A 138,000-nucleotide genomic window follows, 5' to 3' on the forward strand; every position below is an offset into this window, starting at 1 on the left:
TTAAAAGGTGTTCGACCTAGAGTCTTAGTACTCGGCCTAGGCTTCGTGGCGTCTGTTTTGAACTCTTAGTGGTCGGTTTATTTAAGTGAATAAGTAACGCTCAGTCATGTTAGTTTCTAAGAAGTGTTATTCCAGTCGAACTTATGCTATGATGAGAGAGTGTGATCGTATTTCAGTTGAATGTATCAACGATGAAGTGTAAGGGAATTTGAAATGTGATGTGAATGAAATAGTTTGATTATGAACGAGTATTCCAGGGAGAAATATCTCATAAAGTGGTTATTGATTGGTAAAGTATGAATGTGGGCAAAACTTAACGGGCGTTCATACTGATATTCCATGATTACTCATTCTCAAGTAGAGAGGAGTAAGTCACGTGTGGGAATGGCAGGAGATCCTAGTCCATAAGGTTAACTTGGACGGAACGGATTAACCTCGGGTGGCAGCTGTTGAGGGTATCCTAGTTACTACATCACCCGGGTGCACGAACGTCGTAGCTACACAAGGTTCATACAGTCCAGACAGTCAGAGTCAAGTGGTCGTTATTTGCATGCCTTGATGTATGAATGATGATTTGGGTGTTGTTGGTTTAATTATGACTGTTGTATGTTGTTATGGAATAAATTAAATTACATAAGCTTACCCTGTTTATCATTTTTGTTTGTGTTGTGCGTCTTGTCGTTGTCGTGTTGCAATGATCATTCGTGTGGATGTGAGCAGAAGGAGAAGAGCTACTGGAAGAAGTATTGGAAGATGCAGCGGAAGTGAAGGTCGAACCTTAGGGACGTTCGGTCTGTTGTTAGCTTTATCTTTTGTAAGATCGTTCGGTAAAAGTGTATTTTGTAAACCGTTCGGTCTAGTGGTAGCTAGCGTACAGTTTTAATTTCCTGATGTTATGTAAGGTTCGTTCGGCCATAATAGTATCTCGCTTTTTGGTGAATTGATATGTAGTATTGTTAATATGTGATTATTCTCGTATATGGTTTTATTTGGGATGTTACAAATTTTATCAAAAAAATATATTTAATTCTTTTATTTTTAATGTTTTAACTATTCAATGTATATTTAAAAAATTATCCTTAATTTTGAGAGAAATTGTTTATTCATACATTCTTATACTTATATATTTCGACATATTTTTTTCTCAAAAATTAAACAAATTTGTTTTTACTCGTGAATCTTGGAACTAAGACAAATTCATAGTTGGAACTGAAAATTACAATTTGAAAATAAGTTCAATTTAAAATTTTTCCTTCTGATTTAAATAAATGTTCATTATTAAATTTTGAATATTATATATTTTTTCAATTATTTATTAATTGAAAATATTTTTTATTGTTTAATTTATTATTATTATTATTATTATTATTATATTTTATGTACAATTATTTATTAATCTTTCTTAATTTGTTTATATTAAAATAAGATATTCTTAAAAAAAACCAAACAAATTTTTTTCATTGGTTGATAATATTTGATGTTAATTATTAATTCTTTTGTTATCTAATTTATAGTTCAAATCAACAAACTTTTTCATTAAAGTAATTTGATTAAAATAAAAAATATATATTTTATTAAACTGAAAAAATGAATTGATATGTCTTTTTTTTTAATTAATCTGTAACATCTCGTAATCTCACACTTGATAATTCATAGTTGATATATATATATATATATATATATGTTTTAAACTCAGATTTCAACTACAAACTCATAAATATAACTTGAATTCTTCTAATTTATTCTTCTATCTCTTTCTTCATTAGCACTGAATCAGACGACATTCCTTCATCTGCTCCCGTATAACGAATTATACTATCATCGCACATACACAAACACAAACAAGTAGGGTGAGCTAACATGCAACAAATCATTCATAAAACATGCATAACTTCTAAGACCTCTAATTCGATTATTAGGTGTAATTATACTTGCCTAGATGATCCAAATCCTTCCCAGTACTAATCTAAAGTAATTAAATCCAGTTTTATCTTTTAAAATATCAATTCCTGCAACTTATCTACCCAATCTCATTCCAACCATTTGCTAAGGACTTCACTCAGTTTTTTGACCCTTCACCAGCTACATTGACTCCTCTAAACCAACCCAACTGCCCAAATTGGTCACCAGAGAAGAATCAGATGTTTGAACGCATCAGTCTCACCTTCGCCGCCAACACATATGACTAGTCACAACTGACTGGACCAGGCCAGGGCTGCTCTATGATCAGGGATGTGCCAACTCAAGTTTTTAAGATTCTTCTATCCTACCAACACAGTACTCTCAACAAGTCCCAAGTTATTTTCCTAAGTCATCCAAATTGCCCTATAGTACTCTAGACCCCAATTACCCAATTTTGGTACTCCACTTCCTTCACAGTAACCTAAAACAGTACATGTATCCACTCACCATCCATTTTAACTATTCCCCAGAGTTCTTACTCCAATCCAGAAAACCAGTACAACCAACACATGCTCATCTAAGTCAAACAAGGTTCAGTACACCATGGATACACACTTTCATATATTTAACAGATTCCAATCAACATGCTCACCATCAAAATACACTTAACAGTAAGACAACAAGAAAGTTAATTTATCAAACATATACATCATACGTTTCAACAACACAAAGAAGAATAAATAGCTAGCTCCCCTTACCTGGAAGTCAAACAGTACAGTGCCCTAACAGTGCCTTCTCAGCGAAAATCCAAACAGTGACCTACAACCACCTAATTGGTGATGGAAAACAGCTCTTAGAGCTATAATAGACAGAGAATCAAAATGAGCTTCATGCAACCAGTAAAGTTGCATGCCCTAATATCAAGAAGAGTGGAGAATTTGACTTACCCGTCCAAATGAAAATCTAATCGGATAGAATGGAAGCTCTCAACTCTGTGAGCGAAAGAACATCACCTATTTGAAATTTAAACGGTGGAAAGTGGTGGAAAGGTAGAGAGAAGTCAGAGCAAGAAGAAGACGAAAATAGAGATGAGTCTAGAGAGAGAAAGGGAAACTGGGAAATGAAATCAGAGCTAGAAAATGAAGGAACCCCTTCTAAGGTCAAGGTGCCTTTGGCCCTTTGGGCCTGGCTGCCTCAGAAAATAGGCCCCCTATCCCCTATAATTTTCAGGACCTTACATTAACACCTCATAAATTTTGGTATTTTAATTAAATTTTATTTTAAAAAATTATTCTATTGAGTTGTTACATTTTTAAAAAAAAAATCAAGTATTTTATAACAATATTTTTTTTGTCAATATTTATTAAAATAACAAAGCTAACAGAATAGGTGACTCGCGTCGAATTTTGAAAGGTATCCACTTAGAACTTGAACATAAAAAACAAAAAAAAAATTAACTAAAAGTATTTAAAATAATATAAACTGAATCAGAAAAATTGTAAAAGAATGTTTTGTAAAAATCTTTGACCCTACATCCTAAACAGATAACATGACTATTATTATTATTATTTTTCACTTTCAATTCATTGATCAATTAGCTTCTCCTCTCTTCAATTTCTTCCCATTCATCAATCGTTTTTTTTTCCTTTCCCCTCCGGATGGTATTAAGTTTACCAATAAATTAAAAGAGACTGAAGAGAAAGATCTAAATTAATCGAATAAGAAGATGAAAGTGGACTATGTCATCACATTGACAATAAAATCAAACAATATAGCACTTAGACGAAAATAAAAAACATTTTAAGCATTCAATACAACAAATCCTTTTAATATAAATTTTGATTAAAAACATTCAAAATTACAAGGTATTTAAAACTTGTTTAAATAATTTTAAAATTTATTTTAAATTATTCTAAAAAAAATTATGATTTTATCATGGAGTATTTTGGAATTATAAATTAAAAAAAACAATTATAAATTATACATTTTGGCTAATATTGAAAATCTTTATTCTGAAACATGTAATGTAGAAACCTTTTAATATATTTTGGAAATCATTTTCTAAAATTGTAAGAATTTTAAACGTTCATCTTCATCATTATATTGTAATGGGAGGTGCATAGAGAAATAGATGGGGTGCAGCAAACAATTACCAAGTTGTATGGATGTGTTGTTGGGCCATCGTGTAGCCTAGGCCCTTTGAGTGCAAGGCTTGATTGGCAAATCACAACTTAGATTTTAGTGTATAATGGTAGTGTAGTATCTATAAGTTCATATAGGATCAATTATGAAAATTTTAGCATTGAGGATTTATAAGGGGTTGAGTTTTAATATGATACCTTTTTCTTTCTTTCAAAATTACCCTTTTAAAAAAAAATGTTTTCTTCAATGGTTCTATCTCACAAAATAAAGATCCCAATTGGTTACACTCACCACAATATTGATGCCCTTCCATAGGTAAAAACTCATGATTTTAACAACTTTTTAATATTATGTTCTCATTGAAATTGTTCTTTTATCTAGATGATGAACCATGATTATTACCTTTATATTATTTGTTGCAAGGCCATAATCTAATGCATAAAGTAAGTACATGGAGGGCTTAAATTAGTCAACATTAATCAATATTCATCAATAAACTTTACTTTCTCACGTTGTAAGACTTTACAAAACCTTAACCCAATGCTTAACTTTGAGTTTAATCAAAGTTAGTTGGCAAGCCATAATCTTCATGTTTTGTCTTGTTTGTTTAATGATAGTAAATAGTGCAAAACGAATAAGTAACTAAGAATACATATCTACATCTTAAATTCTCCTCCTTAGATGTAATAAGAAAGTAATACATTAAGAATGTTATCTTTTACTTTTATAAAGCATAAATGAATTAAGTCACAAATAAATGTGATATAATATATTAAATTAATCACGCCAATTTAAAAAAGAAAAAACTGAGGGTATTTAAGAAGTTTTACATTCTAATACGGGTTAAAATTGAGTGACATATGTTATGGTTTTGTGTGTTATTAAAATGGGTTAAAATCGTGAGCTAACCAGGTTTACATGGGTTCGAGTAGTTGTGTTAAAGAAAATGTCAAATTTTGATGCAAGTCTATTTTGATCTGATTCATTAAGAATTCGGTTCATCTTGGTTGAACCTGTGGTAAGTGGCTCACCAACCTACCTATTTTTTTTAATGAAATGAAATTAATTAATTATTCAATGAAACCAAAAACATTACAACTCAAATCTTTATTTTGTCTGTTCAAAACTCTTTTTTATATTAATTAGTCCAATTATTACTATTTCAATTTAATTCATCAAAGTAACCTGCTATAAAAATACTGAAAGAAAAGGGTAAAGAAAAGTTAAATGAGCTAGTGAGACAACTCATTTAACCCATCAACCCATACTGGGTTGAGCTGAGTTTGAATTTTTTTTCACTAAGTAACCAATCCACAGTGGATTGCGTCAGATAAGTCAGATGACCTATTTTGACAACACTAATTATATCAAATACTTATTATTAATTTTAAAAAGTTAAAATTATAACTATAACTATTAACTAGATTGTCCATTAACTAAAATGTTTTTTTATAATTTAATTGTAACTTGGATCAGGTCATTTTTGTCATAAGATAATTAATGTCACAATAACCATATGAATTTGAGTGATGGCTCCGGTAGAAATTGACCTTGCAAATTTTAGACATCAATTCCTAGGTTTCATATTTTAGAAAAGGTGAGGAAAATAAATTGCTCTATTGGAACTTTGGCATATTTTAATATAGCTAAATTAGGAATCATTCAAAACAAAGATGTTCAGATTAATTTGATGTTTTTCTTTTGGACAATTTTATTTTATTCCCTTATAGTACTTGGTGTTTTCAGGAAATTAAGGTGGTCTTGTTGCCAGATGTCGTTGAATTGGTATGCAAAAAATTAAAGGTTAAGCATTTGGTATTCTATCATCGCTTACGTAGTTGTCTTTACATATATAGTGTACATGAACTTTATTAACAAATATATAAATTAATTTGTCTCACAAATACATTAATGTTTAATCCATTATGTAAATAAATAACTTCTTAGTGCATTTTTACACTTTACAACTCATCAATGAAAAAGGTTGTGAACTCATGATCCACTTATAAATTGGCAAGACTTATTAGAAGTACTTACTATTGCAATTTAAAAGATACCATTAGTCTAAGGAAGAGCTAACTACCCATAAATATAAATTAATAAGTTCGAACATTGACCAAAGAATAATATGATAAAAAATATTAAACTAAATAAATTCAAATAAAAGAATACAATTTAAGCAACTCATGGGTTTCAAATTAGAACTTAATGACCAACGTAATAAATAAATACTCTTTCATTAAAGCATTTAAGTGACTTTAATTCGTTAGACACTTTTCTCATTTTAAAATGATAAAATGATGTTTTTGAATAATTTTAAAGTTTGACCTACTTTTATTCTATCATAAATTTATTATTTTAGATTTCATCTCCTCTTTTATAAAAACATTCCAAAAATGTTTGTCCATTATATTAAAAGTCTCATATCAATAGAGATAAAATTATATAAATTTTATTTTATAAATTAATTTTATAAAATTAAATTAAATTTAAAACTCACTTTAAATTAAATATAACATGAATAAAGTCCTCTATCAATATATAAATAATTGGACTAATATATGTAAACCATAAACTAAATAAGCATTATTATTTTCCTTTGATTTATCCTGTCAACCTATCTTGCACTTTCGTCACAAATAACTATTTTAAGATGTAAACAAAACCAACATGTTTCAAAATAAACCAACAAATGTCTTTCCATGGGTAAAAATGCATCCATAAAAAGGATTTTGATACTGAGATATTTATTGTGTATAGGAAGAGATGCAAAGACTTCAATTATATCTTAAAAGGCCTTTTAACATATTGATCTCATGAATTTCTCATAAAGAAGAGTGTTTTTGTAAGATACTTTTTTTTTGTAGTTGAGGGAATTTGTGACACTCTTCTTTTGTATTAAATTATATATATATATATATATATATATATATATATATATATATATATATATATATATATATATATATATATATATAACTTTCTCTCCTTACGTGTATTCCAAAATCAGCTTTCCATTTTTTCTTTTTTCTTTTTAGTTTTTAGAGAATGCTTCCTATTCTAATCTTAGATTTAGAGAAAAAATGGTTAAGTTTCTTTTGTTTAGTCAAACTTTAATCTTTTTTATTTTTAATTTTGTTCTTATTTGCTCATCATATTTTGTTATTAGGATATCTCTAACATCCCAAAAATACAGTATAAACTATATAATAGAATAATTACATTTACCAATAACTCAGATTAGTCTTACACTAAGAAGAGCGTACGATTATGGCCGAACGACCTTACATAAAAGAGTTACAAAATTAACTAAACAGTTTAAGGAAGTTTAACTGAACGGTTTACAAAACTTATACTGAACGGTCAAATAAAATCAAAAGGGGAGGTGATCGAACGACCACCTTACTATACTAGACTACTGACCGAACGTCCTATTGTTCGGCCTTCACTTCTACCTCTACCAAATTTTCTTCTTCCAGCGCTTCTTCTAGCAGCTCGTCTCCTTCTGCTCACATCCACACGGATGATCATTGCAATGACAAGGACGGACGTACAAAACCAGACAACACAAGAGAAACACAAGGTAAGCTTATGTAATTTAATTCAGTTACAAACATACAATTCATACCATCAACACACATAATAGTTTAGTCATACTTTCATACAAAGCCTAATATTAGATTGACTTTCCGGACTGTATGAAATATGTGTAGCTACGACGTTCGTGCACCCGGATGATGTAGTAACTGGAATACTCTCATCAACTGCCACCCGAGGTTAGTCCTATCTGTCCAAAGTACCCCTAAGGACTAGGACCTCCTGTCGTTCCCACACATGACTAACCTCCTCTGCGTGAGGACGAGTACTCACGGAACATCAAGATGAACCGCCAGCTTGGCATAACCACATTCATATTTTACAAATTCAGTAATCATCCATGAGTCGTTCCTCCTTGGAACGCTCGTTCAAAATCCATAACATTTCATCCATCTCATATTCTCTTCATCTTTCATTATCCATCATTTTAATTTCATCTTTGTTCACCGATTTTAAGGACATCAAATACCGAACGTTCAGTCCTCACTCAGAACGAGGATGAACACTTGAAACGAGACAGAGAAGTCTCTCATTCCAGAATAGAATAAGACCGAGAGGGTTACTGTCAGATTGAGAAACAAACCGAGTACAATTATATAATATATGAACGAATGTTACTTACAACATGAATCAGTTAAATGAACTGACTCTCGTGAGCTCAAACCAACACTCAAAGAACATATCAAGTACTGAGGCTCTAAGCCGGAACTAATGAATGTAGACACGTCAAGACGTTTAAAGAACCATACTTTAGAAGAATTCACATACAGAAACCTAATGCCAGTCAATGACCAAACACGGTACAGGGAAATTCTACTGAAGTTGGACGAACGCTATTTCCTCAAGATAGATCAAACCATAAATGAGTACAAGCGCTTGGTATAAGATCGAGCACTACTCATTTTGAGAGCTTGGTGTGAGACCGAGCACTACTAAACTTATAATATAAAGATTAATAAATATAATAAGATACTATTGGAATTGTGTTTAAAAATAGCTAAAATATACAAATACATATATTTACAACATTTAAGTTTATCACCGAATACTCAGATGCAACTACGCTTGGCCGAACGCTCAAGCATAGTATTACCACACGAAGACGCTCGTCCTCAACTAGGATTCTTTCCAAATGAAAGAATCCAATTTCAACTAATGTTACTAATATTATCGAACGGTCAATGACCGTTCAATGACGAAAGGACACTATCATAGGAAAATTTCATATCCAGTATTCATTTATCTTCAACTCATTTCTTAATACAAAATTTCGTAACTTTATAAATTCATATCATAATCAATTTCATACTTCGTACAATCCATATCATACTAATTAATCATATTCCATATAAACAAGCATATCAGCATCCATACTTTATATACATTCAACCACTCAGCACATGCATTCATTATCAATGAACGTGCAAACGAACATACAATTAAATTAGATAAACTTCCCTTACCTCTGAGCGTGAACGATCGTCCTAGAGACAGAATACGCTTCGTCTGACTACAGATCTTTCTACCCTTACGTTCCACAACTCTTCAAACTAACCAAACAGCCAAAAACCAATAATGGTTCAGACAAGATAACAGCATGCAACCAAAACTTGGTTTGCATGTACCAGATAACGAACGACTAAGAGCAGAAGAACTTACCGGTTCAGAACTTGAAACTGTTCGGTTCAAACTGAAGCTCTGGACGCCGGGAGTGCTTCTACGGTGCCTGAATAGAGATCGGAGTAGAGAAATGGTGAGTTTTGGTAGAGAGAAGGGAGAGCTTTTTAGAGAGAAGGAGGAGAACTGGAAGGTCAGAGTTTTTGAGAAGAATGGTGCATGCAGATAGTGTGACGCGAATTTCAGCAAAATTAGTTTTGTTTAAAACGAACGTCCGCTCCTCTGCTGACACCTGCATTCCACTATCTGATTTCTGACTCCCCTCAGCTTGACACCTGGCGTCCGTTTAGAGGAGTTTTGAGTGCGTTTTTAATGATTTTGACAATATCTAACAGCAGCACTAAACGGTTGATAATATTATATTTCAATAGATGTTGAAATAGTGTTGAAGAAATTTTTTAATGTTACACGGATGTAGTTAGAATGATTTTTTTATCTTATAAGAAAACGTATATTTTTATTTTTAATATAAAGTAGGTTAGTGTAGAAGTACATGTTTACGAAAGTTTTGTTAAGAAAAAAATTTGATGTTTTAGTATCTTTACTAGTAATCATATACACCCGTTTTTGGCATTAGTTATTTTGATTATTATACTTCGTTTTGATAATTGAGGTAGATCTAAACAAGAAAAAATGTATAGTTTTTGGGCTTTAGTTATTTACCAAAGCATAAATTTTACTATTTGACATTGATTATAGATGAACTGAAGCATAAAAACATTACTAAATAATAAAAAATAAAAAAGATAGGAAATTATGTTTCGGTTGTTAGTATTAGGCCATAGTGATATGATAATCGAAGCATAATATGCTTAAAAAAATTAGAAAGAGGGATTAAGCTTTGGTTCTTTAAACAACTGTGACTTAACATGTTTTGGTTTTTGTTAATAATTAAAGTCTAATATGCTCAAAATAAAATAATTGCTTAAATAAAAAAAGGATTAGGCTTCCACTATTATCTGAAACTTAATATCCTTTTTATGTTTTGGTTTTGATAATAATCGATGTTGATTCTTAGTGTTTTTTTAAATATTTTTTTTATTTCTGTCTACATATTAAACCTAGACAAAATCATAACAAGTCAGATACAACATTATAAAATCAGACAGACAACACATATGATAAATGATACCTAAAATTAATAATATTGTAAAGTTTTAAATAAATCACAATTAAATGTGCTAAAATAATATTGTACATTTGTATTATGTATTTTGCATAAACTATTCTTAAATACTTAATGATTTATCAGATATTGATGTAAAACTCATGAATTTCTGCAAAAAAAATCAATAATCTCAATTAGTATATAAAAGACAAAGTTACAAAGTATTTGATTGAATGAAATTATGACCGTTTTTCGCAACTAGTTGTAATATGAGGACAAATAATGGTTGTCATCCACTACATTTTGCACTCATATGAGCTAGTTTGTTTATTACATTACAATAAATAATTGAGGAAGAAAAGGAATCAATTAATTATAAATATATGGACCAAAATATCAAACATAGAAGTCAATCATGCAAGCTTTTTTGTCTTAGTAGTTGATTTCATTCGAAAATAGGACTGATTTTATTATTCTCAACCATAAAAAATACATTCTCATATCCTCTATTTGTAATAATCTAATTCTCCTAAAAAGGGAAATATGAAAACTAGGAAAACAAAATAAAATAAAAGATTATATATCTATTTCCTCTAATTAGGAATATTCTAAAGATGTTTTCTCTAATTACAACACTCTCCCTCAAGTTGGTAAATGAATATCAATCATTCCCAAACTTGCCTATAAAATCTTGAAATCTACCCGGAGGAAGCCCCTTTTTAAAAATATCTGCTATTTGAAGTTCTGTAGGAACATGAGTTGTAATCACAAATCCTCTGTCAAGATTATCTTTGATGAAATGTCTGTCAATTTCAATGTGTTTGGTTTTGTCATGTTGTACTGGATTATGGGCTATGTTCATAGCAGACTTATTGTCACAGTGTAGTTGCAGCGGGTTCTCCACTTTGACTTTAAGATCATCTAAAATGATTTTCATCCAGAGTCCTTCACACATTCCTTGAGCAAGGGCTCGAAATTCAACTTCTGCACTAGAACGAGATACTCTATCTTGCTTTTTGCTTCTCCATGTTACCAGACTATCTCCAGAAATGCACAATACCCAGAAGTAGATTTAATGTCGGTAATAGAACCTACATAGTCAACATCAGTATATATCTTCATAGTCAATGTGTCAACCCTTTTGAATAATAACCTCTTTCCTGGACTTGACTTCAAGTATTGGAGAATTCTGTCAACTACTTGCATGTATCTCTCTCTTGGATCATGCATAAATTGGCTCACTACACTCACAGCATAAGCAATGTCTGGTCTTGTGTGTGATAGATAAATCAATTTTCATACCAATCTCTGATATTGGGCCTTCTCTATAGGAGCACTTTCTTCACTTCCAATTATGTGATTCTGTTCTATAGGAAATGTATAGGTTCTACATCCCAGCTTTCCTGTTTCTTTGAGGAGATCAAGTACATATTTTCTTTGGGAGATGAAAATTCCGTTCTTGGAGTAGGAAACCTCTATTCCAAGAAAATATTTGAGTTTTCCTAGGTCTTTCATTTCAAACTAAGCTTCCAATTTATCTTTTAATGCCAATTTTTTTGTTTCATCTTCTCCTGTAATAATCATATCCACATAGACAAGTAATAGAGTGAGTTTACCTGTAGAAGAGTGTTTTATGAATAGAGTATGATCTCATTGGCTTTGTCTGTATCCCAAGGAAACCATTGCTTTTGTAAATCTTCCAAACCATGCTCTAGGGGATTGCTTAAGACCATACAATGCTTTCTTCAGGAGGCATACCTTGTTTCTTTCATTTTTCACTTCAAAACCTGGGAATCTTCATGTACATTTCCTCATCTAGATTTCCATGAAGAAAGGCATTCTCCACATCTAGCTAGTGTAAGTTCCATCCAAAATGGACAACCAAAGAGAGAATAACTCGAACTGTATTCATCTTTGCCACTAGGGCAAATGTCTCCTCATAGTCAATCCTATATATTTGGGTATATCCTTTTGCCACCAATCTAGCTTTATATCTTTCTATTGTCCCATCTGCCTTATGTTTCACTGTGAATATTCATCTACACCCCACTGTCTTCTTGTCTCTTGGCTTATCAACAATCTCCCAAGTTGAATTTCTTTCTAATGCATTCATCTCTTGTTTCATGGCTTGATTCCAATGTTTAATTTTCATGGCCTCCTGGATTGAGGTATTAATTTATGTGGCATCAATGGCAGCAATAAAACTTTTGTACTTATCAGAGAGATTGTTAGTGCAAACATATTGAGAAATAAGATATTTAGCACATGATCTTCTTCCCTTTTTCAATGCAATGGGTAAATCCTCAGTAATACTTACCTCCTCCTCAATGATATCTTCAGGGATCCTCATCTCCAGATTAGACAATTTTTCTTGCTCGAGAGTCGAAGTGGGTTGTTTTCTTCTTTCATATTTGTTGCCAAAAAAATTTTCTTCTTCCTCTTCTTCCTCATTGTGGACTACGGTAGCTTCATTGCTCAGGTCTTGGGCATCTTGCAAAGACAAACGTGGTAATGACAAGAAGGAGAGTTCATCCACTTCAAGTGCTTTCTCCCCCTGAAGTGGTGGACTGACATAAAAGGATTGTGTTTCATGAAAGGTGACATCCATGGTAATAAAGACGCGACGACTCTGAGGATGATAACATTTGTACCCTTTTTTATTAGAAGGATACCCAATAAAGACACATTTAAGAGCTCTGGGATCTAATTTACCACGGTTAGAATGATGAGAGTGAACAAAAACAACACATCCAAAGACTCGACTATGAAGACTCGTTAGTAGGGAAGAAGAAGGAACAAAAGACAATAGAGACTCTATAGGACTAATGTCATTTAAGATACGAGTGGGTAACCTGTTGATGAGATATGTGGCAATTAACACAGCTTCTCCCTAGTAATTTTTTGGAACAGACATTTGAAAAAGAAGAGCTCTAATTACTTCAAGAAGATGACGATTCTTTCTTTCTGCAACCCCATTTTGTTGAGGGATGTTAACACATGTTAGTTCATGAACAATATCATTATGAGACAAAAAATTGAGAAATTCATGATTCATATATTCAGTACCATTATTAGACCTAATTCTTTTGATATTTTTTCCAAATTGATTTTGGACAAGATGGAAAAAATTAACAAAAATTTGAAACTGGCTTGTAGGGTGAGATTTGCACCCACTTATAAACTATGAATTGGCCTTATCTCTAGTTGATGTGGGACTTCTAACACACCCCCTCACACCGAGGTATATACATCTCGAGCGTGGGATTATACATTTTTAATGGGTGGTCCGACAGCAGCCCGATAGCGGGTGAAACAATATGTCCAACAAACAACAAATTGTCGCTAGGATAGGCTCTAACTATGACTCTGATACCAAGTTGAAAATATGACTGATTTTATTATTCTCAATCATAAAAAATACATTCTCATATCCTCTATTTGTAATAATCTAATTCTCCTAAAAAGGAAAATAGGGAAACTAGGAAAACAAAATAAAATAAAAGATTGTATATCTATTTCCTCTAATTAGGAATATTCTAAAGATATTTTCTTTAATTACAACAATTTCCCTAACAATAATTGACCTATGAAAAAAGGAATATTTTAGGATACATTTATATAACAAAGAAAGTTCAAAACATTGAGGTTTTTACCAATCTACTACTTGTCTGAGATGGTTTATGAGAGACTTGTGCAAGGAGAAAAATCACACAACAATGTTGTCCTTGAGAGAAACCACAAGTAGTTGCGAATGACGCCTGAATTGAAGATAACTTCATTGTTATACCTTAAAATAATAAATTATGATTACAAGTTAACAAACTACACTTACCAACAATATACAGAACAAAATACACTTCTAATAAAAAAGTCTCGTGCTTTTAGAACTCTTGCATGATTTTTGCCACTTCTCTTTCATATGCATATGGATGGATTTCTCTCAAATGTCCAACACTAAAGAGGAAAAAATGTTTCCAATGTAAAACAAACATTAATACAAACTATGGTTAGAAATAACAATAAATATAGGAAGAAGAAGAGAGACAAAGAAGAAAAAAAAACTTAACTATTATTGACTCAACCACCTAAGATTTGACACTAAATCTTAAATGCGGTAGAGATAAAGAGAAATAAATTATACACCAACTTAACATACCCTAATAAAAAATAAATTGTAAATTCATATTTTTAATGAGTAACGGATATTTGTAAATATGAATAATATGATATTTGATAATAAACTGGTATTAATTTACCTAGTATCTATTTAAAATATCATTGAAACGAATGTTATCCACAAATATCAGGTATTCAAAGATTTTTTACATTAGTATTTACATGCCTATTGTATAAAGATTGTGAGAAAATCATAAGAATGTGTTAACCAGTTTGACTCATTTATTTAGTGAATCCGTTTTGAAAAACCTGTACTATTTCAACTGTGACACCGTTGGCTAACATTTAAAATGTAAAGTTTAAACCAAACCATATCATGTTATCCTTGGTCCCGTATATCACCACACGACCCTTAGGTAGGGTTGGATAAGCTGATCAATCTTTGGGTGGGTCCAAAAAGTAAACACACCAAAGAAAAGAGGTCGAAAGTGAAAATACATATAGATCGCCACATACAACAAATCTCACCCCACCACCGTTCATGGCTCAACATAAATGGGTGATCAACATATTTTTTTAGTTTCTATATACTTTTAAATGCAGTTTCTTTCTTTATTTATTTATATTAAATATTGCACTAGTCAAAATTCTTTATACTTCAATGTAAGAACATTTAATGTCTTTCTTTTTCTTTCTTTAATATATTTTTAAATATATTTTAAACCCAAAAACACTTAACAATGAAAACTCCCGACTTCTTGCTCATCCAATTCAATTAAAATTTTTATGGTTCAAATATTATAAGTATTTTCTATTTTCTATTAAAAATAAACAGAAAATGAGTTTCAAAATTTATTATTGAAAAAACTTATTTTAGTATACAAGTAGTTCTTTTTAAAATTAATTAATTAATTATTCTCGGAGCAAACCAGAATCCACATAAGGTACATACATCATCACATGAACAACCTTCAAATCGAGAAACTATTACATAGTTTGTGATTGTATGTGATTCAAACAATGTATGATAAGTTACTAATTTTTTTCACACAATTGAAAATTAAATTACTTAGAATCACATAATTTGTAACCATGTAATAATAATCTGTTTGAATGAAGAAAAATAAAATTGTTGGCTGGGTCAGAAAATATCAAGAATTTCCAAAATTAAATTATTGCAGAGAGGGCAATTCCCTCTGCTGGCCCAAATCTCTCTGCAACACATTCTGCAGAAGGTGTGTCCGCACGGGATAAACGCCGCGCCTTTATGGCGCACCATGCAGACGCAGCAGTTATACTCCACCAAACCCTCTTTTTCTTCATCTTCCGCTTCATCTTCGTCCCTCTTCTCAAAATCTGCCACCACATCATCATCGCTCACTCTGTACAAATCCATTTCCTGCTCAGCTTCCTCCAACAAATCCATCAGCGACACGCCAACCGCCACCTCCTGGTTGTTCTCCCCGTCGGAGGAATCGCCGCCGGCTGCCGTGTTGTCCGTCGGAGATCCGAACCGCGCGATCGGATCTGAATCGTTTGCGTCCTCCACAACGACGTCGTTCTGCTGAGTCGCCGCGTCGTCGGAGAGGAGGCGAGTTTGAGGTAAACTTCCGTCTTCATTGTCGTTATTATTGCTGTTATTACTGTGAGTAGGGGCGGAGGACCAAGCCAAACCGATAGCGCGCTTGAGCCGAAGCTTCTCCTTGAAGGCTTTCCAGGAGTTGCGATCCTTCGCGTCTTCGTTAGGCTTCTCTTCGCGAATGATGTCTTGGAGAGTCCGGCTTCGGCTCAGGTCACGGCTCGCTTCGGCGTCGGCTTCGGCTTCGGCCTTCTTAAATACGACGTCTTCGAGCATGAGGCTCGCTAGTGAGTCTCGGCTGCTGCTGCCGCTGTTGGTATTGTCGTTGCTAGCTGTCATTTGGTCGTAAAGCGTTATCCTCCGGCGACCTTCCATTTTCCGGGAAAGTTCGCTCTCGACTTTCTGGGAAGGTTAACGGAGAAACCACAAAATCAAGTTTTCTCCGGGAATATTCTCGGGAAATGGAAGGTGGGTGGGTTAATTAACGGGGTGTTTGGGGGAATTATGGAAGGGAAATTAAGGAGTGAATCGTGTATGAGATGGAGAATTTATGATGGAAAATGTTCAAAGGGAAAGTTGGTGGAAGAAGGGGAGTTAGGTTGCTATACTTGCAAGTAGTTAATGGGATGAGGATAAGCAAGGAGTCAACGTTTTCGTTCGGAGAAACTTTCTTTTTGTGAGAGAACAAAAGGAAAAGAAGAAAAGGAAAAGAAAAACACAACGGGACAAGAAAAAAAAGCGATAGAAAATGGTGTATTACGTTTTAACTATTGAACCGGTTGGTGTTTATGATTCTGTGACTTGGTAAACTATACCGTTTATATCAAAATTAACTATTGATACAGTAAATATTAGAAAATTTTATGAGCATGGAAAGGGAAAAAGAAAGATTTATCGATGAGATGATTGATTTTCTGAGTGGGACCTCCAATTCATAGAGACACACAGAGCATAGATAATGACAAAAGAAAAGGGAGACACGGATGCCTAGGATACCTTAGGCCCCAGAACGGAATGAGAAAGGCATAGATAAAAACTTATGTTCTGGTTTTTAAATGTTAGTATATTTTTGTTATTATATTGTTATCGTGCTATATTATTTATTTATCAAGACATATTTCATTTGATCTTCAGAACTTATTTATATATTTTAAACTCAATGCACCAAAGATAAAACTCTTCTTTTCTTTCATCATAACACTTTCTTTTTTAATTACATTCCTTTTTTCATTTCTGCATTAAGCTAACTTTTGGATACAAACTAATTTTACTTTTACATTTTTTTGTAACATCGCTCTCATTCTCGTACGAAGAAAGTGTTTTAATTTGGTGTTTTAATTTATAAAAATATATATAGATTTGATGGTGTCCATTGCAAAGAAAAAGAAAAATAATACCAATAAAGTATAATAAAATGAATGTATGTAGTAACTTTTTGGTTAGGTGCAGTTTTTCTTCTTTTTCATTTCTTTCTCTCATAACCGTCCCCTGTTTATTGTGAGTTTTGTGTAGTGCACTAAATGAAACATTTTTTATATATTTATACTACATAAGCTGTAAAAAACATAAAGTATTATTTAAATAACAGTCACACTTAACTAAATAATGGGTATTATTTGGATTGAAGTCATTCTTGACTTAGAAACAAGTATTATTTGAAATACGCATTCTTAACTGAAACGGGTTATTATTTGAAATGTAATTACTTTTTACAAAGATAAAATATTCTTTGAAACATGGTCACTATTAATTATGAACGAGTATTATTTAAAACACAATTATTTTTTGATTAAAACTAAGTATTATTTAAAATGCAATATTCCTTAACTAAAATCGAATATTATTTGAAATGTCAATCTTAGATAAATTTAAACATTATTTAAAACTCAATAACTAAAATTAAGTCTTATTTGAAAATGAATCACTTATGACTAAAAGTAAATATTATTTAAAATACAATAACTTCTAATTAAACACAGTTTATAAAAAATGTGATATAAAAGATCATAGGTTCACTCACGTGGGATAGATGTACACAAAAGTTATCATTATTCTTGATTGTTAATGAGCATGGACAATATTCTTTCTTACAACTACAATGTTTAGAAGCTTATGATATCTCTTGTGCAAATTCTTGTAGCAAGACATTCGTGGTTATCAACCTTTCTTTTCAAAGAGATATTATATATATAAAGCTTGAGAAGAAAATATTCACTGCACATAATTTTTGTAGCAGATGTGAAGGTCATAAAAAAAGTCTTCTTCTCACGTATGCACACATTCAATATTGGAGAAACATTAAATGCAAGATCTGTATCTTTAAATATGATTCTTCTCTTGGAGCAACATCCCAAAATATGACAAGGCTAAACAAATCTTGGTCAAATATAGTTTTTTCTAAGCTAAACAAAAACGTATAATCGTATAAGACAGTTAGTTTTTCTAAAGTTGACTTCAAGTTATGTAAGATTACCTTAGTACATTTTACAAGAAATTTTTAATATAGACGTGTGGTATCAACAAAAAATATTAGTGAGTGTCAAAATATTTTTTTTAAGCATATAAACATTTTAAAGTACCAAATATTCATAATATATTAAAATTAAAGAAATTACTTTAATTTATACATATATTAAAAAAATTGGGGCAGCCAGACCCCTTTGGTTCTAAGAAAGATGATTCCCTGTTACTCTCAAGATCTTCTTGTCAAAATAAGAGAAAGACTTTCTCCACAAACACAAAATAAGTATGGAGAATATTTCATAAAGAAAGTTAACTTAATAATGGTGTTCATGTCTTTTAATTAACGCTTTTGTTTATATGATAAAGCAAATAAATCAGATACACTTCCATGATTTCTTATGTATATATATTAATTGAGGTGATAAATGCTGGATGAAGAAGACAGTTAATAGTTTGATGTGGTTTGACATGTATGCAAGGGCAGAAAAAAAATATGTTTTAAGCAAGCCAAATTGTCTTCTTACCCATTTTTTGTTTGTCTTTACTAAGAAAGATGAAAAGAGATGAACCCCACCTTTTTTGTTTCACTAAAATCTTCACATACGCATACATCCAAAATTAAGAAGGTATGAGAAGAAGCAAACATATATATATCATTAGTAACACATAAAGATAAGATAATTCATAGAATTTAAAATAAACATACCCTTAAATTGATATTTTATTTTTTAAATAATGGCAAACAGAGTCAGTTAAACTAAGCCTTATAAATAGTGATGATTGAGAAGAAAAATGAAGAGAAGTAGAAGAGTTGACATTTGGAGGAAGAAGGAAAGAGAGGGAGTTGAAATGATTGATGAGTGATGAGTGGTGGTGGGGTGTTCCCCATCATAAAAGGCTACCAGAAGATGTTAGGTGTATTGTCACCTTCTCTCTCTTTCTGTAGTGTTGCCTACTGAAGTGGGTGCTCAGTCTAGATACAAACATTGTATAAGCTTTCTATTTTCTCAGAGGTTTTCGATATTTCTTCCTTTTTTTTATGCTGCTTAAGCTTCTAATTATTTATATATTTATATATGAATTCAGAGAGAATTTAAACTTATTAGGGATTTGGGATGTTTTAATTTATCAAGATTTAGTAATTTAGGAATTGTGATTTTTTTATTAAATATATTTTTTTTGTTTTTAAATTATTATAAAAAAATGTGTTTTCTCTTTAAATTAAATTATAAAATATTTAGTCACTGTGAAAGTTATGTAAAATACTTTCTTTAATAAATGACGTGTTTACTACGGTCAGATCAAATTTTACAAAACTATACTACTCTTTGCTCGATAACTTTGATAAAGTGTAAAAAAGAAAAACTATAATTTAGTTTAGGAAACTTAATTTTTTATAACAATTTCAAAACGAAAAAAATACTTAATTTTTTTAATTTAAATTATTTCTTTTTTAGTTTGGAGATTGAAAATAGATGCATGCTAAATTTTAGAGCCTAAAAGTTATTTAAATCTTATTTCAAAATTTAGAATTTAATATATATATTTTTATCTCTATAGTAAATGGTATTTAATTACTTTTTATTTCTCTAAATTTAAAAATGATTGATTTGGATTATAAATACTGTGTGACACTAGTTAACGGTTAACGTGCAGAATGAATGAAATCAGTTTTTTAAGTGAATTCTTCATCTTAAAATAAATGAAGAAGGGATTTTAAGTTTTGAAGGGATAGAAAATGAGAGAGAAATACTTTGTGGTGATAAAAACAATTCACTCATTTTGTAATCAACGAAAATAGTTATTTCAAATTTAAGATGGATAAAAATAAAAACTTTTTTAACATAGGTTAAAACCAAAAGTTGTTTATTTGAAAGGAATTTAAATATATTTAAGCCTAAATTTTAATAGGATTTCGTAATAGTATATATAGTCAGCTGTTGGTATATATTTTATTTTAGAAATAAATCTAAAAATAATATTCCACTTTTCAATTTAAATGAATTTTAAACTGGTATAATAATTTTAAAAGTTTTATTGATATTCATAAATATTTGGAAGTATTAGTGACTCTTAAATTAAAAATTTAAATATTTGTTATTCTTGTTTTAATTAAACTAAAATTCTAAATATATGTGCATATTTTGTTTGACATCTATTTTAAGATGTTCAACAATTTTTTTTTATAATATTTTGAGTGTAGAATTAAAAAGTAAACCTTATAGACGATAATATAAGGTAAAACGGAATATCAGCAGGTAATTGAAGTGATGGCTTATTTTTGTTGATGGATATGAGAATTCTGTACCGATTTCTTAACGTCTTTTTGCATAGCTTTCCAATAAAATTGGTCTTTCATTCTTTTATACGTTAAATCATACCCAAAATGGCCCTGAAGAGGGGAATCATGAAACGACAAGCTTACCCTTTCGTTTTAACTCATCACCCTCCCATGTAAAATGTTTTAGTTAAGCATAATTCCAATATATCACTCCTAAAGTTTTAAATAATTGCATGCCTAAAATTACCCCAAAATGATTACTAGGCAAAACAAGAAAAATCAACTACAAACAAGTGATGATTATTGGTTGACATAATATACTCAAAGCACTCAAGACTGTGTGGATGGCCAGACGGATCTTAAGACTGGACGAACCTTACAGACCGGACGGACGAGGCATTTTGAAGATTAGACGGGCGGGCTAAGGGCACACAAATACTGCTCCATGCACTAGGTTGAAGACTAGGCGGTCGTTGCTCCAAGTAGACGGACGAGCTCAAGGCGGATTACATGTGAGGCCATGGACAACCGAGTAGTTGAGGCCGAATGGCCGGATGGTTGATGGTTGGACGACCGAGCAGTTGGGGCCGGATGGCCGAGAGCTAGAGGCCGGATGGCAGAGAGTTGAGGCCGGATGGCAGAATGTTGGATACCCAATTTGGCTAAGTACCTAAGGTCGACTGGCGGAGACTTAAGGCTGAACGGTTGAGACTTGAGGCCGACTAGCCGAGAGCCTGAGGCCGAATGGCCGAGAGTTTGAGGCCGACTGGCCGAGAGCTTGAGGCCGAATGGCCGAGAGCTTGAGGCTGGATAGCCGAGGCCGAACGGATGAGTGTGAACACTCGATGTCCTTTACAACACCACTCGCTGGTTCCTTGTGGCTACAATGGGTATACCCGTTCGACCCCACGATGAGCGCCAAAATGTTTCGGATATACGTCTTATACTCAAAGCACTCAAGATTGTGTGGATGGCTAGACGGACCATAAGACTGGGCGAACCTTACAGACCGGACGAACGAGGCATTTTTAAGATCGGACGGACGCTGCTCCATACGAACAGGCAGGCTGAGGGCGGGCGAACGCTGCTCCATACGAACAGGCAGGCTGAGGGCGGGCGAACGCTGCTCCATGCACTAGGTTGAAGACTGGGCAGACGTTGCTCCAAGTGGACGGGTGTCGAAGACTTGTCGGACGTAGCTCTCACTCCCTCCTTCTCCAAGCCGGATGGGGGCGTACCTGTTAAAGGTGCTCTGACGCTTAAGTTAGTAAAATGACCGAACGATTATAATAAAATATACAAGTAATGCATAATATGCAACATGTGTAATCCGGTCTGAAGTCGTACCTGAGACCTTTATTTATACTAGTTGTGATGTGCTTGTGGGCTTTTACCTTTCACTGGCCTAATAACGGCCCAATGACACCTTAACCTGCATTAGGGTGTTAATGAGTTATCACTATTTATAATCTAACCGTGCGGTCGACCTGGTGGTCGGTCGGCTAGTATAGGTGGTCGACCTGGTGGTTGGTCGGCCGAGATGGTCGATCGACCTCGATAGAGTCGTTCGGTTCACGGGGTCGGGAGGACCATACAGTACAATTATTAAATTTTCATGTCAAAAACTCATCTTGAGCTTATAAATACAGAGTCAAAGATAAGAAGACATGTGATTGTATTTATTGTAAATTTAAAAATTTATTATAACTTTGATTGAATTGATCATTGACTTGAACGTCAGATTGTCTTTTACAATTACGATTTAAAACATTAACTAAGTGTGTAGAATAACTTAAACTAACTAAAAAAAGGGTAGAAGTGTTTAGAGGAGATCCTCGAACCCACTGTACCATTAGAAAAATGTTGTGAATCAGCTACACCATATGCCTTTAAGGTTTTAGTGGGTGAATCTTGTTTTAATGTAGTAACAGGTGGTGCACGATTATCCGGCATCTGAGTAAACCATGATCTCAAAATCACCATCGTCAAAACGATTGCCCACATCTTGTAAAGTTTGTTGCCAATTTTTTAATCTAAAAGTCAAGATTATGTATGTAACGGCACTACCACGAAAATGCCTTTCCATGCATAGACAATAACAACAATCTAGCAGGTTGACTAAGAGGGATTCCTTCCAATTCAAAGAATTGTTCTGTTTTTATCCTATACTCCCTAAATTGTGTTGTATCAAAAATGAAAACTGTAATCGAGTTACGTCAAGAACTCCATCAGTAGTTGCAGGCGAATCTCGAAAATCAAAAGGGTGTGTAATCTACGATTCTGACTGCAACATTGTGCTTTTGTAAAGCTGGGTGAATTATTATGCTTCCGCCATATTTTTCTCCAAGGAATTCATTCGGCTCTCTAATTCTTTGTTATGCTTTTCATTCATGACCCCTTCTTAAAACTGTTCTATTTTAACATATTAGAACAGAAATGCAGAAAAGTAATCCTACTTCTGTATAAAGAATTATTATACACGATGAGCTCCAAGAAAATATTGTATTAGAAGAAGATAACCATCTAAATGACACTCATTTCAGAAAATGAAGAATAAAAGTATAAGATTATGATATAGAATTTAAATAAAAAGTAATAATATTTTGTGTTTTCTTATTATGTTTTGGTTGTATATAACTTCATTTTTGTGAATGATATTTTTAATATTTATTTCATTTCACTTAGTTTTACTTAAAAATATCATTTACAGTATGTGGAATGACTTTAATTAAAAAGAGAAAAAATTAAAAAAATATTGATTAAAATTAAAAATAAAATTTTTAAAAGTGTAGAATGAGAGGTTGGAAGTGTGGAATAAAACACCATTCTCTCTGTTATCACACATCAATCATATAATCATATAACAACAATGAACATCATCATTATTTTATCAAATTAAAACAATTAAAAATAAATTTGATCATAACAACACATATTAACACCCTATGCACACCAAATACTCAGCTTTATTCTTAATTTGCTTCACTGTTAGATTTTCACCAATAACAATTGAACTTAGATATTAACTCTAAACCACCTATATTAATTAAAAACCCTACAATTTTCATCTCTATTATTGAAAGGGATCACACCAACAACCACTGCTTAAGCTACGCTTATTCAATAAAGGTAAACTTACTCAAAGGTATATTCATTGTGTTTTCATATTGTCTATTCATTCCTTTTGTCTATACTCTTCACTAACTATTCTCTTCTATTTTATTTTTGGTGTACTCTCTCCTTAATATGTTTTATCCTTTACATGATTCATATAGTCCTTTACTTATTTTTTTTCTTAAGTAATATACAAAATGCGGAATATGGGAAAGTATAATGTTATTCGGATCAGATTATACAATTGTACCTTGCACCAATACAAATGTTTCGTCTTTAATTTAATAGAATCTAATAAATAGTTGTGTTACCCAACGGGAACCACTCCCATCTGCATAAAAGGATTGTATTTCTAAATTTTAATTATGATGTTGAAATGCACAATGTAGAAGAGGTAATTACATATTTATTAAAATCTTATTTAAATTAGTTGTGAATAATTATTTGAGGAATCAAAATATATTATCATAATTATTATATACTAACACTTAACTATTAGAAGTTATAATTGACTTGAAACTAAATTAATTAATTAATTATAAAAATAAATAAATAAATTGTTGACATATTCAAATTTTAATTTGGACTTAGCATAAAATAATTAAGGCTCTTTAGAATTATGGTTTGTGGTTCTGCGATTATGGTTAACTTGGGAATGTGTTCACAGCTGAATTAAACTTTAATTGAGTTGATAACGAACCATTAGAATTATGAATTACTACTGTTCATTTTGGTAATTTCTTTTAACTAATTCTGCCATTTTATAATTATTATCGTCACTATTAATTGATAATTCACTAACATTGAAACAATCTAAATTGAGAAATTGATGATTGGAATTCAGGATGTCAAATAAACAATTACTGTTATATACATTTCAAAGTAAGTTATGTTCATTGCGTGTTATACTACACTAAGATTTAAATACATGGTTACTACATTATCAAAGTGGTTGAAGGGAGCCTTATTTAAAAAAAAAAAAAATGATGTGAAACAATTGTACTATCATATGTTTTTCTTGAAGTATAGAATTTTTTAGGTTGAAAATTTTTGTTGTTGAAAAGAATGTAAGACCTATGAAAAATATTCACTTTAGTAGTAACAATTTTATTACTAGTAGTAATAAATTTCTTTGTGGATGTAAAATATAATTAATAACCTTATATAAATAAAACGTGATAAGTAATCAAAAATTTAAAGTAGCTTAGATGATAAACACCTTGTAAAACTTGGGACATAGGTTTAAACCTAATAAAATACATATATATATATATATATATATATATATATATATATATATATATATATATATATATCAAAACAAAGGACAAAACAAAGGACAAAACAACTTTCGGGGGTGCAAAGCCAAACTCTCTTTCGGTGAATCTTGGCCTATAAATACCAAGCAAGGGGGACAGGGATTTTGCACCAAGAAGTAGAGTATGAAGGATTTTAGTGTGGAGATTCTGGAAGTTTTCTGGGAACAACCTCTCATCAAGAAACCAAGTCTAAAATAGAGGTAGGGGAGCTAACCTTTCTAAGCTTTTATATTATGATTCGGTATTGTTGTATTACTATTCATGTCTTGAAATTCTTTGTGAATACTGTTAATGAAAAACATATGTGCTTGTTGTATATCTGACTATATTGAATTTTTGTGTTAATATTATATCTTGTTGTTTTGAATCGGTAAATAAGAAATTTGTTAAAAACTAGTTGAGGAACACTTTGGCTAGGAAAGACCTGATACTTAAGATGTCCATTGTGACGTACCTCTCTTTCTTGGAAGTCTACTCGACGAGTTTTCAACTTACTTCTTATTGAACAGATTATATACTATTAAGTTATCTCGTAATATATTTAATTAGTATTAAATCTGTGATGAATGTATTTTATTATGTTGAATTTGAATTTATGCATTTGAACATGATATGAGTATTATGGAGATATTTTATAGTAGCATGGTATGAGTTAAGGAATATGAACATGATATGAGTCTCGTGGAGAGATTATGTAATGACATGGTATTAGTGTTTATGTTGATGTTGAGGGTCCTATTGTTAGAGGTTATCCTGATACTCTAATAATCATCCGACCTCAAGTAGAGAAGGATGAGTTATGTGGTGAGAGGGGCAGGAGGTCCTGGTCTATGTGCTGGTTTTGGACATAGTGTTGAGGACTAACCTTGTGGATGATATGGAGTATTTTGAAAGTGTATTTGTAAGGAGAAGTAGAGGTCATCACAAGTGCATAACCTCCCGTGACCGCTCATCAACGTATCATCCGGATGAATGTCTATTGGGATTGTGGTATGATGGGACGAGTGTCTATTGGGGATTGTGGTATGATGGGATGAGTGTCTATTATGCGATTGTTGTATGATGGTATGAGGGTGTCTGACATAATTATTATATGATGTTTGTTGAGTGTATCAAAGTAATTATGCATGTTTTATAAATGATTTGTTGCATGTTAGCTCACCCTACTTGTTTGTGTTTGTGCGATGATCGTATAATTCGTTATACGGGAGCAGATGAAGGAATGTCATCCGATTCACCAATGAAGAAAGAGATAGAAGAATAAATTAGAAGAGTTCGAGTTATATTTATGAGTTCGTAGTTGAAATCTGAGTTAAAACATATATATCATGTATGAAATCCTTTATATTCATTGTGAATGGTGGTGTAATGCTACAATATATCAACTATGAATTATCAAGTGTGAGATTATGGAATGTTAATGTTACAATATATCAACTATGAATTATCAAGTGCGAGATTATAAGATGTTACACAAAACTTATCTTATTTATTCTCTTTCATTCTTAATTATTTTTTTATTTGAATAATTTGTTTCGTTAAAATAATTTTTATTATCTCTTAAAGGTTTAATTAATTCGATATCTTATTAATGTTTTTTTATCTCCAAGTTACTTTCTTTCTTGTCATACTCTTAGTTATATATTTTTTTTGTATGACTTGTTTAATGACGTATTAAATCATTTTTATGCACATATTTTATTACTTTTTACATATTCTTAATAATTTTATATAATTATTATTATTTTCAAATTTGTTATCACAATTCTACAATTCTAATTTTATCATTGTTGCATAAGATGTTTAATTTACTATAATATAATAAATTATTATTTTAATTTTTTATCAACATTAAAGATAAATTCAAGATCAAAGATAAAATATCTATGTAAAGATTTGAATTATTATCAGTTTTTTTGTAAGATTTTATTTTATTGGTGTATTACAATAAAAAAATATTTCTTTATGAAGATGAAAATATTTTATACCTGTCAAGTATGAGGATGAATATAATTTTTTATCACGAGATGAAATGAGATGTGATAATGAAACTCCACACCCAGTTATTATTCCTTGATTCAATATCTTTATATTTTTAAATTACATATTTTAATATTTTATTTTTTATTTCTTAAAAGCATATTTCATATCTATCTTTTTAAATAAGATATATTGAGGGAAATTTATATAAAAATATACTAATTAAGCTAATAACATTTATAAAACATTGCAAGGAGTTTAGTGTATTTGATATTTGAATGTAATCAATTGTTAAAACTACAATATCATATGATCAGAAAAAACTGACAGAGAAGAATAAAATCAGGACTCATTTACATTGTTTATTCAGTACACCAAATAATAATTGATTTCGACATGTTCAAGAATTTAAAAATTAAATCTAACTACTTAAATAAATCTATAATAGAAAAACATTATTATCTAATAATTTATATTTATCATATAAATATTTTTTATATATCATGACCTTACAATTATTAAAAAAAATTATAGTAAAGATATTTATTTTAATAAATTACGTTTTTAAATAGCTCAACCTAATTAATTAGATGAAATAAAATAAATTAGACTCTAGCCAATAGTAACAAACCGGAAATCTTAAAAAAAATTACATGAACATCAAACCATTTTTTTATTTGTGAAATATTGAGTAAAAAATATTATTTTTAATTTTAGAATTATTTTTTCTCAAATAATTTTATATTTTAAATTAAAAACATGACATAATTAATATTGAATTAGCGTTTACTATTATTATTTTATTATTTATGACCACCATAAAAAGAATACAAAATCTTAGAACTGGACAAAACGCTGATCTGTTTTCATATCATATTTGTATCTAGAGTCTTCCATTCCATATTCCATCACCACTTCCACGCTATTTTACTCCTTTGCAACCTTCTTTCTCCTCATCCTCCATTCTTCTCATCTTCAGGTTTAGCTTTTTCCTCTTCATTTCATTCGTCGCTTTCTTCTCTCACAATTCACTAATGTTTTGCATTTCTCATTGTTCAGGGCTTTTCATCTTCTCTTCATTTCCCCCTCCACCTTTGGCTTTTCAAGATTCCGTAAAACAATGTCTCATATCCTTTGATATGGAGCATCTTTTTTTTCTGTGTTTGCGTTTCCTTTTAATGGATTGTGATGGAAGTTTGTAGGGTTTTTTTTTCACTGAATAGCGTTGTTTGTACTTAACTGAAGCGAACGTGGTAATCAGAGGGACAGAGATCGTGAAAGGGCTCAAGCAAGAGCTGGTGGAAAAACTAAACAGCCTAGAAATGATGGTTTGACTCCTGAACAACGCAGGGAAAGGTTCGTTTTCTCTGTTTAAGCTATTGGCAATTGCATATTATAATTTATGTGAAAAACTTTTTTTTTCTGGGAATCATGTTCGAGAATGATTGTATTTCTAAGCTTGTACTTGGGAATCATTATTATTTTGAATTATGTGAAAAACTGTTTAGAATTTATGACCAAATTATAATTATGATATATAAGGGTGAGAAAATTTACATTGTATTATGTTGTATTTCTAAGCTTGTACGTGTAGTATATTTATATTTGTGAGCTTGAGATAAAATCCTATTCTGAAATGGTAAAAGTATATTGAATTATTATGTTGATTGTGTTAATTTTGTCAGGGAGCGGTGGATTTAAACTCATATTTGGTTCATTTTTTAAGAGAAAATATTTAAGCTTATTTGACATGACAGAGGCTCCAAATCTTATTTATTGTCTTTCAATGAATTTAATGGTTGTGTATGTGATAAATAGTGTGTTGTCAAAACTCCTCGTGTTTTAAATTTATAATTACCAACCAAATTCAATAACATATTTGCAAATATTCTTGCAGCCAGATTAATTACCAAAGTTGGTAAAATTATCACCAAATTCTGCGACCAATTTGGTTGCAATGTGGTTGCAATGTAAAGCACAGATTACTGTAATATTGTTGGATGATGCAGATTAAGCCTTGATCTGACATTGTGTGCAGGGATGCGAAAGCATTGCAGGAGAAAGCGGCTAAGAAAGCTGCTCAGGCTGCAGGAGGGAATAATGCAGGTGTTGGCAGAGTCAATAAATAGGAAAGATTATTGAGTTGAGGATGGGGAGGGATTGTATAAAGGAGGAAATTGTATTGCTTATTATAGTATGGGATTTTGGTTGAGTCATCTTCGTGTGCCATTTCATATAAACAATTGAATAACTTTGTTTAGCATGGAGGAGGCCATTGTTGTTGGCTTTAAATCCTTTGATTTCTATATAAAGTGGAATGCAATTTGTCTGTAGTTTGTTACGATGTTTTTACTTTCTTTCTGGTTTTATTGCCTCTGAATGCATCATATATTGTTGATTTATGTAATTTGTCAAAAGGCATTGAAAAGGGTCTAATAATTGTTATCGAGTTAATTGTGATTTTTTTTATTATTTTGAACCGTGCATAGAATTTTCTTATTATAATATGAAGAAATGTTGGAAAGCTCCTATTGATTGGATATAAATAAACTTATAATATGTAATTGAGTATAAATTTTATTTTATAAATTGTTTTTATAAGTTAAAGGTAATTGAGTATAATTTTATTTTATAAATTGTTTTTTAAGGTAAAGTTAGGTTTTATTTTATAAATTCTTTTTCAAGATAGTTAGATTTAAAGATATTTTTTAATATAATATTACTTATTTAAAATTTATTTTAATAATATTTGTTATTTATTGTATTATATGTTTTTAAGTTGTTGTCAGATTTTTTATAAATATATATATACTTGAATGTGAAGCATATTAAAAATCTAATGTTAATTAAAAAAAATAAAGAGAGTAAATTTCATTTAAATTAATTTTGGAAGGTTTACTTAATTATAATTTTTTTCAAAATATATAATAAATAAAATATTGTAATATTCCAAATTTTAATAGTATTAATATTATTATAAGATTCATCACAATCAAACAAAATACATATATGAAACTTTAATAGTTATCCAAATATAGCTATAATAGGAAAATACATATAAGAAAAGAAGTTCAACAAAGTCTTATAATTTAAGTTATTATGAACTGAGATTGTTTGATCTCAGTCAGATGCTTCTTTTTGTCAGTGTGACCTTCAAGCCATGTTTCATGTGAAGGATAACGGAGACTCTTGGGGATAAGGCGTGGCCGTCCACCAAGTGAATGCGATAATTCCACAGTATAGCGGCAGCTATCATCTTCATCTCAATGAAGCTGATGTCTTGACCCAAACAACTTCTTGGTCCTGCATTGAATGCAATGAACTTGTGAGAGGGCATGTGAATAATCTCTCCTCTCTTGGAGATCCACCTCTCTGGTCTAAATTTCAAGCAATCTTCACCCCCATATTTCCTCTGCCCTTCCCATGCTGTATAGAGAATATATTATCATGGTATTTGAATTAATCCAATGACCACTTGGAAGCCTAATGGTACTGGAGGGTAGAGCCTTAATGTCTCACTTATTGCGGCATGCAGGTAAGTTAACTTGCTAAGCCATTCCACACCAAAATCCTTCCCATTACCTTCTCTTACTGCTACTTTTTCTCGGATCTCTTCCAGAATCTTAGATTCCACAGATGGGTGTGCACTTATGGTATCTCTCCCAGCTGCAAGCAGATTCATTGCAGTGTCCCGCAGAAACTTGTCATCGATTTTTCCTTTTCCTACTTTACTTGTAAGAACATCTAGCAAGCTAAATCGTGGCTCATCTTCTACTGTGCTGTTGCCGCTGCTTTGTCCTTGCACTTTGCACCTAGATTTGATTTCTTTATACAACATTTGATCAATAATTTCCTGATTTTCTTTCATCTTCTTTTCATTTCCAAGCTGAAGCCAATTTAACAACTTCCATAAGCATCTTGGCATGACATGTCGGTAAAGAAGAGCATCCTCTATTTCAGTGAAGGCTTTCTCAGATGCAACTTCTGGGAAATCAATGGAAAGGCAAGTAGGATCAAATCCTAAGACTATGGAACAAATGACGTCATAGGTTCATCTTTGAAAAGCTTCTTGTAGGTCCATTTCTGTTCCTTGTTTCCAGGGAAGATCAAGAAATGGAAGCAGACAACTCTCAATCTTGTTCTTAATTGTTTTGTGAATAAACAACTGAAAATTAACCTGCTTAAAAGTTGAATGAAGAATACTTCTATTATACTTCCATAGTTCGGAATCAGACCTGAAAATCCCATCTCCCAGAACTTCTAAAATCTCTCTGAAGTCGTCTCCCTTGCCGTAGTTTTCGAACTTTGTGCTTGTAATGTGTTGCACATTCATAGGGTCGCTGGTGACGAATATGTTCATGTTTGATAGCCAAGGGCCATGAAACATGAAATTGCCTCCATGGTATTTCAAACCGGTAGTTATATAATCAAAGATGATGAACAGATTGAGCAAGAGTCCAGGTAGCATGCCAAGCACGGGCCAGTTCGTGATGAGAGTGTGCCTGCTGAGCCTCCAGTAGTAGATTAAGACGAAAAGAAGAAATGCTATGAAGAGTTCTTCAGAACCAAGCATTGCCATTGATATGGTACTAGTCAGAACCAAAAGTGTCTCTCGGTCGTGTTTTAGAGTTGGGTGGAAGCATTCAAGAACTTCGAGATCTTACATACACGAGGTTCCGTACAACAGAATATAGTATAATATTCCGTTTTATGAACCGTCATTTAAAGTTGCGTATCATCTTTATTTTTTGGTCTTCGTCTTCGTCCTTTCTGAAATAACTTACGATAGTTTAATGTGTAATTTCTTATTTATAGGTATAAATACGCAAACAAATTGTCTGGCTAAAATAAATACATCACAGAAAATTAGTAATCTAATTACAAGGAAAATAACTTGCTTAATCATAGGAAAATACTTTTTAATTTAATTAATTAGAGAATAATAATATCCACTCTATCATACTCCCTCGATGGGAAGTTTACAATGCTTAGACCGATCCTAAAGTCATAAAAAAAATAATGCTTAGATTGATCTTAAAGTCATAAAAAATTGTGATTCATCTTAATATTATTTGTACGTCGATGTTGTACAAGATTACGGAACCAGCAAGATTAAAAAACAATATTGTTTGCACCTCTTTATTCAGCTTTTGCACTCGAACGAGAAAAAGCATGTTGGAGCTTTATAAAGACCAAGAGAGGAGGTTGTTACTAAAAAAACACAATAATCAAACATGGAGCGTATGGTGTCAAGACATCAACATCAGTATATGAAGTAAATTTCTCAATAGAGGTCGGATAGAGGTGCAAACCATACTATAAAGTACCCTGAACATACCACGTAATGCATGTCAATGCTAACATGTGGTCGGTGCAGGGACATGCATGTGAAGACACACCTGTTGAACAATGTATGAAATGTCAAGGTGAGTGAAGGTGAGATACTTTAAGGCGCCAACAAGAGTTTGGTACATAGTGAGATCCTCAAGTGGTGTGTCGAAGGATGTATTGAGCTTTTGCTTGGTATCAATCCGAGTAGCGGAAGGATTGCAGGAGGTCATGCCGACATGTCCAATGATGTCACTAGCATATGTTCTTTAATTGGAGAATATGCCACCTGCATGTCTTGTCACAACAATGCCGAGAAAATAACTCAAAGGACCAAGATCCTTCATAGCAAATTCAAAGGCAATGAGTGTCATGATAGATTTTTGAAGGTCGTAGAATGGGGTGATGAGAATGATGTCATCAACATAAACGAGGATGCATTCAATGTCAGAACCATGCTAGTAAATGAAAAGATAGTGATGGCTAACACCTAACCAAGGGTCCGATCACAAGAAACATGGTCATGCAAATTCAAGAAGAGTTAAAATCGTTGAAGTATAAAAATCACTTGTGTTATTTTCTCTCTTCCTTACCCTTTAATTTGTTTAAATTGTTGTTAAGGAATTTATAGTTTACAAGAAAATTATTAAAGGTATTATTTGTGATAAGAAACCAATTCAGCCCTCCTCTTGGTTTGTTGTACACGTTAACCATTTTGTTGCACCGCTCTGACAATTGGTATTAGAGCTTGCTTTGATAGTAATTCAAAAAGACGAGGTAACATCAAACCTTTGCTGAGGAGCCTCTATCAATAGACCTCCATTTTTTACTAGAAAAAACTATGTGTTTTGGAAAGTGAGAACGCAAATTTTCATGGAATCTATTGATAATGAGATTTAGGAAATTGTCACAAATGGTCATTTTGTTTCTACTGTGTTTATTAACAATTTGCACGAACCCAAATCGTGAGAACAATGGAATGTTGATGATAGAAGAAGATCCCAACAGGACGTAAGGGCTCGTAATATAAGATCATCTACTCTAACTATTGATGAGTTTTACAAGATCTCAACTTGTAATAATGCTTAAGAGATGTGGGAGATGCAGAGAGTCACCCACGAAGGAAATGATGATGTTAGGAGAGCCAAAAAAAAACTTTAATCTAAGAGTATGAGATGTTTCGCATGAAGTAGAAGAAACTATTGTAAATGTGTTGGTACTAGCAATCCGTATCGTCGAGTCGCGCAGCGGAATAAAATAACGATAAGCATGTTCGGTCAATTAAAATGGTTCCTTTAATTTTTTTACAAAGATATTATCAAACAGTTGATGTGCAGAAAATATAAAGAGTGTATGGAGTAGAAAAATCACAAATAATTTTTATCCTGGTTCGAATCAAAAGATTCTACGTCCAGTCTTTAATCACTATAAATAATGATTAACCTTTTCACTAAAATATTGTTCACAGATTACAATATGGTGAAATACAAATAAGAACAGAAAGAACCTTCCTTCGACAAACGAATCGGAAGTGAATTGCTCAGCCAACTTGAAGAGAACTGCTCCGACCTTTGACACACAAAGCGCGAGCTTCTCCTATTCACAAGACTTGACAATAAGCACGAACTAGCACTTGAGAACTTCCTCATATTGCACTATATTCTCAAAATCGCATAGTCTCATTTTCACTCATAGAGGGTTTCCCTAGGCACAAAACTCTAATACTCTCAAAATGAAAAGTTAAATTCTAAGAGCTGTGAAAAACACTATTTAAAAGTCTAGGTTCCTACAGAGTCAGAAACTGAAAAGACATCTCTCAACTTCCAATGATAATCGATTATTTTAAGTGATAATAGATTATTCGCGAGACTTGGAAGGTTTGAATATTGATTTTCAAACCACTTGGCTTTAGTTCTTCAACTCCTTCTACTGTTCGGTTGAGCTCTCACAGCCTTCTGCCATTCGACTTCCTTCTTCTTCTTTCTCATAGCTTTCCACCATTTGGTCTTGTACATGTGTTATATTTATCTGTCTTATTCAACTTTCAACTGCTACACGCCGTTCGGTCTTCAACTGTGTTCGGCCTATGTTCAATCCTGTGTTTCAGCTTCGTTCGGTCTTCAACTGCGTTCGGCTCGAGTCCTTATCACCTTTTTCCATTTGACTTGGTTCTTCACAATTTTCCATCGTTCGGTATGAACTGTTTAGTCTCTATCATGACTCATGTGGTCTCGATTGTACCTCAACCGCTCGGTTCTAACTGCTCGGTTTTGGTATCATCTGTTCGTGACCGTTCAGTCTTTTTCATACCTCGTTTGGTCTCGGTCATGCATTCTACCGTTCGGTCTTAACTACTCGGTCCTGACTAGCTTTAGTTATACAAAAATGCTTTTAAACTTAATACAGCAAGGGTCTTCATATTCTTCACTTTGTAGCATCATCAAAATCATTATCTTCAACACACCAATGCTCCTCATTGGTAACAATCTCCTTCTTTTTGATGATGATAAAAAATCCCTTGTTTAAAAGCACCTTTGTGTATTTGCATAGAATACAAACTTACAAACATAGAAACATGTTAGTAGTAACTACATTAGAAGTTTTTCTCCCCCTTTTTTATCATAAGAAAAAAATTAAGAAACTCCCCTCAAATATTTCTCCCCCGCAACAAAAGAGTTGATACATTTCAAATAATATTAGGCGAAAAAAATAATTGATCTAGAGTAGAGATAAATAATTAAGATATCAAACAAGCTTATATATCTCCCCTTCAAATAGGTACCAGTTATCACGAGATTATGACATAAGATGTCAATCAAAAATTTCTCCCCCTAAATATCATATTCCCTTGTTAATCCCTTTCGGCATGCCTCTTACCGTTCGGCTTCTCTTGTTGATATCGTTCGGTTTCCTCTCTTGTCGTTTAGTTACTATCCTAAATCTCATTTATCTTATCCTTCTATATCTTAACAAAATCAATTTTGATTGCAAGCCAGAATAATCGATTATTTGCGAACCTAAGACCTTTTTCCAAAAGCTCAAAATAATCGATTATAATCCTTATGATAAGACGTTGGAAGTACGAAAAACTTGAAAAAGTCATGAATCTTAATACTAAGAAAAATCTAACATTCATAAATTATTTTCAAAGCTCTTAAAAATTACCAGGATACCATCGAGCTTTCTTTTCCTTTTGAAATTTTAACTTGCAAAACAAAACAGTAGAGTTTTTGGTCCCTATAATCTCATTTGGGTCCTTTGAGGTTAGAGGCAAATTACTTTATAACAGGAATCCAAGCATATTTTTCATTTGGAACATCAAAAAGTTTAATTCATTTGTTAGAAGTGTGCTCCTTTTTCATGCAATAAAAACATGTGACAACATTTGAATTTCTATAACAGACAGTTCCTTTTTCAACTCATACCCTACGACTTCTTTTAATTTGGTTCTTACTTTTAAAAACACTTTTGTTTTTATAAACCTTTTTAATAGGTATAGGCATTTCAACATTATTATTTCTAGTTGCAACTTCAAGAATATTTTCAAGAATATCAATATAAGGCATATGACTCTTACATAAAAGACACTCAACAGGATGTTCAACATTTGAAGACTCTTTCATTTCTGAATTGCAGATTTTATTCCTTAAAATAACTTCTTCATCCAATGCCTTCTCATATTTAATTTTCAAATCCTTAAACTCATTTTTCAAATTTTTATGAGCAGCATCCAATTTTTCAGATTCATTTAGCAATTCAAGAAAATCTTTTTGCAAATCAAATTCAAAAGTTTCAAAACTAGAAGAATTTATTTGGCTTGTAGTGTCATCAATATTATTCGATCTTTTTCATACCTCGTTTGGTCTCGGTCATGCATTCTATCGTTCGATCTTAACTGCTCGGTCTTGACTAGCTTTAGTTATACAGAAATGCTTTTAAACTTAATACAACAAGGGTCTTCATATTCTTCACTTTGCAGCATCATCAAAATCATTATCTTCAACACGCCAATGCTCCTCATTGGTAACAAAATGTTCAGAAGTGCTTCACGCATATAGTGAATCATCTTATTGGGTTAGGTAAGTTCTTTGACAATGGTGAATTAAATACAAAAATTCTTAAATCTTTGGATAGGACTTGGCAACTAAAGGTGACTGCCATTAGTGAGTCATAAAAATCCCAATACCACGCAATGACTGCATTGTTTAGTAAGTTGAGAGAACATGAACTGGATCTTAGGAGATTGAACGAGGATGAAGAAAAAGGAAAGGAAAAGACTTTGGCATTCAACATCAGATTGATGAAAGCAAACATCTTAATGAAGAAGAAGACTCTGAAGAAGGTGAAGAAACATGTGTGTCTTCATTAAGAAATTTAAGAAGTTCATGAAGTCTAAGGACAAAAGAAGATTTAAAAGTGGAAAGAAAGAAAACAAGGAGTCATCATCAAACTATCGTTGTTATGGTTGTAGAGAAAAAAGGACACATGAAGGCATATTGTCTAAACCCAAATAAGGGTGAAGAAAGAGGCCAAAAGAAGACATAATTTAAATAATTAAATATGGCAAATTAATTCAATCTCAATTCATACGTAAATATACTAAATTTGTCTACAATATTTAAATAATCTTAAATGATCAATTTGATCGTTCTGTATTCAAGGTTGATCCTATCCCATTAAATCAGACATAATTTCATATATTCAACATACAAAAAATTAAAAATTAATAAAAGAAAATTAATAAACTCAAAAATAGGAACGTGGGAGAGTGAAAAAGCAGCAACAACATAGATGATGCGACTACTCGCGTTTTGGAACGAAACAAATTTCACGGCAGAAACACAATATGTAAACACATACAACAAAAAGTAAGTCTGATCATCCAAAACAATAAAAAAATGCATCAAAATAATCCAAAAACATGTCAAAACAATCCAAAAACACAAAAAAGGAAGAAAATGACTCTATCCACAACGACGAAAGCCAAATTAGATTGGATGAAAACATTCGCAAGGAAAAATGAGGAAGAACGCCATCAACAGTGATGACAGTAGTGCAAAGAACGGTATCAAGAAGAGTAGAGAAAGAACAGAGTCACTTTGATTTTTGGCAAAGATAGAATGTAGAGGATCAGTGAAAAAGATGACACTATTCGCGTTTTCGCGAAAATTTAACCTTGGCAAGGGATACCGCCTCAGTTAAAATTAAAATTGAAGCAGTAGGGGGTCTATGGCCTTAGTGCTACAAACAACCGAGGCCTAAAATTGGACAAAAAAGTTTCAAAAATAAATGAAAATGACAATTTTGAAATTTCGTTAAACCTTTTTGCCTCGGTTCCCCGCCAACTCGAGGTATAAAGACCGTATTGCATTGATTCCTTAGCAACCGCTGCCTAAAAAGCTGCCAAGAAATATATTTTAAATATTTAAAATGGGTCAATACAAGGCACACGACCTTGGTTCTATACAAAAGGGGTATATTGCATCGGTTGGAAGGGCAACTGAAGCCAAAAGGTTGTCAGTTGGTTAGAGGGATTCTATAGGGTCTATGGCCTCATTTTTGCAAAAAGTCGAGGCCAAAAATATTGAACATAGATATGGTCAACAAAAAGCTAAGGAATGTCAGTTTTGTAGAGGGGTATGGTCTTGGTTCGACCAAATGTCCTGTAGAGATATTTCTATCAGTTGAAAAGTATGTGCCTTGTCAATTTGGCATACCATATGGCACTGATTGCTTGGGGAATCGAGGTCATATAGGGTTTAGCGAAAATTTCAAAAAGGACACCGCGCCATGTTATGCTTCGGTTTCTCGAAAATCGTAATATAATTGCGCGTTACAAAGTCATTTTTTACTAGTGTAGTCATCATGGGAGTACCACAAGCATGTTCGATATGGAGCATGCCTTCTAATAACTCAAAAAGCAAATTGACTACCTCAACAATAAGATGGAGAGGGGTTCAAGTTGATGGGAAAGCAAGACTTTAGCCATTAAGAGCACAAGCATACACCCCACATGCATGGACCTTTCAAAAGGCGTCATAAGGACCGCACTTGTGGAGATCAAATGATGAATCTTCCCATACTCAACTTGTCCACCTTTCATCAAGAAGAAAACCCTTGCATTTTTTTAGATTGGCGAGCTAAAGTAGAATAAATATTTGACTTGTATAGTGTAGATATAGGGTTGCATGTAAAATTAGCTTCTTTAGCTTTAGAGGGATACGTCATACAATGGGTAAATACCATGAACATGACAACCATAGACTCATGTACGAGCATCGAAAACATTTTAAGGACGTTATGATATAGCACTTGGTACTTTCTCATTATCCTGGTTAAGCTCCAAAGGCTTAGTCAATGGAGACAAAGTGTGGGAGGAGTATGCTTTTAATTCATCTCCGTGTACATAACATAATTATCTGAATCTAAAATCTCTCTAACAATAAAAAATGAATTTACGTTAAAAGGTATGAACCAGCACAAATAAATTAACCTTTCCAAATCTCCTCCATAAATAAATCCAAATTAACATTAGTTATCCTTTTTATTAGTTAAAATAAACCTTTTAAAAGTTTTTGTACCCAAAACCACTTGTCCAAATCTGATAAGCTGGGAGAAAAATCTTTGTCGCTGAAATTATGCCACGTCGACCATGATTCATTAGAAATGGTGGACAAAGAAACACGTCGCTGAGGATGGGCCTTGGTATTCATGGATCTGACAAGTGCTTGTGAAACGGGCTTCCGTAGCTTTCATTAAATGCATGTCATTGTTACAAACAGTTTTAATTAAATTCTAGAGTCTACTTCCTCACTTCTGGCATTGATGGCTCCCCAACTTGTGCCCACAAGAACTAACCCACATCAAAATATCTTTCTCTAAAAATACATATGCAAAATCAGTGTTATACAATTTTTTGGTGGCTCACAAATTTAATTCAATTAAACTGATGTTTTAAAAACTTTAAATGTTTTTTCTTTCTAATATTTAATAAGGGTTAAATATATTTTTCGTCTCTTAAGTATCACTGATTTTTTGTTTTAGTTCATACTCAAAACTTTGATGATTTTTAGTCTTCATAATATTGAAACATGCAATATTAGTCCTTAAAAATGGACGGTGTCAACTTTTTGTTGATCTGGCAAACGACGAGGTCATGTCTTCTGTCAGCTTCCGTCTTAAGTACTGCACGTTGCTTGTTTAATTTGTGAAATGAGATTAAGTGATTGGCACGTGTGTGGTGATTGAAATTAGATTACGAAAGTTGGGTTCTTCTTCATCATCTCAGTTGGGAGCAAAGCTGGGTTCTTCTTCGTTATCTCAGTTGAAGGTTGGAGTTCGTCTTGTTGAGGAGGTAAACGACGAGGCCACGTCTTCTGTCAGCTTCCGTCTTAAGTACTGCACGTTGCTTGTTTAATTTGTGAAATGGGATTAAGTGATTGACACGTGTGTGGGTGATTGAAATTAGATTACGAAAGTTGGGTTCTTCTTCGTCATCTCAGTTGGGAGCAAAGCTGGGTTTTTCTTCGTTATCTCAGTTGAAGGTTGGAGTTCGTCTTGTTGAGGAGGTAAGATGATACGTATTGTTTTGCTCTTCTGCGTGTAAATATAAGTATTGGGGATTTAGGGTTTGGGTGGGCATGAAAGTATTTTGCTCTTCTCGTAATGTTCAATATAATTATATTAGAAGCATAATGTTAGCTAAAAGCGACCTTGCTTTTAATAATAGGAAGACTGTTTTGAAGATTGGGAAATTGGTAAATGTTATTTTACTTAGTTTATCAGAAAAAGCCTTTTTCTGATAAATGTTGTTCTGTAGGGTCCTTTGCCAGTTTAGGTTTTCTCTCTCTGTACCTATCGGGAAAGATTAAAGCTTTTGATCAAAAAGGGCACATAGCAAAATTATGCATTGTTTTTCTTCCTCTTCTTACTGCTTGCATGGTTGGAATCTCACGAGTGGATGACTATTGGCATCATTGGCAAGATGTGTTTGCAGAAGGACTTCTGGGTTTGTTTTTTATGACTATAAAAAGGCTATGAATGGATTAAATATCACAACAAAGTATTAAATATCAGAAGTCATTTTGAAAAAACTAAATAAAAGCGAAACCCATCTCACTGTGTGTGATGTTTCTTTCAGGTTTAGTCGTGGCAACCATTAAAATAAACGGGGTTAGCAAAACACTACGTATCATCTTACCTCCTTAACAAGACGAACTCCAACCTTCAACTGAGATGACGAAGAAGAACCCAACTTTGCCCCCAACTGAGATGACGAAGAAGAACCCAACTTTCGTAATCTAATTTCAATCACCCACACATGTGCCAATAACTTAATCTCATTCCACAAATTAAACAAGCAACGTGGCAGATACTTAAGACGAAAGCTGGCAGAAGACGTGGCATCGCCGTTTGCCAGATCAACAAAAAGTTGACGCCGTCCATTTTTAAGGACTAATATTACATGTTTCAATACTATGAGGACTAAAAGCCATCAAAGTTTTGAGTAGGGACTAAAACAAAAAATCAGTGATACTTAAGGGACGAAAAGTATATTTAACCCATTTAATAAACATGATAATTTTATCTTAATTGTGAATTTTCCTTCAATAAAATCTTTTTAAGGTTTATAGACTATATCTCTAATTGTTCCGACTTTCCAGTAGAAGATGTGTATTTTCTACTATCAACGTAGATAGTCTTTGTGGAATGTTTAGTCTCTTAATTTCTACTAATACTACTATTAATTATATGGAGAAGTAGATGTTTCAACTCATTTCTTTGACAAGTTATGTCTTTTCTCTTAAATTAGAAAGTAAATCAAGTCTAAAAAATAAGAGAGTTTGTTAACGATTTCCACAATTTGAGAAAAGAGGGTGAGTTCGAGTACGTCACTTCCATCGTCACCTCGTTTCGTCTTTCATGTTAGTACGTGCTACTTACAACTACTGAATTATCAATAGTCTATGTAACCACACTGCCAAAACCCCCTTATAATCACAACAACCACCAAAGTGGTTATAAAGTGGAGAAATTACATCTAATTAACATCAAAATCCATTTAAGAAATTACGATAAAATCAACCTCAGATTTAACACTCCATGAATTACAGAAATAACACAAAAATAAAAAAATATAGAAGGTGAAGAATGTGAAAGATGGTGAGAACGAATTTAGATCCCCAAAATGTTTCTCAACTCTTCTAATGTGTTTTCCTAAGTATGTTGATAAAGAAATTAGACTCAGTTTTGTTTTGGGCTTTGTAATGTTGTAATCTTCTTTAATATCCTTCAATTATCTTCTAAATAATCCAACATTTTCAAGATATATTTGATTATTGTGGAGATCTAAAAATATTTGAGAAGATCTTTGCTAGAGTAAAAAAGATTTGATAAATATTATTTTTTTGATGTTTACTTATAGTTGAATAAGGTGATTATTCAAATATATCAAATAAAATATCTAAAAATAATTTTTTTCTAAATGATCTTTTATCATAAACATTTATCAATTATCAAAGTTCTTTTGCAGAAAAATTGTGAAAACCGCAAGATTCAATTTTTATTATTCATTCCCTCTTCCTTATTTAGAAAATTTTCTTCAATTTTCATGTTTTTCTTTCCTTTTTTTTGCAATGTTTAGCTTGACTTCTTATGGTTTTGATTATTTTTTATTTTTGGATTTAACTTTATGATGCCATGAAACTTTGACCAATTTATTTTCCACCTCCATAAGCTCAACTTAATTATCCTGCACTAACACACCTAAAAATATTCAAAAAATATTTATATTCCTTTGTCTAATAAAATGACATATACCCATAAAGAATAAAATAAACTTGCTTAACAAATTTGGAATTATTGAATTAAAATTAGAAGAATTTGATATTGGTGTTGATATGGTTTTTACTCACCTAGTCATAAATAAAATATTACATTTGCTTAGAAGTAAATAATGTGAGTGTTTAGAGAAAAGAGAGAAAAACGAGAATTCCAGAAAGAACAAAAAGTGAATGAATTACAGTAAGTCAGTTTAAAGTACAATGAAGTAAAGTATTTATACAAAGAAGATGAGAGAGAAAGAAAAAGGCAGAACGAACAAAACTAAAAACAAAAGCACGATGACCGAACGACTTCCGAGAGTTCAGTCGTTCTGTAGTAAGCAAACGTTCAGTGTCGCTCGGCAAGATCCTGTTGTATACAGCCGTTCGGTAAGAACCTGAAGTCGTTCGGTAAACTGCAGAAGAAGAGATCTGTGATGATCTCTATCACCCTCCCTCAAGATGAACATGGATATTATGCATGTTTAGCTTGGAAGTAATAGTATTAAAAGGAGAAGGATAAAGAGATTTGGTGAAAACATCTGTAACTTGATTAGTAGAAGAAACATGAAGAAGTTTGATGAGACCATCTTGAAGCTTTTTTCTAGTAACGTGGCAGTCTATATCAATATGCTTGGTCCTTTCATGAAAGGTGGGATTCTTGGCAATGTGGATAGCAGAATTATTGTCACAATAGACTGAATAAGGAGTCGGGCACGATATATGCAAATCTTTCAAAAGATATTTCAGCCATTGTAATTCATAAGTTAGGGAAGCTAAAGACTTGTATTCGGCTTCAGAAGAAGATTTGGAAACAATGGTTTGTTTCTTTGATTTCCAGGAGATAAGAGCAGTTCCAAGAAAGACGCAAAAACCAGAAATGGATCTTCTAGTGGTAGCACAAGTAGCCCAATCAGAATCAGAGTATGCATGAATGCGGAAGGAGTTATTAGCAGCATATAATAGACCAGAACCAGGAGCATTCTTTAAGTATCTAATGATCCTCATGGCTTGTTGCATATGAGGTTGACGAGGAGTGGAGACAAACTGGCTAAGTTGTTGGATGACAAAAGCAATCTCGGGCCGTGTATTAATGAGATAGAGAAGTCGTCCAATAAGACGCCGGTAAGAAGAAGGATTTGTGAGAAGGATGCCTTCATCAGCATGAAGTTTGATAGAAGGATCAGCAGGGGTGGGAGCAGGTTTACATGCTAACATACCAGCTTCAAAAATCAACTCAAGACAATATTTTCTTTGATTGATACCTATCCCAGTTTGAGATCTCGAATCCTAGAAAATATTTGAGATCTCCAAGATTTTTAATGTGAAACTTGCTATGGAGATTATCTTTGACAGTGGTGATTTCAGACAAATTATTTCCAGAAAGAAGGATATCATCAACATATACCAGAATAAGAGTGATAGCAGAGGGAGAATGTTTGATAAATAGAGAGTGGTCGGCAGAGCTTTGTGTATACCCAATAGAAAGCAATTCAGATGTGAGTTTATGATTCCAATTTCTACTAGCTTGTTTTAAATCATAAAAAGACTTTTGAAGCTTGCAAACGAGATTAGGAGTAGGTGAACAGAGACCAGGAGGAGGCTTCATGTATATTTCTTCAGATAAATCACCATGAAGAAAAGCATTGTCAACATCCAATTGACAAAGAAACCATTTGTTGATAGCAGTAAGAGCAAGAACAAGGTAAACCGTGGTGATTTTAACAACAGGGAAAAAAGTTTCATAGTAATCCAATCCTTTAGTTTGAATGAAACCTCTTGCCACTAAACGAGCTTTATATCTGTCAATAGAACCATCTGCTTTATGCTTGATACGATATACCCAACGACAACTGATGGGTTTATTACCAGCAGAGAGATTCACCAAAGTCCATGTTTGATTTCTTTCAAGAGCAGCAAGTGCAGAATTCATAACCTGTTGCCAACATTCAAATTGGCCAGCCTCTTTAAAAGAAAAAGGTTCAACTTGAGCAGAAATATTATGACAAAAAGAACTCTGGATAGAGGAACAAGAAAATTATATGAATATATTATATTCTGTTAATCTAAACAAGAAAATATATACTTAAAAAAACTATATTTTTATTTTAAAATTTTCATTTACTTTGAAATTATATGAATAACGGTTGCTTTTTATGCTGACATGCTCTTTTGAATTGTTAAAATGTTTTTGAATTCTTGTTATATATATAAATATTTAATTTTATAGTATATATCTTTTAAAATGTTATAATACTTTATTATTAATATTTTAAAATTCAACTTATATCTTACTTGAAATTATTTTTATTTATTGTAATTATTATTAAAATATATTTTAAAGAAAAACTGAACAATAGTTAATAAACTAAAGAATATATTCAAATTTATTTTTATGATGGGTTGTTAATATTAAAGATAAGAATACTAAATAAAATAAAATAAAAAACTCTTTAATAAATTAAAGAAAACCTGAACCCTTAGATATTAATAAAGTAAAGAAGACATTTAAATCAAACAATTTCGCTATCAACCGCGATTTCAATCAAACTTTCAATTAACCTATCAGTCACAGTTATAATTTAACCTGCACTCTCACGCCAATTTTCAGGCACGCTCACACGAATTCTCAACAAATTTACACGTATGATACGTACACTGCTATTAAAATGGGTTAATAATCCGACTCCTATTTATCCACTGAACAATTCAATCCGATTTATTTATTAAATTATTTATCGGAGAGTTAAATAATTGATTTATTAGTTTATCTTCGATTTATTTATTAAAGAATTAAATGGGTTGACTGATTAATTTACGTTCAATTTATTTATTAGAAAGTTAAATAGGTTGATTCATTAATTTATTAAACATTCTTTTTATTAATTTTATAATAGATTTTAAAAATTGAAATAGTAATAATCAAACCAATTGATATAAAAAAAGATTTTACATAAAAAAATTAATTTTTTCAATGTTTTCTATTTTATTGAATAATTAATTTATTTTATTTTATTAAAAAATAAGTGGATTTTTATATATTTTAACTCATCATGAGTTTAACTTCAATAAATCAAACTAACAGTTAAAATTTATTCGTATCAAAATTTTAAATTTTTTTAACTTAATCTGTCTGTGATGAATTAGATTGAGTTACAGATTTTAACTTACTTTAACAGTGAACAAATATGCTACCTTCGTCAACCTTCGGAGGTAGCCGTAATTTAAAGTTCATTACTTCAATTAAACCATGTGTGGTTCTTTCTTCTTCTTTTTTGGTTTATCTTTTACTTGTTTCATTTGAAGGTTCTATCTGTTTTTTCTAAATCATTATAGAGACACTTTCTGCATAGAATATGTTAGAGTATTCCACAATGTTAATACTAATTTTGTTATTTTTTAATTAACAATATTAAATGTTCCACTCAGATATTAATATGCCAATACTATAATAAATATGAGAACAAAATTAGAATATTTATTAAATATACAGATAAAAAAAGAGAGCATTTGAAGGTACGAATTTACCGCATCTATGTTAATACATTCTCATGATATCTGGATGGATGAGGAAAAAGGCTGTGTATGTACGTTGACAATTAATACTATGCATATTAATTAATAATTCATTCTAAATTAAACTAGAAGGTAAGTAACTTGATAAATACTAAAATATAATTAATAATAAAGTATATTCTCGTGTTTAGCTTACATCCTTAATTTGATTATAATCTTTATATATTTTGATTACATCTTTATATATAGGATAACAATAAGCATAACTAATAGGTGACAAAATGAGTTATGATTTATAAATTAGTCTATCAATATATTAAAATTTACTTGGATAACTCATCAATATATTTTTACTCATTTTTCTTAGTCCGTCAAACTGAATTAAAAGTAGAAGAGGGAGAGAATTTACTTGTTTTTTTTATTTAGAATAAAATATTAAAAAATTAATTATCCTATATTATATTATTTTAAGAATGCAATCATGCAATAATATTATAACTTCTGTGAGATTCCAAAATATAGTAACCACATCATATAATTTATGAGTCAACATTTCCAATAAAGAAAACAGTTAGAGTATGACTTGTAATTAAATACGAAATTACAGTCATCCAAAATATAATACAGAGTTTTAAACTTAGACAGTTTAGAGTATTTAATATCCAAAGGTTTAAATATCTAAATCCTAAGTAGACTGTGCAGCAACATCATTCTCCTCCAGCTCTTGCTCTAGAGGTATTTTCTCAACAACATCTGCTCCCATCCAAGTGGATGATCATCGCAAAGAAAAAAACATACACAAGCAGCACACAACACAGAAGCAAGGGTGAGCTAAATAAACAGGCAATAATCATACTGTTCAATCAAATTAATAATCATCATGCTTAGTACATATAAAACAGTTAATACATAACACTTTAAACCATGACTCAAACACTCATGCGACTCATCCGGATTAGTATAACTGTCGAACTATTGGACCTCCCTCTACTCTCACCACTTACACTGCTCTCCTCTATCTGAGTATGAACAGTGCTTCGAGTGTAGGGATAGACATATCAATTCAAAGCTCCATACAGTTATACAGAACAACATCATCACCCCACACATCACTTTCAGTCATCTCTCCCTGAGATATCCTCTTCCTATTCATTTACATCATCATACATACACGTACACAATAATCTGTTAAGCAACCCACATCAAACAATCCAAATGTATAAACATACATGACTCTCTGCCAAGCAAACAACATTAATCAATCCAATACACATTACCAGACAATAACAGTTCCAAGAGAACCACTAAACAGTACAAAACCCCATAAAATCATACTTAGACAAGGAAAATAACTTTGAAACCATCACCAACAGTTTCGGAAAGGCCTAAAACCCCTAAGTCGACCCAGAGAACGTCCAAAAATGATATCCGGAACCCCGAAAACCACCCAAAACTGTCTTGGATGATTTTCCGACGACAATAATCGATTATCATATGTGATAATCGATTATTTGCGAGAGCTTTGAAGAGGATACAACTCTCTGACTAAAATAATCGATTATTCTTATCAGTTTTTGACAGTAACGTGATTTTTCTGGTTTTGGTGCATCTTAGATATATCCAAATGAACAAATTAAAATCTGTAACACTAATATTGATATGAAACATGTTTATAGATGAAAGTAAAGTATTGCATTGGTCATTCGGATAGGAATTAGATGTACTAAACCAACTCAATTTTTACTCCAAAACATCTAACTCAATAACTAGAGGACCCCAAACCCAATTCTAACACTTTGTACCTATTCTGACCAATTTGGTGACTCAAACAAGTCACAATCCACTTGCTAAGACTGCCCCAATAGCCCAATTATACCCAGAACCCCTAACTCTCAAATTCACTACCTCACTTCCTCCAAAAGGACCTAAGACACTACCGAATCACCAAGTTTTCTACCTAGCTAAAGTTACAACAGATTTCACACTCCAAATCACTTCTAACATGATCCAATACAGTAGTTAAGTTCATCAAACTCACTATAAAGAAATCAATCATAGTTCCATCAATTACACCATTCAATTCAAACCCTCCTATATACTTCAAATTCAAAGTACCGTACAAAACTGTACAACAGTCCAAAATTCAATATGCATTCATTTACAAAGAATATTCAAGAAATAATTCAAAGAAAAATAATTAGCTCCCTTTACCTCAGAGTCGAACTACCAAGCTCACAGGAACGCTCCTTTACGGTAATGAGAACTGAACCAAACCCTACAAACCACCAAGGTGGTGACAGTAACAGCTCTTAGAGCTTGATTTAACAAACAAAAATTATAAACAAAACCCACTAGTAACATACAACCAGTAGCATTGCATGTTCTAGGTTTGAGAATGGAGACAAAGAAGGGAAAAGTTGACTCACCGGTCCAATCGAAAATGCGATCGGTTCAAAAGGAAGCCTTCGGTGAGATGAACGTCTGAGCACCCTCCAATTCAAGATTGAAAAGTTCAAAGAGCTAAAAATTTAGAGAGAAGGCAGAGAGAGTTAGGGTTTGAAATTTTTAGAGAGAGAAACTCAGAAAATTAGAATCTGCTAAGCTCTTTCCTAATATCAGATTGACTTAAAAAGATGGGCCAGCTGCCCCACATAGGGTCCAATGGCCTAATGATTCTGAGGCCCTTACAACTTCAATTATTAATATTTACAAATTAAGTTTTTTAATCCATTTTAACATAGGAGTGAATCCAACCCATTCCATTTTTTTATAGATCAAAAGTAAATTAAGTGAAAACAAATGAGAGTGACAATTAGTTTTTATATCACAATAATAATAAAACATCCATACCCTTTCATATTCCATATTTGTTGAATACTTATAAACTTTTACCCAAACTTGGCACTCGTACTTTATTTAAATATAAATTCAATGTCTTAATAAAAAATAAATTAAAAAAATATTAAACAAAAAAATCTGTTCTTAGTTCATCAATATAAACTTAAGTTATTCAAACATATTCAATTATCACCTATAACATTTTATACATAAATAAAGAGTTATAACCATACAATGTTATTACTAAAATCTTAAATCATTGGAATATAAATATGATAATTTGGAACAACTAATTCTTAAACTTAAATGTCATGTTCTAATATTCTTTAAAACCTGCTGAAATATATTTTTATAAAATAATTTTTTTTATCACTTTTCATCATAGAACTATTTCATTTTATATTTTTTCTCTCTTTAATTTTTTCAATTTAAATTAATTTTATCCTTATAATTTCACAAATGCATAATTTTGGTACCTATAAAGTTTTAGTTTCACAATGAACTTTAATAAATATCATTTAGAGATGAATACATTCGTATTTTTTTGGCAACACTTAAATTCTAAACAAACAATAGATAAAAATTACATAATCCTCAAAAATAGATAATGAAATCTGAAATTAAAAATTTGCAGCAATCAAATTATACTGTCACGAAACTAGTGCATTTATTTTTTCTTTCTCACAAAAAGAACAAATACTATATTTATGTGTCTTCAATTCATGTTAGTTGGGTTCTCCGCATCACCAACATACAAGTGTATGGCTATGAACCGCTCCACATAAGCTGAAACATTCTTATTAAATCTAGTCCTTTTCCCTTTACACACACCACTCGATCATGCAATATATAACTATATATATATATAAAGGGTTCATGTGTGAATCAAAATCATCACCAAACATTCCTTCAAATCATTGCAACTTCAATTTAATTTTTGTCTCACCCTCAAAGAACACAACATATATAGTGGCAAAGTATTATATGCTCTTAACAATGCAGGTATATGCTTTGTTGTGTATTGGTATATTTATCATATGGTGGAAATTTTTTACTTGAATAAAGCTTATATGTTCTTTAACAGATTCTTCAATGGGTCTCTAAAGGGCAAAATGATCATCAAATAGGGAGGAGCAGCAACTGGAAAACAATGATAAGAGGTAACAGCCATTCTTATAACTTTGTTTATGGGTGAGATATCAGTTGTAATCTCTTATAAAAAAAACTATATGTTTTGAATTCTTAATTTTGTTAAAAGTGATATAGTTTTAATTTCTCCTTAAGGACTAAAAAGGGTATGAAAAATAGTATGAAAAAGTTGTATCAGAAAGTGATGAGTGTTTTTTCTGATATTTTTGGTTTTCAGATAAAAAGGGTAAAGGAAAAAATATGATTACACTTAGAGGAGCAAAGGGAATCGAAGGTAGAAAGCTTCGGAGGAAGAACTTGAAGCTGTTTATTTTTATCTGTGGAAAAGACATTCCAAAGGCTTGTTTTTACAGAAACACCTACATACACAGAAAAAGAAACTTGAACAGAAGAAGGAGTTTCATCCTGAATATGAAGAGAGAAGAAGATTTTGCTATTCATGTAGGAAACAAGGTTTTGCCTATATCAGATGAATCATTCTCGAAAACAACTAAAACAATTGAAAATTATTGTTTCAATGCTGAAGCAAAGGATCCAACTGAAGGTAATGGGAGAAAGAAGCCCATTTCAAGAATGAAAGAGCTACTCAGAAGAGTTGCTTCAACAAAAGAAGACAAAATAGAAGAATTCTATGAACATAAGGTAAAATTTAGAGCCCTTTCACTCTCAACTCATTAAAGAAATAAACTTGTTGAAGTCATTATTATAGTTTCATCGTTATTTTCACACGACAGTGAAAGTAATTGTCTATTAATGTAAATTATATCAGTATATTTCAAAGTGTTGAAAGTATCACGTTGGAGTCTATTATAGCTATTTATTGTTTGTTGGACATGTTCTTTCACCCACTATCGGGCCGTTATCACATCATCTATCAGATCATCTATTAATGTCTAGTCTCACGTTCGATGATATTTATACCTCAGTGTGAAGGGTTAATGTCTAGTCTTGATGATATCTATACCTCAATGTAAGGGTGTAAGGGTGTATTAAGGTCATTCATTATATCATAAATATATGTTAGTGACTGAATAATTGGTTATTTTAAGAAGAGTTGTAAGTATATATATATATAATTTGGGATATAATATATGCTTTTGAGAAATCTTTACATTACAATATTTCCATCCAAATTGTGGTTGTGAAGTGAAATTTTTAAACCATGATTAAGAATTTGATTATAACAACTTCAATTGTGTAGTTTCTCAGTTGAATTTACTATGATCGAGTGACTTAACGGTGGACATCATGAAATTTTCATAGCAGGTTTTACAGTATAGAAGAGAAGGAAACGTAGGAGCATTTGCAGAAGAAGATCGAGGAAGCTGTGAATCACCAAAGATCAGTTTCACGTGGGATGTGGATAGTTCATCTGTTCTCTCACTAGCTACTTTGTCTCAGAATGTTCAAACCAACATTTCAAATTCACAAATTGACATCCCTCGCAACAACACTTGCAGAAAAGAAAACTGGATCACCACAGATTCTGAATGTAAGCCAACTTGTATTTACTTTACCAATCTTTTTTCAGCACCTTTTAAGAGAATACAAGTTTATAATAAACTTTGTTGGAAATATCATGTCCCAATTATCACTAAATTATGGTACATAAGTAGGTTTATTGCAGATTTTTAAAAGATTACGAAAATCTATAACTTGTGTGAAGAGAAATGACTTTGACTTTTTTTTTATCAAAAGTCGTGTTAGCAAAAACAACTCATCCATTGTGGTATAATTTTTTAAAAAATTATCTACTTATAATAACAAACAAAAAATCACCATTTTCGTAAATTTTCACTTTATAAATTTGATTAATATTTAAATGGAATGCAAATATCTTGTTACGAACTGAATTTATGCAATTTTATAGTTTTTGTAAGTATTTACAAAAAGAATTATTGTAAACCTACCTATATACTTGTTGTATATGCTTGACTAATCCTCGTTTTGTTGGATTAACAGTTGTGGTGCTGGAACTATGAAGAAAAGTATGTGAGGAAAATATTATACTACTACTACTACATAGAGGGAGAACTTTTCACCAAACAATAAACTTTACAAGTTTATGTCTATGGTTTCCGTCTATATCGAATGGATATTCTAGGAATTCTTGGTGGCTTACTGAAAATAGCTAGATTGATTGGCAAGAAAAAGGAAATGTAACATCAGCATCTAGTGATTTTCTTCTGGTGTTCATCGTACTTGTGGATGAAAAGACTATATCTATATTTTTGTTTTAGGAAACGAAATGAGTATGTTTGGCATCTACTTCATCAAACTTAGTTGAAATTGGCTTAAATAATATTGAAGAGTTTACAAGTAAAGCAGAGTGTTTCAGGTAATTTTTTCACTATGAGAAAATTTTCTATTTGTTATTTTGCAACCTCTCTAAACGATAGGATGTTTAATGTAGTTTGGTTCTTTTTTAGACTATGAGATAACGGGACTCAATAAAAAATAAGTGACAATGAAAGAATTTAAAGTAAAACAGTATTATTTGTTATTAAACATTACATTATATTATTATACACTAATACAAAAACAGCATATAACGTCACGCATTCAACGTCCAATCACTCAATAGCCAACGTTAAAAATGACCGGTAATATTTTTGTAAATAAATACAATATTATTAAACGTCGTTTAGAATTGTAATTCGATGTAAAATAATATAAAATGTCAAATGACCCCGCGTTAGATGTCAAAAAGTTATTGAATTCAATAAAACTTTGAGCGAGAGATTTAAAATTCATTCACTTTATCTTAGCGCGCGAGACTCTCTTCTCTGCTCAATCTTTTCTCGAACGAAGTTTGACAACCATAACATGTAATCTTTCTTTCATTTGATACAAATGCATGTTAATTTACTACTTTAGGTATGATTTTCGTTTGTTTTGACCGATTATTTTCGTGTTCTTGTCCTTCATAGGCGCATTCTGTTTTCTCTCTTACTTGTGGCAACACTTTATTCCGATGAACCAAGGTTAGTTTTCGTTTTCGTTTTGAATAACTTATTTGTTGAACTTGTTTGTTGTTATTTTTTGTTGAACTTCTTTGTTGTTGTTGTTTGGTTGAACTTGTTTGTTGTTGTTTGGTTGAACTTGTTTGTTGTTGTTGTTTGGTTGAACTTGTATGTTGTTGTTTGATTGAACTTGTTTGTTGTTATTGTTTGATTGAACTTGTTTGTTGTCTGATTGAACTTGTTCGTTGTTGATAATATATTACACGTTCATAGCTCATGCTTTACAAAATACCAAAAACTAAAATTTGTTGTTTTTTTGCTTTTCAGGTCTCGTAGAGTTGTAAAAAAGGATCACAATTAATTAAAAAATAAATAAAAAAATGATTAACGTCGTTTATTGATAAAATTCGACATTAAATTTAACGTCAAATTTTTTAAATTCGACGTCAATTTAACGTCTCCCGATATGACGTCGTTCTCGAATTCCACATGAAAGGCCCAAAATATTCGATGTTGTACGCTATTTTTGTACTAGTGATAACCATTTAAGATTACGTAATGATGAAGGTTTCTGCTAATGCAAATGTGCTTGAAATGATAATAAAAAAGGTTACACATCTTTATAAGTATATTTTGATTTCGATACCTAAGATTAAATTCAAACTTTATGATATAACAGGTCATTTTGAATCATGGTAATGGGACAATAGAAAATCAATAAGTGTAGGGCGAAAGGGGAATTGGTTTGAGGATAACGAAACATAACAAAGTATTGTAAGGGAGTTTGAATAGTATTTTAAAACTTTTCGTAAATAGTGTTTAATATTATTTTGCACGAGTTAGACGGTTTGTAACAATAGTTAAACACTTAGGTTTAAAGAAAACGTTAAATGGAAAACTTGTTTTAGACACAAAGGTAGTAAAACACACTTTGATTTTATAGTGGTTCACTCCAACTAAATTACGTCTAGTTCTTCCTTAAAAACCTTCAAGGGGTTTTATTTAAAACGAGTTTAATCACTACTGGTTTATAAACTAACCAAACTAGTCATACGAGTTTCATTATTCCTGGTATCAACTCTAGACTAACTATCTAAAACGTTTAACTTCACTGAGTTAAACTTTACAAGTTTTTGAGTTCACATATGAATCTAAAACTACAAAGTACTTTTGAAATCTTACAAAATAGAAGATAACTCTCTTATAAAGGATATGAAATTAATAAAATGAACTTTTGAAAACTTGTAAAAAGATCTTTTCAAAGATGAGTCTTAAAAGAAATAGCTTAGAGAAAAGTAGTGAACGTATAATAATCTTGATAGAAAAAGTTCTTATTCTTCTCTTCATGCAATCCTCTTTATATAGATTTCTTAGAAAAATATTGGTTATTTAGAGCTTTTTGACTTTCTTCTAGGTGTGTAGCCTTTATGGTATAATCGGAAGCTATGTTGCGTCTTAGCAGAGCAACTATGCTATGTACGGATGAGACATGCATGTAGAAATCATTCCTTTATGTCTCTAAATGTTCTTCTGATTCTAAGCAAGCTTTTGAATATAGTTGGTAATCTGTATAGAAAAAGAGAACACAACACGACAAACAAAAGAGTACTTGAATGTACATGCATTAAAGTGTGAGACGACCTAAGCGTTTAGGCATTACACAAGTACTATCTTTTAGTGCTTGTCTATTTTGAGTAACTTTTAAAGCGTTTAGGATATCTAGCATTTAGCGAGGTTATATGTATTCTATATGGTCTAACTCTTTATTAAACACTTTAGCGATTAAATGTTCTGCTATGAACACTATAGCGTTTAGTGTTTATCATTTATACGTTAAACATTTTTATTTTATTAGACGCTCTGTATCCTTTAGGTATTTTAAAGAATAGAGTTTATTGCTTTTAACAAATTTCCTAGACGATTAAGCACTATTTCGTTTTAGATGTTATGTTAAACTTTAAAACAACATTTGCTTAAGCGATCTTGTCTTAACAATCTCTCCCTTTTCAATATTTAACAAATACACATGCTAACATGAAATAGGTATCATAGATATTAAAAGCATCAATATACTAGTCGTGATAGATTTGGTTCAGAGCATATGTATAGCTAAATTCAATTCTATCATGCTAATTAGCTATCTTTTTCTAAAAGACTTTTCAAGAGAGTATATTAAAGCAAAAACGATTTGAAATTCCATTTCATGAAATAAGAGCTTATGGTAAAGAAATCATTTTATCATAGCAATACAAAGAGAAAAATACATCATTAAAGTTATATAATTGCATGATATCTCGTCAAGGGAAATGTAATTTCCATTTTCCACCACGTCCTACATATTTATGTGACATGATTCAAAAAATGAAATCATGCAGTGTTTCCAGTAATCAAAGTTTTCACCCTTGAACAAGAGGGATGATTGACTGCGTATCCTTTATTTCCCATTTGGATCTTTCCCCTAGATCTGTTAAGAACTTACCCAAAGGTTAACTTTGATACCAACTTAAACCATAGGAAAACACTAGAAAAGGGTGGGTGTTGAATAGTGTTTTCAAAATCTTTTCGTAATGTAGCGTCTAACAAATGTTATGAAGTAAGGTGGTCGTTAGGATTTATCTAAACACTGTTGCTTTGCAAAGCTTGCGAAAAGATATAATCAATAAAACAGTATAGTGAGCTTGAAGAAATGTGTTTATTGATTCAGTGTCTAGAAAAATGATTTGTGAAAATCTTTTAGAAGAGTTGTGCAAAAATTAGATTTTATGAGAAGCTTTTCAAGAAAAGATTTGTAAAACACTACGTCCAATTCTCTCTCAAAAACTCTTGAAAGATTCTACTCATACTTTTGAAGATTAGACAAGTATTCTTACCACATTTGGTTTACCGTGAGTATTCTCACCACTCCTAGTTTACAATGAGTATTTTCACCACTCTTAGTACTCTAGACAATTTTGGTATCTTCCTGATAAGCTTTCTAGTCTAGTTTCACCACTTCTAGTTTATAAGTATTCTAATCACTCTTGGTTTACAAGTATTCAAACAACTTTTGGTCACTACAGATCCACAACAGGATGTACAATAAGATACAAATGGATAACTCTCTATGAGAGGATACTTTTAATTACAATATAATCTGTAAATCTTGAAGGTGTTTCACTCTCTTTTCACTTTAAAGCTTCAGACGATTTATGAATTATAAGCACAAAGATTAGAGCAAGAAAATGTATTCACTTTGTTATCCTTCTTATCTTGTCTTCATACGTCTAGCTATTTATAGCTTTCTTGAAAATATGCTCGTTGAGTGTTAAGTTGACTCTTGTTAGATTAGGTTGATAGTCTTTTTAGCTTCAAAATCATACTCAGCTCTATTTTACAGTTGTACAGCGCTTTATCAGAGTTTTACATTGATTGCACAACTTGTACGACTTGTCAGAGAAGAAGTCTTCAAATAGAATCATTCCTAGAATGCTCTATAGTTCTCTTAAGGTATCCAACATGTGTTTTGGTTTTGGTTTATCCATTATATATTTCTGACCTACACATTGACAAAGGACAAAACATACAAGCAAAATAGCACTTCACAATACATGTATTAATGTACATTTAATGTTTTTGAACGTTTACATACGTTAAGTATCATTTCATGTTCAAAACCATTTTATCATATGTCATGTCAATAATAAATGTATCTTGCTTAGCACAATGTTCAAATATTGATCGATGATGTAGAGTGTTAAACACTTGTTAATGAAAGCATTCTTGAAGTATAATATTGGACATGCTTTTCATTAGAATGTTTCTCTTATAAGACGTTCTCATTGATAACATGTTTTAGTCTTTGTCTTATTGTTTGGAGCTTATGTTCATTAGACAGTATATTCGCTTTAATTCTTCTGTCATTCACACTAATTTGATATAAAAGTTAAGATTCAGTGTTTTATTTACCTTAAACCACTAGTGCAAAAAAGGCTTTAGACGTCTGTTATTTTGGGCTTTTTATGTCTGATCCCGACCTGACGTCTTTACAGGTGACGTTGATGGGACGTCGGTTTGCACTGTCAGACGTCTATAGAGACGCCTGACATTACAGATTAGACGTCTGACACTACAGATCAGACGTCTAAAGCGACGTTGTATTTGATTGGATCTTTCTCCGCTTGAGGCCTCTCGGGTTGCTCCTGGCTCATGGTGATTCGAGTTTATAACTTTATATTTTAGTTGAAGAGAATGGATTGTACGTTTTTTGTATTGGATGGTTTTAAAAACGTAGTGGAAGGATATTCGAGGGTCGGACGTCTAAAGGGTGACGTTAAAGGCCTTTTCTGCACTAGTGAACATAGTATATTAATTTCAAAGCTTGAAAACTTATTCTTAATTTTGCACAAATTCAAACTATACCTATCATAAATCATCTTTATACTATTATCCATGTTAAAAATCTCTCCTCTTCTAGTTTTGAATAAGGAAACAAACATAGATAATAAAAGTAAAGTCAAATATTAGTTTCTTTTTATTATTGTTATAATATTATACTATTTAAGATATTATTGAGTGTATGTTATTGTAACTACTTATTTATAAGAATTGAAAAATATATTTAAAATATTAATTTTCTAGAATTTTTAAATTGTTAAAAAGGCAATTCTTTTAATTACTCAATCAATCCCATTTAACTATGTCCAATTGTAACTAAATTCTAGAACTGTCAAAACAGGCTACCTAGCCCGACCCGGTCTGGTCCACCACGGGTTGGTTACTTAGTGAGTCAACCCAACCCGGCTCATTTATTAGCAAGTCAGAAAAATTCGAACCCGGCTCGACCCACCACGGGTTGGTGAGTAAACGGGTTGGCTCACTGGTTCACTTAATTACAATTTTTTTTTAAATAAAAAAATTACAAACTTTCTATAATTTAAATCTAAACAAATTTCACTCCCAAACATGGGTGTTTAATTAATTTTGAAAATAAAGAACTTAAATAATTTTTTGAAGCAAAAACAAAATAATAAATCTTTTTTTATAAAATTAAAATTAAATTTTAATAAAATAAAATAAAATTAGGTAGGTAGGTTGGTGGATCAAAGGCTCACCACAGGTTCAATCCGCATGAGCGAGTTTAAATGAGCTAGGTTGAAATCTGACCCGCATAAAAAAAATACAATTTTTTCAAACTCAACCTAGCTCAAACCCGTGGTGGGCCGGATTAGCCCGCGGGTTGTGACCTATTTTTGCAACTCTACTAAATTCTATTATAACTTAATTATGTTGATAGTTTAAAAAAAAAGTAAATCTAATTCAAGTAATTGACCCAATCAGATTTAATTAGGATTGATTTCATCGTTTGCATTCCTACTTTTACTTTTCAATTGTATGTAATAATTTAACCTCATTAATTAATATAAGCTTATCATAGTTCTTCAAAATCAATTTCTACATCATTCCTCTTTGAGTCCACCCTAGGTCTACGCAGTCAAATCGTGTAAAAGAGTTAATGTATTTTGTTTTTCATCTCCATTCTTAGTGCACATTCATTATTACAGAAAAAAAAATTATAACACTTTGAACTCTAAAATTTTAATATAATATATATATATATATATATATATATATATTACTTATATAATATTTATCTTTTTCATTATAACTAAATTTAAGATTTTTCAAAAAAAAATGAGAAATTGAACACTAATAAAACATGAATAAATACGTATAAAAAAATTATAGTATCATTTTCAACTCAAAACTTTAAAATAATAATTTATAAGTTTTTTTTATTTATATATTGGTCATTTTATTTTTTGTATTTAATATAAAACTTCTAGTTTATCTTGAATTTCAGTATCATATGTATGTCTTGGAAATCTTGTTGCTTAAAAATCATTCCAGAACACATGATTTTGTTCTTGGAAAATCGTTTCAAATATAATAGAAAAGCTTCTGAGTTTCAAAAGTATTATATATATTTTGAAATTTTTGTTTCGGAAATTATATTCTAAAAAACTTATTCAAAATTATATTACATATGTGGAAAATGTTTTTCAAAAATCTTACTTCGTAAATCATATTCTAAAAATTCTACTATGTAAATCATGTGCTGGAAAGTATGAAGCTTTTGTTTTAAAAGATTTCTGTAACATATCATTCTGAATTCATTAATAAAATAATCGTTTTAAAAATTCTGAAAATACAACTAAAAATAATAGATTACAAGAAGGAAAAGTCAAAATTAATAATTGACGCAAGAGAAAATCAACTCACTCTTATCGATAATAATATAAAAATAAAAATAAGTCACCCTTCCTGCGATTTTGACTAAATTTCTGCAGGTAACAGTTGTCCCTTTCTGTATAATAAAATACTTCGTAAGTCAAACTAAGAAAATAGGGAAACCAATTCTCAATTTCCTTTCAAACAATCATAATCGACAATTCGAAAAATATTTTTTATTCTCCAATTTTCCAAACTCATAAATAAATACATTAGTCGTAATGACCTAGTTTCCTTAAAATTTCATAATGCGTGATATGTGGTGAGAATTAGTATATTATTTAAAACGTTCCACCTCCTCTCCCAGTTTTTAAGTAAACAATATCCACATTCAAACACCTATATATTCCTTTTTATATAGCAAAAGTAATTCTTTTATAACTTGTTGAAAGTTTCAATGATAATTTTTTTTTCTTTTTGCAAAGTATTTAGAACACTTTATATATATATATATATATATATATATATATATATATATATATGTTTGAGATATTACTAGATTTTAATATTAATTCATGTAATTCTAATTTGTATCTCATTAAAATAGAAAAAGAGAAGTTGGACCAAGTCATAGTGAAGTGGCATTATTGTAAGGTGTCACTTTTCTCTTGTTGACTCTCTATATCAGAAAACTATATAGCTTGCTAACAATTATTGTAATTTCTCTATACTGCTTTTAGTTTATAAGATTGTATTTAGTGATGACATAGCTAAGAAATAATTACAAGGTAGCAACAACATGCATTTTTTTATGCTAAAATATAATTGTTTTAATTTTCCATATGGGCAACCTTAATATATATATTAAGTATAAAAGAGTCTTAATCAGTTTGTTAAGTATGTGTGCACAAGTTATGGTGACTCTTCTTATATCGGAATTCAATTCTTATCCATCAAAAATAAATAAAAAAACTATCGAGTTTTTTTTTTCAGTAATAAATTATCAAGAGTCAACTAAAATAAATTAATAACCTGATTTCCGTCGTTCCTATTCTTAAACTTGTTTATAGAAAATATTAAGTTTGGGAGAAACAAGGTTTATTTTGAAATCATTAGTCTAGATTGATGTGAAATATCATGTTTGATTTATTTTTGTTATAAAATTAATTGATAGAAAAATAGTTATTAAAATAAGTTGGATTCCGAGTTAATTCGAAAAGTTATAATTTAAATTGAATTGAATTATTTTTATCTAGTTCATTTGGCTTTCGATTTAAGTAGATTTAATTCGATTGGTTGATTTTATAAAAGTAATAGTCATATTTGATTAATAATTTAAGCTTAGTCACCAAGAGATAACTCACTCAACCAAAGTGATTTGTGTTTAATTTATGACTTTGAAAAAATGTTGAAATCTCAATTTGAAAGGTGATAAAAATCTATTCAATATTTATCAAACCTCTAAAGATAAATTTTTATAAAGATAGAACTTATTAGTAAAAATAAAAGATAATAATATCACCTATGCGTATTTGACAACTCAAAATAATGACTTATTATAATCATATTTATTTTATTTTTTAATACACATTATTATACATACATATTATTATAAAAAATTGTAAATTGGGTACCATTTTCGAAAAAGCAATAATAATCTTCTTCACAATAGAAAAAGTTGTCTACAAAATTTTTGTCCTGTCCAATTCTTATAAAAACAGAAAAAAGAAAATAATTATTTATCCTGAATAACCTAAAGCAAAAGAAAATAATGAACCCGTTGAATAGTTCCATAGATTAATGTCCAAAAAGTAAGCTCAAATAATGACATACACTGTCTCTTGGCTTGCACATATTGCTTACTATAACTATTTTCTCTCATTTTTTGTTATCAAATTAGTATAATTTTTCAAACAGTTACCTGGTTCATCTTTTATATATTAATTTGTCTATCTCATTAGGGCAAAAAAACTCCTAATTAATTGACATAAAATGAATTGTAGTCTTAGTTCAATTATTAATTTTCCGTTACAAGGTACACGCAAGTTGGCCTCTGAATAAAATAATGTGAATACAGAATTTTTTTCCCACTCTACTTACCATGCTTAACGCGTAACTAAAGTCAACTCAAGCTTAAGACCACATAGTTTGGTGCTCAACATGAACACGAATTTTGAAGACTAACATGGAAAACCCAAAGTAGTACAAAGAGAGAATCATCATTCAAACAACACCAAGTTTCCCACATTCATGGGTTTTCCAACTAGCATCAATCACGTTTTTTTGCTCATACTTTCCAGCTTCTGTTTAGGTGTAAGCTCTCTGAATGATACCATCACATCAACCAGATTCATCAGGGACTCTGATTCTCAGACTATAAGCTCAAGCAACGGTGACTTCAAGCTTGGATTTTTCAGCCCTGGAAACTCCACACATCGCTATGTTGCAATCTGGTATCTCTCTCAAACCTACATCATATGGGTAGGAAATAGAGATCAACCACTGAATGATTCATCTGGGGTGTTGAAAATTCACAAGGATGGGAATCTTGTGGTGCTGAATGGAAAAAATAGTGTGATATGGTCAACAAATATATCGGTTAGTGCTACCAACACTACTGCTCAACTTGACAATTCAGGAAATCTGATCCTGCGTGGTGACTCAAGTTTAACACCATTATGGGACAGTTTCACACACCCTGCTGATATTGCTGTGCCACAGATGAAAATTGCGACCAATAGGATCACTGGTAAGCCACCATACTTTCATTTACTATTGTATGTGTGTTTTCTTTTTATGCCATCCCATTGTGGAAGTATGCACAAGTTTTCTCTTTCAATCACGGTTTTTTCTTTTCCACACATTGATTGAAAGACTTGATTATGATATTATACTCTTGGATACTTCATCATGTGAAAATATCCAAACTTTATGTGAAACAAAAGAACATGTAAAGGAAGATCTGATGTGGAATCTGTGGATCATAACAGGTAAGAAAATTGAGTATGTGTCATGGAAAAGCAGTTCTGATCCTTCATCTGGGTACATCACTGGGAGCCTTGAAAGGTTGGATGCACCAGAAGTGTTTTTCTGGTACAACAAAACAACGCCATATTGGAGAACTGGTCCATGGAATGGAAGAGTTTTCCTTGGTTCACCAAGAATGTTAACTGAGTATTTATATGGGTGGCGTTTTGAGCCTAATGATAATGGAACTGCATATCTAACGTACAACTTTGAAAAACCTGCAATGTTTGGAATCCTTACCATAACCCCACATGGCACACTGAAATTGGTAGAGTTTTTGAACAGAACCAAGTTTCTGGAACTTGAGGTGGATCAAAATGAATGTGACTTTTATGGGAAGTGTGGACCCTTTGGAAGCTGTGATAACTCCACATCACCAATTTGCAGCTGTTTTGAGGGGTTTGAGCCAAGCAAGCCAGAGGAATGGAACAGCAGAAATTGGACAAGCGGGTGTTTGAGGACTGTGCCACTGAATTGTAGCCAGTTGAGAAATGAGAGTAAAGTTCAAGGAGATGGTTTTTTGCAGAAAAGTAATATGAAAGTGCCTGACTTTGCAGAAAGATCAGATGGAAACCAAGACAAATGTGGTGCAGATTGCTTGGCAAATTGCTCTTGCTTGGCTTATGCATATGATTCTTCTATTGGTTGCATGTATTGGAGCAGGGAATTGATTGATTTGCAGAAATTTCCTTATGGAGGGGTTGATCTCTTCATTCGTGTGCCATCACAACTTCTACGTATGTTTTCTCTTCTTACTCACAATATGTTGGATTATTTACTACAATAATTATAATTATTTTACTTGGAAAACTTTATGTTAATTTTTTTTCTTCTTTTAGTGTTTTTATTCCAAACTTTTAAACCATAGAAATGTTTCAGATATTATGTTGATTATATAAATAACCAATTTATATTACATTATAATACAAAAGTAATTTTGTAAATTTTTTTTGTAATATTAAATTAGATATAAATTATCATGTTAAAATTTTAGATTATCTTGAGAATCTTTCGTCAACTCTAAGGTATAAATTTTATCTTCTAAACTGATTAGGTAAATATAAATTAAAATTAATCTCACCAGTTGAAAAAAATACGTTACTTAATTTTATAACTAAAAAAAGAAAACAACATACCTTTTTCCTTTTTACATGTTACGGAGCTTAAAGTACATCAATTTTGTTTATAACTGTTTGGTTCTTTTACTGAAGAACATGCAGCTAGTGGTGATAAAAAGAAAAGAGAAAATAAGGGATTAATAATCATCGGTATTATGACTGCAATTGGAGCATTAGCAATTGCAGTCGGTGCTTATCTTTTGTGGCGGAAATTTACTCCTAACCATACAGGTAAAGTTGCCTTATATTTATATTTATATCTGAATAATTATTTGATTTTTTCCTTAATTTTTTTTATCACGTTTACTATTTTCCAATCTTCCCTTTTTTTTCTACATACTTAAGAAAAGAGTGGACATTACTCATTTTCCATGATAGGGAAACTTCAGAGACAAAAACATTAAAATAATATCGCCCGACAAATTTGAACGAATCTTTGTGAGCAGGAATACAGTACGAATTAAAAGATACGATGAATAGGTTGATGTACCCATGTGTGCTAGCTTGCTTTTCTGCCGTGAATGTTGAATTTTAAACGTTTGTTCGACAACGCTATTTTGCCAACTTTTTGACAACGACACGTGGCCTTGTTTCATTGATTGGTTTTAAAAGGTTTTTTTAGAAAGATGAAATTTGTTCAGAAGGGCAATTTTGGTATGAATTTGGATAGAAACTCCTTTTGTCAGTTTATTTTTTCAGATTCACTTTTTTTGCAGTTTGGTTTTCTCAACTTTCTCTCCACCATTGAAGCTTCCATCTCTCTCTACCATTGAAGCATCCATCTCTCTCCACCGTTTCGGTTCTCTTCGTTCGTCGCTTTTCTTCACTCTTTGTCCACCATTGAAATGTTGTTTCTCTCTCCCCTTTGAGTTTGAGTTCGACTTTTCTTACTTCATTTCTTGGGTCATTTGGTCACTGTCGAGGATTTTGTCTCTCTTTATCCATTTCCCCATATTTTGATGGTGTGACTGTGGGCTCGTTGGCGGTATATATCCCTCGTTTTGGAATTTTGTTGATTTTGGCGTGCATTGTCGTTGACGACATTTTCGTGGTTGTGTAAGTATTTGGCTTTTGTCTCCCATTGTGGTTGGCGATATTTCTCCCAAGGTTTGGGTTTTTTCGCACACACCATCGAGGTTGGTATCACCAAGGTTTGGGCTTTTTCGCACTCACCATTGATTCATTACCAAACTTCACATTAGAAGTTGTAGAAACCATCAACCATGACCAACAGGGGTCCTTCATTCATAAAATCTTAAAAACACTCATAACAAACAAAAAAACAATCATGGGGAGCGCGGTTGTCACACTTGGGTAGCACAGATCAACTTTCAGTACAAAACTGCAAATTTAACATGTAATCAATTACAGCCTTTCTGTAAGTGATTACAAGTGCATGTCTCCACAGTGTATGGTGCAGGACCTAACCTGCGTTGCTAAGACCACCCAGGATGGGTCTTCCCTACACAGAAGACTTACCAAACTTCACACTACAAGTTGTGAAAACCATCAACCATGACCAACAAGGGTCCTCCATTGACAATATCTTAAAAAGACACTCACAAAAAACAATCATGGGGAGCGCAATTGTCACATTTGGGTAGCGCAAATCAACTTTCAGTACAAAAATGCAATTTTAACCTGGTAATCGATTACAGCTTCTCTGTAAGCGATTACAAGTGCATGTGTCTAGTGTGTATGGTGTAGGAACATGTTAAGTCATTGAATTATTGAGAAAAAATGTCATTTAGGTGCTTTCATGTAAGTTAGATGAGCTTCATAAGCATTTTTGGCCAATTTCTGCCCTGGTAATCGATTACAAGGGTCTTGTAATCGATTACCCGAGGAAAATGGGTAATTTGTACAAAAACTTCAACTGTACTCCCCAACTAGATGAACACTGCTCCCAAACTCTGTTTTTCTGAACTTTACTACTTGTTTTGTTCTTAACTTTCTCCACCGAACTCCAAACGACTTGATACTTGTTTTGTTGGAATCTAGACTCAAAGAGCTTTCCAACAAAACAAGAATCAACTCATTTGGAGTTCGGTGGAGAAAGTTATGAGCAAAACAACCAGCAAAGGTCAGAGGTGGTAGAAATATATAAAACGTTAACTTTAAAGAATTAACTGCACCTACTCAGGTGTCCAAAAATTATAAATTAGTAGTCATTGGAAAGATCTTTGAGTCTACTTTCTAATAAAAAAGGAATCACATCATTTGGAGGTGTGTAGAAAAAGTTATGATTAAAATAGTCAGCAAAGGTCAAAGTTGACAGCATGTGTTATGCACCTCACCTCAATTGGAGAAAACCACCTAAATGAACATTTTTATTTTGAAGAAATCAATGACCTAACCTCATTATTGGTGCAGAGAGCTCACCGAATAACATTGAACTCACTCACCCATCTCAAAAAAGGAAAAATTCAACAAAAATAGAGAATGGGGAGCAGTGTTCATCTAGCTGGAGAGTACAGTTGAAGTTTCTGTACAAATTACCCTTTTTCCTCTGTGTCAACACTCAATTTCGTCCGGGTTGATTAATAAATTTATTTTCATCATAAAAATAAAAAAAATAATAAAAAATAATAATTTATTTTCATTATTTGACCGTTCGTCCATTCAGACCTTTAGGACGTTCGGTCATGCAGAGAGTAAACCGTTCGGTCATAGAGTTTTAATGAACGTTTGGTCTTCATTAGAACGTTCGGTCTTGGTGTTGCTACTCTCTTTTGAACGCTCGTTCATCCATGATCAGCCTTCAGCCATTCTCATTGACGTTCGGTCATGCCGGGAGTCAACCGCTCGTCCTCAGGCGTTCGGCCTTTATGTTGTTGAACGTTCGCTCTTGATGTATTTATTATTGAACGTTCGGTCTTGTGTTGTTTAACGTTCGGTATTGGTGTGTTTTTAAGCGTTCGGTCCTAGTTTGTTTTGAATCTTAAACGTTCAGCCTCTCAGGTTTACTGTTCACGTTCGCTCTAGATGAGATTTGATTTTTTTGAACGTTCGGTCTTGTGTTTCTTTAACGTTCGATCTGAGCGTTCGACCTACAGTGTGAACATTTGGTTACAGCGTTCGGTCATGTAATTTGGACGAACGTCCGTTTGTATTGACCGAGCGTCCAAAAAGTGGGTGGCTGCGTTTTAAATTGGTCTGAGCCTTACAGCGAGGATTCCCACCTCCTATTGCCGCTGTCCGCCATTAACCGTCTGAAAAGCTATTTGCAGTATGGGTGCAAGAGAATATTTTTGGCAGGCTTTCACTTTTGGATTTTTAATTTGGAGAAAGGTGGGTGCATGGCTGGAAATAGATACACGAGCAACACGTTGGCAGCATGGGCAGCTCCATATTCAAGGCCTGGCTGGAAGAGAAGCACACCACATCATAGTAACTGCTGGGGGCACATGATCAAGCACACCACGCGGCCAAAGTAAAAAAAAAGCCACTCACAGTATGGGTTTCTGCAGAAGAAGGGAATCATTTTTCTGACACTCCCACCTGAGTTTGTCTTCCACGAGCACCCATCTGGCACTTCTGTAATACCCATCTTGCAACTCTGAAAAGCTGGCTACACCACTACAACAGGCGGGAATGAAAAGGAGAGGAGGGAGACACCCAAAAAGATCTCTATCATCCGTATTCACCTACGGCCGCAGCCAACTGATACACTGGAATCATCATCCTCACCACCTCACCTCATCTTCATTCTTCTCTGAATCACCAACACACTGAAAAAACATCCTTATTCACTCGTTCTCCAGCCGCGGCCCAAGGTAACAACAGAGACTCCAACCTTTGTTTCCCTCCCTCGCAAGCCACCATCTCCAGCACCTCATCCCCATCCTCATCACCTCAAGACAGTCATAACGAATCCAAAATATTCTTGGGGAGTGGTTAAGCCACGTCTGGGTAGCACTCTTCAACTTTCGGTACAAAAGGAGATTTTTCTACTGGTAAACGATTACCAGCTCCCTGTAATCGATTACAGCAACATCAGTCCTGTGATAACCCAAAACCAACTTAAGTGACAACCCAATAGCAACACACACCAAAAAAATGACGAACAGATGCAAGACCAAAATCCACTCCCCAAAATACGAATACCGAGACACGAAAAAGTTCATACCTTGTTCGAAGAACCATTGTCACCGGACGAACCCATTGCACAAAAAAGGTAACAACTTCCACCAAATCGACACCGAACGAGACAAGGGTAATCTCTAACTCAAAGAAAGAAACTCAATGTCCACAGAGACACCGAACGAGACAAATCCACACCGAACGAGACAAGCATAATCTACAACTCAAATAAACAAACCTAATGTCCACAAAGATTCAAAGGAAAACAATGGTGACAGGGAAGCAGGAGAGAGATGTTCAAAACAAAATGAAACCCTAAAAATGGAGGAAGGAGAACACTGCTATGAAGAGAGAAGTTGAAATGAAATTAAAATCCCCAAAATGGAGAGAGAAGACAGTGATAAGGAGAGAAGAGGGCAGTTTCGGAATCCAAACTTCAACCCATTTCAAATCAGATTTTAAATTAAAAAAAAGCATTCAAATTCGACCAATTAAAACTTGACACGTGGCGTTGTCAAATTTTTGTCAAACTGGCGTTGTTGGAATATCGCGATCCTTTTTTATTACTTCATTTCCAAAGTCAAGCTGTTCTCCTTTATGGTATTTTTCTTTTTTCACCAAATGTGATAAATTTAATCAGTGGTATATGAACAACATAAAAGATATAAAAGAGATACTCTTCTTAAAGATATACATTATTTATTTAATTAAGAAAAATTTTTAAATAGACTTTATACAATAGGAAAGTAACTCCTAAAATATTGAAAAGCATAACAACTTAAATGAAATGCTAATCAGTATAAAATATGTAATAAGAAAATTTAAAATATCTAACATTCTTTCTTAAAGTGACATTACTTTCTAATATCATTTTTAAAGTAAGAATTTCTATCTTTCTAACCGTAAACATTTACCATAATTTGAAATGTTGTAAGTTTGAGTTTGAGAGTCTATTTTAATATTACTGCTATAGAAATGGCTTTAGACGTATGTTATTTTGGCCTTTTGACATCTGACATGCACCCGACGTCTTTGTGGGTGACGTTAACTAGACGTGTTGTGTCAGGTCGGACGTCTATATAGACGTCTGTTCTGGCACAAACAGACGTCTATATAGACGTCCGTTCTGACACAACAGACATCTATATAGACGTCCGTTTGTGTCGGAACGAACGTCTATATGGCTGAACGGGTTATTTAGGGATACGGGGTTTGGACGTCTGTTTGTGCACTGTCAGATGTCTAAGGGTCACTCAATGAAAATTATAATAACACGTCAAAAACATGCATACACAAAACCCTATCAAAAAATTATTAACGAAGAAACTAACCTGAAGAGCAGATTCGAAATGAAAATGGAGGGAAATGGAGGAGTGCACGACCTAAAACGTAGGCCAAAAAACGCCGCCCAAGAACACGCAACAAACTGCACCAAAACGCACCGAAAACGATTTTTAATCGGTCCAAATGAAAGATATTTCATCACTGAACAATTTAATCGGAATAAAAGTAAGATTAAATGGTCCAAAACAGATAAAAACCAACCTGGAAATGCAAGGCGCAGAGGAAACTCTCACGGGTTCGCGTAACTCCTCGCGGGTTCGCGTTTTGGTATATATGTCCTTCTTTTAAACATCTTTTAAACGTCCGTTCTAGAGGGGGCCGGACGTCTATAATATTGTAGACGTCCGACCCCCTCTAGAACGGACGTTCAAAAGGCTGACGCAATCAACTCTTCAACTCCCCCGTCAGCCTTTTGAACGTCTGTTCTGGAAGGGGCCGGATGTCTATAATATATTAGACGTCCGGCCCTCCAGAACGGACGTTGAACAGTTGATTGCTTCAGCCTTTTGAACGTCCGTTCTGGAGGGGGTCGAACGTCTACAATATTATAGACGTCCGGCCCCCTCCAGAACGGACGTTCAAAAGGCTGAAGCAATCAACTCTTCAACTCCCCCGTCAGCCTTTTGAACGTCCGTTAGAGGGGGTCAGACGTCTACAATATTATAGACGTCCGTCCCCCTCAAGAACGGACGTCTCCACACTTAATTATTTACATTTATGCCACCGGTCAATTATTTACGTTGGGGTTTTGGTGGACCGACGTCTATTGGGTGACGTTAAAGGCCAATTCTGCACTATGCTATTTGATCTCCATCCCGATAGTAAATTTGATCAAGTTTTTATTATTTATTCCAACTTTTAATTTAATTTTAATAAATGGTTTGAACATTAATATGTTTATTTATTTAGTGTGAAATAGAGTTTTTTTTTTTACAACAAACATTGTCACTTTAAATTATAGTAGGTTGTTATTGTTTGAAATCAACTTTATCTAGAAGTTTTGTCAATCAAATTGCTTGGTAGACACATGTTGATACAGTTAGCTATAAGTTATCATTATGTAGTTGATAGTGAAAATTGATTGTTTATGAGAAAACTAAGAAACAACTTCAAATCTCATCTTAAAGACATAACTAGATGTGTTTTTTTTATCATATTTGTCATAAGCATAGTCACATATGTAAAGTTAATCAAATATGACTTTTCTCCCTTTCTGTACAAAATTCCATACTCACTTGTATCTTGCAAAATCTAGGAAGGTTCCATTTAACAACTTATGACCAAAACTTGAAACTTTGACTTTTAATGTTAAAGATGTTTTTTTTTTATGTGTCATTTTGTTATAACGTAGGATATCGTCAATTTTCTTTTTATGTCTTGTTTATTATAAAACATAGTGAATTCAAGCAAATTATATTCTTATTCACAATTAGTCTACAACATTTGTATTGGTTATCTTACTTGTTTTTCAACCACCACTTTATAGCTTTTAAAAGTTGATAAAACTTTAGGCTTTTCCTTCAAAAAGTAAACCCAAGTTTTCATACTCATGTCATCAATGAAAGTGATAAGATATTTTGTATCTTCATTAAAAATATGATTAATTGGTCAATAAATATTAAAGTGCACAATATCCAATAGTTTTCTTACTCTCTTAGATTTTCGTTTTGAAAATGGTTCTCGGATGTTACATGTTACGAATATATTCCTCACATGTATACGTTGGACTAGAAAAATAAAGAAGACCACCTACCATATTTTTTGTTGAGGTGTTGGTAAACCTCCAAGAACAAGATGATCATAACGAAAATGTCATAGTTACACTTGATTTTTCGAACTTGTTGCATAACATTAATAAGTATAATGATTAAGGTAAAGTGGAAACATCTTATTTGTTGTCATAGCCACTTGAGTGATCAACCCCAATATGCCATCTAGTATTTTACACTCTTTCTCTTTAATTGTGATCTCGTAAGCCTTCTCTTTTAACTAAACCATACTTGACAAATTGGTCTTTAAATTTAGGACGAAAAATGACATTGGACAAGGTGTGACATTACTTTTAGTTAGTAAAGTTACCTGACATTTTCCCATCATTGAGATTGTAGAAGTGTTTCCAAACTTCACATTACTTCTAAAGGTTTCATCAAGAATGGAAAATAAAAAATTATCTACATTCATGTGATTGTTGAACTTGATGCCTAAATACCACAATTTCTTGTTGGTTGACTCCCTTTCATGACAAATAATCAACAATGAGATTTTTTTCAAATTGTTTTTCCTTTTCTCTATGAATTTAGATGTTCCACTATGTGCATTTGGAAAACTTAATCAGCATTATGATCTGTAATGACCATACTTGTGACACCAATAGCATTCCATATTTTTCTTGTCAATTGACTTTACTTGATAATCATCTCCTTTTATTCCTTTTTTTCTTGAGATTGTTTTAGTTGATACTGATTTTGTTGATAACCATAATTTCGTCTACCTCAACCTTTGTCATATCCTCTACATACATTTTTATTTTTGTTGTTTGATCCATATCCTCTATCTCCTTATAGCCAATCTATCAGTCATAAAAAACTTAAGAATAAGAGAAACAACCTTAGAGTTCATCCTAATTAACACCCAATTTTGAGAATGGAATTTCTTGACAACACTGCACAATTAGTCCCTAAAATATCCTAACAAGAATGAAAGGCAAAACCACCAAAACCCTTTGGACTTGGTTCCTATTTCCATTGAGATTAAAAATAACTTTCTTAATCTTATAATTAGAAGAATAGTTGATCAACAATATATTCTCTTCCTCTAAAACAACATTAGGAATGTGGTTGACAATTAAGTTTTCCCTGAAATTCATATAGACAAAATTAAAATCAAAATATGCATAAAATTTTTTATAGAAGGTGAAACATGTTCTTCAATATGTTTAGGATCTTCCATAACTAAACCTTCTTCCACCAATCTATGAATCCCATTAGCATTAACACACTTTTAATCACATAATGAAAAAAAAAAATTATCCCATCCTTGAACCAAAACATTTTAGCTTTGTCTTTCCAGAATAAAGCTTGACATGACGCATAATTAAGATCATTCATGACCTATTTTTATTTCATAAAGATTTTACTTCTAGCTAATCTAGACAGGTGAATTCACTATATACTTATTAAATTTTTTTGAAATAATTATAAACATTAATTGATACTAAAGTGAAATTTATATGCATTAATATTTTTCTTTTTCAATTTAATTGTTAAACATTAACATTATCATATTCATTATTACATGTAAAAAATTGAACATTTCAAATATAAAACATATCATGAATCGTACATAGTTAAATTTTGCTTTTTAGAATTTCTATTCCTAATTTATTTCGCCTAAATAATTTGTATTACTAATTCGTATATTGCTAACTCAGGAAGTGTCCCTCAAGATGTGATTATCGGAAATAAAAAGGAAATTACTAAATTGGAAGAGCTACCTCTATTTAAGTTTGAAAAGCTTTCAAATGCTACAAACAATTTTCACTTTGGTAACATGCTTGGAAAGGGAGGTTTTGGTCCTGTATACAAGGTAATTTTATATGTATAAAATATGTTTATTTTTTTTAAATTAATAATAATTATAAATTAGTATCAATCATATTTTACTGTCGTAGGGACAACTGGAAAACGGACAAGAAATTGCTGTAAAAAGACTTTCAAAAACATCTGGACAAGGATTGGAAGAATTCATGAATGAAGTGGTAGTGATTTCTAAACTTCAACATCGAAATCTAGTAAGACTTCTTGGATGTTGCATAGAAGGAGACGAACCAATGTTGGTCTATGAGTTTATGCCAAATAAAAGTTTAGATTCATTTCTCTTTAGTAAGTAGTTCTTGCCACTTTTAGTCTCTTGTTAAATTTTTTTTTGTTGAAATTGTTTTTAGTGTGATAGACTTGGAGAAAATTGACCACATCCAAAATATGATTTGCTTATATAAAACACTTCACACCAATTCCAATATAAAATTTTAAGGCTTAAATGTTTGTAGGTCTTTTTTTTCTTATATATCACTTAACTTTTTCATTTTTAGTCAACTTTCAACTTATACTTGAATTCCTAACATTATTTATGATTTAAGTAACTATATTCTACTATTAACTTCCATATAAAATTTAGATTTTTTTTCATATTTTCCATGTATTCATTATTGTTTTGTAGATCCACTCCAAAGGAAATGTTTAGATTGGAAAAAGCGCTTCAACATAATTGAAGGAATAGCACGAGGAATACTTTATCTTCATAGAGATTCAAGACTAAGAATCATACACAGAGATCTTAAAGCAAGCAACATTTTACTGGACAATGATATGAATCCAAAAATATCAGACTTTGGTTTAGCAAGAATTGTTAGAGGAGGAGATGATGATGAAGCTAACACAAAACGAGTTGTTGGAACTTAGTAAGTAACATGTTTAATATTATACATTATCTTTTTATATTAAATAATGTATTTATTAATTATAATATTTGTTTTCAATGTAGTGGCTATATGCCACCTGAATATGCAATGGAGGGGCTTTTCTCAGAAAAATCAGATGTGTATAGCTTTGGAGTATTATTACTAGAGATTGTAAGTGGACGAAGAAATACTAGTTTTCATAATGATGAGCAATCACTCAGTCTTGTTGGATTTGTAAGTTTCTATAACTTATTTATTTCATTTTTTAAGGAAGTTTCTACAACTTAAGCAAAATGATTATTAATTTTTCTAATGAAGTTTTGCTTTTTTAGGCATGGAGGCTATGGAATGAAGGAAACATTATCAGTATAATAGATCCAGAGATATTGGATCCAATGTTTGAGAAAAGTATGTTGAAGTGCATACACATAGGACTTTTATGTGTGCAAGAACTTACAAAAGAAAGACCATCTATATCAACTGTGGTTTTGATGCTTATAAGTGAGATTACACATCTTCCTCCTCCAAGACAAGTTGCTTTTGTTCAAAAACAAAATTGTCAGAGTTCAGAGTCTTCTCAGAAAAGTCAATCTAACAACAATGTAACTCTAAGTGAAATTCAAGGTAGATAATAATTAGGTTCAGTATTTTTATTGTTAACTACAATTTATTATGTTTAAGCTATAATTTAATTACTATTGTATACTTAAAAAATGTTCAGTGTTTAATTTTAAGTATTATTAGGAATCTTAATTATATGAAATTTGCTAACTCTTAGAAATTCCTATTTATGTAATTTGACTAGTTATAAATGATTAAATGTTAAATATTCATAGAATCTTACAACTTAATTTACAAAAATCATTGTTGTATATTTTGAAATTATTTTCAATGATTTCGTATGTTTTGTTGTTTATTTTATTTTGCATATTTTGTCTCCATTTTTATGTAAAGGATTGATGTGCTAAGTAATGCTATGAAACGAAGACCTTCTAACTATTTAGAGTTCTTGATTTTTCATTATTTGTAACATGTAAACCACTGTTAAAAATAAGAGAAAAAATATACAGAAAAAAAAGAAGGGACTAAGCCAAAACTCATGTAATAAAGAAAATTAAATAAATCTAAAATTAGGAGAATCAAACATATATATATAATGATCACATAACATGAAATTAGGCAAATAATTCCACCAAATAAAAGTTTATTTATGATTAACCCTGGCTAATTTATATTCAAAAACATTTCCTATAAATGTGAAAATAGAAAAAATGATCGAAGGAGAAAATCTTGAAATAGTCCAACAATATCAAAAGGTCCAAGAAACAATATTAGCATTGAAAAAAGCATTCACTACAAACTTATAATGTAAGATGATACTCATCCAATTACATTATTTATGTTCAAAACTAAAAGCCTTTGAAACATTCATAAGAAAATAATGATAAAGTGTATTAAAAGATTTTGTAATGTCAAATTTAATAGTTACATTTTTACCTTATAGATTATTTTGAAAATTATTGGAAGCCAAGTGGATAATAGGTCATGTCTTGTTTTTCAAAACACTTTTACTAATATAGAACAAAGGATAAAGTTTTCCTCGTTTACCTTTATCCATGAATCTTAATACTCAAATCATCTTATGCATTATTGCACAATGCATTATTGCACAATTTGGATAGATTTTCTAAGTCACATGTATAGGGTCCTTCAACTAGATCTTATGGAGAAGAAGGTGTATCATTTTCTTTATGGTATTATAGTAGGTTCATAAACTGATGGCATACCACATTTCATCACAATGCCTCACCAAATAGACCATGATTTTTAGGGGTATTGATGTCTATAGTAGTCAAGATGAGGAAAGTGAGAGTGAGAGTGAAAAGCTTAACACAACCAAAAGAGAATATGTCCATCCTTGTGAAGGAGAACTTCTTATGATAAGAAAGCTCTCCAAAATCAACCTAGTTCTCAATAACTAACACAAAAGAGAACATATTTCACACAAAATGCAAAGTTTTAGAAAATAACATGTTATAGTTGTTGTAGCACTAGGTTGGTTGAGAAATTAGCATTAACTATCTTATCCCATTCTCAACCTTACCAACTTCAATGGATTAATGATGATGAGGAAATGACAGTTAATCAAGTAATGGTTAAGTTATCTATAGGTAATTATGAGGATAGTGTGCTATATGACATAGTACCTATGGATGCTTGCCATATTTTTTTAGGAAAGCCTTGGTTATTTGACAAAGAATTCATACATAATGGTCATACAAATGAAATACCCATCACTTACAATAAGAGAAAGTTTGTACTTCATCCTCTCACACCTTCTCAAGTGGAAAAGGATTAAATGCAAATGAAAAAGAAAATAAAAAAAGAAAAGGATAAAAAGAAAAATAAAGACACTTCCAACAATCAATTTTCTAAGCGTTAAAGAAAAGTACACAAGTCTAAGAAATTCCCTAAAAAAAGAGTCATTATCTTAAAGGCCAAGGGTTTGTGTGAAAAAACAAAAGAAGTCTTCTTACCATATTCGTCAAGAAGAATGGAAAGACAAAACCAAATAAAACCTTGTGCTGAAAAGGGAAGTCACTCCAAAGGCACATACACTCAACACAAGGCAAACAAGAGCTTTAAAGAAAGTGCTCCTAAAATTAAGGACCTTGATCATTCATTTGATCAAAGGTGTATAATGCTTGGAAGCTACATACTTTATATAATTATTCTACCAACACTTGTACTATCTTATGTTTTATGTAGAAGGGTCTTTAATCCCTAGGGAAGAAAGCCAAACATCTCCAGAAAGGAAGAGGATTTTCCATAAGACAACTTGAAGATTTAAGGGAAAATCCTTTTCCAGAGGGAGTGATTGCATACCCTTAGCCATGATGAAGCACTTTCAAGGAGAGTTGAAGTCATCTGTAAAATATGGGCCTAGACTCTCTCTCCTGGACCATCTTAGGCCATCATGGTGTTTCTATAGTAGGAATAATTTTTTAGGCCTTATATTGTAGGCCAAGTCTTTGTATTATGGGTCAAGTAGTGTAGGTTTTATTTTTAGCCTTGTATTTTGGGCCAAGTAATGTAGGGTTTTTATACCATTTGGGTCAACAATGGTCAAGGCCCAATGTTGAATAATTTGAATGCTACTTGGGCTTGTTGGTTGGCCTCACCTCCTTCAAGAAGCATCCAAAGACCACTCTTCACATCACACTTCCTTCATCTTTCATGGCTTTTGCGCATCACTCATGGAGTCTTCATCAACTTGCTTGAAAAAGGTTTTCATCATTTTAGGTTTTTCTTTAAAAGTAATAAGGCCTACTTTACAAAAATGTTTTTGTTTACTTTGAGTTATTTATAACTTGTCAGGCAACAACAACTCAAAGTGTGATTTTTTAAAAGCTATTGAGAAGTTTAAAATAATAGGGAGTGGAAGTGGAGTTAAAAGATTTTCAAAAGTAAAGGTTGCAATCAAGAAATGAGAAATATTAATGAAATGATAAGAGTTCAAAGATTGGAAAACTCCCTTTAAAACTCTTGACTCAATTATGATTGTGGGAGTAGGAGGTCCCTTGAGTAGAACTTCTTCCTTGAGTATGAGTTCTCCCTTCTCCTTTTCTCTTATCTCAAGTTCTTCTTTCTCTTTCTCTTGTTTCTCTTTCTTTTTTCTCTTCCTTTCTCTTCTCTCGTTTTCTTCTTTCTCTTTCTTTTCTCTCTCCTCCCTTTCTATTCTAGCTTCCTCCTCTCTAACTCTTTTAGCCTCTTCAATTCTTGCTCTAAGAATCACCTCTTCTCTAGCTCTTTGAGCTTTTTCAACTTTATCTTTAATTTTCTCTCTTAGAGCTTCTAGCTTTTAGAATTTCTTCTTCCCTAGCTCTTAGAGCTTCTTTCTCTTTTCCTTTCCTAGCTAGTTTTATTTGCTCATCTTTCTTTCTTTCAATATGACTTATCTCCTTATCCCTGAAGACCTTCTAAACTTTCTCCTCAAACTTCTTCTCTTTAAGAAATAACTATTTTTCATTTTTACAATTTTCTCTATCTTTCACCATGAGTTCTCTATTTTCATGTTTAAGTTCTTGGTTTTTCTTGAAAGAAGTGATTTTCTACCATTTTCAACACCATACTCCCTTTTATGCCACCACTCACATGCATGCCTGAGAAATCTAGAAGAACACAACCTAACTATATGATACTTAATACACTTAATAATGAATGGATGAAGTTTTCAAGTTTTTTCTCCCAATCTAAGTATGACACTAGATCAACTTTACTACCAAAATATGGAATGTCATTCTCAACTTTTAAATGGAACTCATCCTCACTATACCCATAGTGGAAACTACTATGATCTCAAAAACTATCATGCAAACTAGAATGATGTGAATGATCACTAATTTTGTGAAGGATAAATTATTACTCAAAATAATGTAATAGGATAAGGTTTTCTTTAAGTACGTTTCTATGCTATGATAATTTTTGAATTTTACTGATTTTTATTAACCCGTGACATATCAGAAATCGAGGTGTCAGTTACCCATAATAGTAGAGCATAAATATAGACTAATTACTTTTTAAAAGACTGGAAAAAAAATATCGAGTTTACTTTTTCTATTTTTTAAAAAAGAATTTTATTTATTTATTGTTTCTTCAATGGTTTTTATAATTTTAACTATTTAAAAAGTAAATAAAAATTTTCTGTAATTTTATGAAGTTTTTCCAATTAGTAATAGATTTTGAATAAATATATTGGAAGTGTTAAAAATAGATGTACTAAAATTTTGAAGGTGTAAAAATAGATGTACTAAAATTTTGGAGTGTCAAATTTATAAAATGTATTGAAATTATAAAAAAATTATTTATACATTATTTTACATGTTTGAGAAAAAATTAGGGCAAAGTATCTTTATTGTAAAATGTTATTACTAGGTTGAGATGTATCTAAAGCATACAATGGACTTTATTTCTTGCTCTTCAAACCGATGTGTCATCTACTAGTGATGCCTATATGTTCTCTGTCGGGATGGGATGAATGACCACAATGCTTAAGTTAGTTACTAGTATGCAAAAATACTATGATGCTTAAGTTAGTTACCAACCATGAATAGTAATGTTGCAATAAATTATTCCACTAATAGATCTTATAAACAATGATCATATATAATTCTCACATAGACTTGTTTATAGAGCTGTCAAAATGAGTCACAACCCGCGAGCCAACCCGGCCCACCACGGGTTTGAGCCGGGTTGGGTTTGAAAAAATTGTATTTTTTTTATGCGGGTCAAATTTCAACCCGACTCATTTAAACCCGGCTCATTCGGGTTGAACCCGTAGTGGGCCGAGTTGGCCCACCAACCCACCTACCTAATTTTATTTTATTAAAATTTAATTTTAATTTTATAAAAAAATATTTATTATTTTGTTTTTGCTTGAAAAAATTATTTAAGTTCCTTATTTTCAAAATTAATAAAACACCCATGTTGGGAGTGAAATTTGGAAGTGAAATTTGTTTAGATTTAAATTATAGAAAGTTTGTAATTTTTTTATTTTAAAAAAAATTGTAATTAAGTGAGCCAGTGAGCCAACCCGTTTACCCACCAACTCGTGGTGGGTCGGGCCGGGTTCGAATTTTTGTGGCTCGCTAATAAATGAGTCAAGTTAGGTTGGCTCACAAAGTAACCAACTCGTGGTGGGCTGGGTCGGGTCAGGCCGGGTGGCCCGTTTTGACAACTCTACTTATTTATTGGGCCTAGGGTTTATAAGTTTAATTTATTTTAGAATTTCCTAATTTGTGTAATTATCTTTAATCTACTCTATATCTTTTTATTATTTGTCCTATTATTTATGTGAATATGGTTGACTTATGCTTTTTCGGTTTGATGTAGGTTGAGAAGTCTTCAACCTTTTGCAGACATATATATATATATATATATATATATATATATATATATATATATATATATATATATATATATATATAAATATCCATAAAAATTAAGGTTAAATATGTTTTTAGTCCCTCAATTATCAAGCGATTTTAATTTTAGTCCCTCTTTCAAACTTTGATCATTGTCCTTAAAGAAACTATAATTTTTCGTCCTCCAAAACTAACGCAGTTAAAAATAGGCTGAGCTGGCTAACGGTGTGCTACCTTATTTTTTCTTTAGTTAATCTTTCCCTCCTTCTCTCCCTTCCTCTCCCTCCGTCTCCTTCCTTGCATTTCTCTCCCTCCTTCTTCCACTCTTCTTGTTCATTAAACCCCTATCGACGTCGCAGTCACACACCTCCCCTCCTGCCTTATCCATAATGCTTATGCAAGCAAACAAAACTCAACAATATCGTCAATGGCGTCGTCGTGCGAGCCGAACGAGAGCGAAACCCTCCTGATCGAACTGTAGCGGTTCACGGCGTCGAGCGGGATCGTGTTGCAAATCAGCACGTGCCACATCTCGTCCTCTAGTCGCGACATTGCAAGTTGAATCGCGTTCTCTGACGGGTCCACGATGGCGGGCCCTATGCGTCCCACAGCGGAGGAGGGTGGTGCAATCGAAAACTGCTCTATCTAGTGGATGATCTCATCAACCGTGTAAAAGTACTCAGCGTGATTGTTAGGAGGGTGGAAGAGAGAAGTGGATTAGAGTGAAGGCTCGTCAAAGAGGGATGCGTTGGCAAGAATCATTTTTTCCGCAGCTTCAAAGCGGTCGAGTTCTTCCTCTTCAGAGGATTTAGAATCATCACCGTTTATTAGGTCAGAGATGTCGAATAGTCGGTTATCGAAGGTGGAGAAGATCAGAAGCATGTCTTCGCGATCCTCTTTGGCGGCTTTGAGGCTCTTCACGATCTGCTGAGTCGTGGCTAGGATTCAACAATTTTCTTTTTTCTTTTTTCCCCAAAAGTAAGCTAACCTTTATAAAAGCACTTGGAAGAAACCAACACAGTACAATGGCGAAGATAAGTGGATTCACATTGGGTTAGGTGGAAAAATACAACAATTTAGTTTTAGTTTCTAAATAACGTCTGTTCTGATGTGATTATATGAGAACAAAGAACCCAACTGGATACAAAGTCGAATTTCAGAAAAACAAGAAAAAAGGCATAATGTCCAGTTACTAGTAGCTTCATCTATGCCAAATTTCCAGGCTTCCGGAAATAACAAACTTGTAACCATTTCATCAGTATTAAGAATCCTCTACCAAAGCAAATTAAGATAATATTCTACCATAATCAAATATCATTAAAAATCAACATAACAAACCTCTGAGCATCATAGTCAAAACCACGGCCTCCTCTAGCAGAAGAAGCAGTTCCCCTAGCTCCATAATTTGAATCACTACCCCTTCCACCATATCCTAAATCATTATTCCTTCCACCATATCCAAAGTTAAAAATTATTTTTTTTAAAAAATATAGTTAAAGTTGTAACATTTTTACATTATCTTTATTGTCTTTTATGTTAAAGTATCTTTTAAAAGTTTAATCCATTACAATTTTTTTTGGCATAACTTTTTATCTATTTCAACCTATCATTTTTAATATTTTTTGAAGAATTAAATTGAAAAATATATCACACCGTAAATTATTTATCATAAATTCAAAATATATAATCTTGATTAAATTTGGAAAAATCATACTCTAAAATGTCAAGTGAGAAAAAATATGGACAAGTATGATAATTTTTAACTTGATTAGGATTAAATTAATTATTTGAGTAATTTAATGTTATAATTTAGTTGATTTTTAACCACCACTCTAACAAATTGAAATATTTTGAAATTAAATGTTAGCCATGTTCATATAAAGTTGATGAAAAAACAAAAACTATTTTAAGTAACACTGCAAAATTAAAAAAATAAAATAAAATTTTTAAGTCATAAATGAAAAAAAAAACATTCTTAAATATGTATTTGACAAACACAATATTTTACCAGACATTTTAAACATCAATTTTAATAAATTTAATAAATCTTACAAATCTAAATTTTAGGCCTTTGTATTCACTTTCAAAAACCTTTTATTTACGATGATTTTTTTTTTGGTCAATATGAAATAAATATTTTATCTTATTTCAATAAAAATAGTCACATGAAAGAATCAAGGAATAAAAATGTTAATTCTGAAGACCACCTTATACGTCGTCGTCTTCATGCCCAGCCCACAACAACTCGCATAGTCCCTCTCCACCCACACGCGCAAGAAGAACAAGGAACGTGCAGAATATAGGGAAAGAAAGAGAGGAACAAAATCAGCATCACGATTACCCAAATTGGAGACGTTAGGTTCTTCAGAATTGTTTCCATGGCTGACATTTGCTGCTACATGTTACTCTCTTTGGCCAATTCGTGATCGAAGTGGTGGCCCTTTTCCAAAACCCTAGGAGAGAGAAACTTCACATTGAAACGGCCTCTTGGGGTTCTCAGGTTGCGCCCTACCTTCCAATTACGTTAATCTTTTGTGGATTCAGGTGTTTCTCATGCACCAATTGTTGTGGTTTTGGCATTTTCTCTTGTTCCCAAGGAAACCCTAGGATCATGCAAATTGGGGAAATTGGAGGAAATAAGCTCTGTTAGGGCTTAATTTTGTGGGGCGAATTGTGCTTGATTGTTGTCTCCATGCGACTGTGTCGTGCATTATGCTGGAAGTGCTTTCCGGTTTGTCTGTTTATGGGTATTCTATATTAATGTGGTATTAAATAAAGGAGGATTTTGTCCCCCCATTGGGAAATTAAATGGAATGCATATCTTCGAAGTGGCTGGATTGAAATTTGAAGCTTAAACTTTTGGTTTGCTATGTTGGTTTGAGAATTTGAAAGGAAAAAATATTATTGGTGGCAAGTGGCAGCGTTCATGCATGCATTAGTTTCTCAATACGTGCATTTATTAGTGACTAGTACCTGAATATAAAGTACCACACACTTTTACTTGTTGCTATTAGTTGGCAAGGCATCATTGAAGAGTCTGCAACCTTTGTCTGCATCTGCTATCCCGTTTGAGAAATTTAAACTAAGGTGCCTTCATCCTTTCATCTTGGAAAGTGTTTTGGATGTCTCTGTAGCCTATTGGACCGTGTATATGTTGCTCCTATCTTTACGTAGAAGATGTAGTCAATAATATGCTTACTTGTGATCATCTTGATCTTTAATTTCATTCAGTTGCCGAGTTATATTACCACGTATATATGAATATGCCACTTTTCTACTTCCCTGATAGATAATACTTGTATAGACTATGTTTTCCACCTCCTGTAGATTCTATAATCTACATCCTTCCCACCTCTTCTAGGACTTCCCAATAAAGGACTTTACGACTATTCACCGTTGTTTGGAAGGTGTCTTTGTGACATTTTAACTTAATAGTTATGCTTCAGGTTGAGTTCATTACTCTTTCAAATTGGCACGAACCTGTCAGATAGTGGATTAAACCTTGCTGGAAATCAGGTCACACATTTTTTTATGGAGTGTTTTTCTTACTTATTTATGATCCTCCACGACAACTGATGGTTGCTAGATAGAGGCTCCACATACAGTGGTTGTGGGTGGTGTACATGCGAATCATACCTACACTGAAGTTAGTATGTGTACTAGAAGGCTTGTATACTACATCAGATCCATTTCCAGAGGGTTAGTCCCCTTTGCTGTGGTGAGAATGAGATGCTTGGCTACCGAGTAAGATAGTGTCATTATGGGATTTAGAGGGATTCTACCCCTTGATAACAGATTGGGAGAAGATATCAAGGCTTTTGATCCTTTTTAACAGATCCTCCTACGATCATTAGCAGATATCTATCAATTACCTGGTGGGGCCCAGTTTCATAGTCTCTAAATAGCAGCTTTGTATGTTGGAAAAAGGCATCATGGAATATTGTAATGTTTTAGTTCCTTCACACATACGTGTTCCTGTATATTGCTGGCATATAGTGCTAACAAAATACCATTCTAATTGACTGCTGGGAAATATTGCGTGTCTTAATACAACAATAGCCTTATCCCACTAGGTGAAGTTGGCCAAATGGATATGATGTCATTGGATAAAAACCAAATTCTTAGAAATATTATTTGTGTCTTAGTATTTTAGTGTTATTTTTTCTTTAAATTTTTTGTGTAGCTATAAATCACTTTGTTATTTCATTTATGCCTTCTTTTACCCTTTTTGCTTCACAAATTTGGCAGACACTTCAGTAGATGGGAAGCGACGCTCTAAGATATTAGAAGTTGGGAATGAATGGATGTAAATCAGGTTCTGCTCTCCTTGTAAATGCTGAGGTTGATTCTATGGGAGGAGTTGTTGATGGCGGAATTGGGATAGGTTTGAAGATCTCTCCGCGCAGAGCAGCAATTGAAAAGGCTCAAGCAGAGCTCAGGTGATGGGGCAACCCTTCATGTGGATGCATTTTGTGTTTGATTACCTTTTCGACTGCCTATCAATTTATTATGCATAAAGAATAACTATTGCATGTTGATCTCAGAGAGGAGTATGATGCTCGTGAAGAAAGAAGAAGAGAGCTTGAATTTCTTGAAAAAGTATGAATTTTCTTTTCCTTTGCATTTTGAATCTCATAATACTTTGATGTAAATGAGGGTCACCTGTACTTTGAAAGTGCAGGGTGGGAATCCTCTGGACTTTAAGTCTGGGAATGCTGCTTCAGTTAGTGTGCAGTCTACTTCAATCACTGATCATCCTCATGAGCAGTTTGTGACCAGGTTGACTATTCTTTTCTATTTTAATCTTTTTCCTTGTATGTATGTGAGTTATCTTTCTATTAATATCTTCTGTGTATTAATTTATTAATGCTCTATTGCTTTTTTCTCATGTCACTTTTTCTTTGTTTTGGTCTCAGTGAAGCAAAAGGTAGTTTTGCATTGACTGCCTCCCCTCATGCTGATTCTGTTGACAGTAGTGCTAGACCAGGGGCTCCTTTGGCTAGTGAACCTAATACTGCTGATAATCTGCAACTTTTTGACGGGGAGAATGAGTTGCCTGCAACTGAAAGGAGGTGCTTGAATAGGAGGAATAATATTGCTGTGTCAGAACAATCTTCCCAAATTGATGGAAGTCAAAATGCTAAGGAGACTGAAGATTCAGCTATTTTCCGGCCATATGCAAGAAGGAATAGATCTAGACCAATTCATGGTCCTCGAGGGCCTTCAAGGGAAGCAAAGGGGTTACTGTTGGAAACAAATAACCAAAAGAGCCCTAATTTACCAACCATATCTAAGCCCGACCCTTCCAGTTTAAATTGTGATATTGGTACTAAAAATTTAACGACTAATAATACACTGAATGATGACTTGGTTGGGATCCGAGATCAGCAATCCACTATTGGTAGTGCTAGTGTTCCCAAAGACAAATTGGATATTACAGTGAACATAAACTTAAAAGAAAATCGTGAAACCCTACCTTCTGAAGACAATACTGTTCAAAATCCAATTCTCATGGCTACTGGAGAAGCTAATGTGGTTGAACTAAGCAAACCAGTAGGTGTTGTCAATCGTGACTCTCCATCTCACATACCTACTACTAAAGCTGAAAATGGGCCTTATGATTGTCAGCCAAATGGATTTGGCAATGTAGAAGTAGGCAGGAAAAGTGTAACAAATGAAGGCCAAAATAACATTGCTAGATTAGGCAAGAAGAGTTTCGGTTTAGGGTCCTCATGCACACAAACTAGTTTTGGTAGGCATGTAAATAATGATAGTGATATGTGTACTAATACAAAGAGTGGTGACGCCAATGAAAATACCATGGAACAAACATTTACATTAGAGAATAAGCTGAAATCTGCCAACAGTGAATTTGTGAAAGATAGGCATAAGACCAAAAATGGTGCTATTGTTAGCAATGAACATGATGCTGATTGTCCAGATCATTCTGGTAGTGATAATATCGTCAAAGCTGAGGAAGATTTCCATATTAATAGTTCCTCCATGTCAAATATCAAGGGAGTACACAACGACAGTACCACAGCAAAAGCTGATAAAGATACTGTCTCAGTGGATCAGTCCAATTCTGTCAAGGAAAGCAGCTCAGAAAGACATCAGGTTCCTGTGGACGTGTCACTATCAGAATCTCCTCAGACTGTTCTAGCTGAGACGGTAAAGAGTGCCACCTCTGATGATCAACCATGTGCTATGCACAATATGAAGTTAGTAGACAAGGCCCATGAAGATTCTATTTTGGAAGAGGCTCAAATTATAGAGGTCTCTATTTTTTGTTCCATTTCCAATGATTTTTGTATATACTGTTTGGTTACATTTGGACGTTTGCTCAGTAAATTTTGAAGGTCTGATGTGATGCAATAAACAGGCCAAGCGAAAGAGAATTGTGGAGTTATCTCTTCGCTCGTTACCAACACAGAACCACAGAAAGTCACATTGGGGTTTTGTTCTTGAGGAAATGGCATGGCTGGCAAATGATTTTGCTCAGGTTTTATTTTTTTGTTCTTACTGGTGATGCTGTGCTCTCTCAAACTTTCTGCGGAAATCTTTTACTTTTAGAATCAAGAAAAATAATAATTGCCATTAGAATTATTTATGCAATTGCGTAAATGTTAATTTTTCTCCTAAAATATTCATCTGTAGGAGCGTCTCTGGAAGACAGCTGCTGCTGCACAATTGGGCCATCAGGCAGCTTTTACTTGTATGTCAAGATTTGAAAAACTAAACAAACAATTAGAGACAAAAGTTTTGTCTCACAAGATAGCAAAGGCTGTCATGCAGTTTTGGCATTCAGCCGAGCTTCTTCTAGACAATGATCTTGACAGTGACTGCATTTTGGGTTGTGTTAAATCTAAAATTGTTGATGCAAATGAAGATATCAGAGAGCAGAGAAGAAATTTCAATGTGCTGCCGCTGGTTATTTTCTCCGTCCTTCTCATTCTGTCTACAAAAGAAACAGTGCTATTTGAATTTGGTCTTTGTATTGCTAGATTTTTGCTGTTGTATGAATTTTCTTTTTCTAATTTATTGAGCGAGTTGCTTTTAGGAAATCATTAAGTATGGAGTTGAATGTTTCTACTTTAGTCTACACAATTGAATGATTGAAACCATGAATTGCATTTCCATACAGACTGTGTAAGAATATAAAGTTGTTGCAGTGTTTGGTGATTGAGAAGATGAGAGATAAGTAAATAGAAAGAGAAAGTTCTAGAGATTGAGGGAAACTAACAGTGACAAAAGTGATTAAGTTATGGATCTTGGAGGTGCTCTATATATATTGCTTGCAGTCTATATAATCACTGACAGACAGTCTTCAAGTAATTGTCAGTTACAACAGATGCAACGTAGCTGACTAATTTACTAACTACTATAAGCAAGCTACTGTATGATATAGAAAATAGTGAACTATGCTTAGACTTATGCTTTGAACAACTTGACAAGGCTGGTTAAGGGTGCTAAATTTCCAATGAAGCCTTTGTTGTAAACTGGTTGTATGGATTGGTTGAAGGTTGATGATAAACTGAAACAAATGGTAGTGTACTAAAGATGTTTTAGTATCTGACTTGTCTGTTTGCTTTTGCTTTCTCTATTGATGTTTTTTCCTCTTGATTTAATTACTCATTTAATATTGCTGTTGGTTGCCATTGGAGTTTGCTAGAAGACTACATACTATCATTTCTATCAGTGCTGTTTTATTTCTTATTACTATTATTACTATTACTGGATAAGAGCTTTTGAATGTAATAAGGATTGATAGTACAATAGTAGCATCTGATACATTATTGATACATTTTTAAACCTAAAAATAAATAAAGAGCAGTGCTATGATAGGAACTTGAGTATTATGGGGTGTCTAAGTCCCCCACGTTGAGTAGTATGATATGCTCACTGGAGTATTTAATTGCTTTGTTCTCCCCCTTAATATCTAGCTTTGTGGGTCTCTCGAGTGCTTGGATACCTTTAAGTTGGTATCAATGCTACTTGTATGATAGGAGACTAGTGGTTAAGAGAGTGCATGTGAGGGCTAATGGAGGGGAAACACATTTGTAAGTAAATAGGCGCATGAATAAGAGGGTAAGGGGTGGTAGTTGGGGGTTAAGAGTTGATACAGAAATTGTAAGGAGTGGAGGAGAGCTTTCTCGACTGCCTCATTGTATGACTTGGTCAGATAGATCACTAGACATTTAGTAAAATACAGGCTGATTGCCTTGTTCTTTTTTCAAAATCTTCCATTCAATTAATTGAATCCTATCTACTGGTAATTGAGCATAATGATCCAATGATGTCTATGATGATTTGCAAGGGAATGAATGCAAGAATTGAAGCTCTAAAGAGAGAATTTCGCTTAGTGAAGGATTGGATACAAGTATCACTACAACATATGGAAGATGATCCATAAATTTGGTCAAATGAGGGGTAACCAAGAAGGAAATTCCAATCTTGGGTGAATTGAAATTGAAAATTTAAAATGGGAGGAGGTATGTACGGGAAAAATAAAAACCAAGGAGGCAACAATTTATTCAATCACAAAGCCAGGGAATTTGGCAAATGTGTAAAATTTTAGGAAGTTGGAACTTCCCATTTTTTAAGGAGATGACGTGTTGGGTTGGATAGGGGAAACTCAAAGGTATTTGGTTTGAGGGAACTTGATGAAGAAGAAAGATGGAAGCAGTCTTGGTAGCCATGGAGGGAAAGGCACTTTCTTGGTTATAGTGTGGGATTCTTTCAGGAGAATATCAGTTGGGGGAAGTTAAAAGATGCAATCTTGAGAAGATTTCAGCTCACAATGTGTATAACTCGTTTGAAATTGTACTTAGACTGAAGCTAGAGGACACAATCAAGAAGTATAGAAAGCAATTTGAGATTTTAGTGGGCCCATTATAGACAATCCAGCTAGATTAGTTGTGTGGAAATTTTTCTAATGGCCATCGTCATTGAAGTTGATGATGGGCATCACCCTTTTGATTGACTAAGGGAATGGGATCAATGAAAAGAAGGATTGGCACTCCCAAACCAGAACCCAATTCCAGAATCGAGGAGGAGGAAGTCTGAAAATGAGTCAGCAAGGAGAAGGTCATACTATCTTGGAGTCCTATGGAACTGGTGGTGTTGTCAGGTTTCAATCATCTAAAGGAAGGAACAAGGATGGAAGCCAAAGCAAAGCGAACATAGAAGAGAAAGGTACATTTTTCAATGTCTTGAGGGTACTAGATGAGGAATATCATGAAAAGATGAGAAGAGGTCTTTGCAGGATTGGTTCTTGTTGATAGTGGGGCAACTCAATATCATATTCACAAAATTGGTAGAAAGATTACGGTTACCAGTACCACATACAGTACCCTACATGTCAGAAAAGCTGTTTCTGATATTCATAGAAGAGCAATTGCTCTTAAATAGAATACAAAGACTTAATAACTGAAAATCCTAATTTATGATGGATATAATTTCTTCTTACAATTCAGGATCAATGATACTGTAAAATAAATAAAAAAATATGCTGTTAGCCTATTAATCCTCCTAATTATCGAATGTAATTAAATCTTCTAATGATGTAATTAAAACTGTACAAGTCAATATTAAATGCAACATAAATCATGGGATTTTGACACTACACTGTAAAGGTGGGAGGAGGGGAGAGAATTAAGACTTGTGATATGATATGAAAACTAATTTCAGAGGTTTGACACAATTTAAAAGGATGGAGTTAGGTACACTTTGAAAGGGGATCCAACCCTTTGCAAGGTGGAGGTGTCAGCAAAACTATATCAAGGAGTGACAAGAGAGGGAAGAAGGCATTACAGTGGAGTGTGACTCACAAACTAGCAGAGGGGAATGGGTTTCCAATAACTGTCAGGGATGTATTAAAATAATTTATGGTTGTCTTCCAAGAAAAACCAGGGCTTCTCCCTAAATGGGCTCATGACCATGCTATATCTTTGAAAGAAGGGGCAACAATCCCCAATCTCAGGCCATATAGGTATCATCATTTCAAAAATATGAAATTGAGAAGCTAGTTATTGATATGTTGAAAAGTGGTATCAAAAGGCCTAGTGACAACCCTTATTCCAGCCCAATTATACTAGTAAAGAAAAAAGATGACAATTTCGGTTTTTATAAACGGGATAGTGATTCCTAACAAGTTTGCTATTCCACTAATTGATGATTGTTGGATGAGTTGACGGGTGCAATAACTTTTTCCAAGTTGGATAGTAAATCAGGCTATCAGAATGAATAAGGAAGATATACTGAAAACAACTTTACTATGCATGAGGGTCACTAGGAGTATTTGGAAATTTGTGTAAGTATTTTCTTGATGATATACTAATATACTGCAAAGATGAGGAAAGTGATGTGACAACAAACAAAGGTTTTTCAATTATTGCAGTAACATGAAGTTGTTGTCAATAACAAGAAATGTGATTTTTGGGATATCAAAAGTAGAATATTTGGGCACATAATTTCTGCACAGGGGGTATTGGGCTGATTCAAAGAAATTGGAGGCAATGGTAAATTGGCCAAGTCGAAAGGAAGTAAAAGGGTGAGGATTTTTGGGAATTACAGCCTACTATAAGCATTTTGTAGAAGGGTATGGAGTGATTGCGATACCTCTTACAGAACTACTCAAGAAAGATGGCTTTAGTTGGTGTGATAAGGCTGGAAATTCTTTCAATCTCAAAAGAAACATGACTTCTTTGCCAGTTTTGGCTTTTCCAGATTATTTCAAGCCTGTTTATGGTTGAAACAGGGTGCATCAAGTAAGGGAGTGGGGGAGGTGTTGTTACAATTTATTTTGCTTGATGAGATAAGGTAGCATAATATTTAATGTAAACCTAAGATAAAAATTGTAAATTTGACAATGCATTTTATCAACGTTGATGTGATCAGGAAGCACTAGAGGTTTAAATCAAGAACTATTACATTGTTCTTTTTATTGGGGGAAATTTTGGAATGCTTAATTGATTTTTCTTAACTGTTTGTAACATCTACATCTATTTATTTTGAGCTATTTATTATTGATGCTTTCATGTTGGTGGTTTTCCTCAGGAAACAACCACACTTTTGGAGGGACAAAATCCTGTCAAACGTCCTGCACTTAAAGTGGATGCATATGCTTTGAGATTTATAAAGGCTAATAGGTCTCATGGAATTTCTTCTCAAGCAGAGGCACCAACAACTCCTGAAAAGATTTTTGACTCAAGCACTGTTGATATGTCATGGGATGAGCATCTTAATGAAGTATAATACACGTTTCTTTATAGTTGTTAAATATATTTATTTGATGCTAGGCTTGCAACTTGGTATGCGTGCCTTTTTTTCCATGTGTTCATTTGTCCCAACATTCTTAAGAAGTCGACTTTAAACTAATTCAATCTTATAAAACACTCATAATCTTCTATTTATAAGAATAAATTGATACAAAAGTACATGATAAATAAGGTAACCCTAGATACAATATAATCATGATAAATATAATCATGATAAATAGGGTTACCCTAGACACAATATAATCATGATAAATAGGATAATCCTTGACACAATATAATGATGATAAATAGGGTAACCCTTGACACAATATAATGATGATGAAATAGGATAATCCTAACACTCCCCCCTCAAGTTGGAGCATACAAATTGTATGTAACAAGCTTGGAACAAATAAACTCAATCCGAGGTCTCTTTAGGAACTTAGAAACTTCGACTTAGAACAAGATGCACGTATACTTCAGACCATCCAAAGAGAATGTCTATAAACCAAATTGGACTCACAATCCAGCATAGCCAAAGAGACTCCTCATAAGCTTTTGGAGAATAATATTGGACAACCATGAAACTTCATCTAGCAACATGAACCTTCAAGTAGGATGACTTTGACAAAGTTGATTTCCATCAAAAGTGAATGATGAGTGGTAAACAGCGACAAACTGCAGAAACTGGATTGCCATCAAGTAAGGATGGGGCCTGCATGGCTAAAAGCGACAAAAATGCAGGGACGACTATCTCTAACTAGTTGGAGGTTGCAGTGGCTGAAAGCGACAAAACTGCAGGGAGTGCCATCTCTGACTAATTGGGGCCTGCAGTGGCTGAAAGCAGGGACTGTCATCTCTGACTAGTTGGGGCCTCTGACTAGTGGCTAGAAACATACTCCCCCTCACTGCAGGGACTAAATTGCTATTACTGACTGATGGGGCCTGCAAGGACTAAATTGCCATCACTAACTGATGGAGCCTGCAGGAACTAAATTGCCATCACTGACTGATGGGGCATGTAGTGGCTGGAAACATACTCCCCCTCATTGCAGGGACTAAATTGCCATTACTGACAGATGGGGTCTGTAGGGACTAAATTGCCATCACTGACTGATGGAGCTTGTAGGGACTAAATTGCCATCACTGACTGATGGGGCCAGTAGTGATTGGAAGCGACAAAACTACAAGCACTGCCATCACTGACTGACAAGGTGATGGGGGCCTGCAGTGGCTGAAAGGACAAAACTGCAGGGACTGCCATCACTGACTGATGGGGCATGCAGTGGCTGGAAACATATTGCAGTGGTTGGAAACATACTCCCCCTCACGACAAATGACGAAAATGACGATGTCGCCGATGACAAATCGGGAAGGTGGAAGATCATAATGGTCTCCTTTATTCATCAAAGCATCCAAAAACATACTTGACAAGGGACTGGTGAAATTGTTTGACTAAGATTCTGAATCTTGCCAGAAATAAACTCCCCTCATGCCATGAGGAACCTTCAACCTATGACTTTGGTGTTGAAATTCCTTGGTGTTAACCAACTAATAGCACTGACTTTCCTTGGAGACTTGTAAATAAATGACACAAGTCATCAGGAACATCACAACTGCTACAATACGCAAAGCTAAACAAATATTATGAAAGGAGGCTAAGGAACAATGTTGAAACAAAGGTATAATGCTGATATAGAGAGTTTTTTTTATTTGGTCGAGCGAGATGAACTATAGTGACACGTGTGATTCCGACACTGGAAAGGTGGCGTGTGACAAACAAGCGCTGGAAGCTTATCGAAGAGAAGTCGTGCGTGACAAGATGAGAGTGAGGCAACGACTAGGGATGAGTCGCGCTCCTCGAGGCGCACAAAACCCCTAACTTCACCAGAGAAAATGTGACAATGGCGGAGGCGAACGTCGGACTAATGTGGCGCGTATGGCGGCGCCTGGATGAGAACTAGCCCTCTCGCTCAAGGAGGCGATGCAGATCACTAGTCGTCGGACTAAACTGTGGCAGCAGATGACAACGGACGATAATAGACAGTGGTCGGCAGCGGGCAACGGCGGACGGTGACGAACGGCGTCGGGAACAGAAGTTGATGGTGACAAACTTCTGTGGACAATTCCTCACTGTGGCAAAACAGTGCTAGATGGACAACAATAAATGGCACCAGACAACGACAAACGACGTCGAACAGCTGCAAACGGCGCTTGGACAGCGGCAAACAGCGTCGGGACAACGACAAACGACGCTTGGACAACGGCAAACGACACTTGGACAGTGGCAAACAGCGCCTGGACAGCAGCAAACGGTGCTTGACAGTTGCGGACCAAAACTAAGGTTTGGAGACTAGACAGAAATCAGAATGGGACTGCTCATTGAAGTATTTCAGAAAAGATGAAAATTTTAAGAGCGCCGATGGCCAGTGCCGTCACCGGCAGCAACAAACACAGAGTAGGAAGAGACTCAGACAACCTGGTCTGATACCAACTTGAGATTGAAAAGAAATAATTCTAGAGGACTTGATTGATCCTCTCATAATCTTCTATTTATAAGAATAAATTGATACAAAAGTAATTGATAAATAGGGTAACCCTAGACACAATATAATCATGATAAATAGGGTAACCCTAGACACAATATAATCATGATAAATAGGGTAACCCTTGACACAATATAATGATGATAAAATAGGATAAATATCCTAACAAAAACTAACTTGTAAAGTGAGGAATGCATCACTTATAAATTGGTATTACCTTTAATTGATGTGAGATCTCCTACACATCATCCCTCAAAACTTGGCATGTAATATTGTGTGAGGCTAGATACCTGGGTGGTCTGATAATAGTGACATAATAGGTTCAACAAATCTTGTTAAGATAGCCTTTGATACTATATTAGGAAGTGAATTTAAGCCTAACTCATCCTCATAACACTGGTTGGTAAGGTGAGATTTACATCTACTTATATATTATAAATTGATCATATCTTCGGTTGACATGAGATTTCCAACACAACCTCTCACACCGAAGCATGTAGATCTCGAGTGTGAGACTAGATGCTTGTTGGTGGTTTGATAATGACGTAATAGTGGGTGGCATGATAGGTCGAGCAAACAACAAACCAACCTTGTTAGGATATACTCTAAATGCCTCTTATACTATCATAAGGGTGGATTTATGCTTAACTCAAGTATACAAAATTGACTTATAAAGTGAGGATTGTCTCCACTTATAAATTGTAATTTGGCTTAATCTTTAATTGATGTGAAATTTCTATAAAAAAATATTATATCTAAATGTAATATTCTATTTAAACTCGACCGGATGTGTTTTTTGTTTTTTATCTAATTTATGATTTAATGTTGTTGAAATATTTATTTCATGTTAGCTTTGCAACTTTCTATGTCTTTTTGTGAATGGTTCTCACATGTTCATTTTGTCCCAACATATTATACCTAAATGCAATGTTCTTTTTCAACTCCACTGAATGTGGTGTTTTAATCTTTATTTTTTAGTAGATGAGTTTTATGGAGTGCTTTTGTTATTATTTTGGTCAGTCAATGTAAGCAAATCTCAGTTAGTGGGAGGCTTTTTTGTTGTTGTGTAACTACTCTATGCAAATAACTATTTTATGTCATTTAAATTTGTAGGAAAATCTTTTCTACGAAGTTTCTCCTACTGCAGTGGAAACATACAGAAAAGCTATCGAATCTCATTTCCATCATTTTGAGGTAAATGTATTATCTAAGATTCTCAGCTACTTTGTATATCAGGAAAAAAAACAGAAAATATTTGGTTACCATGCTTTAATTCCTTCCTGGAAGGCAAAGCCAATTCAGGAATATGCTTATTTGTTCAAATATTTATCGAAACAAAATATTTTAATTTAAGTTGTTGAAAAAATAGAATAAACTTTTTCAGAAAACTGGGAGTAGCATTCAAGAGGAAATTGAAACATCTGTGTATAATACCACAGCAGGTACTGTTGAGACTACGTGCATTGTTTGTTTTTTTGTGCTTAGTTGGTTATTCTAAACCTGTCATTATTTTCTTTTATTGATTCAAATAGAGTTTGGATCACAAGAGAATGCATATGATGAGGAAGAAGGAGAAAATAGCACTTATTACTTGCCCAGTGTCTATGAGGGCAACAAATCATCAAAATCGGCACAGAAGAAGCATAAAATTTTGAAGTCTTATACTCCTAGGTGTAGTGATGCTGATGCTGATTTGCCTTATGTACACTATGCAACTGGAACTCAACCATCCATGATGTTTGGAAAAAGACCTGCTAGTTTAAATGTTGGGTCAATACCAACAAAGCGCATGCGTACAGCTACTAGGCATAGAGTTGTAAGCCCTTTCACTAACATTGGGACAGTACAAGCTCAAGCTAAGGCGGATGCTTCAAGTGGTGATACCAATTCCTTTCATGATGACCAGAGTACTTTACATGTCGGACCCCTGATCCAAAAAGGGACTGAGGTGGAGTCAGTTGCAGATTTTGAAAAACAGCTATCTTATGATTCTGCAGAAACATTTGTTAAAACGAAGAAGAAAAAGGCAAAGACTTTGGTAATAATCAATCTGTTATTACATAACTTGAGAGATACTTATTTTTGAACATGTGGCGGAGGTGTGTTTTGATTTATTTCAGAATCTGTATTTCAGCTTCATTTGCTTTATAATGATTCTGCAGGGTTCGATGTATGATCAGGGGTGGCAGTTGGATTATGTTGTCCTAAATGAACAGGTAACCTTTTTCAGTGAAATTGCCTTAGTAGCCTTCATCTTTCAACATTATGAAACAGAATTTGAATTTCTGGATTGTTAATTTTCAATGGGAATCTTTATACTTCGTAGCTTAAACCTAATGCTCTACTATAGCGTGATAGAGGGTTGTTGAACGAGATAAATTGATGGAACAAATGCGGAAAACCGTGTATATTATCGAAGCTGGTTGTAACAAGTGATAATAGTTATAGGATAATTTATTTCTATATAAATTACATGATATGCCAATCAGTTCTAGTTAGATATCCCTATAATTATAAAGATTGTTATTAACTAAATAAGGAAACAAATCATAAAATAGAAAAAAATAAATCTTTGGTGATCGTCCATGATACTCTAAACTATTCTAAGTTAATATCAAAAGATATTTTTCATTTTTCTATCACTCCATCCTCAAGTTGAAGCTTACTATGCATTAGCTTGTTACAAGAAAGTTGTAAAATATATGATTGATCTTAGTAATTAGGGAAATATCTACAACTGTTACTTAGGGATTTTTTCCATTATTAGCCCTTATTAGGTTTCCTATACATTGAATGATTAAAAAGAAAGGATTTATACGTTTGATTAAGCACACAATTCACAATAACAATAAAACAATTTAAAAATAAATTACTTCCCCTCAAATTGAAAAAATAAAAAACTTAAAAATTGAGCTCCACCAAATGGTTGGAAAAGAGACTCCTGGATACTGGAGAAACTTGAGAAAAAATAGCTTATCTAGATAGCTAGAATGATCAACAACCTAAGACAGTTCATGGCAAGCAAAGCAGGTCCGTGCTTCTCTATACCACATTCTAAAGCTTTAAACTAATCTTTTTGAAGTCCTAAAATATTTAATCTTGAAACTAAGTTTTATAATGGCTTTTCAGATAGAAACAAGGCCACATATATGGGGTGGAGATGGGGCTAGATTTGTGCTTCTAGGACACATGGGACTAGGGTATTCAGGGACATAATTAGGACCTGTGCACCTAAAACAAAGACATGGTCAGTGAATCTGGGAAAAGGATGGGCCAGTTCATCTAAGACAAAGCATGGGTCAGTGCATATGGGACAAATTTGGGGTTGGAGCATCTATGACTAGTTGGTGGCCTACACATTTAAAAGGTGGTTAGCAAAGGGTGTGTCAACGGAAAAGTTGGCCATAGTGAGACAATTTTTTTGGTTTAGGGAACTTAACAACAAGAGTGATAAAACAGGTTCTTATAATTTTGGATAGAATCATTTAATATTTTATGCTAATAATACAATTCATATATACAAGGCTATAAAGCTATTTTAGGAAGTATAATAATAGCACATAGATAACCGAATCCCTATGATTCGGGGATATCCCCATCATACACTGTAATTATAATATGCTAAATAAGGAAACAATAAAACACAAATCCTTAAGCTGGTGAATATGTATTTTCCATTCCTAGCTTGGAAACAATACTCTCAAAATTGTTGTTGTTCAGTCCCTTTGTTAGAATATTTGCAAGATTGTCTTGTGAGGAGACATAAGGAGTGCGGATCAAATCATTGTCTAATTTTTCTATGATAAAATGTCGGTCAATCTCAATATGTTTGGTTCTATCATGCTACACTAGATTATGAGCGATGCTAATAGCAGATTTGTTATCACAATAAAGTTTCATCGATTTATCAAATTTTATTCTTAAGTCTTCCAAGATGATCTTCAGCTAGAGTAGTTCACATATTCCTTGTGCAATTTCCCTGAACTCTGCATCAGCACTAGATCATGCTACCACATTTTGTTTTTTACTCTTCCAAGTTACAAGATTCCCTCCAAGGAAAGTGAAATATCCCGTAGTTGACCTTTTATCCACAATTGACCCTACATAGTCTGTATCTGTATATGCTTCCAGACATATATTCCCATTTCGTTCAAACAAAATTCCCCTGCCTGGGCCCCTTTCAAATATTGCACATTTCTTAGTGCAGCTTGGAAATGAACCTCCTTTGGTTGGTGCATGAACTGACTAACTAGACTCATAACGAATGCAACATCAGGTTTAGTGTGAGATAAATATATCAATCTGCCAACTAGGCTTTGATACATTTCCTTGACAACTGTAGTATCTCCTGCGTTTACCAATTTTAGGTTTGGATCAATTGGTGTATTTGTAGGCTTGCATGCTGTCTTAGTAGTTTCTTTCAACAAATATTCCTTTTTTAGAATGGGCCACATCAATTCCCAGAAAATACTTCACTTTTCCCAAGGTTTTAATTTCAAAGTTTTTGGTCAGATGTTGGCCTAATCGTTGTTGCTCCTCCTTATCACTTGTCACTATAATATCATCCACCTAAACCAATAATACTATCACTCCCCTTGACTTAGAGTGTTTAATTAACCGAGTGTGGTTTCCTTGACTTTGTTTAAAGCCCAAACCTATCATAACTTTAGTAAACCTTCCAAACCTTACTCGTGGTGATTGTTTCAACCCAAACTTGGCTTTGATACCATCTTATAATTTAGGGTAGAATCATTTAATATATTATGCTGAGAATACAATTCTTATATACAAGGCTAGAAAGCTATTTTAGGAAGTTTAATAACGGCACCTAGACAACTGAATCCCTATGATTTAGGAATATCCCCATCATACATTGGAATTATAATATGCTAAATAAGGAAACAATAAAACACAAATCTTGAAAGAAATAATATAGCTAATAAAATAGATTCTAACACAGGTTATGGAGGATGTTATTGATATAATACTGTTAGAAGTGGACTTTAAGCCTAACTCAACCCCACAAAACCGGCTTATAGGGTAAGGTTTGCACCCACTTATAAACTATGAATTGGCCTTATCTCTAGTCGATGTGGGACTTCTAACACAGCCCCCTCACGCCGAGGTATATGCATCTCGAGCGTGGGATTAGACATTTTTAATGGGTGGTCCGATAGTGGTCCGATACCGGATGGAACAATATGCCTAGCAAACAACAAATATTGCTAGGATAGGCTCTAACCATGGCTCTGATACCATCTTAGAAGTGGACTTTAAGCCTAACTTAACCCCACAAAACCGGCTTGTAGGCTGAGGTTTGCACCCACTTATAAACTATGAATTGGCCTTATCTCTAGTCGATGTAGGACTTCCAACAAATACCATGCTGAAAGAGAAAAATATATGGAAGAGACGAGATTCTGAAAAATTGTGTGTATGAACTATATACATTAGAGTCCATTTTATATTAGCTTATTGCAACACATACCATAAAAAGGAGATTTTATTAATTTGGGCATGAAATGATATACCAAAAAATCAAATTCTAATAAATTTAATTTTAATAATATATTCTTGTAACTATAATGATCCTAATTAAATAAGGAAACAAATCGTAAAATATAAAGGAATAAATCTTAATATACTTTGTAGCTATAGCTGTTCAACATCCGCTAGACTTCAAATTTAATTTCACTTACTAATTGGTTAAAGTGAGCTTGGCCAAGCATATATTTTTGGATCTTGTTTGTAGAACAAAAGGTATAATGCTTTGGACTTCAGGATTATATTCTAAAGCATTGTTGTTAAAATTGTCCACAAGATCACATGATCCTACATTCCTCTTCAATTGCATGCAGGACAAGTTTCGGTAATGTAATTTTGGTTGGTCTTAGAAAGTTGATAGGACCTTAAGGGTCTATGAAAGGAGGAAGGGAATTAAAAACAAGACATGATGGTTAGGAGGGGGGAAAGTTAGTTAGGTGGCTTTGGTAAGTGTGTTTGGGTTTAGTTGTTAGCTATATAAGGGGGAAGAGTGTCTCGGAGGAGACACATTTTGTTGTTTGTTGTTTGACAGGAATATTACATCCTGTGTGAAGGAAGAATTGATTCCTTGGATGCTTTCAAACATTTCCTTTGTACCTTAAATATCAATATAGTTTACCATTTTTGAGTTTGTGTGTGTGTTGTGTGCTAAACCGAGGGTGTCTTGGGTTTCTTTCTACCAAGAAACCTATAAAAAGTGGATTTTAATCACAAAACCCACTTTTAAAGTGAGATTTGTATCCTTGTAAAGGAGTGAGCTTTATTTCTATCTCAACCCTACAAAACCTACTTTTAAGTTGAGGATTACATTACTTATATACTATAATTTGGTCTTATCTTTAGTCAACATGATATTTTCGATGCCTCACGATGATGACTAAATATTTGTGGGTGGTCTGATAGCAACCCTATAGTAAGGGGTATGATAGGCCAACAAATCTCTCTAGGATAGATTCTGAGATCATCAGAGAAAGTGAATTTTTAAGCCTAACTCAATCGTAAAAAACATGTTTGTCAAGAGCTATATGAATCTAAATAAATAGTGAGATCCAACTTAAGATCTCTTACAGATTTTTTTCTCATATATTCTCTTTGAAGTATTTTCAAAAGTTAACTTCTGTATTTGGTTGTTTCACCATTGTCCCAATATCATGTGATCTAAGCCAAGTTCCAATTCCATTCAATATCACATTGTTCTTGAGTTTTCCAATTCCATCTAAATAAATAATGAGATCCAACTTAAGATCTCTTACAGATTTTTTTCTCATATATTCTCTTTGAAGTATTTTCAAAAGTTAACTGCTGTATTTGGTTGTTTCACCATTGTCCCAATATCATGTGATCTAAGCCAAGTTCCAATTCCATTCAATATCACATTGTTCTTGAGTTTTCCATTTAGGCTTCATCAATTGCATACTTGAAGAAGTTTTTAATGGCACAACCCAATTGGCTAATTGTATCACTCATCTTTCTTGCCCATTGATGGGTCTTGCTTCATTGTTTGTTCTCCCAGACCAGTTCTTTGTATTATCGTGGTATTCAAACCCAATATCCCAATGCTCTTCTTGACATGTTTAGTTGAATGGGGGATCAATCTCCTCTTTAATCATTTTGCTTATTTGTGATATTGTCCTCCAATATGATGTGTTTATGCTTTCACCTTTCCAGCTACATCTTGATCTCTTGTATTCCATCGATTGTCTTGATGTGAGAAGGATGTGTGTCCACCCTTTAAGAAGAAGTAGGACTTTGCACACGTTGTGGAGCAAGTGTTAAGAAACCTTGGGACACATCGTATAAACCTTGTGTGTTGTTGGTATAAAGGGCATATACTTAGTCCAAACTAATGCACACTTCTCACGGGGACAGAAAATATGTCTGAGTAAGGTGTGAATAGTGAATTTAATAACCCTACTAAATGAACATCAATCTTTATCCATTGTTCTTGATTTTTGTAGGAACGGATTGAATGGTGGTAGTGAATGGGATTTGTAGCCCAACCTACCTAATTTTAACCTTAAGTGGAATAGTTGGACTTATCCATCTTCTGAAAACAATACTATGGTTAGAGAAATGGGAGAATATGTTCTGGAGGTTGATGAGGTGTTGGGACTTTCTTTCCTAGAAAATAATAATAATAATAAAATGAAGTAAGGAGAGGGAAAACTTGTTGGAACAGTGAACGTGAACCTGGGAGAAAGGTTCTAAAAAGAGTCCTCTGGAGCCAGTGGGTTTATTGGGCCAGCACAGTTTTGAAAAAGGCTCTAAATACCATACTGAACTCTAGGAAAGAGACACTAAGCTGAAATTGAGTTTTTCTGCAACAGCACAAATGCTTTATTTTTAATGACAAAAAAATCAATACAATTTATAGGGAAGATTCAATATCCTATAATAACAAAAACATAATGAGGGGAAATAAATAAAAACCTTCACAATGATACATACATTATCTAGATATTCTTGATTGTGTAGGATTAGTTTTCTATTTCTGTAATTATAATATATATGAAAGAGATTGACTCTCCAAATGTCCTATTTGTGTCTGAAGTTTGAGTCTGTCTGTCTTTAGTTTTTTGGTCCTAGGAACATCAGAAAGTTGTTATAACAATTTGAGTCTAGGATTGCTATATAGCCCACCTTATATATGTATATTTTATAAACTATTTATGAATATTAATTTTTAATGCTTATTCTGTGATGTTTTCTCAAAGCAGAGGGATCAGTCCAAGAAGAGAGGGGATAGTCATCACTTTGAATCTATTGGAAGTGGTGGTAAAGCTACTTGTAATTTTATTATAGATCTTGAAACTTCTTTTATTTACATTAAGCATGTGTATTCTATTTTCTTCATGATTAATGATTTATAAATTCAACTTTCCTGTTTGAAGGTTTATATGGGCAACATAATGGAAAGAAACCAAAGATAATGAGGCCACTCGATAATCCTTTGGACAATATCGTGCCACTGAGTAATTCTATTCCTTCCCCTGCTGCTTCACAAATGAGTAACATGTCATCTCCTAATAAATTTATCAAGATCATTAGTGGTCGAGACAGGGGCCGGAAAGCTAAATCTCTGAAGGTAAAATTTTTATATGAATTTCGATGCTCATGGGCTAGTCATTTTTGTTTCTGCAATTGTGCTAATTCTATTATTATATTTTTATTATTTTTTACTATTAGACTTCTGCTGGACAGCCTGGTTCTGGAAGTCCTTGGTCACTATTTGAAGATCAGGTGATTTGAAATTCATTTGCCTTATCAAATTTTCTCTCCTTTTTTAATAAATATATAAAATTGAATATCTATGAATTGTCTGAAAGGCTTACCGTTATTGCACTACTTGTTGCAGGCTCTTGTGGTCCTGGTGCATGATATGGGTCCAAACTGGGAGCTCGTGAGTGATGCTATCAATAGTGCTCTCCAAATAAAGGTACTGATGTTGCAATATGGATGGTTTTAGATGAAAGAGGACATCGTTTCTGGAATTTTTTTTCGAAATCATGTTATATTCCATTAGATCATCATGCAAAATCCTTCTAATGCTTTATGTTATTACTTATTACATCAATCTCTTGAATCTCTGAGCTGTGCTTTATGACACTTTAAATGCTAAAATTCATTTAATATGTGATTTGGTGGGTTATTTGGTTTTTATTGGAACTTTTGCTGATAACCACATTTTACAATATTTCCAGTGTGTCTTTCGCAAACCAAAAGAGTGCAAGGATCGTCATAAAATTTTAATGGATAGAACTACTGGGGATGGTGCAGACAGTGCTGAAGATTCAGGGTCTTCACAATCTTACCCGTCTACGTTACCTGGAATTCCTAAGGCATGGAATTGTTTTCATTTTCATGTACTATTTGGATGCATTGGGGCAATGTCATGTTTATTTTTTTTTTTTTGGCTTTAATTGGGTAAATCTTTCGTATCTTTAGCAGGGTAGTGCCAGGCAGCTATTTCAACGGTTACAGGGGCCAATGGAGGAGGATACATTGAAGTCTCATTTTGAGAAAATTATAAAGATTGGGCAGAAGCAACATTACCTTAAGAATCAGGTTTGAATCCAAAACATTTACGTCAGGAAAAGATTGTAAGATGCAGAGACACTTAAAATTTGGCACGTGTTAAGTTGTTAGGATATATATTATTGTACATCTTAGGATTTATGATACACTTCATTTCACAATTTGATAAACAGGCCTAAGGATTCATGATTTGAATCTTGATATGCTACCTTCTTATCACTCTTAGAGATTGAGGCAAAGAAGAAAAGCAGATAACTGGGAAAAGTGATTTTGAGAAATATTATTAGCACACTGTCAAATAGAGTACAATTGTGTATTTATACATGATAGAATGCATAGCTGTCATAACTAAAAGCACAGATGGCTAACTGTTTTTTAACTACCTGTAATGGAACACTAAAACTCTAGGAGGTAGTTGAATAACTGCTCCTGTACACAATACTCATTCAATCACTAATGTCAATGTTTAAATTAGATTGGCTGTTAACTGGCAATAGATGATAGATTGTTGCTTTTAGTGTTATTAATGCTTAATTAAAGTGTCGGTGGCTTGGTGCAACTTCAACATAAGTTTCATATAGTGATATGATTATCAATATTAGTTTGGTGGCTTGGTGCAACTTCAACATAAGTTTCATATAGTGATATGATTATCAATATTAGATTGTTAAGAAGTGGATTTTAACTCTAATTTAATTTTACAAAATCGGCTTGAAATGTGAGGTTTCTACCCACTTAATTTTAAGTCCACCTCCAGCCGTTGTCCGCCCGCCGTCCACCGCTGGCCGCCGCCGTTCACCGCCAGCCACCGTCCGTCACCGTCTTCGTCAGCACGGTTTAGTTCGGCGATTCCAGCTGCGCTAGGACGCATGATTGTCACGCGCCGCCTTGGTGTCGGAATCACATCGCGCCGCATCGGACCTCCATCTCTCCCTCCATAGCAGCATCTTTGTTTTCTTTCGTTCTCACTAGATTCGCCGCAAGCTTCCGCCTTGGGTCGATGACGATCCAGCTCGACCCTAGATTCTCCTCTAGGTGTGCCAGCCATAGATTCCACCCATCGCACCTCATGTTTCCTCTTTGCCGCATTGGCAAGGGAGTAGTGGCAGCGGTCAAGCAAGTTGTGTTGCTGTTGTTCGTGCCTCTTCTGAAGGCTTTCTGCACCACCAATGGTTTTCGTGGCTGTAACTCAGACCTAGGGTTTGGATCCTAAGTCCTTTTATTCCTGTTCGGATATAAAATTGTTCATAAGAAACTAAACCCTTGCTCTTGCGAGGGATAAGTTGGTAGATGACTCTGGAAAGAAATTTTTTTGTTCTCAACAGTGATGTTCAGTAGACCACTCTTGACGTCACTGTGTCACTTCTTTCTTCAATCGTTGATCGTTGTTGGTCACTTTCTTCTTGGGCTCGAGTCTAGTTTGTTTAGCCTGTACTTCTTGTGATACAGTACTAAGTATCACCATTTGGGAGTAGTCAGGAGAACCTTTGGACCTGTCTTTGGCATTTTAATGTTATCATCATGTTTTGGTTCCCAATCTTTGTTCCTCGAATCTATCATCCTTACAGTGCTTGGTTCCTAGTGGTGTTTTGGTTTCTGCCATCACCATGTTCTTTCTTCTCTTTTCTTATGGCACAATTATTAAAAGAAAAAGAAAGTACCTCTTCAGCATTGTTCCTTGATTATTTTTGTTTGATTTGTTCTAGCTCTTTGTTGATGGTAACTAGCTCGCTTGATTGACATTAGTCTCCTTCAATGATGTGTGTTTAGCTTTGTATGTTGTAGCAGCTGTGATGCTCCTATTGGGTGTTATTTATTTATAAGTCTCCAAGGATAGTGGTTAACACTAAGGAATTTCAACACTAAAGTCATGGGTTGAAGGTTGCCCAAGGAGTCTATTTCTAGCGAGATTCAAAATCTTAGTCAACAATTTCACCAACCGTTTGTCAGATATGTTTTTGGGTGCTTTGATGAATAAAGGAGACCATTATGATCTTCCACTTTCACGATTTGTCATCGGCCCGTCGTCATTTCCACCGTTCGCTGTGAGGGGGAGTATGTTTCCAGCAGGTCCCACCAGTCAGAGATGGCAATCCCTGCAGTTTGTCCACTGCAGGCCCCATCCTTACTTGATGCCAGTTTAGTCCCTACAGTTTGGTCGCTTTCGGCCACTATAGGCCCCATAAGTCAGTGATGGCAATTTAGTTCCTACAGTTTGTCTCTTGTAGTTTGTCGCTCTCTACCACTGTTGCCCATCATCCACTCTTATGGAAATCTCCTTTGTCAAAGGCATTCTACTTGAAGTTTCATGGTACTAGTTGCAGTTTCGTAGTTGTCCACCACTGTCCAATCTATAAGCTGTTGTTAGTTGTTCGTCGTCCTGTGATTGCACATCTGTTTGCCGCACACTCTTGAAGACAAATCATATATTTCAAATTGAGTTTATTCCAAGCTTGGTTCATACAATTTGTATGCTCCAGCTTGAGGGGGAGTGTTAAATATATTATTTTTATTTTATATTTATCTTTTATCTTTAGTTAGTTTGTTATTTCTTATTTGTATTTTGGGCTTAGCCCATATTTCTTCTATTATAAATAGAGGATCCTATGTGTATATTCAACACCAGAGAGATTAATCCTATATATAATTTTCACTATATTTAACTTCTATTTATCATAATGGATAATAGAGAAATTAGAATTACATTTTGATTGAGACCTTTTAGGAAATGTAGATCTAACATGTTTTCCTAGTTCACATGACTTACATTCTAAGGTCTGGAGACCACTAAAAGCTCTAATGGACATAAGAAGTCTTGGTTCCACTGAATGTCATAACAGAGCACACAATTGGAAATTTGCTTGTTTCCACTTGTAAGCTTTTTCAGGAGGCACATGGCTTCTATCTTGTTCAAGGTGATCATGACGTCCTTGGCCAAGAAACCACATCTCAACGGCAACAGAACAAGATAAATATTTCTTTCCATTTAGCTTCTCTAAAGTAATTGAGGGACTTCCAGAGAACGAAATAACACTTCCAATAGCCATTTCTGATTAAAAAAAGTGAGGGAGCTTGGAAACAAAGAACCCTAGGGCTTTTCTTCGAGGGTAGCTTCGGACGTCACTAAAATGAAGTTTTGAGGGTCAGAACAGAGAGAGGAAGGACCGACAACCATTATGGAGGTGGCATGGTGACGTTTTGATGAGCAGAAAGCGGCGCGTGAACAATACGTGCCTGGGAGCAGTGGACAAAGACAGTGTGCGTGGCGGCTAACTGACCATCGACACCGACATGGTTGGTCGTCGCTTGGAGAGGCGATCCATATTCGGTGGTCGCCGGACGAAACTGTGACGGTGGCGCATGGCGGTGGACTGCAGCAAACAGCAGCGAATCGGCAGAGAACAGAGGCTAACAATGTTGGACAACTTCAACCTGCAGTGGACAGTTGTAGAAAGGAGCTGGGCAGTTGCGGACAATGGCTAACGGTGCCGGATAGATGCGGACAACAATGACAGTCATGGCGCATGAGACGAGACAAAAACCAGAGTGGGATCTCGCTTTGATACCAACTTGTGATTAAAATAGAGAAATATATTTCTGGAGGGCTTAATGAACCCCTCTCATAGTTCTGTATTTATATATATGAAGGTTGATACATAGGAGGACTAAAATTTGTCTGTTTTGTTGCTAGATTGTTAGATGATTCTTAGAAGACAGTCTTTTTTCTTAATGCAGATTGATAACCAGGATTCAAAACAAGTAGTGGCTGCCCATAATTCACATGTGATTGCTCTTTCCCTAACGAGTCCCAACAACCTGAATGGAAATCTTTTAACGTAAGTTTTTATTTTATTTTCTGGCCAATAGAGACATTTTATAATTTGGATTCTGTTGCATTGTCTACTCTGTGCATCTAACTGTAGTTAAGGTTTTCTTGTAATTTTAAAATATTGGTACACATGATTAGATTGTTTAGCACAAGAATTTAATTTATGTTTGAATCCCGGATGAAGGCCACTTGATCTCTGTGAAGCTGAAGAAACAAACCCGGATGTCCCAGCCGTAGGGTATCAAGGTTCTCATCCTGGTGGTTTGACATTACCTCATCAAGGTTCTATACAATCGACGCTTCCCACATCTGGGGTGAACTCTTCCCTACCTGGGGCTTCTGGTATGGTTCTCGGCCATAACTTGTCATCATCATCTGGTTCAGCCATAACATCTGTCAGGTGTGCAGTTTCATTTCTGGTGATTCTTGTGCATTAACATTTTTGTGCATTGCTATACAATCAGTTGATGTGATTGTTTCAGGGGTGGTAGATATGGAATTCCAAGGAATTCTCCTACATCAGTGGATGAGCAACAGAGAGTACAATACAATCAAATGTTATCTGGAAGAAACATTCAGCAGAGCATTTCAGTTACTGGGACTCTTTCTGGAAGTGATCATGGTCGCATGCTTCCAGGCGGAAATGGTATTGGCATAATGGGTGGAATTAACAAAGCCATGGCAATGTCTAGGCCAGGGTTTCAAGGATTAGCATCACCATCGATGCTTAATTCTGGAAGCATGATTTCCTCTACTATGGTTGGGATGCCAAGCCCTGTAAATATGCACTCTGGAGTTGGCCCAGGACCAGGCAACTCAATTTTAAGACCTCATGAGACACTACATATGATGAGGGTGAGAAGTATTCTTATTCCATCATGCTAGGATTGAATTGTTTAAGCTTTCAAAAACTGATAATCAAATTGCCAGAGAGAATTTAACCAGAGAGCCATTTTTTTAAATCTTTGTGAAAAGCCAAAAACAAAGTGACCCTAAGTTGTCCTTGACCTTGAGGTTATGAAACTTGTTTTCCCAACTAACTCAACATTTCTTCTTTGACTGTAATCATAATCGCCCTTCTTAGGCTGCTAGGTGTTTGGTTTATTTCTTAACATTTATGGTGATCTTATTTTATTTATACTAATGACTTTTTCCTATTGCCATTAGCCTGGCCATAACCCGGAACATCAAAGACAAATGATGGTTCCAGAGCTTCAGATGCAAGTCACCCAAGGGAACAGTCAAGGTATTCCTGCTATATGTGGGCTGAGTTCTTCCTTTAGCAATCAGACAACACCAGCTGTTCAGCCTTATCCAGGACATGCACAACAGTCACACCAACTCTCGCAGCAGCAGACCCATCTCAGTAATCCTCGTCCTCATCTTCAAGGTCCGAGTCATACTAATTCACAGCAGCAAACCTATGCTGTCCGGTTAGCGAAGGAAAGGCAAATGCAGCAACGATATCTCCAGCACCAGCAGCAGCTTGCTGCATCCAATGCGTTGCTGCCACATGTCCAGGCAAAGTCTCAACTTTCCATATCATCAACACCATTGCAGAACAATTCTCAGGTTCAGCCACAAAATTCTTCTCAGCAAGTCCCACATTCACCTGTAACGCCATCATCCCCTTTGACTCCCATGTCATCCCAGCTCCAACAACAGAAACTTCACCAGTCACAACCTGGGTTCAGCAGAAATCCCCCCGCTAGTGGGTTGACTAACCAAGCAGCAAAGCAACGCCCACGACATTCACCACAGCAGCCACCACCGCAACAGCAGTATCAACAATCTGGTAGGCAGCATCCTAATCAACGGCATAATGTACAGTCTCAACAGCAGGCAAAACTTATGAAGGGAATGGGAAGAGGAAGTATGTTGGTCCATCCGAACCTCTCTGTGGACACTTCTCATCTAAGTGGACTCTCTCTGCCTGTGGGAAGTCAAACAGGTGAAAAAGGGGACCAAATCTTGCACATGAGGCAAGGTCAAAATATATATCCAGGATCTGGTTTAAACCCAAATCAGCCATCAAAGCCTTTGGGTCATACTCATTCTTCAAATCATTCACAGTTGCAGCAGAAGCTGCATTCTGGGTCACCAACCACTTCATCGAAGCAACTTCATATTCCTTCTGATACTAAAGCTCAAGCACAGGTTTCACCAGTTTCATCAGGCCAGTTGTTGTCATCTCCACCGCCAGCTGTTATTTCTTCTAACCACCATCAGCTGCAGCCACAGAGTCAGTCTAAGAAAATTAATCATACTCTAACCAACGTTCAGAGAATCTTGCCACTAAACCATCCTGTTCATTCAGATTCATTAAAGTCTGATCCAATTCAAGCTGATCAGCAGCCTGCAAACAGTTTTTGCAAGGTTAGCGCATGTGCTACAGTGGCACAGAGTTGTATGGATCCTGTTAGTGCTGTACCAGCTATTGCCACAGTATCTTCTCAGTGGAAAACAGCTGAACCGCCATTTGATTCAACTATGAACAATCAAACCACTCAAATGAGCTCCTTGGGAAGTGCACCTGTTGGAAATTCCACTGGAAATGAGCAACCGACAATTAGTCAAGGGTTGGAGCCAAGATCTGTTAGCTTGACTTGTCATGCACATAATTCTGATACACAGTGGCAAAAACGTCAGGTACAACATCTCCAACAGTCATCACAACCCATCCTATCTCAGCAGCCATATCAGACTGAGCAGCTGCAACAGCATGAGAAAGAAGAATATTCTCCCAAAGATACTGTTTTACAACCTCAACAACATATGCCGCATCTACAATCAGGGCAGAACAGTATGTTTATCCAACCACCTAATTCTAAAGTTGAATGATGCTTTCCAACGGATGGAGCAGCCAAGTGCTCTTTTTCTGTCAGGATTGGAGTTTTTATGCCTTAATGACAGCATTGTACAGGTAATTCTATATTCTTTTACTGTTTAGCTTGTATATGTGCAAATATAGCATTGAATTGCACTTGTTTGTTGTTTGACTCTATTGGATGGGGTAGGTTCATGTTTTTCCACCACATGCATATAAAACACATTCGTCATACATGAAAGCTTTTTCCTGAATGATGATCGTATTAGTAATTGATTGACTTTGTTTACAATATCTGCAGATTTTTCTAAGAAATTATTGCTGTTCTCGAGTGTGTTGAATGGTAATGTGAGAAAGGAATAAATTGGCGTGCTAAGTATATCATTTTAGAACATTACACAGAATCCACTACCCAGAAACTAATTTAATTGGAACCAGGAAAAGTCTATTAAAAAGGTTAATTTGTGAATAATATTATCAAACCGCTTGAATAATGTCAGTTGGTAGTGTTATAATTATAAAATTACAGAACAGGTCCTATATAATAAAGAATATCTAAATTTTATGTTTTATTTGGAATATTTTTATTTATTCTCATATTACTAGAGGATATTAAATCTTCTTGATTTATTGTATTGATTCTGTTTTTTCGATATAAATAAAACATTCATGTTGTCTCAGAAACACATGGTTTCAACTGTCTCTTTCTTTCCTAGAATTTGACAGGTAGGATACCTTATTAGTTTCAATTTTTAATATAATTTCTTCTTGTGTCAGAAAAATTTAAGTTTGTTTCTCACTTCACACATATGGTACCATAGTTAACTTAAAGTGAACGGTAAAAGAACCAACTATAGTTTTTTTATCATTAATGCTACACAAGGTTACTATCTTCAAAGCATGGATAAATCTTTCTATTGAGTTTGACTTTCACATGTTATTCAAGCTCAACTCAATTCTTCGGGATCTTACTTGTAGGTAGTTGATTATTTTTGTAGATAGTAGTACTATGTGTTCTTTTATTTTTAAAATATTTTATAGAGGGTAGCCATTGTCCTGAGTTTTTCAGGGATGGATTTGATTTTTCATTTTACACTGTTAAGGATTAGTAGGCCAGGTTTTGCACCCTCACTATATTTTGTATTTTCCTCTTTTTTTGTGATATTCTAAGGTGCTACATATGATTGATGCTGGTGTTAACATAGTTGGGACATACAACATACTGATGTTTTAGTATTAAAAGAAAACATTAATGCGAAAAAAGGTTACTTAAAATAAAAAATATTTTTATTCAAGCAAAAATAAGAATTTAAATCTAGTCATACCAGTTATCAAGTCACTCTTCCTTTTCTGAAACCTTAGCTTTATCACCTCAGGAGTTTGAAAGCTGTTAACTCCTCACCACTTGGTTAAGGAGGCTGTCATGTCTTGTCATTAGCTAACTCGCCAAGGCATGTCAATGGTTTTATCGATTTGCATGATTACATCTCTTAGCAGAAATGTATTTTAAATTCATTATTAATGATATTTGTTCATATTTATAGAAATAGTGTCATATAAGTAATTTATTTGTTCATATTTATTCATATTGCGGTCTTATCCGTGTTTAATTTTCTCATGAATCCAGTGACGGTAGTCTTGCGAAGTTTTCCTTTTAGGCGGACTTGTGTATTTTTTTTTCTGTAAGATGACAAAAGAAAAACAGACCTCATTTGTGGGGTTTTGTGCAGATGAAGCTGATTATTCATGGGGACTGTGGAATATGGAAACAGATATTCGTTGTTTCTGCATAGATCCTGTTGATGTACTAACCGAAGTTATATTGGCAGGCATCATGGCTAATCATGTTCTTGTTTGGCAAATCTTGTATATTAATAGTGTTCTTAGAAGGTTGACCCCCCATTTTGATTTTTGGAAAAGAGACGAGTATAGAGGTCTTTTTGTATAGGATCGTCTCTTGGGTCCTTTGTACTTTCCCCTCCTTTTCCTTTTTTGTTTTACTTTCTCATGTGCAGAGAAACAGTTTATTTTTGTTTTACTAGATTAGTGAATGTATTATTACTCTAGATAATCATTTTTATTGGCAAAAGCCAATTGAAGCTTTTGTGAATACAAGTTTCCCAATGATGTCTTGGTACTACCATCTGTATATATGCAACTTCTCAATTTTGTAATCATTTTAATGAAACATGTCCCAATAGCTTTTCCTTTTATTCCAAGTGTGTATCAACCAACAACAGCATGAATTTTAAGTAGGATAGAAAAGTGGTTCGTTGGGTTAGGAGATTCAGCTCACCAGCTTGTCATGATCCATTTTGTGGGTTTCGATCATACATGAAATACAAAGTATTTTAAGAATTTAAATTTAATGTTTTTAATATGTAGCTTTTTAATATTTAATGTTCTTTAAAAATAAAAGTATGTTATGTTATTATTGTTAGTTTACTTTATATATTTCTTTTTTGTAATACTGATAAAAGTTCAGACTATTACTAAAGTTTTATATTTTCCTTAACTTAATTTGTTAGTTAAAACTAATTTTATTATTTTTTTTTAATTTTTTGTGGGTTTATTTTGAGGGAAGTCCAAATGGATTGAGCTGGTGTGTTTTATCATTTCTAATTTTAAGGGCTTGTTTAGATAAATTTCTCCACAATATTTTGAGATAAAAATATAGAAAATGACAAATATTTCTATAATCTATTATTAACTAAATTAGAATTTAAGCATATAAAGAGTTCTTACAAATTTGTTTATGTATAAATACATTCTAATTTCTCTCCGCAGTGTTTTGAGATAAAAATATAGAAACTGACATTTTTCTATAATCTATTATTAATTAAAGTAGAAATTAAACATATAAAGTAGTTCTTACAAATTTGTTTACGTATAAATATATATTAATTGATGAAAAGTATGGTTAAATATGTTTTTAGTCCCTTAACTATCACACAATTTTGGGTTTAGTCCCTACTCGAAAGTTTTGTTCATTTTAGTCCTTGTGGTTTTGAAACTGTTATAAATAGTCTCTAATTTTGGATGACGTTAACTTTTGTTTGACGTAACTAACAGTCAGCCCACGTCTGATGCCAGGTTCCCTTTTTATTCTCTGCCACGTTGGTTTTTTCATTTTAGAAATCAGATTAAGTATGTTAAGTTTGTGCATTGTGTATTAGTTGGTTCAACCTAGCTTCATCATCTCTTATAAATGAGATCTGAAGCAAGTGTGTTGTTCGTCTTGTTCAACCTAGCTTCACATTTGAAGGTTTGAAGAAAGCTGAACATGTGAAAGTTGGAGTTCATCTTGTTCAGGAGGTAAGTTCATACGATTGGGGATATAGGGTTTTCGTGGGAATAGTGGGAAGTAAGTTGATGATGGGATTTCTTTGTTGTAGTGAAATGAAAGGTGACAGTGGAGGAAATGGTTGGATGCGAAGGACGATTGGTTCGGGAAAGTCGCAAAGCTGTGAATCTTCTTCTCGGTTACCAGCTAGATTGTGTGGTTGTGGGAAAACATTGTTGCTTTTGAAGGCAACTACTTTGAAGAACAAAGGAAGACTATTTTACCGATGTAGAAATTGGGCAGTAAGTGACTAAATCCTTCTGTTCATGTGCTGAATTTTTTATTAATGGTGTGTTTTTTTTATTGCAGAGTAATTCAAGTTGTAATTACTTTGAATGGGTTGATGAAGGACATTCTGAAATTGAAGGAAGCTTTGAAAGAAAACGTGAAGAAGTTGAAATGTCTTTGGAAAATGAAAAACTTGTACTGGATCTAAGGAAGAACAACAACAAGCTGAAGAGGAAATTAGAGCAAGAGAAAAAAGTTCGGAAAATGATTTTGTTGTTGTTTGTTTTGTCATGGGCGTTAACAATTTTCTTTTGTATGATGTTTTTGTTTAAGATGAATTGTAGTTAAGAATTATGGTTCAATAAAATGAAGTACTTTAGTATGTCTCCAAATTATGCTTGATGATGTTACTGTTGTCCTTGATGATGTCTTTAACAGAATACAAATGTGCTTGTTATATGACTAATGGAATCAGTTTAATTGTATTGCAATGTCAACGCATCAGAGTATCCTGCTTGAATTAGAACATGATAAATAAAGTTGGAAAAAGATAGCAGCAGACAACACATAATAAATAAAGTTGGAATTCAACAAATTAAAAACAATTGAAGTGGTCCCATACTATTAAATAAGATAAGTAATTTAAATGGTCCCTTACCACTGACAAAAATATTGTGCAAGCACTACTATTGTTCCCTAAGTGGTGCCATACAATTACATATGTTGCTAGATGATAAAAACTGACTGTACCCACTACTAATGTTCCCTAAGTGGGTGATAGTGACTTGCAAAATACATTAAAAATAACGTTTGGCTACACTAAATCTTCAATTGGTACAAGCTTGGGACCTTAGATGTTATGCAGTAGTCACGAGGATGTTCTTCTTCCACCTTGGTTAGTTGATGCAGGTCGTCCTCCACTGCCACTGGTTCCAGGTTGTGATGTTGTTGGAGGTCCTCTTGGTTGAGAAGTCCCCCTTCCCCTTATTGATGTTCCTCCACCTTATGACGTTGATGGAGCTGGTTGTGCTTCAGAACCTCCTGCAGTGGAAGTTCCCCTGTTGTTGCCAAATTGTCCTACACTTGAAGTGCCCCTTGAAGTTCTTGTTCATATCATCTTGTCTATACTTTTGAAACTTGCCCCTTTTGAACCTCACATCCTCATCACTTTCTACATCTGAATCCAATTCATCACTATTGTATTTTTCATTGATGTCATGCTCTCCAACTTCTTCATTCATTATAAATGAACCTTCCCCAACATTGCCTCTTCTACTCACACGTTTCTTCTTTTCTTTCATTCTATTCCACATATCCAAAACTGGATTAATGTTTCTACGAACTTGGTCCACTCAATCATTCTCAACACCAAACCCATCATCATCATTTTCCATTCTTTCCTCTTCACTGTCATCCAACCATGTTTCAGCTGAAGCTTTTACTTCCTCCTCAACCACATTCCCCCCTTCCTCTTCTTCATGAAGATAATCTTGTTCCTCACCACCATCACACTCTTCCTCTTTCTCACCCATTTCAACCTCTTCTACATGCACATTAACATGTGAACCCTGTTGTTCAACACATTCACCCTCTGAATGATATTCCTCAGCACCATCACCTACTTCCAGACACATTCCACCCTCTTCTACAATCTCAGGCACTTCTTCCTGATGTAAATTAATCTCTTCGTCACCCACTTTGGAAACCACTTCCTCCTTCTCCTCTATGTGTCCTTCATCTGCCTCTTCATCACAAGTAAGAAACTAAACTTCCACTGCCTCACTACGAACATGTTGAACATAGATTTCTACCTCTTCCTTATTCTCCTTTGCATAGTTAGCCAAGTACAGTGCTTCCTTATCATCACTCAGTATTCTGAGATTATTCATCAACTTTTGTTTCGACCCCTTCCACCATAACTTGAAGTCTGCATCATACTTAAATTCTTTAACCATTCCAACTGCTTCAAAATACGACCAACGATCCGGATCAACTCCTTTCATCACGTGTATCTCTCCTCCAACATACTGTAGCCCCTTATTATTAACAAAGTTGCCCATGTGATGTAAAGAGACGTCGAAAACCATTTCTAGACCTACACTTAGACATCAACATTTTACGCCCAAATTGGACCAACCATAAGCAAAAAACAAAAACAATAACTTACCTTGATTGCTTTCGCCTATCTTTCACACCCAACGTTTCTTTCACGACCATCGCAAGGAACACCGCAATGTGCACCTTGATAGAATGACTCAAGTACAATGTTTCGAGTACAATGGTTGGAATACAATGGTTGGAGAAAACCTAGTTTTCCCCAATTGAAAAAAAGTAAGTTATGAACCCTAATTGCTAATCTGATTTCATAAACCTCACGTGCCAATGATTTAATCTCATCAATATAAAGAAAAGAAAATGTGACAGAAAATAAACTCATATCTGGCATCGGACGTGGGCTGGCCGTTAGCCACGTCAAACAAAAGTTAACGCCATCCAAAATTAGGGACTATTTATAACAGTTTCAAAATTACGAGAACTAAAATGAACAAAACTTTCGAGTAGGGACTAAACCCAAAATCGTGTGATAGTTAAGGGACTAAAAACATATTTAACCAATGAAAAATATTAGGACTGGAAGTATGAATGTGTCAAGATACATGCTATTAGTAACATCTTTTTAAAAGCCCTACTGGATATGTATTATTTAAAAGTTTAATCACCTTCAATGTTAGAGGTTCTTATACATTTAGACATTTGAACCATATCAAGGACTCGAGAAAACTTACAGACTACTTCAAAGGCTTGATTCATTATAGAATGGTGAATGACAATGCATTTTGCAAGTATCATGGAAAATCATACAAGGCTCGTGAAAAACAAAAGGGCAAGAATGAAGATTTGATTACAATTTTTGTAATAAATATGTTTAAATACATGAAGTTAGATGGTAGGTTTATATATGTTAAATAACTTGACTTTTAAAAACTTCACATTTTTTTAGTTAAGAATTTTTTAGATCGTAGTCACTCTTAAGTGACCTTGTACGAGTATTATTTTGGATGGTAGCTATCCATGGCTAATCCCACCAAGTATTTATGACACTTCATCACTCTCAGCTAAAAGACTTGAATATTCTTTTGGTTTAATCCTTTTTGACATCCCTATTTATGTACGAATGTCTCAATTGGGTCCTCGTTTTTTAAAGTGTATCAAAATGGTCCCTAATTTTGAAAATTGATATCAATTGAGTCCTTTCCGTTAAGTTGGCTGGACGGCGTTAAAAAAATTGATGAGTGGATGCTGAGATGACGAACGAACGCTCGTCCACCAGCAAACGAACGCTCGTCCACCAGCGAACGAACGCTCGTCGACCTCTTACTGCTGGACGACCGTTCGTTCCACACTGGACGACCGTTCGTTCGGTGGTCGACGAGCGTTCGTTCGCTGATGGACGAGCATTCGTTCGCTGGTGGACGAGCGTTCGTTCGTCATCTCAACATCCACTCATCAATTTTTTTAACGTCGTCCAGCCAACTTAACGGAAAGGACTCAATTGATATCAATTTTCAAAATTAAGGACCATTTTGATACACTTTAGAAAACGAGGACCCAATTGAGACATTCATACATAAATAGGGATGTCGAAAAGGATTAAACCTATTCTTTTATATCATAGTCACTCTTAGGTAATCTTGTCAAATACTCTTTCATAACAAACCACTTTTTTAAATAAGCCACTCTTGGCTTAAGATCATCAAATAACAGCTTTTGCTCAATAGAGAGAGGTAATGTCTTTTGATGTTTATAAGGTTAAATATTTTTCACTAGTTTGCTAAATAAACACAAACAATTTATTATAAAGCTTTAGGACACAACACAGAGAAAAATTGATTAAGTAGTCACTACAATTCCTTTTCTGACCGATGAGTAACATTAATTATTCTTCTCTTCTCATACAATATCATTTATAGCTAGTAGTACTTATTTTCCTTGATTGTATAGATATTTATTCCAAATCAAAGTAAAAGTGCATCCCATATTGGGATAAAGTTGGACCATAGTTGAAATATGCTTATATCAAGACTGTAGTTTGTTATTTTTCATACGAGGTACTTGCAATTTTTCTGTATAGTTTGTTCATAGTCTATCATACACATCATCTTCATATTCTATGCTTTGTATTAATCACTTAATCAAAATTATAGGTTGCTAAGTTTTGCTATAACAAGGCTAACACTAGCTTGATTAAACATTCAAATGGTTCTTATATGAACCTTAGCCCTAATAGGGATCTTGACAAAAAAACAAAAAGATATTAGGTATTGGAAAAAGATGTGAGAGTGAAACTAAGGTCATGAATTCCAAACGTTAAATTCAACCAAGAGGAAACTCTTGTACTTTCTATAATGATAATAATTGGTGAACTTTTTTTTTGGATTTGTTGAAAATGAAGGCTTTAAAAAGTTTATGTAATCTAGGGATAGATATATATTTATCTTGTTCTCATAACCTATTAAAAAATCAAATATTATTCATATTTATAATCTTGGTATATACCATGTTAATGTGAGAATTTTTTTATCAAAATATGAATGAGTTTGAATAATACTTATGAATCAGAGGTATATTTACTATCCCATACTAAATTAACTTGGTTTTTTAAACAATTATTATATTTTAAAAACTAAATATATTTTTTAGTTTAGATATACATATGTAATAATTTATATATATATTAATTCAATTAATCTAAAAATTAAATTTATTTACTAATTAATATTATTTAAATTTTAAAAGTAGATATTTGTTCCTTTATTTTTTAGATTTAAAATTATATTTTTAAGTGAGTCAATTAGTTTATTTGTTCGTTGGCCAGACATTGGGTCTAAGAAAATATCTTTGAAAATAATCTCTTGTTATCTATGAAATTTCATATCATGAAATAGTTTGTTCACTTTATATATGGACATTATCGTTTCATAGTGAAGACAGTGAAAATAGGTTTTAAAATGTAGATGTTAGAAACAAAAAGAATATAATGTATATGACGAATTATGGTTTATTCATGTGCTCAAACTTTTAAAAAACTATGCTTAAGATTACAAAATTATATAATTTTTTTAGAAAGCATTATATATATTATATTGTTGATTATATTAAATGTTACATCAACTGACAAATACCCTTTCACATACCTTTTAATTATTATTAGTTTTATTAATTCATTTGATTAATTAGTTTCTACTTGATTGGATGGTTAATTTAGGCAATATTTATTTAAATCATGTTAAAATAGGGACACCCTTAGCAAAACATATAATCTTATCTTGCATTTGTATATAACTAGCTCACATGGAAGACATATTCTTCAACATATACATGATTCAATAGCGCTACATGTCTTCGCTACCCGTTACCAAAATATTTTTCTATACTTCGAATATATCCATGGTGTGAATATTTTTATAATATTTTTTTAATTTAAAAAAATTGTTTAAAAAATAGTCTTTAAAATATAAACTTACATAAAAAAATAAATTTAAATTACAATTCAAATAAAATTACAAGTATTAATGCAAAAAAAGTTAGTTTGTAAAAAGAAACAATTTTAAATGAGTTGCACCAATATAAATTTTAAAATATCATTATATTTTTAAATAACTTAAATTTCATAGTTCTAGATAAAATAAATTTTTTTCAATAATTAATATTTTTTATATGATTTATTTATTTAAACCAATTTAAAAAAAAATACTCAAACACAATTAATTAATTATTATTAATGGGTATTGTAAGACCTTGGAAATTTAACACCGTAAACCACCTGTCAAATCAAAAATTAATGCACTAAAACCCTGCTCAGACCATTAAAAACCCACTCACTAACTCTGACGCGCAACTGCCAAGTGTCAAAATGGAACATTCTGAATTCAGTAGTGGAAGACAGGTGTCCGTATGAGAGAGTGCGTCCGTTTGACCTTGGGGAGAAAACTGATTTTTCTGAAAACCTTCTTCCCACTCTCTGCAGACACCCTTCTTCCTCCTAAAAACTGACTTTTCATTTTCTCCACCTTCTCTCTAGAAAGCCTCCATCTTCTCTCTACCGTAACTCATTTTCCTTTTCTCCGATCAACTTTCAGAGACCGTAGAAGAGATCCCGGCGTCCTAAGCTTTCCATTAAACCGAACAAGTTCACGTTTGAAACTGGTAAGTTTCTTCCCTTAGTCGTTCGTTCTTAGGTTTCATGCAAAACCAAGTTATGGTTGCATGCGGGGATGTAGTCTAAGTACTTCGATTTTCTTGTGGTTAGATTTGATTTGGAAGAGTTAAGTGATCATTGAGGGTAGAAAAACGTTAGTTGGACGAGCCACAAATCTTGCGTTTAGGACAAGTTGCTCACAAATCCAGGTAAGGGAAGCTTATTTGATTTAATTCATATGCTATGCTTTGTATGAACGTTCGTCTGATTTGATTAAATGATTATGATGCATGCTGATTGACATGTATGATGATGTTGACATATATGAATGCGAATATAAGTTACCACTATGAAGTATGAATTATAAATGTGGAATTCTGTAAAGTATGTAAATTGATATTTGATATTAAGTTATAAGATAAGAATGGATATGTTAAAATGTGAGTTGTAAAATAGATGAAAAATCTGAATATGACATTTCTTACTATGATAAAGTACGCTCGTCATCGAACGGTCCTCTACCGTTCGGTTTTCTATTAAACAGTTTAAAAATGGAATTCTTTCATTCGGAAAGAACTCTGGTCGAGAACGAGCGTCCTCCTGTGAAGTACTAGGTTTGAGCGTTCGGCTCAGTCTAGTGTATCCGTATACCTGAAATAAAGTAATAATACATTTATATTCTTATACTTTAAAAATTAGTAACGCTCGGTCTTATACCTAGCGTTCGTCATAAAGTAGCGCTCGGTCTTATACCTAGCGTTTGTGATAAGTAACGCTCGGTCTTACACCTAGCGTTCGTAATAAATAACGCTCGGTCCTATACCTAGCGTCCGTCCTAAGTAGTGTTCGGTCTTATACCAAGTGCTCGTATTTTTGTATAATCAACCTCGATAAAATAACGTTCGTCCAAACTATAATAATAGTTCCCTTTTTCTTGACGTTCGGTCATTTACTGGCATCGGTCTACCGTATGAGATTTACTCCAAAGATAGTTCTTAATATTCTTGGTTCTCTTCCTTACATTGAATCCGGTCTAAGGTCTCCATAATGAAATTTCTTTAAGTACCAGTGTAAACCCAAACGAGTCAGTTCACTTAACTGACCCCCGTAGAAAGTAACGTCCGTTACAGATTTCTTAGTTCATTCAGTCCATTTTCTTATCGTTCGTCCTCGTTCTTCAGAGGGCTGAACGTTCGTTATTTTATGTTTTTGAAACTAAAGATGATAATGATAATAAAGTACAAGATTTTGAAGGGTGAACAGTATATGGAATGATTATACGATTATGGAATTTGAACGAGCGTTCCAGGGAGGAACGACTCCTATATTAAATATTGGATTTGGTAAAGTATGACTGTGGTTATGCTAATGCTGGCAGTTCATCCTGATGTTCCGTGAGTACTCGTCCTCACGTAGAGGGGGTAGGTCATGTGTGGGAACGATAGGAGGTCCTAGTCCTTAGGGGTACTTTGGATAGGGCTAACCTCGAGTGGCAGTTGTTGAGTGTATTCTAGTTACTACATCACTCGGGTGCAAGAACGCCTGTAGCTACACAGATTCATACAGTCCGGACGGTCTGTCTAGTAATAGATTTCGTATGATGTTATATGTTGAACTATATGCTTGTGTGGATTGGAATGTTTATTTTATATGTTGATGTATGAATTAAATTACATAAGTTTACCCTATCGTTTTTCCTTTGTGTTGTCTCTCGTCCCTGTACGTCCGTCCTGTCATTGCGATGATCATCCGCGTGGATGTGAGCAGAAGGTGAGGCTACTTTGGAGGACGTTATTGAAGAGGAGAACTTAGTCGACGTGGAAGTTAAAGACGAGCCCTAGAGCGCCCGTTTATTTTAGAGAATAGTTGTTTTAGTTTTGACGTTCGGTTATTTGATTTTGTAAAACCGTTCGTTCTGAACTTTCGATACTTCTGTATTATGTATTTAGTTCTGTACTTTAAGCCGTTCGGCTTTTGAACCTTAATTTTAGTGTAAGACTGCATTGTTAACTGTTTAATGTAATTAATTCTATTATATATATCATCGAATATCCGTGATGATATCCGTATTCATTAAGGATATCTATTAATAATTATTAATGAATATTTTTGTCTATCCAATATCCAAATGTACATCTAAATGGTCTTATACGACAATTTAGATGAAGACTAATCCAAACAAATCGTTTAGGCACACAAGAATAGGGATGACATTGAAACATGTTCTTATGAGTATTCTTCAAACTCTGTTTCTATTTTGACGGAAAATTCCTACATTAAAAAGGTACGGATACTGGTATGAATAATATTCAGTTTTTTTTAATTGAGTATAAAAAAACAAGAATGAATATATACATATCCATCTCATCTCTCTCCCCATCTTCATCATCATGCTCGCTTAAAATAAATAAAACACATTTTATGCACACAGTAAGAATTGAACCCATGATCACCAATTCATAACAAGAAACTCTAATCATTTATGGTATTCATCACTTCTATAATACTTATATTTTATTATTTTAATTCATAATACTCAGATCCACCATCTTTCTAGATAATTACTTTTTTTTTTATCTTATCCCAACTCAACATTTTTCTTTTCGAAAATTGTACTTATTAAGAATCATACACCATGCAACTTCCCAAAAACTTAATAAATAGATCATATTACCACGTCAATATGACATAATAAAATACTTTTATTGCATAAAAAAAGTATATTATTTAATACGATATTATCTCTAATATAATTATATGATAACACGTATACTACCATTTATTATAAAACAAAAATACATAATTTCATGTTTTTATTCTTTTAAGTATTATAATATACCAAATTCTCCCATAGTAGTCACTTTAATAAAAAGAAACCAAAATCTCAAATTTACCAATCTTTTATAAAAATATATCTATTATACCACGTCTATTCAACTTTATCATAAAATCTAAATATATATATATATATATATATATATATATATATATATATATATATATATATATATATAATATTATTATAATATATATATTATAATACATCATGTACCAAAATTATTAGTACCCATAAATATTAATGCATCAACCCATAATTTAAGTGAAGATTTTTACAATTTTTTTTACAAATACTTAAAACAAAACCCACTGCAAATTTAAAACATGATTATGTGCTATGATCGTTGTTCATAAAAACCTCAAATTTAATATAATACCAACGTATAGTATTAAGTGAAATACCCACACAACCAGATTTTCTACTATCATAGCTAATAAAACAAATTCGCTAAGCACTAATGTCAAAATTACAATCACATCCAACTACAATTATCAAAAACTCTTAAACTTGTTAGCTCATAATCCTACTATTCTCTAAATTAAATTAACTTTTATAAAATCATCAATATGCTTAAACACTAATTCATCGAAACTTTATTTTCAAACCTTTATTTAATATCCAGTTTCCTTTCATATATAAAAATCAACGTCTTAAAATTTTAATTTACCTATCCTTTAAAATCATTTTTCATAAACCCCAATAAAATTACATAAACCCTAAACACATAAATTTTTCATAATATTATAATAACAACAATTTCGAACAGATAAAAAAAAATCACAAGACAACACATACTCACATAAAAATATGATTTAGTTAAATTCTCTTACAACATCACAACAAATTTCTCAATGTATTAAAAATCTTATAAAACAAAACCACAATCTAATCATATCAAACACAACTATAAATAGCAAAAAAACTCTTCAATAGAGACTAAATCAAATCTCTACGCATTTTCACATAATGCACAACAAGTTACAAAGATTCACAATAAAGACTAAATCAAATCTAAAACAATTTAAACATAGATTATCAAACCATATAAAAATATAAACAACATGACACTCATCCACAACAGTCTCAACCACAATTCATAACAAGCTACGTAGATACATGACAAAATTTAAGTTACATTTTTTTATTATAAATCTTTACTTTTTGTTATTTTCTATTTTTACAATTGTTTTTTTCCTTTTTCAAAAGAAATTAAAAAAATAGAGAAATCATAAATGTCAATCAGTTGTCTCTTTAAATATTTTGATAAATCTTTTTAAGAATAAATATTTTCATATATTTTCTTAAGAATAAGTTAGACAACTTATAAGTTGATTTGTTCTCCTTAATTTTATATTATAAGATATTTTGTAATTATGAGTAATAATTATTGTTCCAAACATTATTTACAAGAATAACAACAGTAAAAAGCAACAATCCGTTTTTTCATGACATGGTATCAATTAACCTTTTTTTTCTCATTCTTACTTGAGGTTTTCCTAGTATCGTAATTCTTGTTCTTGGTTTTGTGGCTTTCGTGGCCTCGCTCATCATTCTTCTTCACGATCCCAATTCATTGTCTTGGTTTGTGGTTCCTATCCGTCGCTCTGTTTGTGATTTCAAGCTTCTTGTTTTTTGCTTTAACAACGTTGTTGCTCGTTCTTTTGACAATCACCATGACTCCCCCAAAGAAAAACAATTCTTGTGTTCGCTTTACCGACAATAATTATTTTGTTTGAGAATTTCAATTCAAGATGTATGTTAAAAGGAAAGGATTATTGGGTAACTTTTGGATGGAATATTGTTGCCGCCCAAGGAGGAAGCTACCTTTGTTACATGTGAGGTGAAAGATGCTCAAATTATTTCTTGAATGCTTAGCATTATTGATTCCCAAATAATCAATAATTTGTGCTCTTGTACAACTGCTTAACAAATATGACATTATATGAAGCTCATTAACATCAAAGACAATACGACCAAGTGTTTTCAGTTGGAATGGGAGATAGCCAATTACAGACAAAACACTACCATTTTATATGTTGATGTTCCCCAAACTCTACGGTTTGTTTTTCAAGAAGTTTACAACACTAGTAAGCGCAATTAGTTTCTCATGAAACTTTGTTTCGAGTGTAAGGCTGTCAAAAAGTTCTTTCTTTAATAAGAGTCTTGTTCCATCTTTGGGTGCATGTGTTGATGAACTTCTTATGAAGAACAATGTTTACTTACCCAAGGATCCATGACTCATGATGCTACTCTTTTTGAACCTGCTCTACTATGTTGCCCACAATAAAAGTAAAGGTCATGATATGCGACAAGTCCAATGTTTTTCGTGCAAACAATTTGGTCATATCACTCGTAATTGTCATAAGAAGTTTTTCAATTATTGTAAGTGTTAAGATAAGATTGTCAAAAGAGACTAAATTGTTTAATAACTCAAATTTTGAAGTTTAATAAACAACATTTAACGAAATATCGTTTAGTGAAATATATTGTGCAAGCAAGGTGCATATCAAAACATATTTATTAAACACTTGTAAGATAAACAATGATTTGTTAATTATAAAAGAATAAACAATATTTGACAAAAGTACATCTCGTGAAAAAAAGTTGTAAACACTATGTATCTTATCAATTGATACTACTTTGAAAAGAACAGACTTAAGTAATATTACAAATCATGCTTCAACACACTATCAACATATAGAACATTAAATGCATGAACGTACTATACCTTATCTGCTCTATTTTTTCTCTCTTTATGTATGTAGATATTGACAATAGTAAGATCTACTCAAAAGCACTACACATGGATCAGAAAGATGTTGTGAAATATGAAGACATTCCTAAAATGTTTCCTTAAAGTTTTATATCCTGCCATAGCTGTACAAACTCTCATTGCGAAAGCAATGCTACTCTTTCCAAGGCGTAAAAAAGTACAAATCTTTGTACGAAAAGTCATATACTCTCAAGAAGGTCAATTCTTTTTAAATAAAGATATCTCTCGAAGAAAACTATATAAGAACTCACATAAAATAATAGAAGAGAATAAAAGAATGTAATTAATTTGAGGAAGGATGTTAATAAGTAATTAATTTGTCTTCTTAAATTTTTGATATGAATTCATACATTAATTTATGTCAAAATAGAAATTAATTTGTTTCCTTAAATATTTTAATATGATTTTTTAAAAATAAACTAGACAATTCATAGATTAATTTGTTTTCCTTAATTTGAGATTGTAAAATATCTTGTAATTATGAATAATAATTGTTGTAAATAGTGCTGTCATTATTTATAATAAGAATAACATTAATGAAAAACATTTTTCATGACAATACCAAAATTTGGATCCACATAGCTGAATGCCACCCCAAGGCTGAAAACCAAAGTTCACAATTGAGAATTCGGTTCATCAAGCCAAATTCTAAACTTGCGAAGTAAACATGTTTAATTTAAAAGATAAAATGCGGGATCTATTAGGGATTTTTTTAAAAAAAAAATTGGGTTTATTTCTGGAAAAAAAAATCCAATCTTGATAGACTATTATGTATGAAATTGCAATTCTTTACTCCTTCCCCAATTAGTGCAATTAACCTAGACCTTAGAAAAGTCAGGATTCCTACTAGGAGACAGACCTCCTACATCTAACAACTCAAATTTAATATGTTGAAACAATGAATTGTCGAAAATTGGTTAAACCAGCTACAGAAACCTCTTCAATATTTTCATACTTGTTCAACTAGTTTTAAAAGCACATTTTAATCCCAATGGGCGAGATGGACCAGATGGTTTAGAAGTTTCAAGATTTATGCAATTCATATAGATTTGACTTAACAAATCAGGCCTTAGAATGTTCTGTCTTAAATGAAGTCTGTTTAAGGCCAAATAAATAATAGGTAAGTAAAAAATATATCTTTCTTGCCGATCTGCTTGAGAAATTCCTTACAAATATTTAGCTTGGCTATACTATACTCTTAGAGCCAGGTAAACACTTTAATGCATAAATTTTAACAAGATCTGATCTGCTTTGAAAGTCATTAATCCAAAAGTAACATTTGGGCTCCAAGCATCTTTTAACTTTAGAATCGAGATGATTCGAGACAACTTCATGATGATACATGGAAAACCATACAACACAGGTACTATTTTAAACAAATTAACACAACTTACATATAGGCTAAAGCATGATTGCACCTACTCACTGAAATGTTGTCAAAAAAATCATTCCCAGACAGATCATAAAAATGAAAAACATGAAATAGATTAATGTTAGATGGCCACTATTGCATATTATCATGTAATTGCCTACAAGAAGAAACAGCCAGAAGGGTAATCCGAAGACCCTAAGAGAAGCAGATCTTTCAAATTAGCAAGATGAAAATGTGAAGACTTCTTTGGTATCTGGAAAGTTTGATCATAGTTGGTGCCACCTTACAACTAATTAGATAGAACATCAGTGTTGTCATGCCGCTGTTTGTCTTGTAAAATGACCAGCATTATGCATGTGTGATACTACTGAGTGAGGAAATTTTCATCATTACTCATTAATAAGTGGATATATAGATAAATGCACAATAACTACTTTTCCCTGGTGTTCTTAGAGAATTGAAAGCAGTAGCCATTACGATGGAAAAGAAAATACGTGGGTTAGTGAAGGCTTGAACCAGAAACAGAATCATTATGGAGGCTTCAACCAGTAACACAATCCCCTAGTCTTAAGAAACTGGGTAAGAAGCCATCAAGCTAGTAAGCACAATCTTTGACTCTAAAATAACCCTGTCCAGCATTATAAGCACAAGCATAAATGTACCAGATAAAATCAACTGCTAATAACTTTGACTTCCAGTAAATTAATTGTAAAAGAGACATAAATCACTCCACAATGCCCTGTGTTCCAGACAGACATATTGATCTCTATTGGGACCATTGTGGAGAAATAAAGACGTATAATATTTGACAGAGAAGATAAAAATGTTTTCTGGTATGTTTCTTTCTAGGTTAACATTCATCTTAATAGATTTTTTCACAACAAAGCCATAATCAACTAAGCATTATAATTGTAAAGATATCGCTTGCATTATAATCAACTTATGCCAAAAAATGAACTTACCCTCATTAATGTGAGAAGTACAGACTTCAAATGCAATAATAAATAGAATAAACAACTAGCAGCACGCTATGCAACTATTTCTGTAGACTCTTCCATAGTAGAAACCATTCAGAGTTTATCTCGATCATTATATATTTCACAATCTGCAGGCAGATCAAACATGTAACCATGAATCCATAAACCAGGTGAACAAAAACAATAAACAAGAAAATGCAATTAAAAAGGTTAAACATTGTTTTTAGGAATGAATAATAAATAATACATATACGAACATAGTAATAGTCCTTTTACATGTCAAGCAATCCCAAACTGCCATGGATTGTCAGTTTGCTCACTTTTTCATAAAGAATGATATTCATTAAAGCTTTTTGATTGAAACCACATTACATAACCACCTCTGACTTAAAACCAAAATCTTAAAGAGAATATAAGTTTATTGGTCTGTGTCCTTTGTTCACTGCTAACTTACACATTTGGATTCCCAATACATTTCCATTTCCATACACAAAAAGACCAAAGGTAAACATTTTCCCCAAAAGCATGTTTAATCTTGACTAAAATGAGTAAGCAAAAGTGTGTGAACTAATGAATATCCAAACATAAAAATTAAAATGATTAAAAGTGGAAAATAAAATGAAATGAAACCTCTTTCAGATTTGTTGAGTAATCTTGACCCTCTTGTTAGACCCAAACGCCCTCCCAATGGAATCAACGATCCTCCGCTGTGAATCCACAATCATCTGGATCCGCTTCTTCTCCATCTCCAACCTACACCTTTCAGTTTCCTTCATCATTTCCATCTTCAAACTCTCCATTCCAATAAACCTCTCAGCGAAAGCCCTAATCTCCGCCGGCAACGCCAAAACATAGTCGTCGCGATCGTCATCGTCGTCTTCGTCTCGTTCTTCTTCCGCACGCTCCCTCAAAAACCCTCTTTCACCGCTTTTCATTCTCACGGGCCTCTCGCCGAGAATACAGTTAATACTCTTCGACTTCACAAAGCTCTCATCGCCATCATTGCCGTTCCGATAAGTGCCATCGTCGTCGGGATCTGAATCGGTGTCGTTTTGGAACGGGGCGAGGGCGGAGATGGGGAGGGGGCCGCATTCGAGGTCCTCCATGAGAGCGTTGTACTGCCAGGCGGCGGGACGGAGCGTGGCGGCGACGTGTTTCTTTTCGGCGCGGTGGCGCTGGCGGAGCTTCTCCATCTTGTGGCGGCACTGGAGGGCGGACTTGGCGGGGTACGCGAGGTCGTAGCCGCAGCGGGCGGCTACGATCACGGCGACCTCCTCCCACTGGTTGTGGCGGAGTGGGCCGCGCTTGAGCGCGTACCACTTCTCCTGGTAGGCGCGGATGAGGTGGACAGTTTCTTGGTGGGTCCAGGGGATGGGTTGAGGCTTCTTGGTCGGCGAAGCGGCGTCGTTTGGGGTGGCCATGATGAGAGAGGGTGTGGTGTGGGGTGGTGTGTGTGGTGGGTGTTTTGGGTTTATAAAGGTTGTTATTATTGGAGTGGGTGTGAGAAATTGGAGTGGTGGGTGTAAGGAAAGGTGTTGGTGGGTTTGGTTGACATTTGGTGGCGGCGGTTGGAGTGGAAGGGTGGGTTGGGGTGGTGACGGTGGATAGTCATTCCATCCATCATATTCTTCACCATGGACACATGCTGCTGTGGTAAAAGATGCTACACCCCATATTACATTTATGCTTTAAATTTAAATATTTTATTATGTGATATAAATTTTGTAATTTTGTGTAGTTCCTGTTAATTAATTTGGCTGTTTTATCATCTCACATATTTCTTGGAGAGATTTCGTTACAAAGTATCCTACACAGTGTCCAATTATTAATCAAAAATTGCCAACACATAAAAAAGCACTCAGGAGATTTTCCTATTGTATGTAGTGAGAGACTACAAATTGTATCATATGAACAACATTGATTATCCAATAGAATGAGATGAAGAACAATAATATTAGGAAGTATTATAATTAAAGGCTTGAGTTCGAGAGATTGATTTTAACTAATCATATAGAATATATTATTTACTAAATCTTTTAAGTAAGATATTAATATAACCATCAATAAAATATATATATATATATATATATATATATATATATATATATATATATATATATATATATACATATATATATATATACATATATATATATATACATATACATATATATATATATATATACATATATATATATATTATATGGTTGAAGATCTCTAGACTCTAATTATAATTTTTATTGAGTTATTTAAGATAATGATATGATAATGTTTATTGGATACCTCTATCGGATAGTATGTAGTCAATAAGATAACTATTAGATACTTTATGAATAGATCATTTAGTTAGACATTGAATATCGGGTACTAAGTACTATTTAGTACTAAAGAGTGTATTTATTTTGATAACAACTTTGTTCAGTAAGTTAGAGTATCATCTACTAGTATTTCCTTATGTATGTCGGAAACATTTTCGAATGGGATAACTTAGCTAAAAATAGGTTCAGTTTCTTATAGCTAAGTTGGTCCATTGGACCTCTAGGTCATCCAATGGGCCTAGAACTGTGGCCCATTCGAATGGGGTCTATGGTCAACAAGGTACTCTTATAAATATTATTTTTATCGTACTTTGACTTTAATTTTTCGCATTAATCCAAATTTGACCAGAACCTTTGACCAAGTACAAACCTAAGCATCAGAGGATCTTTTGTAAGCACACCACCATCCAGTAGAGGACGAAGGAAGCTTGGAGGACGACGGTAGTGAAAAGTTTGTGGTCTACAAGGAGACTTTGTAGGGTACATTCTGTTTCACAAGAAAAATTGGCAACCACTATGGGACTGACAGGTATTTTGTGAAGAGAAGTTAGCTATGTCAAGAAGCGAAGTTTCAAGTATGGTTTCCATAAGAGTAAGAGCTAGTAGAGAAGTCGATCCCTCTACGGTTGATATGGCTGTGATCCTGAAAAACCAAGCAAGGATGCAATAGGAATTTGTAGATTTTCGTAAGAGAAACTGATGACTTAGGGCCCAAGCATTGGTCCTATCAAAATGAGAATAACACAGCAAAGGAACAACGAAGATCAATGGAGGTAGTTGCTCATTGTAACACCCCGATCTAGGTGTTACTATTCATTTGCTTAAAACATTCGCTAATTTTTTTTTGCCAACCATAAGTTTCAAAACCAACAAAAGCATAGTATCTTTATTACAACACAAGTCTTTGAAAGATAAAATTACACATCATTCAATGGTATTATTCAAGATATAAAATCTTTTAGAAAATTCCCCAAGGGCTCTTTCTCCGCATGTCTCACATCTCTTAAGCAAGTCCAAAATCATCAGTAAATTCATCTGTAATATTGCCAACTCCGTCTAACACCACAAATTATACGATCATCATGTCACATGCACAAACAAGCAAGGGTGAGCTAACAAAGAAATTGAAGCATAAAATACAAATATCATTACAACATGCACTCAAACCATTCACACTATCAATTTTAATCCAACCAACAATCATAACTTCACATATAATTACAAAGGGTAAGAGTAAACTCCCATCACTTTATTCAAGAGCTTCCCTAAGCAGATAACTAATACCATACCAATATATGGTGTCATTTCCCATCACTCTTATAACGAGCTTCCCCGGACAAGTACGTAGTGTCACCTTCCATCACTCTAATCAAGAGCTTTCCCGGGCAGATACACATTACCACACCAATACACAATGTCAATTCCCACCACTCATCTAGGGAGATTCACTAGGCAAGTACACAACGCCACTCCCCACCACTTTATCCAAGAGTTAGTGCAACTATCACTCCCCACCACTCTTCTAGAGAGCTTCCCTGACAAGTACATAAGATACTATTGTCCGTCACTCTTACAACGAGCTTCTCCGAACCAGTATACAAAACCTCATTCATAACTCGACCAATACACATACTCATCATATAGATATATCTATTACATTCACATCATACTCTATCATAATTCCAGCAATCAACATAATAACATATCATACAGAATCATTCCTCACTAACAACTGAGAAGACATAACACTCCTATTATCCTGTTACTAATCACAACAACATTAATCCATCAAATCCATACACATAGTTTCACTCATGATTGTCATCTCTAACCATTATCATGTTTATTTAGGTTAACAACCCTTCCATTTATTGTTAACTACCACCACATGTAACTCATATATGCATTTAACACTATAAGAAAGCACATCATACCATTTTTGCCATCAAAATCGTAAAACGTTTGGTGATAATTGATTATATGCATTGGTAATCGATTATGATTGCATGATAATCGATTATTGCCTCATATAATAAATTATTATTCGTCCATAATCGATTATTCTCTCAAATAATTGATTATTTTAGTGGCGAATGCTCAAAACATGGTTCAAACATCAAATAACCTTTAAATTCAATCTCTTTCGAAAATACTTTTAATTTAGCTTCATATTAATCCAAGATAATCATCTAAATAACATACAAGTATTCACAAAAAGCTCATTTTAATCAAAACATTAAACTCACCAAAGATCATCAACATTGGTCATGCTAAACATTCAATAGAAAATACCCAAGGTGGACAATTTTTCCAATATCCAAAAAAAGATTCACCCCTTATTCAGAAATTTACAACTCTTCATTCCAAACATGTGATTCAATAAATAATATACCAATAAAGAGGAATTAGCCCATCACTTACATATCTTTAACCTTTCACACATATGATATCGCAAGTTCATCACATGGTCATAAACTTCTCATTATACTACAAAACAATATGTTCAAGCTTATCATGTTCTCGATCCAGCATACTTATGGTTCATCATACTTAGGATTCAAAATGTATAATCCAACAAACACCAAGATTAATCTCATTATGAACCCCATACATAAACTCATCTCATATAGCAAACTAAAATAATTCCAACTAATCATAATCACATACGTCTCCAGATTTCATCACACTTAAGCCACCATAATACAGAAAAATAGTTTAGGAAGGTTATTCCCTCCATACAACCTTTCCTCAAGGTAAAGACCAAAGGAAATTAATTCTATCATACTCTATCCAATCATATGAAAATCCCTCTATGTAGATCCTTATCATGTTGATAACGGTTTAAAATACTGTTATCTGTGATGTAATTTTGATGCTAAATTCACCCCTTTTGACTTAGAAACTTGCTTTAACTCGTGTTTTTTCTTTAGTTTTGTGAATAAGAGAGTCGAGGTTGAATTTGATGATTTTATGATTAATTCCCTTTGTTTTGATAGAAAATGAGTTAATACAAGAAGCAGAGATGAAGTGCTAAGGAGTTAGAACTCAGAAAGGCTTGGAAAAACACCTGAAGGAAGGACAGTACGAAGCTTGGGCACCCTGCAAAGAAGCTCAGGCGCAGAAAATCAACGTCCGTCGCCCGGGCACCCTGCTAGGCCGCCCAGGCGTCAGACCCCGAAGCTTGGGCGTCCAAACTAGAGGCTAAAGCCTTACGGAAATCAACGTCCACCGCGTGGGCGCCCTAAATGGGGCGCCTAAGCGTCGTGTTACGCGGGTCAGGCCCAATTCTTGCTCTGTTTCGACTCTTTTGGACCGGGCCCTGTTTCTGGTCTTTTCCAACTCTATTTAAAGGACATAGGCGCTCTAGGTTTTTTCATCTCTGGATGAAGCAACACAACAATACACTCTTCTACCCTCTGAAGGCAGATCTGGAGGCGGGAGCTTCCTCTTTTACTTTTAGGGTTTTACTATCTCATGTTTTTCTATTGTTCATCTAGTTTCTCCATGTCTATGGGGAACTAAACTCTATTTGTTGTTGGGGAATGATGTAACCTTGTGAACTCTCATGTATTTGAATTGATTCTTAATTTATATGCTTTATTCATTAATTGTTAGGGAACTAATCTGTTTCAATGTTTGCTTTATTTAACTCGTTTAGTAGCATGATTTATGAATTGCATGAGTGTCGGGAGGTTCCTTACAATTCAGGTTCTTGTTGAATTCTCCCAAGGGTAATATTTCTCAGGGATGAGGGTATGAGTACTTGGTCGTCTTAAACTCTTGATCTTCAGACTTAATTTTCTAGAAATGCTAGGAATTGCATGAACTAGGAATTAAGGGAGGCTTATTGCGCTGAGGGATCGGGTTCTAAGTAAACTAGTGAGTGACGTTAACATTAATGCATAAAGAGGAATTCTTATATACATGAGAGGGAACTAGGTGAAATCTAACCCCAACAACATATTCATCTCATATTAAACAACATTCGTCCATCTTTGTGTTACTCTACTATTGATCAATTTACATTCATATTTAATTTTATGTCTTTGCATTTGAAACCAACAATCTTGTTTTATTTAAGTCTTAATTAATTGAGTTATCACACAATTGTTTAGTGTTGAGAGTCTTCAAAGATACGATACTTGGTCTTACCATTTTATATTACTTGCGATTCGATACACTTGTCGATCCATCAACAAGTTTTTGGTTTCGTTTCTGGAGATCAAAAATATTGTTAACACATGTGTCTAAAATTCATAACTCATATCCGTACCAGAACTTCATCTATCCATACTTATTCATCAATATCAAACTTCTCAAATCAATATCGTGAGCCCATGTAAGGTAATAGCAATCCAACATTCTTACATTATCACCTTACAAAATGTTCATACTCTTCTTATTCACATTATTACATATATAAATGTATCCATTTATATCATACAACTTGCATACAATAAGATAGTAGCCAACAAAATAGAAAGGGTAAATTCAATCCTACGTTGTTTCCCAACGAACACAGAATTGATTCTTAACAAATTAGTTATTGTAAAAACTATACAAAAGGGTTAGTAAAACAAAAACAATAAAAAAAGATCAAGATCAATAAAAGATTAAAGGATAAAAGAACTAAAGATAGAAAGAAATAAATTTATAAAAATATTTATAAAGATGAAAACAATGATAAAGAAAATAGGTTGACTTTACTGCTTTTACAAAATAGGATTCATCATTGGTTACTAAAGATTATTGTTCAACTAATTATTGTCTTAGATTTTTAAATTAATCAATATATATTCTCAATTAATTTGTTGCCGTTCTCACTCTTAACCAAAGTATATTCTCAATTAAAAGCAAGAATTTTGTAGATTTAATATAGGAAATTTAACCAAAGTGCATTCTCCATTAAATATTACTATGCATAATCATGTCAATTCTTTCACTTCTTATATCAAGTAAAAAACTTATTAACCAAAGTACGTTCTTGATTAATTCTTGTTAAATTTTTTACCTTTAATCAAAGTACATTCTCAATTATTGGCAAAAACTCATTCAATCACATAAAAGTTTCTAACTTTAATCACAGTAAATTTTCAATTAAAAATAAAAATCCTTGGACTCATATGATTGATATGTTATATAGATTTAACATCATGTCAAATTGTTATAATGTAAAAATCATTACTTTTACTTGATTAAGAAGCAAAAGACATAGATAAAAAAATCACAACAAGAATCAAAAGAACAAACAAATTTATTCATCTAACCTCATAATCCAGTTAAGAAATTACAGCAGAATCAATTTCAAAGGCTTAATACTTCATGAAATGTAAACATAACATGAAAATATAAGAAGAGAGGGTGGAGAACATGAGAGAAGAGAGGACGAAATTTGAAGCCCTCAAAGGGTTTCTAAGCTTCTTTAATGTGTTTCCCTAAGTCTCTTTATATAGAAATTGTATTGGGTTTTTCTTTTGAGGCTTTTCTATTGTAATCTTCTTTATGATAATGTAATCTTCTCCATTTATCTTCTAAATAATTCAATATCTTCAAGATATATTTGATTGTTATGGAGATCTAAAAATATTTGAGAAGATATATGCTAAATTAAAAAAAGATTTGGTAAATATTATCTTTTAATATTTATTGATATACTTTAATAAGGTAATTATTTAACAACATCAAATAAAATATCTTAAGATATATTTTTCCCAAATCATCTTTAATCATAAACATTTATCAATTATCAAAGGTTCTTTTTGTAGAAAAAATAGACAAAACTACAAGATCCATTTTTTGTTGCCTGTTTCATATTCTTGGCTTAGCCAAATTTCTTCACTTTTTCATGTTATGCTTGGATTGACTTCTAGTGGTCTTGATTATTTTTTATTCTTGGATTTATTTTTAAGGTTTCAATGAAACTTTAACCAATTTATAAAAAATCCTAATTAAGATATTTTATTAAAGTACAAAAACTAATTAAGAACTCAATATTAAAGGCTAAATTACAGTATAAATATGCATTCATCATGTATCTTGCATGATTTAGAATTAGTTTTAGTTAGAATCATGTTTGCATTATTAATTAGCTTTCTTTTATTTTTAAGTTTGTTTTTAATGAATTGCCCACCTCGCTTTATTAGTTAATAATAAATAATTAGGATTCAACCCTACATTTCAAAACTTAACATGAACCGAGTCCGAGGATTAAACCTTGGTTACCCCTATGCTACATTAGTGGGGGAACTAAGTTGGTTGGTTTTTAGTGCAACCTAGAAACGAATTCAACAAATAGCGTTGTTGTTGGGGACTCAATGACTTCAGTTTATGAGTGTAGAGTAATCTTTGTTTTAATTATTTTTGTTAATGTTTTGTTTGGGATTATTTTTCTGTCACTCTATGAATTGACTTGTGTGTTCCTATAGTCTTGAGTGCAAAGTTGTATAACCATGTCCAGCCACATGAAAGAGCCTAAAAAGAAAAGGAATTAACACTATTTTGAGGTTATTGTTGAGCCAATTCCAGAGGCATTTCCAGAAGGTGATTTTTTCTCAGATTCGTCAGGACCAGAAGGAATGGCAGCTGGTTAAAGAGAGCACTCTGAAGGAGTTGGCAAATAAGGAATTAGGATATCAACCCTTGTTCATTCAAGTTCCCTGTTATTTGTTAAACTTCAACAGCAGAGATGCTCTAGAAAACCTAGTCTCTATAAACGATCTTGTCTAAACAAGATTCACTTTTGAATCTAAAAACAACAAAGTAGTTTTGAAATATTACAAAACATAATGTTTAACTCTCTTCGAGATGATTTTGAATCAATACAAAAGTTTCTAAAAACTCGTAAAGAGATTTTCAAAGATAAGTCTTAAAATAAAGAGCTTAGAGAGAGAAGAGCGTATTACAATAATCTTGATAACAAAAGTTCTTGTCTTCTCTTCATGCAAACTTCTTTGCATAGACATCTTGGAAAAATATTTGTTACTCAGAGCTTTTGACTTTCTTTTAGTGGTCCAGCCTTTAAGATAGAGTCAGAAGTTATGTTGTGTCTTGGCTAAGTAACTATATTCCTGATATCTTCCTATCTCTTAATATTATTCTGATTCAGAGCAGACTTTTTGATAAAAGTGAAAATATGCATAGAAAAAGAGAGCACACCACAACAAATAAAGAAGTACTAGGAAGTACATTCTTTAAAGTGTTAGATGATAAAAAACGTTTAAGCATGATTTGATACTATCATTTATTATTGTTTGTTTTAAGTAACTTAAGAAGTTTAGGATATATAGTATTTAACGCTAGTTACATATATCATAAACGATCTAACTTTTTATTAGACACTATCACGATTAGATGTTCAGTTATATTTTCTTATAACATTTAACACTTATGAAACATTTATTAGACGCTCTTAAACTCTTATAGTTTAGGATACTTAATAAGTAACATTTAACGTTTCTTATATTTTGTCATGAAAGATTAAGCATTATTTTGTTTAAACATTATATTAAACTTTAAAATAAAGTTTACTTGATCTTGTTTTAATGTAGTCGACCATATACAATGCATTATTAAAATTATAAAAATAAGTTTTAATGTTTCGGTAGGTCCCTTTTTTCGTCCAGAATCTCAAATAGATCCCTTACTTATTTGGTGTCTCAATTAGGTTCTTATTTTTGAAAATTTGAAACAAATAGAGATTTAGCGTGAAATTGGACAAATGTCATTTAAGAGGCCTTTACGTGGCATGCTGACAGTATTTTCACCTAAGTTGAACCTTCTCGCTTGGACGAGATATGCACTGGAACATTTTCGCTTAAGCTAAAACTAAGTTGTTTGGACGAGATTTAGGCTAAAACTTGGGGTGCCCACTGGAACATTTTTGCTTACGTGAAACTTTGCTCGCCTGGGCGACAATGTCCTGTAACTAAGGTTGAGCCACTTGAGCTTTTTCGCTTAGGCAAAACTTGGGTCGTTTGGGCAAGTCCTTTTAAAATTGTTGCCTTGTCAATCTAGCTTAAGTGAAAATTTGTAGCTTAAGCGAGACCACGTGACCCTGTGTTAAAACTCAGAAAAGGAAGGATTGATTCATAACCACTTTCTTTCCAACATAGTGCTTTCTTTACTCAAATTATATACGACGCAAGGTATGAAGAGATAAAACACTGGTACTTTATCACATAAAAAAAGTGGTTTTGCTTCCACAAAAATATGATCTCTTCTTGATTAGGATTCCTACTTTTTGATATATCATTAACATCATTGCTGGTATTGAGGTAAGGTAACTCATTTTCAAGGATTACAAAATAGAATATACTTTGATGAAATTCAACCCGAAAAAAGCTACCAAGAGAGCCAAACAATAGACAAATTATATAACATAGCTTCATTCATTCAAGATAGTCAAATACATTACTATTTGAGTTTTCATTCAGAAACTAACTTTAACATCATCTATTGCATCCTAACAAAACGAATATATCAGCAAAACTTGTGTTTCAATTTTCTGCATATCTCGCCCAAGCGAGAAGATTTAGCTTAGGTGAAAATATTGCCCGCATGCCACGTAAGAGCTTCTTAAACGACGTTTGTCCAATTTGACAACAAGCCTTTATTTGTTTCAATTTTTCAAAAATAAGGACTCAATTAAGACACTGAATAACTAGGAAATCTATTTAAGATTCTGAACCAAAAAAAGAGACTTACCGAAACATTAAACCTAAAAATAAATAAGTTACAAATTTTATTAAAAAAATATATAACAGATGAACTTTCATTACGTTCTTACAAAAAATTTACAAACATATATCTAAAAAAATGAAAACATTTAAATTAGTTAAATTGTAAGAATTTAAAAAGA

General features: G+C 33.2%; 6 protein-coding genes and 1 pseudogene across 16 annotated transcripts; 4 read left to right on the forward strand and 3 right to left on the reverse strand.

Moving 5' to 3' along the window:
* Positions 1-15,527: 15,527 nt before the first annotated feature.
* On the reverse strand, positions 15,528-17,303 carry LOC124823435 (uncharacterized). Its single transcript, XM_047295636.2, has one exon. The coding sequence runs from the start codon at positions 16,494-16,496 to the stop codon at positions 15,684-15,686; it is 813 nt and encodes a 270-aa protein (XP_047151592.1). The 5' UTR covers positions 16,497-17,303; the 3' UTR covers positions 15,528-15,683.
* A 10,834-nt stretch (positions 17,304-28,137) lies between these two features.
* LOC148190715 (uncharacterized) lies at positions 28,138-29,619 on the forward strand (the record flags this gene model as incomplete). The annotated part of the gene is made up of 4 exons (XM_088101636.1): positions 28,138-28,257; positions 28,338-28,390; positions 28,524-28,634; positions 29,317-29,619. Coding segments are annotated over 4 exons (375 nt in total), but the record flags the coding sequence as incomplete, so codon positions are not given.
* A 647-nt stretch (positions 29,620-30,266) lies between these two features.
* On the reverse strand, positions 30,267-32,225 carry LOC124845201 (alkane hydroxylase MAH1 pseudogene; annotated as a pseudogene).
* Positions 32,226-49,630: 17,405 nt separating this feature from the next.
* Positions 49,631-52,342, forward strand: LOC124845202 (uncharacterized). Of its 2 annotated transcripts, none has more exons than XM_088101640.1 (5): positions 49,631-49,783; positions 49,866-49,941; positions 50,148-50,572; positions 51,194-51,422; positions 51,893-52,342. In XM_088101640.1, exons 1-5 carry the CDS (start codon positions 49,658-49,660, stop codon positions 51,910-51,912), a joined length of 876 nt encoding a protein of 291 aa, XP_087957766.1. In that variant the 5' UTR covers positions 49,631-49,657; the 3' UTR covers positions 51,913-52,342. The 2 variants fall into 2 exon arrangements, with proteins under 2 accessions (XP_087957766.1, XP_087957767.1); XM_088101641.1 differs by having other exon boundaries at positions 51,197-51,422.
* Positions 52,343-61,141: 8,799 nt separating this feature from the next.
* On the forward strand, positions 61,142-73,977 carry LOC124845203 (G-type lectin S-receptor-like serine/threonine-protein kinase At1g11300). 4 transcript variants are annotated; one of them, XM_088101823.1, is made up of 8 exons: positions 61,143-61,849; positions 62,091-62,864; positions 63,339-63,476; positions 72,103-72,257; positions 72,343-72,553; positions 72,891-73,131; positions 73,215-73,365; positions 73,464-73,976. In XM_088101823.1, exons 1-8 carry the CDS (start codon positions 61,351-61,353, stop codon positions 73,761-73,763), a joined length of 2,469 nt encoding a protein of 822 aa, XP_087957949.1. In that variant the 5' UTR covers positions 61,143-61,350; the 3' UTR covers positions 73,764-73,976. The 4 variants fall into 4 exon arrangements, with proteins under 4 accessions (XP_087957951.1, XP_087957949.1, XP_087957950.1 ...); XM_088101824.1 differs by having other exon boundaries at positions 63,348-63,476; XM_088101825.1 differs by lacking the exons at positions 72,103-72,257; positions 72,343-72,553 and having other exon boundaries at positions 61,142-61,849; positions 73,464-73,977.
* A 7,298-nt stretch (positions 73,978-81,275) lies between these two features.
* LOC124822487 (chromatin modification-related protein EAF1 B-like) lies at positions 81,276-111,234 on the forward strand. Of its 6 annotated transcripts, none has more exons than XM_088101918.1 (23): positions 81,276-82,142; positions 83,304-83,494; positions 83,600-83,654; positions 83,737-83,834; positions 83,972-85,331; positions 85,438-85,557; positions 85,713-85,985; positions 90,114-90,305; positions 93,973-94,053; positions 94,244-94,301; positions 94,392-94,897; positions 95,022-95,075; positions 101,121-101,190; positions 101,295-101,488; positions 101,590-101,643; positions 101,759-101,839; positions 102,105-102,242; positions 102,349-102,468; positions 106,174-106,274; positions 106,452-106,667; positions 106,750-107,122; positions 107,435-109,190; positions 110,825-111,234. In XM_088101918.1, the coding sequence occupies exons 2-22, from the start codon at positions 83,352-83,354 to the stop codon at positions 109,106-109,108; spliced, it is 5,961 nt and encodes a 1,986-aa protein (XP_087958044.1). In that variant the 5' UTR covers positions 81,276-82,142; positions 83,304-83,351; the 3' UTR covers positions 109,109-109,190; positions 110,825-111,234. The 6 variants fall into 6 exon arrangements, with proteins under 6 accessions (XP_087958044.1, XP_087958045.1, XP_087958046.1 ...); XM_088101919.1 differs by having other exon boundaries at positions 106,759-107,122; XM_088101920.1 differs by having other exon boundaries at positions 101,121-101,178.
* Positions 111,235-126,220: 14,986 nt separating this feature from the next.
* LOC124843401 (Homeodomain-like superfamily protein) lies at positions 126,221-128,500 on the reverse strand. Of its 2 annotated transcripts, XR_015782813.1 has the most exons (3): positions 127,456-128,500; positions 126,811-126,953; positions 126,221-126,476 (listed from the first exon to the last, which is right to left on the reverse strand). XR_015782813.1 is itself a non-coding variant. In XM_047320140.2 (2 exons), the coding sequence occupies exon 1, from the start codon at positions 128,244-128,246 to the stop codon at positions 127,461-127,463; it is 786 nt and encodes a 261-aa protein (XP_047176096.1). In that variant the 5' UTR covers positions 128,247-128,492; the 3' UTR covers positions 126,752-126,953; positions 127,456-127,460. The 2 variants fall into 2 exon arrangements, 1 of the variants encoding a protein (XP_047176096.1); XM_047320140.2 differs by lacking the exon at positions 126,221-126,476 and having other exon boundaries at positions 126,752-126,953; positions 127,456-128,492.
* Between the last annotated feature and the right edge of the window lie 9,500 nt (positions 128,501-138,000).

This window comes from Vigna umbellata, chromosome 11 (assembly GCF_029865625.1).
Source record: "Vigna umbellata cultivar VRB3 chromosome 11, Vumbellata_1.0, whole genome shotgun sequence".
In the NCBI taxonomy this organism is placed as follows: domain Eukaryota; kingdom Viridiplantae; phylum Streptophyta; class Magnoliopsida; order Fabales; family Fabaceae; genus Vigna; species Vigna umbellata.

What these genes read in the sequence shown, in the direction of transcription:
- LOC124843401 (XM_047320140.2), bottom strand. Translation starts at nt 128,246, where the DNA reads ATGGCCACCCCAAACGACGCCGCTTCGCCGACCAAGAAGCCTCAACCC.
- LOC124845202 (XM_088101640.1), top strand. Translation starts at nt 49,658, where the DNA reads ATGTGTGAATCAAAATCATCACCAAACATTCCTTCAAATCATTGCAAC. An exon ending in CTGGAAAACAATGATAAGAG is followed by an intron (nt 49,942 to 50,147) that starts GTAACAGCCATT and finishes TTTGGTTTTCAG; the next exon opens with ATAAAAAGGGTAAAGGAAAA. An exon ending in AAGAATTCTATGAACATAAG is followed by an intron (nt 50,573 to 51,193) that starts GTAAAATTTAGA and finishes AAATTTTCATAG; the next exon opens with CAGGTTTTACAGTATAGAAG.
- LOC124823435 (XM_047295636.2), bottom strand. Translation starts at nt 16,496, where the DNA reads ATGGAAGGTCGCCGGAGGATAACGCTTTACGACCAAATGACAGCTAGC.
- LOC124822487 (XM_088101918.1), top strand. Translation starts at nt 83,352, where the DNA reads ATGAATGGATGTAAATCAGGTTCTGCTCTCCTTGTAAATGCTGAGGTT. An exon ending in GGGATGAGCATCTTAATGAA is followed by an intron (nt 90,306 to 93,972) that starts GTATAATACACG and finishes TTAAATTTGTAG; the next exon opens with GAAAATCTTTTCTACGAAGT. An exon ending in ATGTTGTCCTAAATGAACAG is followed by an intron (nt 95,076 to 101,120) that starts GTAACCTTTTTC and finishes TTCTCAAAGCAG; the next exon opens with AGGGATCAGTCCAAGAAGAG.
- LOC124845203 (XM_088101823.1), top strand. Translation starts at nt 61,351, where the DNA reads ATGGGTTTTCCAACTAGCATCAATCACGTTTTTTTGCTCATACTTTCC. An exon ending in AAACGAGTTGTTGGAACTTA is followed by an intron (nt 73,132 to 73,214) that starts GTAAGTAACATG and finishes TTTTCAATGTAG; the next exon opens with TGGCTATATGCCACCTGAAT. An exon ending in CACTCAGTCTTGTTGGATTT is followed by an intron (nt 73,366 to 73,463) that starts GTAAGTTTCTAT and finishes TTGCTTTTTTAG; the next exon opens with GCATGGAGGCTATGGAATGA.